Source organism: Carassius carassius, chromosome 27 (genome assembly GCF_963082965.1).
Source record: "Carassius carassius chromosome 27, fCarCar2.1, whole genome shotgun sequence".
In the NCBI taxonomy this organism is placed as follows: Eukaryota; Metazoa; Chordata; class Actinopteri; order Cypriniformes; family Cyprinidae; genus Carassius; species Carassius carassius.
In genome coordinates this window covers 18,815,986-18,956,888 of record NC_081781.1, presented here as the reverse complement: position 1 = coordinate 18,956,888, position 140,903 = coordinate 18,815,986, and the positions used below count along the sequence as shown (strand labels likewise).

The 140,903-nt window shown below is 36.7% G+C and overlaps 10 protein-coding genes across 10 annotated transcripts; 2 read left to right on the top strand and 8 right to left on the bottom strand.

Annotated features, from left to right (window-relative positions):
- Nucleotides 1–21,067: 21,067 nt before the first annotated feature.
- LOC132107431 (E3 ubiquitin/ISG15 ligase TRIM25-like) lies at nt 21,068–23,767 on the bottom strand. Its single transcript, XM_059513639.1, has 4 exons — nt 23,194–23,767; nt 22,836–22,929; nt 22,325–22,598; nt 21,068–21,103 (listed from the first exon to the last, which is right to left on the bottom strand). Exons 1-4 carry the CDS (start codon nt 23,765–23,767, stop codon nt 21,068–21,070), a joined length of 978 nt encoding a protein of 325 aa, XP_059369622.1.
- Nucleotides 23,768–30,140: 6,373 nt separating this feature from the next.
- LOC132106955 (beta-1,4-galactosyltransferase 6-like) lies at nt 30,141–49,972 on the top strand. Its single transcript, XM_059513075.1, has 9 exons — nt 30,141–30,931; nt 36,476–36,592; nt 37,101–37,214; nt 38,013–38,134; nt 38,227–38,343; nt 38,450–38,637; nt 45,187–45,309; nt 45,481–45,582; nt 46,453–49,972. Exons 1-9 carry the CDS (start codon nt 30,817–30,819, stop codon nt 46,598–46,600), a joined length of 1,146 nt encoding a protein of 381 aa, XP_059369058.1. The 5' UTR covers nt 30,141–30,816; the 3' UTR covers nt 46,601–49,972.
- A 1,019-nt stretch (nt 49,973–50,991) lies between these two features.
- On the bottom strand, nt 50,992–54,169 carry LOC132106962 (transthyretin-like). Its single transcript, XM_059513082.1, has 4 exons — nt 54,028–54,169; nt 53,235–53,374; nt 51,789–51,924; nt 50,992–51,312 (listed from the first exon to the last, which is right to left on the bottom strand). The coding sequence occupies exons 1-4, from the start codon at nt 54,109–54,111 to the stop codon at nt 51,205–51,207; spliced, it is 468 nt and encodes a 155-aa protein (XP_059369065.1). The 5' UTR covers nt 54,112–54,169; the 3' UTR covers nt 50,992–51,204.
- A 3,668-nt stretch (nt 54,170–57,837) lies between these two features.
- On the bottom strand, nt 57,838–67,996 carry si:ch73-74h11.1 (desmoglein-2.1). Its single transcript, XM_059513055.1, has 14 exons — nt 67,800–67,996; nt 66,459–66,566; nt 65,352–65,510; nt 65,096–65,234; nt 64,712–64,881; nt 64,474–64,608; nt 64,174–64,359; nt 62,301–62,971; nt 61,857–61,999; nt 61,271–61,492; nt 60,933–61,172; nt 60,725–60,843; nt 60,296–60,622; nt 57,838–58,882 (listed from the first exon to the last, which is right to left on the bottom strand). Exons 1-14 carry the CDS (start codon nt 67,854–67,856, stop codon nt 58,010–58,012), a joined length of 3,549 nt encoding a protein of 1,182 aa, XP_059369038.1. The 5' UTR covers nt 67,857–67,996; the 3' UTR covers nt 57,838–58,009.
- Nucleotides 67,997–69,366: 1,370 nt separating this feature from the next.
- LOC132106952 (uncharacterized) lies at nt 69,367–74,104 on the bottom strand. Its single transcript, XM_059513071.1, has 2 exons — nt 73,841–74,104; nt 69,367–71,155 (listed from the first exon to the last, which is right to left on the bottom strand). The coding sequence occupies exons 1-2, from the start codon at nt 74,096–74,098 to the stop codon at nt 69,953–69,955; spliced, it is 1,461 nt and encodes a 486-aa protein (XP_059369054.1). The 5' UTR covers nt 74,099–74,104; the 3' UTR covers nt 69,367–69,952.
- Nucleotides 74,105–74,123: 19 nt separating this feature from the next.
- LOC132107430 (desmoglein-2.1-like) lies at nt 74,124–77,134 on the bottom strand. The gene is made up of 8 exons (XM_059513638.1): nt 77,004–77,134; nt 76,291–76,476; nt 76,002–76,115; nt 75,772–75,944; nt 75,370–75,512; nt 74,875–75,096; nt 74,425–74,664; nt 74,124–74,311 (listed from the first exon to the last, which is right to left on the bottom strand). The coding sequence occupies exons 1-8, from the start codon at nt 77,097–77,099 to the stop codon at nt 74,124–74,126; spliced, it is 1,362 nt and encodes a 453-aa protein (XP_059369621.1). The 5' UTR covers nt 77,100–77,134.
- A 108-nt stretch (nt 77,135–77,242) lies between these two features.
- Nucleotides 77,243–82,162, bottom strand: LOC132107429 (desmoglein-2-like protein). Its single transcript, XM_059513637.1, has 5 exons — nt 81,904–82,162; nt 78,830–78,952; nt 78,015–78,170; nt 77,543–77,684; nt 77,243–77,415 (listed from the first exon to the last, which is right to left on the bottom strand). The coding sequence occupies exons 1-5, from the start codon at nt 81,955–81,957 to the stop codon at nt 77,243–77,245; spliced, it is 648 nt and encodes a 215-aa protein (XP_059369620.1). The 5' UTR covers nt 81,958–82,162.
- A 2,074-nt stretch (nt 82,163–84,236) lies between these two features.
- LOC132106963 (desmoglein-2.1-like) lies at nt 84,237–95,970 on the bottom strand. The gene is made up of 14 exons (XM_059513083.1): nt 95,709–95,970; nt 93,970–94,098; nt 92,613–92,774; nt 92,378–92,519; nt 91,427–91,590; nt 91,051–91,182; nt 90,771–90,956; nt 89,825–90,204; nt 89,582–89,724; nt 88,604–88,825; nt 87,784–88,032; nt 87,002–87,129; nt 86,582–86,887; nt 84,237–86,399 (listed from the first exon to the last, which is right to left on the bottom strand). The coding sequence occupies exons 1-14, from the start codon at nt 95,760–95,762 to the stop codon at nt 85,374–85,376; spliced, it is 3,423 nt and encodes a 1,140-aa protein (XP_059369066.1). The 5' UTR covers nt 95,763–95,970; the 3' UTR covers nt 84,237–85,373.
- Nucleotides 95,971–109,567: 13,597 nt separating this feature from the next.
- LOC132107428 (desmocollin 2-like protein) lies at nt 109,568–122,950 on the top strand. The gene is made up of 16 exons (XM_059513636.1): nt 109,568–109,849; nt 111,725–111,827; nt 112,960–113,150; nt 113,240–113,353; nt 113,511–113,666; nt 113,776–113,917; nt 114,814–114,968; nt 115,065–115,199; nt 115,407–115,592; nt 116,100–116,347; nt 118,644–118,786; nt 120,590–120,811; nt 120,964–121,197; nt 122,113–122,228; nt 122,324–122,614; nt 122,738–122,950. Exons 1-16 carry the CDS (start codon nt 109,703–109,705, stop codon nt 122,948–122,950), a joined length of 2,796 nt encoding a protein of 931 aa, XP_059369619.1. The 5' UTR covers nt 109,568–109,702.
- A 2,841-nt stretch (nt 122,951–125,791) lies between these two features.
- Nucleotides 125,792–127,395, bottom strand: si:dkey-5n18.1 (uncharacterized protein LOC570444 homolog). The gene is made up of 2 exons (XM_059513079.1): nt 126,757–127,395; nt 125,792–126,086 (listed from the first exon to the last, which is right to left on the bottom strand). Exons 1-2 carry the CDS (start codon nt 127,378–127,380, stop codon nt 125,907–125,909), a joined length of 804 nt encoding a protein of 267 aa, XP_059369062.1. The 5' UTR covers nt 127,381–127,395; the 3' UTR covers nt 125,792–125,906.
- Nucleotides 127,396–140,903: the final 13,508 nt, after the last annotated feature.

Here is a 140,903-nt window from a genome sequence, read left to right as displayed (position 1 = left end):
AGCTTTAGCATTGCGCATTTTCATATTATACAGGTGCTGGTCAAATAATTAGAATATCGTCAAAAAGTTTATTTATTTCACCAATTCCATTCATAAAGTGAAACTTGTATATTAAATTAATTGATTACACACAGACTGATATATTTCAGATATTTATTTATTTTAATTTTGATGATTATAACTCACAACTAAGGAAAATCACAAATTCAGTATCTCAGAAAATTAGAATATTGTGAAAAGGCTCAATATTGAAGACACCTTGTGCCACACTCTAATCAGCCAATTAACTCAAAATACCTGCAAAAACCTTTAAATGGTCTCTCAGTCTAGTTCTGTAGGCTACACAATCATGGGGAAGACTGCTGACTTGACTGTTGTCCAAAAGATGACCAATGACACCTTGCACAAGGAGGGCAAGACACAAAATGTCATTGTAAAAGAGGCTGGCCTAGCACATTTATAGAGAGGTGAAGGGGAGGAAAAGATGTGGTAGAAAAAAAGTGTACAAGCAATAGGGATAACCAAGCCCTGGAGAGGGTTGTGAAACAAAACCCATTAAAAAATGTGGGGGAGATTCACAAAGAGTGGACTGCAGCTGGAGTCAGTGCTTCAAGAACCACTACGCAAGAACGTATGCAAGACATGGGTTTCAGCTGTTGCATTCCTTGTGTCAAGCCACTCTTGAACAACCGACAGTGTCTGAAGCATTTAGGACTGGACTGCTGCTGAGTGGTCCAAAGTTATGTTCTCTGATTAAAGAGATTTTGCATTTCCTTTGGAAATCAGGGTCCGAGTCTGGTGGAAGAGGGGAGAGGCACACAATCCACGTTGCTTGAGGTCCAGTGTAAAGTTTCCACAGTCAGTGATGGTTTGGGGTGCCATGTCATCTGCTGGTGTTGGTCCACTGTGTTTTCTGAGGTCCAAGGTCAATGCAGCCGTATACCAGGAAGTTTTAGAGCACTTCATGCTTTCTGCTGCTGAACTTTATGGAGATGCAGATTTCATTTTCCAACAGTACTTGGCATCTGCACACAGTGTTCTTAATTGGCCAGTAAACTCTCCTGACCTTAACCCCATAGAAAATCTATGGGGTATTGTGAAGAGGAAGATGCGATATGCCAGACCCAAGAATTCAAAAGAGCTGAAGGCTATCAGAGCAACCTGGGCTCTCATAACACCTGAGCAGTGCCACAGAGTGATTGACTGCATGCCACGCTGCATTGCTGCAGTAATTTATGCAAAAGGAGCCCCAACTAAGTATTGCACATTAAGTAACTGCACAGAGTGCTGTACATGCTCATACTTTTCATGTTCATACTTTTCAGTTGGCCAAGATTTCAAAAAATCCTTTCTTTGTATTGGTCTTAAGTAATATTCTAATTTTCTGAGATACTGAATTTGGGATTTTCCTTAGTTTTCAGTTATAATCATCAGAAATTAACATTTGAAATATATCAGTTTGTGTGTAATTAATGAATATAATATACAAGTTTCACTTTTTGAATGGAATTGTTGAAATAAATCAACATTTTGATGATATTCTAATTATATGACCAGCACCTATATATTGTAGACTGTATTATTATTTTTTCCCTGAATGGACTGAATGATGAAATGAAACACTCTCTTCTTCAAACATTTTCCATTATACAACAGGCTGACTGTGCCTGAAAGCTTAGGCTGACTTGATGTCTTGTTGCCTTTTCAGGCAATGACTTTGCAGGTAGTTTGTGCATGAAGTCACCTCACAGACAGACTTCTGAGGCAAAATAACAGTTTAATGATCTAAAGTGAAAGTGTTGACATTTGCAAAGTATGGTAACCCATTGGTGCTCTGTATTTAACCCATCCAAGTGCACACACACACAGCAGTGAATAGGAAACACACACACCCAGAGCAGTGGGCAGCCATTTTGCTCCAGCACCTGGGGAACAATCGGGAGTTCAATGCCTTGCTCAAGGGCACTTCAGCCGTGGGTATTGAGGGTTGAAGAGAGCACTGTTCATTCACTCCTCCCACATACAACTCCTGCCGGCACTGAGATTTGAACCTGCAACCTTCAGGTTACAGGCCAAACCACTACAAACCACTTGCTTACCATTAGGTCACAGCTGCCCCCTAAAATACATTTTAGAGAGCTTTGATGATAAATTCATGAGAGCTTTGATGATAACTAAGGGAATATCTAATTATTACAATACTAATTTCTTGCTAGTAATTAGTGGAAAAAGTGGAAAAAGTTGGTTGAATTTACACAGATTGACCACCAACTGGAATTTTCAAATTATACTTTTATTTTTGTAGCTTAAAAGAAAAAGGAAAAGAAAAATATAAAAATATCTAAATTTGTGAGTTATATTTTGGGGTGAACTATCTCTTTGTGACAGAATCAATCAAATGCACAGGATTGTGGGATATCAAAGGCAGTGAAGGACACAGCAATGCTGCTTTAAAAATCACTCAGATAAAGGCATCTCAGGAGACAGAAAATGAAGCTAACATTGGACCTCGATGCCTTCCTTCCATGGAAGGTATCCTCCAAAGGCAGCATTTTCCAGCTTTTGGATGCAGCCACAGTGTTTCCAAAACATGTGAATATGAGGAACATGATTGGGTGTAGATGCTAAGCATCTAACTGTTCTAACACCTCATCATTTAACATGTCTGTGCCAAAAATGTGAAGTTAACATCACAAAAGCATTGCAAACCTAACTCCAGAGCAGGGTTTTATAATACCAGGTAAAAAGCAGTGTTAACCATGCTACTATGCTAAAAGTGTGAAACATTCCTCTAGCCGGGGGTTGAAAGCTGAGTTTATTCATGATGATAACCTGGGGTTAAATGCAGCATGAACAACCCTATTAAAGTGACTAACTGATATGCTTAAAATTTTGCCTATTATAAAAACTTTTATTAAAAAAAAAAAAAAAAAAAAATTGTTATTGCCATTGGATGGATGTTTTGTGGGTAACACTCAATAATCTGTTTCAAAGCTGCTAAATCATTGAATGAGACTGAATTCAGACTGACGTCTATGTTTGTATTCAGTCACATTTATGTAGTATCTTAGTTTTTAATTTTTGTTTCCGGCCCCTTAATTTTTTTTTATAAAATATAAAAAATGGTATTAAATATTTATGGCAGGGAAGATCTCTGTTGTGTGTATCTTATGTGATTGCTACAAGATTCTGGGTGTTCAGGGAAACACTATGCTGATATCCAAAATAATCCTAAAATATGAATTATATATGTGTGTGTGTTAGTGTGTAAAAAAGAAAAATGGTTTATTCATTCATCCTTGTACATATTTATAATCTCTCTGTTACAGAGTATTTTGTATTTGACATTGGCTCTTAATGTAATATTTGCAATATGCTTTTTTTTATTTATTAAAATATTGATTTGGATATAGATATTTATTTTAATTCAGTGCATTTGTTTATCTGTAAATTGCTTTTATTTATTTATTTTTTAAGTCACATATCTGGGGAAAGCAAACCTTGGTGTAACCTAAGTATTTAATAACTTAAGTTAAACCCTTTTAAATGTGGCTAATGTTTCAGATGTTTATTGCATGATTGGAGGAGTATCATTTCTTTCAACTCCATGTTCTTGGTGCTGCAAATGAAAATTTTAAACTTGGAGTTTCAATACACTTGCAAAAACTAAAACTGAAGTTGTTGTTTTTTTTAAGCTAAAATGAGAGTAAAATAAAATGGTGATGGAAAAAAAAATTATGTATAATGCCTTTCTTTTTTTTCAGTGACACAGCCAGGTACATACAAAACACTCCCACACAAATGAAGAATACAACCAAAAAAAAAAAAGAGTAAACATAATTATTTCATTTAATCAACTTTAAACTCAACAACTTGAATGTAATATCAAGCCGATAAATATAAATTGGCTGTTAGATATGGATATTGAAATGGCGACAAGCTAAGATTTGGCAAACCAGATGTGAACCTCAGTGTTTGGTTTGATCATTTGTTTTAGCACTCTTTTGAATTGCTATTTTAATTGCCTTGTCTTTCTTCTTTGCATCTGCATGTTTGTTGACTGACAGCTTGCATGTGAAAGTTAATAAAAGTGCTTTTGCCAGTGAATTTCGGCTGAGTGGGTCAAAGGTATACGTGGCCATGAGCACTTTGAACACTGGATATTTTCTCCATAATCACTATATTTTATGACCATGAAATATTGTCAAAATTGAACACACACTTTTTATACTGAGCTAATATCCCCTATAATGTAACCTTACATTTTAATTACCATCACCATCAGTTGAATTTTGAAATATAAATGATTGCACAGTCAAATAACCAAAAGAAAGAGAGACCTGTTTCAGTTTGCTTCCAAATCAAGTCCAGTTTCAGTCAAATCCAGTCCGACAAGGCCATTTTTGTATAAAGCTGCTAAGTAATGATAATTTTGTCATATACCATTTGTAATACTCTAAAATCTACAGAATATCTCTGTGAAGTTCAAAAACTGTAATTTGCTGTAATCTTAATCCTGCCAGATATACTGTCCGTTCCTGACATTGCCTTTCTTTCCTGACCCACTTCATCTGACTTATGACAGACCATAACTTTAATGTGGAGTGAGAGCTGCGTCAACACTTAACTGCTGGAATGAGTCAGCTATTCATAAACTATAAAGACTTATAATTGCACTTCTCTATTGGATTTGATTTTTGACATCACTTAACTTATACTGTAAGGCAGTTAACTTACAGTATACTGTACCATAAACGCAATTTATATTGTGTTTGTGTGTGACTGGTGCAAAGCAGACGTCTGAACAGCAAGCATTGTAAGACACTGATGCATGTGGATTTAAGGAATCATCACCATGGCAACCAGGCTGTTTATCTGCATGTGACATTTCTTACCAACGCAATAAGATGAGAGGCAAACACACAAACCTGGAGGTAGGAATTCAAATCATTACAGTGTGTGTTTGACAGTGAGGAAGCAGATGTGTGTGCTAGTCCAGTGGTTGTATATTAGCACTGTGTGTGTAAGTGTGTGTTTGCGGGTGACTGTGAGACAAACGTGCGTCATTGGTTCAACTGATAAAATGCTCTCAACAGCAGCCCACACATGCACACATTCATGCATAAAAATGCACCTCCAGGAGAAAATCGGTGAGAAAATAGTATGAAATGCATAGCCTACACAGAGATTATACATCAACTGGATGGTCAGGAAATGATGACACAATGCCCTAAATCAACACTAAACTATTTGTCTCAGAGTAAGTGTCAGACGTTTTGCTTTAAACTGTATTGTGAGCTGGCAGTGTCTTGACAGCAAGGCTGTTCCAGCTAGCTTAATTATTCTTCCTCCAAGAATTAAGGCAACACTGCAATGTCATTTAATGACAAGGCAATCCCAGAATGCACCACTACATCCTCACATGCTCTGTGATGTTGTTGAGAGAAATGATGATTATAATTACATTTATATTTTATTCTCTAGTGAAAAGTTTAAATAAAAATGTAGCCTATAAAAAGAGAAATGCTATCAGCCTATTAAAGCAACATGCTTATAGAAAACTCTATTGAAATTGATTACATTATACCAAAACTTTTATATCAGTGGAAGGAAATATTTGCATATTATAACTAGTATGTGCTGAAAAAAAATACTTTCCTTTTGACACCACATCTTAAAACCAGTGATCATGCATGATATACGGAACAAGTAACAAAAAATGTCATCCATCTACCTCACAAAGAGGCAGCTACCAAGATGGTGAATGTGATTTTACTGAGTGCAACATGTTCCTGAATGAACATGCTTGTTGATCCTGGAACACCATTCCAATCAACAAATCAGAATTGAGGGATAAGTTTACAGGAAATGTCCATTTTAGCCTTACAACCAGTGTTAGGTGCTTCTACACCCTTGATATTCAACTGATTTGAGGTATAAATTCTGGGTAGGGTTTTTTGTTGAAACAAACAAAAATAAACATCACAAAAAAATTCCAATGGATTCCACTACATTAACCATTACAAACCATCAACTTTTAACTATTAAACCCATTCAAAATGATTTTCTGTAATGTGCTTTGGGGAATACTCTACTAAGATTTATTGGTTTTAACAAGCCACAAATAGAAGGTGACCAATTACCAGTAGAGACCCACAGGTCCCATCATAACCAGTAATCCATTACAAATTTTGTGATGGTGTCTGTTGTTTGTTTGTTTTTTTTTAGCAGGGATGTTCTGGCAAAACCACAGCGACCCTAGGCTGATGGAGCAGAGCAAGGATCAAGAGAACTAGAAAATCATTGCATTCGTGATGTTCTTGGGTGTGAAATCATTAAGAACACAAGTAGCCTACGTCAAAACGCAAGTGAAAAGTTCTCAAGAAGGACGATGGAAAGAAGGATGAAGCGATAGGAACAGGGATAATTTTAGAGCAGCATAACCCCCCCCCCCCCCCCCCCCATTTCCTGCTGCCTCACGTGAGGCTAAATTTAGATCGGTTGTTGGCAACAGAGACCAGCATGGAATACAAAACAGTTTACACACACACACACACACAGAGAGAGAGAGAGAGAGAGACCACCCACTCCAGCACACACTCATTCATTAAAAATTGCTCATCAGGGTTGGACTGAGCAATATGAAAGTAATCCATGAAAACAATATGCAAGAAACAGATGCTGGGTGTTTTTTTCCCATATCTTGTGCCGTGCAATAGTCATTGAACAGGTTGACTGTTTGTGTGTGACCCCAACTGTCGGTGGAAGTAAGGTCTTTATCTGTATTAGGCAAGATCTTCTGTGTCTCCCTTACCACATCACAAACAAATGTCACATTGTTTCACTGTATCAAGTTGAATTTGACAAGTTTTGCTTGTTGATACGTTTTCTGGCATTCTCATCATTCTCGTAAATTTTTTACAGGTAATTTATGCTCATTAAAATGGTTACATAAAGGCGTTTACTGCATTTTTAAGAAATATTATTAAAATTATGTTTTACTTAACATAAGATTTGGAGCAGGTCGCCCCCTCATGGACACACACAGGAAAATGACCAGCCTTGCTATACAAGTCACAGTTGTACTACCAATAATAAAGATATATGCTTTACAAAGTGTAAAAATAAATGCACAACATAGATAAATTAATACAAAAAAAAAAAAAAAGCATAGGAAAAAACATTTTGTACTGGGGATGTAAAGGAGGACAGATGTCCAGAAAAGTGCTGTATGGATGTTTGAATCCTGTAATTCTCTCTCCAGATTGCTGGAAAAGTCATAAACTTACCTTATTACTGCAAAGGTTGTGTGTGTGTGTGTGTGTGTGTGTGTGTGTGTGTGTGTGTGTGTGTGTGTGTGTTTGTGTGTGTGTGTGTGTGTGTGTGTGTGTGTGTGTGTTTTGTCCTGCAGTAGTCATGCCTTTCAAACATAATCCGTCATGAAAGGAGACTGGTGGCCATCAAAACCCAAATACACTTCTGAAATACTGTTTTACAGAAGAAAAATGACATTCTTAGCAATAACATAAAAAAAAGAAAGTCATTGTTTTGAGAATTAAGAAACATTTTTGTCCCTCTGAAGCATTTTCTGCACACGTGTATCAGTTGAGGCTTTTGTGTTGAGTTATGTTAATTTGCATGTTATATAAATAAATGTCATTGATCACCAGATGTCAAGTTGCCATCAATGTAGCCTACATGACCTTAAAGGACTTTTGGACACAAAGGCAAAAGTTGTTAATTTTCCTGGTTAATTTCAATCACTTTTCGCAACTTAATTTGTGTTAGTTACCAATAACCAACATTGCACATCTTTTAGGAACAATTTAAGGAAGTTACTAAACATGTCAACAAAACTAACAAGTACAATTTAATAAATAATAATAATAATAAAGTTTAATAATCAACTATTAAATAAAATAGTTTAATAGATAACTACTAAAAACGTGTTGGCTTCATAATTAAGGGAGTCGTGGCCTAATGGTTAGAGAGTTGGACTCCCAAGCAAAAGGTTGTGAGATCGAGTCCCGGGCCGGCAGGAATTGTGGGTGGGGGGAGTGCATGTACAGTTCTCTCTCCACCTTCAATACCATGACTTAGGTGCCCTTGAGCAAGGCATCAAACCCCCAACTGCTCCCCGGGCGTTGCAGCATAAATGGCTGCCCACTGCTCCGGGTGTGTGCTCACAGTGTGTGTGTGTGTGTTCACTGCTCTGTGTGTGTGCATTTCGGATGGGTTAAATGCAGAGCACAAATTCTGAGTATGGGTCACCATACTTGGCTGAATGTCACTTCACTTCACAAGACAGAGCGGGAGGTTGCTGAATGCTTTATTTGCGTTCCCTCGATTTGCTAAATCGTATGCACAATTTACTAAGTCATTCTCTCGATTTATAAATCATGTACCTGATTTAGCAAATTGAAGGAACGAATTAGTAAATCGTGCTGACAATTTATAAATCGAGGGAACGATATAGTAAATCGTGCGCACGATTTAGCCTACTTTTTTTCCTGTATGCCATGTGTGGGGCTCCGTAGGATAGGATTAGGGTTGTGGGGTAAGAATATCTTATTTATGCTATAACTGCATGCATGGCCGGACTTACCATTGGGCTAGAGTGGGCTCCAGCCCATGGGCCCCACCTTGTAGGAAGCCCCACCTTTGCCTGTTTACGTTTGTTTGATTTGTTCGTTATATGTAAGTAAGAATTCAGAAACTATTAACCACATTTCCACTGCACATGCAAACAGTATTGTCAAGTGCGTGCAGTTTCAGATATTTACCCCCTAAAATGTGAATTTTACAAGGGGGACCCTGTCATAAAATGTGTATTCATCCCCTTGAAAGCGGGTTTTTTTTTTTACTGGGGCCTCCCCTCGAAACGCAATTGGGCTAGTTTTGAGTAGAAATTAGGCGGGTTTTGTTGTGAAAACCTGGCAATCCTACATGCAAGATCTAAATGGGCCAGCTGAAGCTACAGCTTACAACTACGACATTCGAGGCCACAATCAAACATCATAAACTGGTATTTTTTATTATTTCACATAGAAGGACACTGAATTGTGTCTGCACCGATTGGTTTGTTATCACATGGCTACTTCAGCTCAATTAAGCATTTAGCCCCAAAGAACGCACATTTGTAAACATAATGATAAATTAAATTAACCTCAAATGTTCACACCTCATTACTTTACAGAGGATGATTCCACTAAATTATGTGATCATCTGATGAGTTTTGAGTTCTCTCTCGTCTCACTGACATTACACATAGTGTGGGAAAAATATCATCAAAATGATTTAATGTGTTTCTGTTTTTGTAACATAGCTATTTATGCCTATGATATAGGACTTAGCCTATCACACAAACAAAAAGCCCTGTTTATTTCTCTCTCGAATATCTGCAAGATCGCAAATGTACAGTAAACAACAACTTACATAATTCTGTTTTGCTATGTCAGAAAGAAAATAGAACAAACAGCAGAACTGTTGTGTCTTTGATCAAGTGTTTTGTTCCTCAGTGTTACACAGGCCAGGAAATGATTAAATCAGGCTATTTATAAAGTTAAATGAATCAGCTTTTTAAATGAATCGAAATGAAAAAAGTAGTTTATTTGTTTAATTTTTGCAATCATTTAATATTTCTACATTAAATTGTTACATTTAAACTTAACATTTATGCACCATCCATCTATGAATTTTCGATAGTGATTTAATTTGATTGTTAATAGCCATCATGTCTTTTTATTCAAATTAATTTATTGATTAAATGAGAACCTGTCACTTATCTTCTTCGTCTTCATTGACTGTTTTGTTTGAAGCGTGCATCTGAGAAATGACCAAAACGGTAAGAGCGATCTATCATTGTTATCATGGCATCCACTAGCAAGGCGTTTAAACTGTGTGTGCATCCGTGTCAGCGTTATTTGACACCTGATGACACACACACTCTTTGCGTCTCTTGTTTGGGCGAAGAGCACGCGCACGATGTCCTCGAGGGGGCAATCTGCATGCACTGCGAGAGTTTTTCTGTGAAAAAGCTTTGCTCTCGTTTGTCTCTCTTTTCGAGGAAAGAGGGACAGCCATCTGGATCCCGTGGCTCAGGACCTGCCGTTGCCGCGGCACGGAGGAGAATAAGCTCGTGGGGATCACAGGTGGATCTCGCTGAGGAGTGTGGAGAGGGACTTTTCCTTTCACACTCTCTGGCGGCAAACGAGAGTGTACTTCAGGAGGAAGATGCGTTGTCATTATCCCATTCTGACACTGAAGTTAGTGCTCTGCTGGGTTTTACCCAGGAAGAGCAGGAGATGTCTGAGAGTCGCGAAGAAGCTGAGGCTGAGCCTTCTCAATCCTCCTGCCCTGCGTATGGGTAGCTGTTAGAGGTTATGGATCGCGGGGAATCCTCTCATAGCCGTTTTCGTGCATGCCTTCGATATCAGCATAACTCGTATGCTGAAACCGATGGATGCGAGGGGAAAACGGCTATGAGAGGATGCCCCCTGTAGAAGAGACGCTGGCTAGCTATCTCTCTGTGGGGAAAACATCCTCTATTAAATCTCCCTCTTTGCCATCTAAGCCCCTCCAGGATACATCCCGCTTAAATGGCAAATCATACGCAACAGCAGGTCAGGCTGTGGCTTCGTTGCACACGATGGCAGTGCTTCAGGCTTACCAGGCTGACCTGCTGAAGGACCTGGATACAGACGAGGGCCTTTCAGCTGACCAGGTAGCCGAGCTGCGCCGCACCACAGACCTCTCTCTCCGGGCTACCAAGCAGGCCGCCTCCGCCATGGGTAGGTCTATGGCGGCCATGGTGGTAACGGAGAGACATCTGTGGGTGAACCTGGCAGACATCGGGAAGGAAGAAAGGGGGTTTCTTCTCAATGCTCCGGTCTTGCCTTCTTAGCTTTTCGGTACCTCTGTCGAGATGGTGGTCGAAAAGTTCAGGGAGGCAAGGGCGCGCTCAGCTGCCTTTAAATCCTTCATTCCACGAAGGTCCAGGTCCGAGCCCGAACAACAAAGGGGTCCTGGCCCATCTCGATCTGAGGATCGGAGACGGGCGCAGAAGGCTAGTGTCACAGCTCGCGCTCCCCCGCCTAAGGGCAGGGGCAAGAGGAATCGCGGGTCACGGAGAGGTAAGCAGGGTCTGAGGGATGTGATTCAGACGAGGCAGCGTCCTCGCCCGGATCAGAGCAATAGAAAAACATAATAGCTCCGGATGATTTTAACCTCTGTTTTAACTTCTGTTTTTATCCTCCCCTGCCTAATTCCCCTATAGCCACCAGCTCTCCACCTGATCGAGGTTAGGTGGAAAGTTTCTCACATAACAGTCCCCTATCCTGGACCTATGATGTTTTGGTTGGTTCTATGTTCATAGTAACCACCTTACTGACGGTCCGGACCAGAAGGGGGCACCCCGTAAGCGGGACTCCAGTACAGGAGGGTGGGTGAGTACGTAACCCTTTCTTTATCTGCTTATGGGTGTTATGTTGCTGGTGGTTATATGTCTACTAACAAACTCTGTGAGTTTCCTTTACAGTGCTTTGGTATTAGGTGGCCAAGATCACAGGCTTTCGGCAGGCGGCCGCGCCGCGTGGGTTCCGCCCCCCCGCGGAGTGGGACCCGCGTGTGGGAGGCAAGCGCTCTGCGGTTGTCCATCCCACACCCCCTCCCAAGGAGCCTGGCTGATCATCAGAACTGGCACAGCACTGCGGGGAATTTCATGGATGTCCGGCCAGGTCACCCTGAGGGGCCGCCTGGCCGATTGGCGCATCCGGGGAGGTGGTAGTTACGGAATTCTTCTGTATGTACTGCCTCAGGTGATGCTCCCCTCGCTTGAGGGTTGGAGCTCGCCTCTCCGGTGCGATCCAGCGCCTCTGTGATGCTTAGGAACCTTTCTGTACACACGCTAAGCCTGTGTACTTTCTCAAAACCACATGGTGGTCAGTGTGCACGTGAACATTTTGCGCACTTTCTGAAATCCACGTAAGTGGTTATTGTGCACGCAAGACTCTGCGCACTTTCTGAAATCCACGTAAGTGGTAAGTGTGCATGCAAGATTTTGCGCACTTTCTGAAATCCTGTACGATAGGGGTTACGCGCTCCGCTTCATTCCCTTTCTTAAGATGATTAGCCCTGGGTTCCATGGGCTTCATTCAACCAGTGTGTATTTGTTATACACCTCAAGCATCGCTTGCCTCAACATGAGGGGCTGTGTGGACGTACTGTGGGGCCTCTCTGAAGGTGAGCTCCCACATACTGTGGTTGTCAGGTAGTAGGCCTCACCAGGCCTCCCTGGAGGTTTAGCTCCCACATACTGTGCATTTCCACTAAAAAGTGAGCTCCCATGGTTTGTCAGGTTGTCAGGTAGTAGGCCTCACCAGGCCTCCCTGGAGTTGAGTTCCAATAACTTTCAGTTTCCACTTAAGGTGGTTATCTGGTAACAGGTAGTAGGCCTCTCTAGGCCTCTCTGTAGGTGAACTCCCACATATTGTGGTTATCAGGTAGTAGGCTTCACAGGCCTCTCTGAAGGTGAGCTCCCACATACTGTGGTTGTCAGGTAACCTTTCAGTACACATGCTAAGCCTGTGTACTTTCTCAAAACCACATGGTGGTCAGTGTGCACATGAACACTTTGCGCACTTTCTGAAATCCACGTAAGTGGTAAGTGTGCACGCAAGACTCTGCACACTTTCTGAAATCCTGTACGGTAGGGGTTACGCGCTCCGTTTCGTTCCCTTTTTTAAGATGATTAGCCCTGGGTTTCTTGGGCTTCATTCAACCAGTGTGTATTTGTTATACACCTCGAGCATCGCTTCCCTCAACATGAGGGGCGGTGTGGGCAATTCTCGTGGTAGTTTAGCAGCGCCCCCCTTTTTTCTAAAGAAAAAGGGTCGCCTATGAGCATGCTGCTCAGAGCTCGGAGTACTCCTCTCATAGGAGACTGAATGCTCGGTTATTTCATCAGAGCGCTCCAGTTCTACATACTGTTTTGAGACGCACTGTGAGAGCAGACATCCTGTGGAGGCAGGGGCTGAGGCTCGGGGAATGGCGCCTTCGCACCAAGGTGTTGAAGCAGAGTTAGGAGAGGTTGGCCAGATTTGGGTGGATCGGTTTTGCGGCTCGAGAGAGCATCGCACTATCCCCTCTGGCTTCCTCTGACTCAGCCAGCTCCATTGGGGTTGGACGCCATGGTACAGATGTGGCCGAGGCTTCATCTGTACATTCCTTCCTCCAATTGTTCAGCTCCCGGGCCATTCCATCTACGAGCTGCTCTATCAGAGTGCCACGAGAGCCCCTCCTTAGAACAGTATTTGTAAATCCATGTTATGGAAAGTGTGCACGTGAAGTCTTTGCACACTTTCTGAAATCCACTGTAGTAAGTTTGCACGCTAGTACTCTGCGTTCTTTCTAAAATCCTATATGGTAAGGGCTTCGCGCGGCTGCTTGTTGCCCTTTCTTGAGTCGGTTAAAGCCCCGTTCATCTTGGGCACCACTCCACCCAGGTATCCTCTGATACATATCTAGAACAGTGCGCCGCTACTAGAGTACTGTTGGGACAACTCTTTCGGCAGGTTTTTGCGAAAGCTAGCAGTAGCCCCTGTGTGACAGGCAAGACTTGGTAGAAGAAAGTGCTAGGTTCTTAGCCGTATCCCTTTAAAGGAATCTTTTGTGATTCCAAGCCTTCAGTTCTACCCAGGGCCAGGGCCCTACAGGTAAGTTTAGCTTAGGCCTTTGGCCATAAGGGATAATGTCATAGACAGCCATCGAACCGTCCCAGGGGCGACTCCCAGTGAAGTGGTAGAGTTGGTACTTAGTGTTTGCCATGATTCTGGTCTGCACTCCCCTCAGCATGGCGGCGTGGGTATACTGTTCCCCATAGTGTCCCCTCAGAGGACGCAGTTCGAAGTTCCCTTGACAGGGAACGTCTCAGGTTACGAATGTAACCATGGTTCCCTGAGAGGGAACGAGACACTGCGTCTTCTAGCTCCCTGCCATGCTTCGGACGCAAGCTTCATGAAGAGAAGAAGAGAAAAAGAACTTAGGAAAGGCTTTTCTTGCTGAGTTTGTTGTGAAAGTGCAGTTTTTGCTGACTGAGCACCAGAGGTGGGGAAAATCTGTACTTTTACTTCGTTACTGTGGGCGACGCTCCTCTCGTTACTTTATCTTAATGCATTAAATGTTATAAATGCTTCAGTTTATTCCAAACACGCCGTCTACTTTTCTCTGGGCAATGAGCGATGCCCATTCGCGAATGATTCATTCTTTTGAGTCAATTCTGTTCAAAGGCTTGATCAAACCAATTGGCAAACGAGTGAATTGGTTCATGAATCAGTTTGAATGAGTCGTTCAGTTCCCTGCCGCACGCGCTGAGCGTCTGAAGTGGTTCACTCGGAGTTGTAACGTTTAAGAACAGAAAGAGCGTTGAAAACGTGGCTGGAACTGCACTGAATTGAAATCTGCAAAGGTTATTATTTGCTAGCGATGGAGATCCTTATTAGATGAACACTGCGTGTGCTGTCTACTGTTTAACAGGTAATAACTTGGGCTACATTCGATTACAGTACACGATACCACTGTGACATTAGTTTGTTGTACGTGTGTGGCTTATAACAGAGGGGAGTCAAGTTGAATGCAGCTTCCAAAAGACAAAACATAGCCGATTAAGATTTTAATTTTAATACAATCACACTGGTGCAAGTACGTTCAGCGAGTCATATTATCAGCTGCTAAATTCAGATCTGTGATTGCCTGCTGGCGCTGAGCCAGAGATAGATGCGTTTATACAGCGCTGCGCATTATAACCAATCACACATGATTCTTTTGAGCTTATTAAAGCATTGGCCAATCAGAGGTGTTCAGATGAGTCATCGCTAAAATACCGGTGCTTCCTTCACTCGCTCACTGACTGAATACCTCTTTCTGGCGAATTCTCTCGCAGGAACAACAAAGTGCAGATGTGTGTACGAATCTTTAATTAAGATATTGATTTCATAGTGTTAACAGTTTCAGTGATTTTAATGGGAGTTTCTGAGAGTGATTGAAATCTATACTGTCAGTGAAAATTATCTTTAATAATGTAAATGTTATTTGCTCTCTTTCTGAACAATGAAAGATTAGTAGCAATATTTATATCACATTAACTTTCAATGTTAAATTCACATTTAATATAAAGTCAGTCATATTAAAAATATGTTATGGCATGACACCTATATCTGTTACTTAAGTAAACAGACAGGGTTTTATAATAAATTACATAAATTGGAGTAAAGGCTGATGAAATATATACATTTATACACGCACACATACATTACATACATTTTATCTATATATCTAAATAAAAATAGGCTCAGTATATATGACCCAAAGTAACTAGTAACTAACTACTTGAGTAGAATTTTTATCCGATACTCTTTTACTCTTACTCAAGTAACTATTCAAGACTAGTACTTTTACTTTTACTTGAGTAAATATTTCTAGAAGTACTTTTACTTTTACTTGAGTACAGTTATTGGGTACTCTACCCACCTCTGCTGAGCACAATATTGTGTGAGAATTCTGTTTTAACCTCTGTTCCTTTCAAGCAGTGAAGATCAAGGACAAATGTATCTCCTCTACTGCATTGCTTTTCTGAAGTGGTTTAGCTTTCTACTAGAGATGGGACATTTGACACTGAGGCTCTAAAGCCTGATTTACTCTATTAAAGAAGACTGGTTCAAAAGAATATGTCGAGGCTTGTGTCAAATCTCTGTGATCACGTTACTGATGGCGTTTTAGGATTCATACGTCACAATAAAAAAAACACATGAAGCAAGGTGATTGATTTGAACCTTTGGTGCAGCTTCATTCATTATAAGGAGACGTGAAATGCTTGGTGTTACCTCCCTGCTTCATAGTAACAAGTTAATGTGTTGACACTGATTTTCAGATTGAAGAAAAAAACTGTTATTGCTGAGTATTGCTTTTGTGTTGAAACTGGAATCAACAATGTGTGAATAATTTAAAATTGTCTGCTATAATTACAGCTGACCACTAGATGTCAGAGGCAGGGGCTTAGAATATTTTTTAGTAGCTACAATCAGGAAAGAGCCTCAAAAGCTTCACAAGGCTTCATCTGCCCATTTCTACTTTTTACATTGAATAAGTGGCAATTCAACACAGTACTAAAATATTTACAGAATTATTATGTAACACAATGGGTTTATCAGGCAGGACAATGAAGACGAATAAGTTGAAACACACTTTAATAAATTCCATGACAGGTAATCTCCAGAGAGGGCGGAATCACGAACGAATGAACACACACACACAGAATACCGGACAAAACAGAATGAACAGACTTGATTAAGTAGGGTTGCTAATGATGGACATACAGGTGAGGATGATTAACTATAATGACACAATGAGAACAGGAACAACCAAATATGTCACATGAGGGAGAAAACACTACAAACAGTCCATAACTGACAGTCCGTCCCCTTCCTGGAAGGTGTGACCTTGCACCATAGACACAAAGAGAGGAACAGAGAGGGGACTTAGGAGGCAGACACAAGGATGGGAGAAAGGATTGGTGACAGAGGAAGACAAAGGGCTGGCAGGAAGGCTGGCAGACCAGACAGGTAGAGGCTCTGGCAGAGGACAGTCTCCCGGCAGGAGGACAACCAACATAGTCCAGGGTGGATCAGATGGAGGGAGGAGCCAGGGAGAAGACAGGAGGGACTTGGAGCAGGAGAAGCCACCCCGGAACCAGGCCACAGCCATGATGATGGCCCATGGTGGACTCGAGGGAGGGAAGAGCCAAGGTGGAGAAAAGGCTGACAACTCCAGGGGGCCAACCGATGGTGGCCCAGCAGGTGGAGGAGGAGGCGAAGCCAGGGCGATTGGGAGGATCCGGAAGGCCAAGGCAGAGCAGATGGTGCTGGCAATAGAGGTGGAGGTGGGAATCCAGAAGGCCACAATGGAGCAAGAGCAACAGAGGACCAAGGTGGAGCTGGAGGGAAGGAGGAGCCTGACAGAGCCTGGGGGACGTGGTGCAGCCAGAGGAGTGGAGTCCCAAGGTAGCAGATGGTCATCGACAGACCAAGGCGGAGCCAGAGGGACGAGGGAGACAGGCGGACCTGGTGGACTGATTAGCCACGGTGGAGATGGGGAGCTAAAGGCCATGGTGGAGCCGCTGGGGGATTCTGGAATGGTGTGCTTTGCCCACACACACCAGATAGCAATTCCAAGCACTGGGAGGATCACATACAGTGTAACGACTTCCATAGATGTTTCAAGTTTGACAGACGATTCAGGGTAGACAGATGATTCCAGGCAGAGAGACAGTACAATATACACAGACAGTTCACAACCTCCGTGGTCATGACGGGGCAGACAGCAGACGATGCTTTCATCACAATTGTATCAGAAAAAGATTCATTACTTTAAGCTTTTTAATACAGTTTATGCTGTTGCTATTTATTGGTCATTAAAATAAATATCACTTTCCAAAGTTTTATGCAAAGTTTTATCCATTACAGCCAATGGTTTCACATTTGATTCTGAACTGATTTTTTGTTTTATTATATTTTATTTAAATAATATTATTTGTTAAAGTCATTCCTTTGGCACTAAAATAAGTAAAGTAAATAGAACATAGATTCATAAAAAATTTGCTAACACGTTATAATGTAATGTAATCTAAAGAAAACAGTGCTGAGGTTTGCTTCGTTTGAACGAGAAACTGAAGCAGTCATGTGCTTTTCAGCCGATCGAAGCTTTGGATGTCATAGATCACGTGCTTTTCTCAAAACAAATCAAGTTCTGATATAGTGTTTCAATGTGAAATGTGTTGTTTTTTTGACACAAGTGTTTAAGCTTCGGTGTTGAAAGTAACATCATTACTATGGAAGCATATGGGTAGCGATATTCAATTTGGAATGTAATATGCAAAATGACAATGCAATATGTAAAATGGCAATGCATTTCTGTATTTACATTTACATTTTCCAATACATTTGTGCAACGTTTGGTGCAAAATGAAAATGCAAATTAAATAACATAATTTTCATTTGCCATTTCATACACCAGTTTTAATATGTAAAATGAAAACTAATTTTAACGCTTTATAAGTTGCAAAATTAAAATGTATTACAGAAATAATTAGATATGTATAACATGTTCAAGCAAAAACTGTGGCAAAATTATCATTTAAATGTTATTTTTCTTAAATGCATTAACACTCACAGTCAAGACACTTCGATTGCATTTTCATTCAATGTCCCGCAATGAATGTAGCAAAATTCAATGTGCACATTGAAAATGCATTCCGAGCCGATCACGTGTCCGCCCCCTCCCACCATGTCAATCACTGCGTGAACAAGGCGGGGCTTGCAGAAGGTCAGAGACTCAAATCTCAAGAAGAGGATTCAAGTGAGAGGACTTGGACAAGACAGTTGGTCCTTGTACGTTTTGATAATTTCGGTTTATGGCTTCAATATTTCATTCGCACTTGTGGGCGGAGCTGAAGCGCTCCTTTCATCTGATTGGTCGAATCGCTCCACCTTCAGCTCGGTCTTTTCATTCTTTCAGGCAGAATAAGAAGCACCGCTCACTGTTAATTAGCATAATATTTGAATCTGATGATGCTGGCCACATAATTCGTGCTGCTGCGACTTGCAAGAGACCCTGTTAAATTATTTCTAGGTTATAGTATTGTATTAATATTGTCCCACTGATAAAAGCAGTGCAAATAGTTCTGTCTCCTTGGATAACAGTGAAGTGGAAATAAATATAGTTACATTTATGAAATAAAATTAAATAGGATTTTTTGGGAAGGTAAGTCTGGCCAGTTATACAGCAACACAAGTCAGACGAGTCTGAAGATCTGAGCTGAATTTGGTGAAACATTAAAGTTCTAGTCTGTGTCAATTACTCTCATAAATAATAATAATAATAATGTTACCCGTATTTTTCGGTCTAAGTTGCATCAGTACAAAAATACGTCATGACGAGGAAAAAAACATATAAGTCGCATTTATTCAGAACCAAGAGAAAACATTGCCGTCTACAGCCACGAGAGGGCGCACTGTGGTAGGCTACAGGAGCACTGAGCAGCATAGAGCTAATTTTACTATTTTTATTTCAGATATGTAACAATATTAATTTTTACAATTATTTATTAATGTCACACACACATACCTAGTGCCTTATGAATTAAAAGATGAGAGTGGTAAATGTTACAGACATGGAACTGTTCTGCACTGTTGGGAACGTTACTTTAAAAAAGTAATTAGTTATAGTTACTCACTACTTGTTCCAAAAAGTAACTGAGTTAGTAACTGAATTACTCTATAATAAAAGTAACTCGTTACCAGGGAAAGTAACTATTTGCGTTACTGTAAAAAAAAAAAAAAAAAAAAAAAGTTGCTGTATGTCAAAGAATTTTTTTAGCAGTTTTCACAAGTCAGTTGAAATAAGTAGAACAGGTGTTCGTACATAACTTTCGAGATTTATTGTACGTCAACAGACAGCAAGAGTTTTATCCTGCACTCTTGTCACACATTACATGCACGTTCTTGCCTTTGACAACAATGAATTTGAAGTAGTGCTTATATCTCCACCTTGAAAATGCCAACTTTTCATCGGATTGCTCCTGACTCGCCCTTTCTGCTGCTGCTGCTGCGAATCTCTGTGTAGTGTGTAGCTGTTGCGTGTGTGTGACTGAGTGTGTTTGGCGCCGCTGGCGCGTGTGTGTGTAAAAACACTGGCTCTGATTGGCTACCATGAAACACATGACTCTGCCTTAGCCAATCATAATAGCTTATCTCGTAATTAACCCACCTTCTCACTCGCTGTGTGAGCCAGGGGTGCGTTCGGATTGCATATTAAATCAATGCATAGTAACGCACCGCATTTAACGTTCAGTAACGTTAACGGCGTTGTAACGACGGGAAAAGTAATTAGTTAGATTACCCCGTTACTGAAAAAATAACGTTGTTACCTAACACCGTTCTTTTACACGCCATTATTCCAAACATTGCTGTTCAGTCTATTATTGATTTTTATTTCCACTTCACCTTTTTCTAAAGAGACAGAACTATTTGCACTGTATTTATCAGTGGGACGATATTTATACAATAATACAACCTAAATATAATTTGCAGGTCTCAGCAGCACGAATTATGTGCCCAGCTGAGCTACATCTGATTCAAATATTATGCTAATTACCAGAGAGCGGTGGTTTCAGACATTACAGTGCGTCACTCGCACTGACTCTTATTCTGCCTGAAAGAAAGAATAGACCGAGTTGAAGGTGGAGCGATTCGACCAATCAGATGAAAGCAGGGTTTCAGCTCCGCCCACCAGTGCGAATGAAATATTAAAGCCATAAACTGAAATGATCAAAACGTACACGGACCAACTGTCTTGTCCATGTTCTCTCACTTGAATCCTCTTCTTGAGATTTGAGTCTCTGACCTTCTGCAAGCCCCGCCTTGTTCACGCAGTGATTGACATGGTGGGAGGGGGCGGACACGTGACCGGCTCGGAAATGCATTTTCAATGTGCACATTGAATTTTGCTACATTCATTGCGGGACACTGAATGAAAATGCAATCGAAGTGTCTTGACTGTGAGTGTTAATGCATTTAAGAAAAATAGCATTTAAATGATAATTTTGCCACAGTTTTTGCTTTAACATGTTATACATATCTAATCATTTCTGTAATACATTTTCATTTTCATTTTGCAACTTAAAAAGCATTAAACATTAGTTTTCATTTTACGTATTAAAACTGGTGTATGAAATGGCAAATGAAAACTATGTAATTTAATTTGCATTTTCATTTTGCACCAAACGTTGCACAAATGTATTGGAAAATGTAAATGTAAATACAGAAATGCATTGTCATTTTACATATTGCATTGTCATTTTGCATATTACATTCCAAATTGAATATCGCTACCCATATGCTTCCATAGACAAAGTAGGTGGGAACAAAACTTCTTAAGGCACTATTAAAGAAGTTTAATTAGAAATGGCGCTAAATGTTTATTACTGTATTTGTGCCATGATGCACTGTCTAAAATGTCAGCGATGCGGAGTGTCTGCTTCTTGAATCTGTCCCTGTGGAGTGTGCACAGAGTTGTTCGTGGAGGTCAATCAGTTGTCAATTCTAAGACAAATCGCTCCATCTTTGGAACTGTGGAGAAAAAACAATTTCATCAAACTGTCAAATACTCAAACAGGCAGTAATCAGTGCTGTAAACTTTGTTATAGAAAAGCAACCAATGGCATGTTCCATGAGTTCTTATTGCTAAAATAGTGAATATAAAGTGACTTTTAAACTGAAAGATGTGTGCATGATAGTATCCTATATTGTGCTTTCTACTCCAGTGCTCTTCAGTCCTGGACCTGGGTGGGGACTCACTGCACTATACAGTACACAGCTGACTTTGCATTTCACACAATAAATAATGTTCTATAAACCAGAAGTCATTTATTTCAAAGAGAATCACACAGGGGTTGCTTGGGGTGCCAACAATCTGCCAGTCACAACTGCCACTAGGGAGGGAACCGACATTCGTATCCAAATGTTGTGTGCAGTAAACTGCATCTTATGTCTCTCTTTTCTGACACTCTTAGTTTATATGTTAAATAACACAGAAGGAAGGAACCTGTGCAGACTAAAATATATACAGCTCAATGCAGGGCAAAATACAAATTACAGTAATCACATTGAGGAACCAAACGAGCCAAATCTTTCACACTTTGACAAGGAATATGTGATCTTACAAGGAAAATAATGACTTGTCAGCCCAACGGAATTAAATAAAAACTTGATCTAGATCTGAAGTGAAAAGGCAAAGTTGTGAAATATTAAAATATATGAATTATAGTTTTTCATACTTTCAATGATTCCTATTTTTTAATAAGCATGAAGAAATAAAAATCATGTGTGTACTTTACTAGTAACACTAACTTCGTTTCACCTCTTCTTTAGAAGTGGGAATAATCTGATTGTTTTGCACTATGGAAACCAAAGACATATTAATTATGTGTGTTTGTGTGTGTTTGTGTGTGTAGAGAGAGAGAGTGCTCCAGTGTTTTACCTGTACCAGAAATCTCTTCTATCTTTTCTATCTCCTCTTTGCAAAAACCTTCAAGTTTTTCTTTTAACAAAGAAACTGATTTTCTTATATCATCATAAGGGAAGAAAGGTGTGGTTTGGTATTTACACAAATGCAAAGGTGGTATTACAGCCCCCCCCCCCCCCCCCCCATGGAAACTCTACAGACAAACAAAGAGAAACAACAAAATAATAATCATTAAAAAAATAAAGATCACAGTCCTGGTTTTTTTTCTCAAAAGCTCTGTTACCAGCAGGAAATGGATGAGATCCTCTGTTTGCGAAAGCAGCTCCAGATCAGTGTCTCTCCTCTTCAGATCATCAATCTCCTGCTCCAATTCCTTCATGTTTTCTTCAGCTTGGCTCACTGCAGCTTTTTCATGATCTCTGATCAGCTGTGTGACCTCAGATCGGCTTCTCTCCATTAGACGCATCAGTTCAGTAAAGTTCCTCTGACTGTCCTCTACTGCTTTCTGTGCAGCGTGCTGCAAGCTTCAGTGGGACTGCAGGGCACTGGGATCCTCACTGACTGGAGGAGAGTCTTAACTGACCAGTTATATAGTTCTGGGATTTGTTTTTCATCTTCTTATGTTGAGAGGACAGTAGAGGAGTGAAAGCAATAGGGGAGTGGGATTGGAAAAAGGAGCACAAGCCAAGACTTAAACTGTTGTACTATATGTTAGATCACTGTCCACAAGGCTATGGCTCCAAACCATGAGATGTTTCTACAAGTAACTCTCAGCTCTCAGCTGCTGAAGATCTGCCTTGATCATCTGGATTTTCTGCTTTAAGTTTCTTTGTTTTTGCTCCAGGTTTTTCTGTTGAAAAAAATGAATAAAATAAAATAACAGTAAAAAATTAAAAATAACAGTAAAGCTAGTAAATGTAATTTTACATAAAGAAATTTACAATGTAATGTTAAGAATAGTGATTTTTTTCAATCAGTACAATCATAATATGTACACCCAATTACAGTTAGAAAGATGCTAGCTTGCTTTCAAATGCCTCAAGAAAAGATTCAATCCATTTAAAAACTTCCCATTTAATTAACTAATTTAATGTCAATAGTAATTATCATATTTAGTAATACCTGTCTCCTTGTCCTTTCTGCTATAGCTGTTATGGTTTTTATGTTCATCCATTGTACACAAGTAACAAATACAGCAGTTGTCAGTCTGGCAATATATTTCCAGTTGCTTATGATGTTGAGGACAGAACATCTGCTGCAGTTGTCCAGTTGCATCAATCACTTTGTGTGGGTTACCCGAGCAAAATTCTTCATGTCGATCAAAATGAGTCTGACAATAAGATTCCAGACACACCAGACAGGACTTCACAGCTTTGTGTTTTCTTCCAGTGCAAACAACACACTCCATATCTCCAGCATCAGCAGGAACAGCAGCTTGTAATTTAGTCTTCTTCAGTTTCTCTACCATTTCACCCAAGATGGTGCTTTTGCCTAAAGCAGGTCTTGGACTGAAGGTCTGTCTGCACTGAGGGCAGCTACAAACTCCCCTCTGATCCTCCTGATTCCAGCAGCCTGTAATACAGCTCATACAGTAACTGTGTCCACAGGGAATGGTCACTGGATTCTTCAGTAGATTCGGACACACTGGGCAGGTGAACTGGTCCTGTCGCACTGAAATTCTGGCTTCTCCCATTTTATGATAACAGACCAAAAAACACAAAAAACAGCTCAACAATAACTAACGCTGCAGGTTCTTTCAGCTGAATAGTTTTAATAGTTTCCGCATTCTGTATGCTGTTTACTGTAGGCGTTCAGAAAAAAAAAAAAGAGACTGGTTTGAAAGGAGGGGCACTGGTTTCAGGGATTTGGAAAGTTTTTCTTATTATAATTACAAGTGAAACTGCAGAGTTAGAGGCAATCAATTCAAAACACTGTTTTCAAACTGAAAAAGTTAACAAGAGAATTTGATTTGAGCTAATCATGCTTTTGTCCTTGTGAAAATAATGTAGGCTACAAGATTTTGTAGACGCAGTTTTATAACCAGTAGTCTATTAATAAAACGATCTAGGTTATTACACTACAAACTTTTGACTGGTTAGTTGCAGAAAGTTATCTTGCTGGTAGATGATCTAATCAGAGCCCCAGCTATGTAGGCCTACTGATTTTACAGATAAATCCTAGCCTGACAATGACAGATTTCCCTAAGATTTTCATCAAACGTGTGCCTGGTATATTCTGACTTTAGTCAGAACCATGATTGGGTCCTTTTTAATGGGCAAAATCTTCTTGGATGATTCAGGAGATGCATCTTTAGTTTAATTCAGTAAACTAAGTATCGTACTTTCACATTACTTTAATATGGCTACGTTTCTTCTAGTCTAAAGGCCACAAAAATGTATGACTGAATGTGGTAAGAACAGGTCAGAATGCAGTGCTCTGAACAAGCATCTTTATAGAACACATCTGTCAAAAGCACATGCATAGGAACACATTTTTTTAGTATCCAAGCACCAAAAAGCAAAGAAAGAATGAAAAGGCAAAAAGTAAAGTGTGAGAATAAAATATGACAAAAAATAATTGACAATGATTAATTAGAGATCATATTAGCAATGAGTCTAATGAATGATCTCTGGTGGCAAACATGCCACTCTGACACTTGAACACTTGAAATACATATTATTTATACATCATCTTAATTGCTGCTTATTTTCGGAGCTCATCTTTCAGAGTGCGAAATTAAACATGCACCTGTGGAATCAGTTATTGAGGAGTTATTAGGCTAACGACTTTGTTGTGTGCTGTAGCCTATGAAGTTGTTATTTGAAATGCAGATCAGGCTGGACAAACAGACTCATTTTATTTTATGAAAGTTAGAAATTTGTGTATTTTCACTTTCAAAAGCCTGGGGAAAGCTGGTCCTTCACAAACTATATCAAAAGATAACAGACAATCAGTATTGTTAATTGAATATGAATCAATATTGAATTACCCTTAAGAGATTTGCTAGTTATATACATATTTATCTGTATGTTTACTTTTTTTGCGAGATTTAAAAAGGATATTCAATTCAATTCAATTCAAGTTTATTTGTATAGCGCTTTTTACAGTACAAATCATTACAAAGCAACTTTACAGAAAATTACGTTTCTACAATATTTAATAGTAGCTTATAAGTGGTGACTGTCAGTTTGTACGCATATGACATGATTTTTCAGAAAACATTAATACAAGACCTAGTCAGCCAGATGATGAACATTATTAACAGCAATTTGAAGGCATTGATTATTTGCTTGAGACTGTGCCTGTGCAGCAAGTGTGCAGTGTCTCCATCTAAAGGTAAGAATAGGCTTTACATTGTTCAGTTTACCAAAAACAACTAAATGTCCTTCAGATTTTTTTTTTTTTTTTGCAAACAAAGGACGTTTAGCTTATCACTACACATAAAGTCTTTTAATTACAAGTGATTGTGTTCACTGTGTTTTTAGGGAGTTTTATTGATTAATCTCATGGCATTGGTTTCCATTTTCACTTTGATCTCCAGTGGTGTATTAGCTGATAAAGGCACTTTGCCGGCTTGCATTCTTCCAGCAGCCCTAAAATAATTGTTTCTGAAATATGAAATCTGGTAAATTTTGTTCGTAGGACATTGGAATGACCTTGGGTGAAAATGGGATGACAACTTCCTTGAGCTGAATTCTTGTGTCTAAGCACTGGCATTACATTAGAGCTATTTTTGTATCATACTATATGACAAATATAATAAAATAGAATTCTTTCTTTCAAGACACCAAACAGAAATTAATGTTGATTTAATAATGTAACAATATACAGTCAGTTCTGTGACAAAAATAAATAAAAATAAAAAAGAAAGAAAGAAAAATGCAGCTTACACACTGTGTAAATAGCAATTAGATGCGATTTACACTAAGTGAAAATAGCATATTTTCTTAGTGATAGATGCTATTTACACAAAATGCCAATAGCAGCATTTTTTTGTGATATGCTATTTACAATAAGTGCAAATAGCTATAGATTCTATTAACATTGTCAAAATCTTACTACTTTTTGCAATTAGTGGCAATTATCTGCACCTCAGTATTGTAGTAGTTACACTGTAAAACAGTAGACAGTATTAACGTATTGAGTGCAAATTGTAATTTTAATTAAAATTATTAAATGAATGCCACCTTATTGCGACAATGAAGTGCTCACACCTTCCCTAACCCTTTCAACTTTTTGATTATATTCTTAATATTTTTGATGAATTCCAAGAGCTCTCCGATCCTCTTATAGACAGCAAGGAATCTTTACTCAATCAAGGCTCGGAAACATAGCAAGGAAATCTTTAAAATAATCCATGTGACATCAGCGGTTCAAACTGTAATTTTACGAAGCTACGAGAATACTTTTTGTGCGCAAGTAAACAACAAAAATAACAACTTTATTAAAAATGTGTCTCCTCCGCCACCCTATAGTGCCATTCTGTAGGTGCGTCACACGGACATGTTGTTTACATTTACGCTTTGATCTGAATGTAAATAATAACATATCCACGGGCGTTGTATACATTGTTTACATATGTGAAAATAATCTCCAAAATAGTGCCAGGAGACAAATTGTTGAATAAAGTTGTTGTTTTTGTTTTCTTTGCGCACAAAATGTTTTCTCGTAGCTTCATAAAATCACGGTTGAACCCCTAATGCCACCTGGATTATTTTATAGATGTCCTTGCTACGTTTCTGAGCCTTGATCGAGTAAAGATCCCTTGCTGTCTATAAGAGGATCAGAAAGCTCTTGGAATTCATCAAAAATATCTATTTGTGTTCTGAAGATGAACGGAGGTCTTACAGGTTTGGAACGACAAGTAATTAATAACAGAATTTTCATTTTTGGCCAATAGCACCCCAAATGGTGGGTTTGGTGGGGTGAGTGACAATGATTGTATATGGGGGTTATTCTCAACAATTAAATGAGCTTTATTGGTTTAAAGCAACCCGCCCTTCACATTGCTGGTTGTTAATCACTGTTTAAAAAGGCAGTTTTAACATTAAGTGATAAGACATCTGATACACAGATGCTATTGGCTATACTATGCAACTATGTTCAGTGACACTTTGACTATGTTTGACTATGACCACTCCCTCTCCTTGGTCTTTTAAAAATGGCTGCAATTAATTTAGTGATCAAATGTAACATCTTTATGGAAATATGATAGTATTTTGAAATTATTATTTAATTCTGACAATTATTATTATTATTTTTGTCATAAATCAACAACTCAGAAAAATGTTATGGGGATAAACATCAAAATAGGACCTTCTGTTATGAAACAGGACATTGATTTCATACATGTCCACTGTAAAGGTCAACAGGACTTAAAGCATGTTTATTACACAATATTATTGCATTTATTTTTGGCATTCTATTAGGATTAGATACAGTTTATAGATACATTGTATAAAAGGAGAAAACTTGTAAATGACCATTTTACACACATTTTGTTCAAAGAATTATTATTATTTTTTTTTATGTTATGATATAAACAAAGTAACGACATGACAAAATACTAAATTCACAAAACTTTTTTTTCTGGCAGTCAGGAGGATATATATATATATATAGAGAGAGAGAGAGAGAGAGAGAGAGAGAGAGAGAGAGGCATCGGCACATGTCACAAGTTTTACTGACACATGCCACTTTCCACAGACATATCATATGGTATGACACTAAAAACTGGACAGTTGACTGTGGACTGTGTCATTTGGGCATGTGGTTTTTAGTGGCATGTGTCTGTAAAACTAGTGATATGTCCCGACAGACTGTGGCCTGTGTAGTTTCAGTGTCACGATCATGTCGCAGTATGTTGCCTCCAGTTGTGACTGGCTGATGAGAGGCTGTAATTGTAACACAAAAATCCGATAATATAAAGCAGAATTTATCTGAATTTATACTTTTTTAAAACTGTGCTAAAAAAGAAACCAATAATTAGAGTAGAAATATTAAATATTTATTATTTATATATAATATTTTAAGCACATCTGTCAGTGGATGTTTAGCTTGGATTGTAAATTAGTTATATTTTTATTTTTGTTCGCATAACATTATGTGTGTGTTTCCTGTATGTTTATTACATATTTATACATACACATACATACGTATTTACATGTCTATATACAACCCGAATTCCGGAAAAGTTGGGACGTTTTTTAAATTTTAATAAAATGAAAACTAAAGGAATTTCAAATCACATGAGCCAATATTTTATTCACAATAGAACATAGATAACGTAGCAAATGTTTAAACTGAGAAATTTTACACTTTTATCCACTTAATTAGCTCATTTAAAATTTAATGCCTGCTACAGGTCTCAAAAAAGTTGGCACGGGGGCAACAAATGGCTAAAAAAGCAAGCAGTTTTGAAAAGATTCAGCTGGGAGAACATCTAGTGATTAATTAAGTTAATTGATATCAGGTCTGTAACATGATTAGCTATAAAAGCTTTGTCTTAGAGAAGCAGAGTCTCTCAGAAGTAAAGATGGGCAGAGGTTCTCCAATCTGTGAAAGACTGCGTAAAAAAATTGTGGAAAACTTTAAAAACAATGTTCCTCAACATCAAATTGCAAAGGCTTTGCAAATCTCATCATCTACAGTGCATAACATCATCAAAAGATTCAGAGAAACTGGAGAAATCTCTGTGCGTAAGGGACAAGGCCGGAGACCTTTATTGGATGCCCGTGGTCTTCGGGCTCTCAGACGACACTGCATCACTCATCGGCATGATTGTGTCAATGACATTACTAAATCGGCCCAGGAATACTTTCAGAAACCACTGTCGGTAAACACAATCCGCCGTGCCATCAGCAGATGCCAACTAAAGCTCTATCATGCAAAAAGGAAGCCATATGTGAACATGGTCCAGAAGCGCCGTCGTGTCCTGTGGGCCAAGGCTCATTTAAAATGGACTATTTCAAAGTGGAATAGTGTTTTATGGTCAGACGAGTCCAAATTTGACATTCTTGTTGGAAATCACGGACGCCGTGTCCTCCGGGCTAAAGAGGAGGGAGACCTTCCAGCATGTTATCAGCGTTCAGTTCAAAAGCCAGCATCTCTGATGGTATGGGGGTGCATAAGTGCATACGGTATGGGCAGCTTGCATGTTTTGGAAGGCTCTGTGAATGCTGAAAGGTATATAAAGGTTTTAGAGCAACATATGCTTCCCTCCAAACAACGTCTATTTCAGGGAAGGCCTTGTTTATTTCAGCAGGACAATGCAAAACCACATACTGCAGCTATAACAACAGCATGGCTTCGTTGCAGAAGAGTCCGGGTGCTAACCTGGCCTGCCTGCAGTCCAGATCTTTCACCTATAGAGAACATTTGGCGCATCATTAAACGAAAAATACGTCAAAGACGACCACGAACTCTTCAACAGCTGGAAATCTATATAAGGCAAGAATGGGACCAAATTCCAACAGCAAAACTCCAGCAACTCATAGCCTCAATGCCCAGACGTCTTCAAACTGTTTTGAAAAGAAAAGGAGATGCTACACCATGGTTAACATGCCCCGTCCCAACTATTTTGAGACCTGTAGCAGAAATCAAAATTGAAATGAGCTCATTTTGTGCATAAAATTGTAAACTTTCTCAGTTTAAACATTTGCTATGTTATCTATGTTCTATTGTGAATAAAATATTGGCTCATGTGATTTGAAAGTCTTTTAGTTTTCATTTTATTCAAATTTAAAAAACGTCCCAACTTTTCCGGAATTCGGGTTGTATTTATATTCATATAATTTAGATTATACATAAATATATTTAATATATAAACAACATATTTTTCTGAAATATATACATGGATGTGTGTGTATTTATATATACATAATAAATATAAACAGCACACAAAAAAAACTTTTATTTTGTATGCGATTCATCGTTTGACAGCATTCATTTTTATGTATTTCTGTCCTTGTTTTTAATCTAATGTTGGATGCTTTTGCGCAACTTCAGTGGCCGGTCGAGACTTTTATTTTGAAAACATTCCTCAAGCATGAACCATCATGACGCCACTCACTGCGAGCCATTTTGTGGGTCACGCCTACCGGAAACGGTGTCTGCACCTGCACCGACAGCAGAACTGAAATCTAAGGAATCCCGGTCGTGTCCCGTTACGTTTCGCTCGTCTCTTCCGCTCCCATCCCGGTCACCGCGGTGTCCTCTGCGGCTCCGGCGCCTTTTCACGCCGCCCTCTCGGAGGATTGATCGCTGGAGCGTGGGGGGATTTTCCACAGAGAGAGAGAGAGGGGGGAAGAAGGAGGAAGGGCAGGTCCCTCATCATCATCATTACTTTCAATCCCTTCATCATTTACAAACATCATCATAATCATCATCAACGCGACGAGGCGTGTCTGCGCTCACTACAAACACACCGGAACACTGAACCAGCAGCAGCACCAAACAACATGCCCCGCGTTGACCGCACGCCGAGCCCCGGCACCGTTTGATGTAGCGAGTTTTATTATTTATTTATTTTTTGATCTGGAAATTTCTCGACTTTGTTGAGAGAGAGGGCGAGCGAGCACTGCGGCCTTGCATCCCGCTGAATGAACGATGCGGACTTTACCAGCAGCTTGATTTTAACACAGCGTTACCAACGGATGACCGTTTCACCGCGCCCAACTGCGTCTCTTTTCTCCGATCTGCGCGTTTTTATGGGAGTTACGGATAGCTAGTAGCCGAGATAAAATGTGGAAGTGGAGGCGGCTGATGCGGTTGTCCAACCGGTCCTTAATGGCCTTCATCTTTTTCTTCTCCATGTCCACGACCTGCCTCTACTTCATCTATGCGGCTCCCGGGATAGGTGAGTGACTCTAGACAGCTCATGTGTCTCGTTTACAGGGATGCGATTCAACGTGTTAACCGTGTTTCATTCATCACTGACTCCAGATACTGATCATCACCTCCCAAACAATCGCTATTGACAGGCTGTGTTTAAAAATCCAGCGAGCTGACTGACTCAACAGCCATTATACTGTGATGCTGTAAAGAGAAACAATGCTGTCTGGTTAGGCAGCTCACTAGGTTTCGGGACGCAGCTGATGTGTTTAGAACCCACCATTAAATCAGATTTGGCCACTGAATCCACCATTAAGTGGTTTATTGCTAGGTTTACGCCCTCCTAGGCCAACAACTATTCTTTCCAAGTTTGTGTATTTGAGTTGTATTGAATTATGGGCTGTTACTATGTTCAGGTAAAGCTCAGTTGGCTCTTGTTGGATCATAAACTTCATGATATGTTAAGTTTTTCTCCCTATCAGCCTAATTTACCATAGTTTTAAAATAACGGAAATTTATCAGTGAAGAAAAATATAGTAAACACAACTATAACAGTGTATGGTTGCTTATTAGCATTAGCATATGGTTTCTATAAAGCAAAATAGTATACTTTAAAAATGTTTATTGCTTAATGTACTTAAGAAGATAAAGTGATGTTCTTGGGTACATAATTGCATGTTATTTACTATTAAATAAAAATGATTATAGTAAAACTTCATATTACATGCTGCTAGTTTAAGTTTCGTTAGCCTACAGCTTTACATGTAGTTTTGTATTTACATTTTTTTATGTATTTAAAATAGATTAACTTTAAATGTAATATCAAATCAAAAATGTAAAGGCAAAATGATAGCCTATGTCATGTTGACTGTCGTACTAAAGCACAAATGTTGACAAGAAATCAAGACTTGATGCACTTTGTTTATTTTAATTTTAAGTAAGTGTTGAACAGTCATGAAAGTGTACAGTAGTGGCCAAAAGTTTTGAGAATTACATAAATATTAGTTTTCAAAAAGTTTGCTGCTAAACTGCTTTTAGATCTTTGTTTTAGTTGTTTCTGGGATGTACTGAAATATAATTACAAGCACTTCATATGTTTCAAAGGCTTTTATCGACAATTACATGACATTTATGCAAAGAGTCAGTATTTGCAGTGTTGGCCCTTCTTTTTCAGGACCTCTGCAATTCGACTGGGCATGCTCTCAATCAACTTCTGGGCCAAATCCTGACTGATAGCAACCCATTCTTTCATAATCACTTCTTGGAGTTTGTCAGAATTAGTGGGTTTTTGTTTGTCCACCCGCCTCTTGAGGATTGACCACAAGTTCTCAATGGGATTAAGATCTGGGGAGTTTCCAGGCCATGGACCCAAAATTTCTACATTCTGGTCCCTGAGCCACTTAGTTATCACTTTTGCCTTATGGCACGGTGCTCCATCGTGCTGGAAAATGCATTGTTCTTCACCAAACTGTTGTTGGATTGTTGGAAGAAGTTGCTGTTGGAGGATGTTTTGGTACCATTCTTTATTAATAGCTGTGTTTTTGGGCAGAATTGTGAGTGAGCCCACTCCCTTGGATGAGAAGCAACCCCAAACATGAATGGTGTCAGGATGCTTTACTGTTGGCATGACACAGGACTGATGGTAGCGCTCACCTTTTCTTCTCCGGACAAGCCTTTTTCCAGATGCCCCAAACAATCAGAAAGGGGCTTCATCGTAGAATATGACTTTGCCCCAGTCCTCAGCAGTCAATTCACTATACTTTCGGCAGAAGATCAATCTGTCCCTGATGTTTTTTTTGGAGAGAAGTGGCTTCTTTGCTGCCCTTCTTGACACCAGGCCATCTTCCAAAAGTCTTGGCCTCACTGTGCATGCAGATGCGCTCACAGCTGCCTGCTGCCATTCCTGAGCAAGCTCTGCACTCCGATCCCGCAGCTGAATCCTCTTCAGGAGACGATCCTGGCGCTTGCTGGACTTTCTTGGATGCCCTGAAGCCTTCTTTATAAGAATTTAACCTCTTACCTTGAAGTTCTTGATGATCCTATAAATTGTTGATTTAGGTGCAATCTTAGTAGCCACAATATCCTTGCCTGTGAAGCCATTTTTATGCAATGCAATGATGGCTGCACGCGTTTCTATGCAGGTCACCATGGTTAACAATGGAAGAACAATGATTTCAAGCATCACCCTCCTTTTAACATGTCAAGTCTGCCATTCTAACCCAATCAGCCTGACATAATGATCTCCAGCCTTGTGCTCGTCCACATTCTCACCTGAGTTAACAAGACAATTACTGAAACATTATTCTCATCACATACACTTAATTGGATAGAGTCATATCTATCAGATAGATCTCAATGTGTTAGACTACACAATCACCTATCTAATGATTTAGGTATATCAACTGGTGTTCCGCAAGGATCTATCTTGGGTCCAATGCTTTTTGCTATGTATATAAATGATTTTCATCTTTCATGTCCTGGCACTAATATACAAATGTATGCAGACGATACAGTGATTTATATACATGGTAATAGTCTGACACAAGTTGCAAATGAACTTACGAATTCTATGGTTAATGTGTCGGCATGGCTAAAAGAGAATTGCTTGCCACTAAATGTGTCCAAAACAGTGTGTATGTTTTTCTCTAAGTCTAACAGTATTATTAAAGAGCCGGATGTTTATGTGTCAGGGGTGAGGCTGCAGGTAGTGCCACAATATAAATATCTGGGAATACTGATTGATTCTAAACTTACTTTTAAAGCTCACGTAAAAAAGGTTTGCAAGCAGGTTAAGTTTAATCTCTATAATTTTAAGATTACTAGAGATAACATGTCATTAGAAGCAGCTAAGATGTTTATGTACTCTATGGTTCTCTCTCACATGACTTTCTGTTTAACCACTTGGTCTCAGGCGAGTTCAGTGACTTTAAAACCATTAGAGTCCTTATACAAATGTACACTCAAGGTCCTTGATAAGAAATCGGTATATTCTCATCATTGTCCAATACTGGAAAAATATAATTTATTGAGTTGGGAAAACATGATTAAGTATGCAAATGTATGCTTGATGTATAAAATTATTTATGGTTTATCTTCTCCCCCTCTTGGTCAGCTAGTTCGTATTAGAACAACTGATTATCGCTCTACAAGAGGTGCATTAAGACAAGACTGTATCATACCACTTAGACGAAGTAAATTTAGTCAATCTGCTTTTTCTGTTAAAGCTGCACAAGAATGGAACACTATTCCAACAACTATAAGAGATCTAGACACTTATGCTTTATTTAGGGCTCAATTGAAGAATTGGTTAATCAGTACTCAGATCTGTCATCACTAGAATCGTATATCTGCGTATTAGATATAATATTGCTTAAAATATTATTACATCCTCTTATTGTTTGTATTTTGTTGCATTGTTTTTAATTGATCTTAAATTGTTTAAATAGATTTTTTTATTGTATTGTGTAATTATTAAAATTTCTATTATGTATTCTTAATCATATTTTGTTTAGGTTGACTTGTAACATCTTGTCCAGGGACTACGGATGAAAAATAGCCCTTGGCTAATTCTGGTACATTTACAGGAATGTTTTTATTAATGTACAATGTCCCTGTCAAACTAAATAAATAAATAAAATAAATAAATGATCTCAGCAGGTCCTTTAATGACAGCAATGAAATGCAGTGGAAAGGTTTTTTTGGGATTAAGTTAATTTTCATGGCAAACAAGGACTATGCAATTCATCTGTTCACTCTTCATAACATTCTGGAGTATATGCAAATTGCTATTATAAAAACTTAAGCAGCAACTTTTCCAATTTCCAATATTTATGTAATTCTCAAAACTTTTGGCCACGACTGTACTCTCTTATATTGGGACGCTCTAATAAGTTTGCCGTGACTTGCTGAACTGAATGTCTACACAAATCTTAAGTTGCTTATAACAAGCTGTAATATCTAACTTTCTACCTGACTGTTGTTGTCCCTATAGACTTTTGGAGAAATAGCGCATTTCACAGCCATTTTGGCGAACACAGTTTTGTGATGATTTGTGGACATGAAACAGGTCACGCTCTCTTTCGGTGTCTGTGCTAAAATCTTTATCTAGAAATCCAGGCAACCCTCCAACACATGCCACTGTACCGACAACACACAGCCAAATCCTGTTTAATAGCTCTTGCTGTGTTTGTATAATCAGTGCCCAAGAAAGGTAATGTTTTTTTCCTCACTGTTTGACCGGCTTTCACTGGACTGTGTCTAATGTGTGAAGAGCTCTGGGCGGTTAGGAAGAACCAGTGTTTGTGTGTGTGTTTGTTTCTTCTTGTCCCTAGGCTTGGAGTTAATTTTTTTTCTACCGTTAATGGCTGCTGTTTATATTCTGACTTGAAGATTTGTATCAGCATTGGGAATCTACATGCTGTGGTGCAGTTTCCACACAGCATATATATGATGTATAGATATGACCCTCAAATAAATCCTTCCCTTTTTTAATTTCTAGACTATGTATTACAATATTTTTTTGTTTTAGAATTGCTGTTATTGCAGCAAAAAAGGGACAAACTCCTTATTAATGCTCATGGGTTTGAAATTAAATGGTAAATAATCTAAAATGGTTGTGGTGTTCAATATCTGTATACTTTTGGCCACTTTTGACACATGCATTTATTTAATTTTAATTAAAACCAAAATACATTTATATGTGATGGATGCAGAACATTGATACAAATAATGTTTTCATTATAAACCATATTTCTGCAAAATATTAGAGGGCTGGGCATTAGCACTTGCATTTCTGTCGTCTGTTAATTGCTAGTTGTGGTTATTGGCACTGCTGATAATGTTAAAATATAAATGTCATCTAATGGATGGCCTATCACTAGACATTTACAGGCGAGGAGAACAGATTATTGTTGTTATACCTTGTAACCCATGTGTTAAATTTGTCCCTTATATGCAGTTACCAAAAGATGTTCTCATTTAGATTGGTGAACACAAATGTCATGAGTTTATATTTATGTGCTTATATAGTTTTTCCTATCAGACAGGATGTTGAAATTCCATCCATACCTATAGTAGACATTCTGCTGATCTCGGTTCATTTCTCCTCATATGTGGACTCAGAAATGTTGGTCTCAGGAATGCTGACCCAACCTTTGTGTCGCAGTTAAATTAAAACAGCATTATACTGACAAGAACCAAGGCTATACCACAGACAGTCGCTGGTGCTTACAATGATAGGAGCTTGTAGTTTCAACATTTGTCATTGACTACGTTTACATGCTGTTAAAATTCGGGTTAAGGTCACTATTTGGGTTTCTGAAACATTCGGGGTAACCCGTTTACATGCGTGAGCAGAGAGAGTTACTCCTGTATGCATGGAATGTGTAATCAGTCGCCAATCCCGATGTAAACGGCGACGCACGGTTAGCGTCACTCTAGATGTCCAGTTACAGTTGTTGTGGAAATTTGCATATTTCTGTTATGATTACATATTTGATTACAAACTGTTTTGTTTCCTCTTTACATCATTTGGGAAATTCATTACACCTCCTTTCTCTCTTTGTTTCAGTCAACACCTATTTCTTTATGGTACAGGCTCAGGGTATCATGTTACGAGACAATGTGCGGACCATTGGTCACATGATCAGGCTATACACCAATAAGAACAGTACACTCAACGGCACAGGTAAGACTGAACGTCCTTTCATTTAAACATCGGCCAGACCGATCTTGAAACTGAATACTTTTGCAAAGGCTGGGGTATACTTAATTGTTTGCTTTATGTAGTGCATAGTCTTTAAATGTGTGCACTATTAACCAATGACCAAAGAGCTATTGACACTCTTATTAAAATTCTTCACCGTCCAATCAATTCCCAGTGGATAAAATCAAGTGCCATCCCACCTTTTATCTCAACGAATATCGTTTTACTGATAAATAAGTCATTTTTATTAGATTGTGCTGGTTTTAACCCTGTGAGAGAACTTTAACTCTTAAAAGAGATTTTCAATAGTTAAGCCAAGTTAGAGTTTTTAACCAAAAAAAAAAGTTATTTTTGGCGCCATGAAAATAGCCACAGAAGCTGGCATGACATTAGACACAAACAAACTGATAAATAAATCATACTATGGAAAATAAACTTGGAATAGCAATTCACACTGACTCTGTGTATCTGTCTGTCTTTATTTTAACAGATTATCCAGATGGAAATAACTCTAGCGAGTACATCGCTCAGCCAACCACATACCTCCCTGAGAACTTCACATATGCTCAGAACCTGCCCTGTCCCGAACGGCTACCTTCTATGAGTAAGTGTCTTGAGCTAAACAATGCCTTTGTTTATTTGGCTCAGAAATGATTTGAATATTGTTTGGTTTTGCTGTGCTAATGATGCAATATTTAAATAAGCATACAAATGCACTAAAGGGAACAAATACTGGGTAAACTAGTTTGCTTCTTTGACTCTGAAAATGCATAGTTTCAAACACAGTAGAATTCACTGTATTCATAAAATAGTTTGCAAAAAATACTCAAATGATTATTATTTCTGGTGAGATTTTGAAGTGGGCATTCGGTGGGCACTTTGCTATCCCATGAGGCCACAGCAGAGAAGTTACGAAAGTCAATGAAGCAATGCACCAGGCAGGTCACATGACAATGACAGCACGATTAATTTAGTGTGTCTAGATTACATTCATACTTTATAGAACATTATTTTTTTTAAACAGTTTTAAAATTAAATACTTATTTAAAAGAAGTACATATTCAGAGACATTTTTCTTATTTAACTCAACCGTTATTTATATTTTTTGCTAAACTTGCATGGATAAATCTAGTGCTTCTTTAGCTTTTGGCCAAAAGAAGGCATTCTAAACGGTCTTAGAAGGCAGCATAAAACAGCCTTTGTTTGGGGAGTGTGCATATACTGACTCTGTAAAATCTCTCTAGCCGCTTAGCTTTTTAATCTAGACTTCTCAGGTTTAATATACGTTTTTTTTATTTTTTTTAAATCTTATTCGTCTCTTATTCGACATTTTGGGCGTCTTCACACATTTTCAGGTTTTTTTTTTTTTTGTTGCTTCATTTCTTGTTGTTTTTCCTTGCAGAGGGTCAGATGGAAGTGAACATGACAGAGGTTCCTATGGAGGAGACTGAACTGAAGCTCAAACATCTGGACATTCAATTCGGAGGCCACTGGAAGCCCAAAGATTGCAAACCACGCTGGAAGGTGTGACATTGTTGTAGTTATATTATTAAAAAGGCCATTGAGCACATCAGCATGACAGGTTTTGTGGTTTTCTCTCTTGCTCTCTCTCTCAGGTGGCCATTTTAATCCCCTTTAGGAATCGGCACGAGCATCTTCCCATTCTCTTTCAGCACCTCGCCCCTATGCTCCAACGCCAACGCTTGCAGTTTGCCTTTTATGTCATTGAACAGGTGCGCACATTCACTGTTTTGATGCAGTACCACAGGCCCTTTAGGAAACCCATCATGTACCAATGATTGAGAGAAATCCTATTATTTTTCAATCCTGTGCTTTCAGACGGGTACTCAGCCGTTTAACCGTGCCATGCTGTTTAATGTGGGCTTTAAAGAGGCCATGAAAGACCTGGACTGGGACTGTGTGGTGTTTCACGACGTCGATCACATCCCAGAAAACGACCGAAATTATTACGGCTGTGGTCAGATGCCTCGACACTTTGCCGCCAAGCTTGACAAGTACATGTACATGTAAGTTAGTCATCACTGATGCCGTTTTACTTCATTCTCTTTTAATTTCATTACTTTCACCCTCTGTTTTTGTCACTTTTCTGATTGCTTAACATTTATTTTCCTTACTGCCCAGCTATTGATGTTCCAGGTTTTGAATGCAGCTAAGTTGAGTTCAGTTTGTTTTCAAAGTGTGTATTTTAATCGATTCTAGTGGTGTTAGAGGTTTTTTTGGGTTCTTGTGTGAGTGTATAAACCTGTATGACGTCATCCACCACCTGTAGATCCTTGCAGATCCTAATGTATATAAACAGTGTTTGTGTTTAGTTGGTTGGTGTGTTTGTGAGGTTTTATCTTTCCAATTGATCTAAAAAAGAACCTATTCACTGAACCAAAAAGAAAAACAATCTGTAATGTTTAAATTCATTCAACCAAAAACTGGATAGATTTCAAAAACCTGTTGAAAATATGTGACCCTGGACCAGGAAACCAGTCTTAAGTGTCAGTTTTATATAAATAAGCTTTACGTTGATGTGTGGTTTATTAGGAACGGACAATATGTGGCCGAGATACAATTTCAAAATCTGGAATCTGAGGGCGCAAAAAAAAATCGAAATACTGAGAAAATCGCCTTTGTCCAAATAAATTCTTAGCAATGCAATACTAAACAAAAATTAAGTTTTGATATATTTAAAATAGGGCTGTGCAATATGAACAAAAAAACTATCGCGATTTCTTTGATCAATTTTGCGATTTCGATTTTAATCACGATTTTGACACTCATACCGTATTTTTCGGACTATAAGTCGCACCTGAGTATAAGTCGCATCAGTCCAAAAATAGTCTTGATGAGGAAAAAAAACATAAGTCGCACTGGACTATAAGTCACATTTATTTAGAACCAAGAACCAAGAGAAAACATTAACGTCTACAGCTGCGAGAGGGCTCTCTATGTCTTCATTGTAGACTACAGGAAAACTGAGTAGAGCTGTAATCAGGCCTTAAAAGTTAGGCCCGACAGGACCCGAGCCTAACAGGTTTCGGCCCGAGCCCGACAATTACATTTTGATTGACAGCTTTTTAAAAGCCTGAATCCGTTTACAGCCCGACATTATTCAAATATGCGCACGTACACAACTCTTTTGCCAAGAATGAGTCATTTATAGATGTTTTAACATAATTTATTCATAACTAATGTACACTAGACCATTTGGAAGTTGGAATAAAGAAATAAAATAAGTCCTCTGTGACATCTTAACAAATAGGCATAGGCTCATTTATCCTATAAATAGACCAACACACTAATAAAAACGAGTCTTTTTTTAACAAATTAAATTAAGATAAATTCTAAATTAAGATTGGTATTTGGCAATAACGAAATTAAGATAAGGCTCCGCCGGATTTGCTTTGCCACTAGCAGCTGACATTTAATAAAAGAATAATGCCAACTAGACTTGTGCCGTATTGTATTCGGTAATGCAATATATTGCGGTGATTAATATGCACGATATTGTTATCGTGGGAACTTCTAAATAACATGAATAAATATACATTACAAATTATTCAGAATTTGGAATGCATTTTAAGAATATTATTCCCATCAGCTGCTTAAAATACACAACATCACTGCATGCTGCTTGAAAGAGCGCATGCGCTCTGATGTAAACAAGCGAGCATGAGAAGCACATGGAGGAACACTTGAGAGACGCGCTGAATGAAAGCACATTCACTCTCTGACAGCAGATAGCGCTAAATGCAGCCCTTACCATGTAAACATAAAAATAATCTTAAATAACCATTCAGATTTGTGTTCTCCCTATGGTGTTTATTACAGAGCCAACTACTGAAATATTTAGACTTAATAGGCCAGGGGTCTCCAACCTTTTTGTGAGTGAGGGCTCCCTGAAGGGATAAAATAGTCTTGAGGGCTACTTGTTTGATACAGGCACACACACACACACACACACGCACACACACACACACAAAGTTTCAAGTTTTGAAAAATACAACAACAAACAGTAATATTGTTAAATATTATGACAATTGAATATATAATTACCGTATATACCCGAATATAAGACAAGTTTTTTTGTCCTAAAAAATGGGGGGTCGTCTTATATTCGCGATATAGACAAAATCACGGGGGGAAAGGGAGAAAGAACAACGGCATAAATATGAAATAGTGACTGAATGATATACTTTACATACTTGCATGTAAAATTAGAAAAGCAACATAATATCTGTGTTTAACTAAATTAAAACGCTGCTCCTCTGCCGCGCGATACGCAGAGAGAACAAGAGAGGTGCGCGCACGAGACGCAGAGCGAGCGAGAGAGACAGAGAGGTGCGCGCGCGCAAGACGAAGAGCGAGAGAGAGAGAGAGAGGTGCGCGCACGAGACGCAGAGAGAGAGAGATAGAGAGACGTGCAGATTCTAAATATTTTAAATTATTGAATTATTTTATTATGTTTTAATGAGATATAAAATGTCACCAATAGTTATTTTCTCATTTTATGCCATTATCATAAAAAAAAAAAAATGAAAGATTACAATTCAGGCTATTTATAGAACGTGCTCGGCGGGCGACTCAGAGACTCCACGTGGGCTACCAGGTGCCCGCGGGCACCATGTTGGAGACCACTGTAATAGGCTATTTAGTATTTATCTTCAAACATTCATTTTTTTTTTTAATCTGGACTACAAATGTCCTAGATATTGTTTGAAAGTGTTTTGATCTTTTATTGTTCATTCACACTTTACATTATGGCTTCATTAGTTAACATAAACTGCCAATGAAAAAATTATTCTGAACATTCATTAATCTAACACATTGTTAAAACTGAAAGTTACAACTGTGTATTTAATGAGCTAACATGACCTAAGACTTTTTAAGATTTTTTTAATAAAGATTAATAACATCTATATCAAATGTAGCTATTGCTCAAAGTTTAGCTGTGCATTTATTGAATGAGCGCGATGTCCGAACTGATTACACTATATTTTATGTATTGCACTGTATTTTATGTAAAATCATTTTCTATTTTTAAACTGTCTTAAATTCATTTTAAGTAAATTTTTAAATTTTCATTTTCAAGTTCTTAAATTGCTTGTTTTATTTTTGTGATTATTTTTCTTCATGACTTTTTTTTACTTTCTTTTTGAATTACCATTGTGTACAAAATGTGCTATAAATAAACTTGCCTTGCCTTGAATGTTAATGCATTAACTGAGGTCTTACTGTAAAGTGATACCTATTGGTTTTTATAGTTCTTTTGCACTTTGTGTAAAACATTTAACTTTTATATATAAAAAACTGTTATAAAAAAAGTTATTTAACCTGTTATACTGTATTATGACCACTTTTTAAAACAAAATTTAAATACCGTGATAATACGTATACCGTGATAAAAGCATTATCAATTAACCGCAACAGGAACATTTTATACCGGCATATCCCTAATGCCAACATTAGCGTAAATACTCTGTCCACATTATCCATTTAACACTCAATGAATATTTAGTTATCATTAAAAAAAAACTTTACTCACAGAGATTAGGCTAAGCCTATATGTTTTTGTGAAGGAAAATTATTGAATCCACTGTAGGCTAGATGTCTTCAACGCGTTCCTGCCCTCACTGATAGTGCGTCATTATTCACTCATTATTCTCATTATAAACATGGTCAAAACTTTTCCACACCTCAGACTTTGCTTTAGTTGCTGGTGCAACCAAAACGTAATCGCCAGAGGCAAGCCTCCGTTACACCTACTCAGCATTCATTTTCGCATCTTTCTCGCGCTAACCGAAACATATCACATGACCGGAGCGCAAGCCCGACCCGAGTCCGCGTAAGATGATATAAATTAAGTCAAAGGCAAAGATCTTCAGCTCTAACACTGAGCCGCATAGAGCGCCTTCTCGCGGCTAGAGACGGTAATGTTTTCTCTTGGTTCATTTCTCTCGGTCAAATTAATTTTGATAAATAAGTCACACCTGACTATAAGTCGCAGGACCAGCCAAACTGTGAAAAAAAAAGTGTGACTTATAGTCCGGAAAATACGATACATGCTTTACAGTCATAAATGCATTCAGTATGAATTTGAAAACCAATTAGAGCTTTATCAGAAAGTTGTAACATGTCTCTAGAACAGACATAAGTCAAAGTAATCACTAAGTAAAGGTGTGACAAAATAGATATATGGCAAATAAATAAATAATATATATCATAAATATATACATAATATAATAAATTATTTTTTTTCGTTCTTTTTATGCCATGCATTGGTCATACAGTTTATTGTCTGCAATGTGTATGTGATGCAGAAGCAGCAGAGAGAGCGCATTATTGCAACTCGAAAACACAGTAAAATAATGTATGAGCGCGAATCTCTCCGCTTGCACACAGATTTCCTCTGCTCTGTCACAAAACCAGACGCACGTGCTCAGATACATGCTGCTCTTGCCTGGAGAGAGTGCACGCACTTAAAACGTGTGGAAAAAATACGCATCACGGACTGTGTGAACGTACGTAATTGCGTAAGCATATGCCCAGTCTTTTTTGTTCCATTTAGGCATGCTGCATTCTGATTGGATCGGCTAGCATACTGCGGGAGGTCGGAAATCATGCATGCTCAAATCGTGATTTTTTTTATGACGATTTTGATTAATCGCACAGCCCTAATTTACAGTAGGAAATGTACTTACTTTAATATCTTCATGGAACATGATCTTTACTTCATATCCTAATGATTTTTGGCATTAAATAAAAATCTATAATTTTGACCCATACAGTGTATTTTTGGCTATTGCTAAAAAAATACCCCAGCGACTTAAGGCTGGGTTTGTGGTCCAGGGTCACATATAGTCAATAATGTTTAAGGCTTAACCTTAAATGGCACTAAAATAGTTTCACAATTCACCTACAGTGTCATTTTGTGATGATGTTTTTCCTCTTAGTTCTCTTTAGATTTGCTGTATGTTGCAGTGTCACTTCCACAAGATGTAATCTTTGACATGCTACACTTGTGCTGTTGAATATTCAGGGTATTTTTGCATTGATTGCGCTTTTTATTTAGCTGTTGTGTTTCCTAAAGAAATTAATGTGCCGTTAAGCTTGTTTGCCGTTAACTCCATAGGTAGTTAAGACTCTTTTTCTTCTTTACATTAAAAACAATACCCCTTATCTCATTCATCCAATCCATAATGTCTGTCCAAATCATTTTGATGGCCCTCAGGAAACCTAATATGTTTTTTGTAGATCTTAGGGACCTGCAGAACCCTACAGTTGCTTAAGTTCACTTCCTGCTGTATTGTGTCTGTAGTAAACAGCAAATGCAAGGGTGCGGTTCATCTTTTTTTTTTTTTTTTTGGGTTATTCACAGCAGTTCATAGAACTTTGATGTTAGGTAGGACTGAAAAGCTTTAGGGACATGCAGCCTTTAGGACTATTTGTTATGCAGATTGTCATTTGTGTAATGAGGTACAAACGCACAGGGCTTAAAGTATTCCGGCACCATGCCGGATCTCCGGCGTGTGGCCGTGACGAAAAAAAAAGAAAAATATTTGAGAACCTGCGCATGCAGTTTAATATTTTCGAGCCAATTTATTTCTTATACCAATCATATGAGAGGAACGCAGCTTTAACTAACGTTACAAGCCTATCAGAAGCAGAGGGCGAGTCCTTGCAACACAGGATGATTGACGCCCATACGCCAATGTCACGTTAGCGTTGTCGGAGAAAACAAAAATGGAGCGCAAGTTTATTAAGCCTGGGTATGATGTCCTAGACTCCTAGCAATAGATAAATAAATAAATGGTGCTTTTTGGCAGTTGGTGCAAGAAACTGAGAGAGCCCGGGGCTTGTTTCTGCATGATTTGCTCGAGGAAGCTACTGTATGCCAGCAGCGGTAAGAAAGTGCTTGCTCGTTATGATTTATGTCGCGTTCCAGGCAACCCGTAACCCGTGTTTTTCCAACCTTAAACCTGTGAAAGTGCACTTCTTTAGCACTTTGAGCACTTAATTCTTTAAGCACTTGTTATTGTTTAGAAGAAAACACTTTATTTGACATAGTACTTTTAAATAAATGGTGCCAAACATAATCATTGAAGAGATTCATGTCTATCTCTGTCTAAATTCAGGCTCAGGATTTTTTTCCACTTTAACCCCTGAACGCAGCTCTAATCGCCTCTCAAAATTGTGAGAATTTACCCTTGTTTTGCATGTGACCAAGGACTGATTAAATGCCCTGCGGTGCTGCTTTGCTTTGGTTGAGTTTGAAAGGATGGTTGTTCCTCTGAACATATTCTGGTTGAACCCAAAACTGCTTTGCGGAATCTGCAACTGTGTGCTGTATCTTTTTATCTCCTTGTGACGTAGTCTGACAGTCTGTGCTATTAAAGGACTTTTTTTTGTTGCCTATTGCTTTCAAGTGATTTCTGATGGTAAGGTTTATGTTTCTTCTTTTTATTTTCCTCTTTTCCTTGTTTTTCTTTCTTTTTTTTAAGAATGTTTTACAAAAGATGGCATATTTGTAGTTTAGTTTGCTAAGTGTTGGGTGTTTGTGTTTTCAGTCTTCCCTACACTGAGTTTTTCGGTGGAGTCAGTGGACTTACTGTTGAACAATTCCTCAAGATCAATGGCTTTCCCAATGCATTCTGGGGCTGGGGCGGAGAGGACGATGACCTCTGGAACAGGTCAGTTGTGTTTAATTAGTATTAGAAGTCTTGTATAACTATCCAGTTACTTTTGTACAACAAACAATTTTTGCTTCTCCATGCATGATGCTGTTTAAAGTAATCATGTTATCATAAACAAATATGTATATTTAACACAAATATGTGTGTGGGTGGGTTTCTTGTTCTCAGGGTACATTACGCAGGTTTCAATGTGACCAGGCCAGAAGGTGATATTGGGAAATACAAATCTATCCCCCATCACCACAGAGGAGAGGTGCAGTTTCTGGGGAGGTCAGTGCGCACACACATACATAGACACTAGGGGAAATTTGTACTAATATATTAAATAAAATAAACTACCTTTCAAAAGTTTAAGGTAAGTATTTTTTTAAGAACTTAGTTCTTTTAGTCTGCAGCGATGCATTAAATTGGCGAAAAGTGGCTGTAAAACGTTTGTTTACAAAACACGGTATTTCAAATAAATGCAGTCCCTTCGACCTTTATTCGTCAAACTATGCTAAAAAGTATATTATGATTTCAACAAAATTGTAAGCATTTAGTTGCAACCTTGATAATAAAAAGCAAATCTGCATATTAGAAAGATTTTTAAAGGATTCTCAAGGAAAAGTTATTTATATTTCGAAAATATTACTTTGTTTCGCTATTTTTTTTTTATCAAATAAATGCTGCTTCGGTTAAAAGAGACCATTTTTAAAAATGTTTTAAATCTTACCAACCCCCAACTTTTGATTGGTTATGTTATATAATGTAATTACCACAAACAATGTCCTAAGTACAGTCCTAATACATTCAAATAATTTTTTAACAGTCATGGAAAAATCAACAAAAAAGGCTTATTATAAATAAGTCTTAATAATAATAATAAAAATACTACTAAGCAGTATTATTACTACTTATTGTTTATTTGATTTATTTGAAAAAATGTAGATTATTCTTGCATATAGCGAGAGCTTGATGGGGCGATGACCTTGACCTGACCTTAAACAAAAGTTGTATTCATCTGTTTCTGTGTAACCCAGAGTGGATTGACCTACGTGTGACAAAAACATATTGGCGGTAATACATGCATATATCTTTGCGTATTGTAGCAGATTATCTCAAGGACACACTAACCCCTGGTTAATCTCCCCCTCCCCTCAGGTACAAGTTGCTGAGGTACTCTAAAGAACGACAGCATCTGGACGGCTTGAACAATCTGCAGTATTCTCCGGAGATCTCTCTGAGCAGTCTGTATAAGAACATCACGGTCAACCTGAATCCCGAGCTGGCCCCCATAGCAGAGTACTGACAGGCTGTGAATACCCCCCCCCCCCCCCCCCCCCGAGTCAAAAAATGTGAGGTATCGATGCCAAATGCCCTTAAAAAACAGAAGCGAGGAGGGCAGAGGCCTGTCTAATGCACAGTTAGTTGCGTGACGGGAGTGTGCGTGTATATGTGCGATTACTGGATCATATGTGAAACTGCGTTTAATTGCATGTTCCTATGTCCATGCTGGCTTTAGCGAATAAGATCACAACACATTTCAAAAAAGCTGGAGCGTTCCAGCATCAACAAATCAGATGTTTACTGCAAAGCCTTAATTTAATTTTATAGGCTATCAAACTCTGTAGATCCAGTCATCCGTGCTTACTTTGTAGAAAGCTTGCTTTTACATTGCAACAGCACTCTTGACGCCAATAGACGTTTGTCATGTTAGAAATTTTTTTATACATATCTTTTTTTTTTTTCAAAATTGTTTAGAAGACGTCAATGCCGTTTAAATGGATGTATTTTAAACCTATCCTTCACTTCTGATTGTTTTGTTCTTGTATTACAATACACATTTCACCTTGGTGGCGTGTTATGATTTTTTTTTTTCTTTTTTCCTCCCCCAAATCCCAAGACTATACAGAAGGCTGTAACAAGTTGCATGCATAACCCAGACTCCCCTGTAAATATCTGGCCTTTTTAAATGATGCTTTAGCTTTGTCCCCTAAAAAACGGCTGTGATTCCAGTGGAACACTCTTCTTTTTGGCAGCTATTTGTTGATTTTGTTTTCTGTTAATTATTATTTTTTATACATATCTTCAATGGTTTAGGACACTTGACAGATGGACAAAAAATATCAGCGATGACCATAGAATGCAGGAAACCGAATCAAAAATGACCTACAGATATCATTACTTGCTGCATGCCTTAATTTATTTTTTGTTACGTGATTTTTGTCTTTCCCTTTTTTTAGTCATATTGAATGTTTTGTTTGTCTTCGCTTTTGTTAATAGCATAATCATTCTCATGTCTCGCTTTTGAAGTGCACTCCACAGTAGTGAAAGAAGATGCGATTGAAACGATAGCGAAGTGTTATTACGAGACAGGTCATTCGCAGGAAGACCTGGTGGTCATTTGGGTTCGCAGCTGCTAAAGCCAAGACGCCCTTCGCAGGGTTTGGCATGTCTCTCAACCTGTGTGTTTTTGTCTGTTTGTGTGTGTAGATCTTGGTGTGAAATACTGGGTGACGTTGCGCTCCGGTAGGGCCGAGATGAGAGAGCGATGTCGCCTTGCCGTTGCTCTTGAATGGCATTCGGAGTACACTTGGGCCATGACGACTTTATGCTGTTAAAGTTTCGAGCGTTACAAGCTGTTGGAAAACTTTTTGTTGCTACACATATGCCTTTTGTATATAATTTTAATTTGTTGGTGTTGTCGATATTATAACAGGTTGCATAATTCTTTTGTGTATATTTTAAGTTATCGTATATATGTCCTAAAAATGCTGTTTCGTATCCTCTCATGCTGTCTGTGTGTGTCTACTCAGAGAATTTCACATAGTTGGCGACACTAACCGGACTTTCTGACACTTACAGTTGACACTTACAAAACAATTTATTGTGCCTGCTTTCGAGGCTTTTTATTGGTTCTTTCCATCTGCGTGTCTCTGAGGTGTAGATGAGCCATGGCTTCTCTTTGGTCGTCTGATTGCATTGTCTTTTTCTGAGTGTATGTCTTCTTAACACTAGTACGATCTCCTCCCGTTGATGGTGTCCCCGACCTGATCTCCAGTGCCCAGTCTGTTGTTTACAGTCTCTTCTTAAACCATTTGACTTACAGTTGGGTCTAATCAGACCTGTTTACTGTGGTAACGGGTTAAAAAAAAAAACACTGGACCAACTCAGACAAGGAATCGAAGAATACTGTCATATAATATACTGAATATGATATGGAGGTTACTGGTGCCAAAGTCTGCTTTTCCATTTCCTTGTCCCTTTCGCTCTTCTCATCTTTCAGCATTGGATAGTGAAATGTAGCTCTAGGACATCAACTCGATCTAAACTAATCGATCCAGTCTCTTTGAGTGACGTGTGAGTGTGTGTATATATGGTGTCACATTCATGTGCAGTCCAGTGTGAGAGGATTGCTGTAGAAAGACATTAAACACCGCTGAAAAACCCCTCGCCTTGCTTCTCCACCACACAGGGCCAACAAATTTACATAAGCAAAGTTGGCGTCAAATGTGCTATTTGTTTACGCCCTGTGTTCGTGTTGAAGCAGCCGGTGAGATATAACCACTTAATAGGCGTTGTTTAGTGTAAAAAAAAAAATAGGCATTTTAGACTGGGTTTTGGCTTTCATAGAGGGAAGTGTGGCTTATGAGCACTAGTTTCCAGAATGCTCAAATGAACAACGAGCATCATTCCACCTTCACAGCACACTGGGTTTTTGTTTTTTTTTGCAGGCACTTTAACAGAATAATGATTAGTCTTATGCTGCGGTACGAAGTCAGATAGGGCTGTTACGATTTAATCATTAGCTTTTGCACCACAACATAATGGTTTTATTTGGATACACAGATGGGGAGTGAAAATTTATACATTATTCTTAAAGTAAGGTGAGTTGCAATATGAATACTGAATGTTAAGTTTATTTTTATTTTCTTTAGTGTAGTGCCGGCTCATTCCCCTGATATTGAAGAGTGTGTTTTTTTTTTTGTTTTTTTTTCATGTAAAACATACCGGTGAGACTGCTCTGGTGTGTTTGGATCTGGTGTTTAGTCAGTTGTAGCTTTTGAGGAAGCTTTGTTCAGTGCTGTCTACTAATTGGGATTCATCTCATCTCATTTTTCACCCTAACCCACCTGTCTCATAGCTGCCCCATCCTGTTCCGCTGTCTGAAAAATATCCAGAAGAGATAATGGATAAGAGAATTTTAAAAGATGATTTATTCACCATTACAGATCTGTAATGTGTAGAGTGTTACATTTTTGCAGTATTCATATTTGTGCCTTGATTTTTTTTTTCATTTTTGCATTGTTTGTTGAGATGTGCAGTGGGGTGCGTGTGGATGGTATTTACAAATAAAACTGGGTGCACATTTACATTTTCTTTTACTCAGAGTTTTTATTTCGATCTGGAGCTGTGTCTTTAGAACTGAAATGTCTGCTGGTCATTGAATGGGAACTGAAAAACATGAGGATCTTGTCCTGTGTTTGCGTTTCTCTAATGTCGAGGGTCCACTTTAACTGTAACACCAGTATAAGAAGCAGAATGTCTTGAGATACCAGCTGCTTTGACTGACATGTACAATCCTGGTTCCAGATTTATTTATTTTTTTGTTGTTGTACCAGTCTCTTTACTGCGTTTCGCTCTGTAATGATCATTAAAAGACTTTATAGTTGACAACTTATTCAGTCTGATCTCTTTAATTGGTCTGAGGGAAAGTGGGTTCAATAAAGGTCCAAAATTAAAAGGATAGCTCACCCAAAAATGTAATTCTGTTATTAATTACTAAGCCTTTTGACGTTCCAAATAAGAAATATGTTCGTTCATCTTCAGAACATAAATTAAGATATTTTTGATTCATAGAGAGCTCTCTGACCTTCTCATAGACAACAAGGATCCTTACACGATCAAGATCAAGTAGCTTCATAAAATTACGGTTAAACCGCTGATGTTACATGGATTATTTTAACAATGTCCTTGCTACGTTTGATCGCCTTGATCGTGTAAGGATCCTTGATGTCTATGGGAGGGTCACAGAGCTCTCTGAATTCATCAAAACTATCTTAATTTATGTTCTGAAGATGAACGAAGGTCTTATGGGTTAGGAGCGACACGAGGGTGTCTTTAATGTAATTAATGACAGAATTTTCATTTTTGGGTGAACTATCCCTTTAACTCTTGCCAAGCTCCCAAATGCAAGTGAAAACTGGCTTTGGTGAATAAAGATATTCAGTGTTAAAGAAACTGCAGCTTAATTTCAAATTCTTGATGTGATTAATTTATGTGATTCAATTGTCTTATCTATACCGTACAAATGATTTAGCAACACTTGAATTAAAGTGTTTAAGTATAATGCATTATAAAAGTATTAATAATGTAGATTGTAATGCATTATTTCATAAATAATTGCAAACTGCATTGTTATATTTAAAGATTTGTTTGTCATGTGTTTTAATCCATTATACTTTCTAAAGATAAAGAAACAATAAATAGATGTGTGTTTTTATGTACACAATTATAATGTATTCATGAAATCATATCATGCAATCAGGTGAGATGAGATCATATATGGTGCATCATAAAACATAATTAATGCATTAATACTACTATTATAATGCATGATATTTAAAGGCTGTAAGTGTTACCAATTATTTTAAAACAGATGTTTAGAAAACAAAAGCTGCATTTATAAAAAAAAAAAAAAAAAAAAATCCATGGCTGGTGAGAAATATATTTTTCATAATATCGGTGTTTTAATGTATTTTGGACCCATAAATGCAGCTTTGGTGAGCATTAGACTTTTTCAGAAACACTTTTGACAAGTACTTCTATCAATCAAACTGGCATTGCGAGGCAAATACTTAATATTGGACCCTGGATGTAAAGTAATTTTTCTGTGTAGGCTGTTGTGTGCTGTCACTCATGTGCTTTGACGACCACCGCTGTCGTGGTGTACGAGAAGGGGCTCAGAAGAAGAGCCAGAGTGTAATGACGATGCCCTTCGGCATGGGCCTCAAACACCACCTACAAAAAACCACCAAAGAACCACTGAGAAACAAAGCTTATGTGGAAGATATCAGTTTCTTTACATATGTGTATCTGTCAGTGTCTGTATGCTCAGTATGTCTGTGCATGTAAGCATGTGTTGTCCTTGAATGCTCTGTCTTATCTAAAACTGTCCATTACTGTGTGTCTATAGAAAACAAGATATAGGATCTTAAATATTTACCTCCCCACAGTTAATATAGCTCTTGGTTCACATCCAAGACAATCATTCAGGGTATTAATATACACATATTTGCTACAAAAACAGCCTTATGCCAATCTAGTAGGTCGGTGTTATAAATAATACTAATAATACTACTAATAAAAAGTAGTCCCAATAATAAGGGGGCTATGTGCATTCTTGTGGTTTAGGTGCCTTGATAGCAACAATGACCCATCACTTAGCAACCAGTAAATGCTCATGAATATAGAAGTGCCATCAAAGCATTGCTTACATCGGCCACCTGGTGAAAAGGTGTACGACCTTCCACCTTCCAGTAGGCTTTAGTGTCAAACTCCACCCGATACACGCCAGGAGTGAACTCCTCCTCTGTGATCAAGTTGTGCACCTCTCCCATCATGTCCACTTTCCTGTGTGAGAGGAAGAGCTCATTACTTGATAATGACAGTGACAGGAAAGAAGAAACATGACCATGTGACTAAAATGTTTGCCCTACAAAGCCAAAACCACAGCAAAAGAAACTGTGTGTGTGTGTGTGATGTATGTGTGATGTATGTATGTATGCATGTATATATATATATATATATATATATATATATATATATATATATATATATATATTAGTGCCGGACAACGATTACATTCTTTCAGTTGCGATTAATTGCATGATTGTTTTGATCATTTGACCCCCAAAGCCTGGTTCGTTTGACTTGAGTGATCGTTCCGTTTAGCAGTCCCTGGCTCGGTTGGAAGAGGTGTGAACGCTAACCGCGACAGAATCCAGATCTTCTGATATGTGCTGCATGATTGCGTGAATATTTCTGAGCGGCAAAAGCGATAAATCTGTAAAGTAATATATTGTGAGAGGGACGTGTGTTACCGCGTCCCATACGACTCAAAATAATAAACCATAAAGTTATCAAAACAATGCACTCCACTGTGTTGAGCGAGAGAGCTTCACTGCTTTCTTCATATGGTATCGGAAACTTCTTATTTCCCCTTTATGAAGTCATGATTACGAGCTTGTTGCATTCTTTTCTGTTAAAAATAACAGTAAACAGTGGTTTGTGAATGCTGATGCTTAGCCTAAGTAATTTGATCGGGAGCATCCCCTCCTCTTACCCATGATTTGTCTGTATGTGTATTCAGAGCCAGTGAGCAACGGACTTTCATAATAATGAAAATAAAAAGCGGTACAGCGCAATAAAATAATTATCGGTGTTAATCAACTAATAATGCATTAACTTGCCCAGTCCTTATATATATAATATATATATACATATACATATATATATATATATATATATATATATATATATATATATATATATATATATATATATATATATATATATATATACATACTCAGACCATTATCCCGTTTTAACAGCTCAGTATATATTGTCATTGAACCATCAGGTTAATATTTTACTTCATTGACGTAAAATACTTCATAACATATATTAGAAAATCCTTCATGAACTGTTTTTAACATTACTTTCCCAAAGACCCTGGTTAACATGAATAAATCAATAAAAATGCAATTATTGAGGTCAAACTGAGCTCAAAAAGATTGAACATTAATACAGAATTCCTATGGATTGCCAACTGGGTTCTAATTAGGTCTGATGAAAAATCTGAAATGTAATTAATGTTATTAATATTATTATATATTTGCATCAAAAGTCCTTATAGAGCATGAGGGCTAGTGTGATCTTACCCACTGGCAATCTTTTCCCATGTCCCTCCTTGATTCTGGCGATAGACATCCAGAGCTATATTTCCAGCAGGGGTCCCCTTCACAGCATCCAGGATCTTTACTGTCAGAGGGCAGAGAACATCTGAACCACCATGAAAACCCTGGAACACAATCAATGTGCATAGAAATGCTCCTAAGTTTTGTTCAGTCTGAACATGGTGCTTAGTCTTTCTGTATCTCATCTAGGTCTGGGAATAAAACCTTGTGCTTGGGATGATCTTATCTTTAGATTAATGGCTTTGCTGTATTCCTAGGAAGTTTCTTTTGGATAAAAGCATCTCCTAAAGTCAAATAATGGAAGCAGCTGTATCAGCTCTGAGCCGTGTGTTAGGTCAGTGACCAAAGTGTCTTTTCCCAGAACAGAGTTTACTGCAGCACTTTGTAGTACGGCAGAACGCAGATAACATTGCGACCTGTATGTAAGCCTGTCCAACAACTGAAAGTACCTTGCCTCACCCAGAAGGGGCCAATTTAGGATGCATTTTATCTTTCATATACATTTCATAGATTTTGTGTCACTGCCAAGTTAAATATACCTAAAAGGGGCTGTAAGATATTTATTATGATTTAATTATTATGAATAAATAATAAATTCCAGAACTCTGTAAGATATTATTCACGACATTACACAATTGCACTTGCTCTTGGATTGGTCACTTTTAACGAAACTGAATGTCAAATTTATTGCTTTTGAAAATAAGTAAGTTCCTGTCATTATATAGCTCTAATCTATACAACAAGCAATTGAACTTACCACTGGTGCAGATCTACAGTAGGCAAAGAGAGATGCAAGAAGCACACAAATCACTGCTATATCCATGTTAGAACAAAACTGCATGAGATGAAATCCCAAAATGCCCTTTATACAGCTCCCGACCCGGTCATCAGGTGACTCAAGGGGGTATCTGTGGTGCCCTGTTGACAGAGTAAATAAACAGGGGAATCAGTAACTTCATACAATTTGGTTTATCCAGTGGAAACAATCAAGGGCATTTGCTATTAAACAACCCTCCTGTCTTTGGAATTTGTGCTTTTTATGATTGTTAATCTGTGCTTTTTATGATTGTTAAGTCCCTCCGTTCTGTGAGAGATCTGCTTTATTGCTTGTTTACTTTCTGAGGACCTCAGTTCAGGCTCACTGGTGAAATGTTTCTTGGCAGCACATATCTGAGGGTCTGAGCTGTTATTGACAGTTCAAAGAAAAGTGTACAGTTATCCCTAGAAAGGCGGGTACGCGCTTGTTTTTCACATATTTTCATGTGCTAGCTGTATTGCTAAAGGCTTTAAATCCCTAAGCGGAGAACAGGAGAATAATTTTCTTGCGAATAGATTCTTATCATTTCATAACAGGACCATGGGTGGGTCATACAGAAGTGGTTCAGTCTCATTTTTGTTTCTGTCTTTTAAATAAAACATACATTATTTAGGCACAGTAACATATACAGGAAAAGGTGTCCTATGATAATTTATTGATTTACCCACTTCCTCTCCGATCTTACATGAATGGTTGTCAAGGCTGTAAATAGGTATATGCCGATTTTATAAAGAGAAAAAGAATGATTGAAGAGAAAAATAATTTTGTTGTAAGAATGTACATTTTTTGACCAAAACTACATTTTGCTTAGTACTTAAACCATTGCAGATAAAAAGCGTATAACTTGCGTTAGATAAGTTGAGTATAAGATAAGTATAAATTGTAGATTCTCAAGCAAAATGTGATGAATTTTGTACTTAACTTTTACTGTTACTACTTACCCCAGTAGGCTACGTTTAACAACATACTCTGGCAGTAGGGTAAATTGTAACAAAGGCATATGTATTTCACATCAGCTTGTAAGGGCTGTGATATTCTTGCAGAGGTCTGAATTGGTTCCTTATAGTAAACAAATGTGGGTGCTTGGTATTAAAGTTTGATGACTGTAGCTCAACAATTCTGTGAGTTATAGATTCTGAAATAAAAAGTGTTACAACCATACCCAGTCTCCCCAACCAAAACAGATGCTTTGAAATATTGAGGGGCTGAGTTTTATTTTTGGGTGAAACAAATAATAACTATCCAATGATTTAATTTGTAATATAATCAGATCTTATGTCAGACCTTATGTTGTGTGTGTGTGTGCTCTTGTTTTTGTGACATATCAGGACACAACTCTGTATAATGACATGGGTATGACACAGGTGTTACAAGGAGAGGGTGACTTATGAGGGTTAATGAGTTTTTTTTGAGAAAGTAAAAATGCAAAACGTTTCCTGTGGTTAGGGTTAGGTGTAGGGTTGGTGAAGGGCCATAGAATATACAGTTTGTACAGTATAAAAACCATTACGCCTATGGGATGTCCCCACTTTTCACAAAAACAAACATGTATGTGTGTGTGTGTGTGTGTGTGTGTGTGTGTGTGTGTGTGTGTGTTGGGGTTTGAATTAATTAATTCAGCTGAATTAACTGATTCAATTAGGTTGACATAATCAAACTTGAATTTGGTAAATAGTACTGTGTGGAAGTCGAACTAGGGAATAGTTCGGTGAATCTGTGAATGAAGCAATTCACTATAATGAATCATGACATTAACCACGAGAAGACCAGTTAGTACGAATCGATTCACTAGAATGAACTGGACCTTGCAATGCTTGTTGAACAGATTCATTTGAATATGATACACAGAATTTGCAACGCTACATATGAGAGAGAGAACTATTTGAACAAATAGATTCACTAGAAAAAAAAAGACTTTCGAACACTACAAGTAAGAGACAAACAGTTTAGACCGAATTGATTCAATAGAATGAACCAGATGTTACATTGCAACAAGCGTGAGAGGTTTAACAGATGCTACACATGATGGAGGACAATTCACGGACATGAAGACAGAGAGACAAAAGGTGAGTGCACCCAGCAACTGTGCGACCTAATTTCTAAGATGCATAGCTTATATTAATAGTCTTATGAGAATATGCCAACTTAATGTAAGATCATGTTGCTTGTTTACAGTCTCACAAGTTTGAGCATGACTAGGAAATTGTCCCAAAACAGCTTCCATTTTGAATTGGGCAAAGCGTGGGAATTGGACTCCTTGTATTGGTTTTAAATCACAAAATCTTAAGTTTGCTGAAAAAGGTTCAGTTGAGCTGTCGTTCTCATTCTTCAGCTCATACCCTGTGGCGTGAGGACTCTGTTGAAAGCTAGTTGCAAATTTATGGCCTCATTCGAAAACTGCTGGTAAGGCAGGTTTCGGCAAGTAGCATGAAAGGAGAAAATGTGTGTTTTTTTTCTTCTTTTTTTTAACTGCTCTTCAGGGTTAACAAGAAAACTGTCAAGCTGACAACACGGCTCAAAGCAGTAACAAATGAAAAACAAGACTCTGCAGAATGGAGTGTTAAAGGAGTTTATTATTACTGTCAAAAATCCCCATTATTAAAGATTTTCAGTAAGACAGAATAAATCACCAGTGGCTAATCACCAAAATGATCAGTATGTATGTAATTAAACAAGAAACCAGATTAGTTTGTACAAAAATACTTAAATAAAAAATAATAATAATAATAATTTTTCACAAACATTATATAACATGTTTTCTTTAATTTTGCAATAAGTCTGAGCCTTGTTATTTTATTGACGGTAAAAATAGAGAAATAACAAGAAAGGATCATGAGAACGGCAAGAGGATGGGATCAAGTCAGATTTACACTCTCATATCCTGGGTGAGCGTCTGGCACACACATTTTATTTTACAGTTTCATCCCACAGGCCATCTTCATCTGTAACACTTAGCTAACACACATAGTATTCTTTACTGATCATTGTCCCTCAAACGATACCTCCTTCAGCTGTCAGATCATCTGGAGACATGCACATCTCTCAATGTGAATGCAGATGAACCTTAAGGCCAGATTACCCAGATGGTGTCATACATACTTCTCTCTGACTGAATGAACAGTGCAAGAGAACTTTTAGCAAAGGACATTATTGACAATTAGTAACTTCTGCTGAAGAAAAAGCAGCTGGATTTTTAAGTTGTATTTCACAAGCTTGCTCTTTACTTTTTCTTGACATTCTTTGAGAGATAAGAAACCTTTTGCTTCAGGGTTAAACGTCTTTTGATCTAAGCTTATGATCTTATCTGTTCAGAAATAATAATAATAATAATAAAAAAAGATTATTTGCTTTTGAGTCACTTTGTTCTTGTCATGCATTGATTTCTTTTGACTCACAGACACTGACTGTGTCTTGGGAAGTTGTCTTTTATGCAGACATCAACTAAAACGGAAATTAATGAGTGACTAACTTGATGTTTTTCATAGACAGCAACAGCCACTCTTACGAAATACACTGTACTTCTGATGTACATTTTGATGCTAGCATGTTCACAAGTACAACTAATAAGCACAAAATATGTACTACTTAAAAATACTGGATGATCCATATTGGATAATCCAATATATGATCCAATATGTTATCTATGTTCAAAAGGGTCAGTATGTTTTTTTTTTGTAGGAATTTTTCTTTCTTCAGCAACAATGCATTAAATTGATTAAAATGTATAGTAAATAGTTTTCATTGTTTTAAAAAATATATATTTAAAAGAATTCTGTTCTTTTGAACTTTCCGTTCATCGAAGAATCCTGAAAAAACATTAATATCAACATTAATAAGAAATTTTTCTTGATCATCAAATCGATATGTCCGTCCGTCTGTATCTATCTATCTATCTATCTATCTATCTTGGATCTTCTCATATTTATTTAGATGGCGCAGTGTCTTTAGCTTGAGGCTTCACTTCTTTAGTACCCAGTGACTCAGCTGGTGTCTTCTTTTTCTTTTGTTTGCCCAGTGTTGGAACATCAGCAAGCAAGATTGGTGGTCTGCTGGTCGCCCCCTGCATTGGGTTCTCCTGAAAGTGGGTCTGCATTAGCAGTACGCCGCCAGGTGATCCGATGGGAGATGAGACAGGGCTAAATCCCAGCACAGTCTCCTGTTGCTGCCCTTCCATTTGCAGCTGTATCGGCTGATTAGCAGCTACAGGGGCTCCATTAATCACATACATTGCTTGTTGTCCTCGACTCAGAGTCGCATGTGAAATGTTTCCGCCTTGGAGGATCAAACCTTCCGTCCCAGGGTTTCCATTTATTACATACAAACCCTGATTGGGACTCTCAACAAAAACTGTGTTTGGTATTTGCTGCTCCACCAGGTAGTATAGAGGCTGCTGTTGCACAAAACGCAACTCACTTGCTTTGGCACTTGGAAGCGTGGCTGATTTATTAACCATCTCAACTTTGGTAACAGAGCTTTGCTGTACTTCTTGTGGAGGTGGGATGGTTTTGGTAACCTGGACATTGCTAGAACTGATGGAGCTCTCGGTTTTAAAGCTAGTTTCAACTGATTTGACTACTTGCTCAGTTTTGGAAGTGGGTACAGGAGGCTTCAGAGGATGGCATAGTTCCGCTAATGTAAGAAACTTTGACCCTAGGTTGTTGAGGAACTCCAGGTCATTGTCAGACTCAAGGAGGCTGCAACGACCAACAGAGCCAGCCGGGCTGCCTTGACCCTCATACTCATACAACAGAAGACCATCTTCCAGAGGAGGGTTCACTGCAAGACAGCTTGCTTTCTGCAATAAAGAATCAAATGAAAATATGTTGTCATTTAATCAGCCTCATCTATTCGTCATGCTAAACCTGTATACCCCTTTTTTATTGAACACAAACTAAACATTTTTGAAGAATATCTTGCAGTCTCAAGAAGAAAAGGAACAAAAGCTGTCACTGAGGAGATATATTTTCATCTTTGTACTCTTTTTACACCATATTACTACTATGAAATCACATTTTGGTACATAAAGTGTACATATTAGTACCTGAATAGTACATATATTATAGTATAGTACAATAGTATCTTTTTAAAAAGGGACCACCAGAGACAGCTTTTCTTTTTTCTTTTTTTCTTTTCTTTTTGAGATTGTGGCCACTTTTTTCAATGTAATGAAATTAAATGAGGCTGGAGTGTGCAATAAAAATGGCTTAGACTTACAAATTCATATGATAGATTTGTGTGATGAACAGACCACCAGTCAGTTTTCCATTACAGATTTGTGCAAAAGTTTTTTGATATGTCGATAAAAAACACATTGTGAATTCACAGTGCTTCCATTAACCGATGTTATGTGACTAAACATAATGTTTTCCTCCTGCGACAAGTCATGATGACAGATGTTGGAAGGTTTACATATATTGCAGTTACTGCACAAGCCATTAATTTGAATCTAAGGAGGCGCATGCATGTTTTTTTTAGTGAATTAGCACGGGGAGCCGCTTCTGGAACGCTTCTGAAATATGTTCAGCGCAGCTGGTATAAACACACACACTGACTAGTGTGCTTATGTTGGAGCCGTAATGCACCATGTACGTGTGCAGTGAAAATAATAGGTTTTCCTAATAATGAAAGCTCTTTCTGATGTAATCCTTTTCGAATTTCCTGAACACCTTATGCGTGTGAAAAAACTATTTGCGATATATCGAAGTTTTTGCAAAATGTATGTGTTTTTATTAGGTGTATTTTCAATTCTGGATTTCAAATTGTGTAATTTGAAGGGTAATGGAAACCTGGCTATTTAAAGGTAATCTTCCAGGCCAAAAGGGATCATTGATTCGGTGAGGTAAAATAAATCAAGAACCATTTGTTAATGAATCATTCAGATTTAGTAACCTGAATCAGCCGATTCACTGAAAGAGGCTTGATTTTAAAAGAACAATTTGTTAAAAAAAATTGCGATTTCCATTTAAGTGCCAAGAAGAACTTGGACAGATGTTCATGAAATAACATTCGAAAATGTAATTTGTTCCTTACACAAAAGCTATTGTATTATTTCAGAAGTAGCATAAGTTGTATGGACTACTTTTTAATGAGACTTTTATGGTGTTGATTTGTCTTTTAAAGCTTGGCCAAGATCCCCTTTTATGCTCCACAGAAGAAAAGTCATGCTAAGTTTTTGTATGAACTTAAATATAAATAATTAATTTCATACCTGAGAGAAATATTCATTGAGAAAAGCATCTCCCACTGCCATATCCTCATAAATATCTTGTTTTTCATATGTGAGTGATGTAGAGTAGAGAGCACTGTTGCGTTGGTTGGCTGTTGAAAAGGTGTTTTGCCGAGACAAAAACCTTTTGCTGTCAGTTTCGGTAAACCCTTTGTTTATTTCCTGGTTGAATGTTCTGCTTTCATTAGTGACACTTGCTTTAAAGGGCATTGATGATACATTGTTGGATACATAGTTGGAAACTGTTCCATCCGGGAACAGTTGTTTTTGGTCTATTGTAGCAACGGGACTGCTGAGAAGAGGAACCTCCTACAGTATACAAAATCATGTTGTACATGTTGTCAAACCGAAGTGTGTTTTATGACATAACACCAAGTTTGAATTTTAATTTTGCATCTGAATAAATTTTACCTTGTCCTCTCCTATGCCTTCAGTGTGATATGCAATGAGAGATTCTTTGGTGTAAAAGGGCAAATCTGTGAATTCCTTCACAGTCCCACACTGGCAGAAGATCAGGAGGAAAGGTGCTACTGAAAATGCAATGAACAAAGAGTTTTGAGCTATATGAGCTATAAGGAGGTCAAGCTGTATGAATGTGTTGAACACATGAGTAACTTACACAAGAGCAAAGCTGCACCACTGAGGAACAAGCCAATGGCTGGTATTCCTATTTTGAATGGTAAGCCACGCTGTGCAGCCAGTCTCGGCCCACATGAGCCTTTTTTCTCACATTTACAAACTTCTACCTCAAAGTTTTGGTTGTCTGGACAGGCCAGACCCTGAGCGTCTGAGATTTTCATTGCAAGCTTGTACATGCCTGGCCACAAAGCCTCCAGTGCATGAAAGCTTACTGTTGTTCCTACAAATAAGAGAGATTCACACTCTAGTAACTCAAATACATTGCATTTGAGTGGTAGTTGTGTTTTTACCAAAGTGTATAAACCGCTTTGTTTTTACCGTTTATAGGCACCATCTCCCATTTTCCAACACTTTCCTCTTCTATCAGAACAAATTGATAAGGAGCTCCATTTGGATCGGCATCCCCGTCGAAAGCCGTGATATTTACCACTTTATTATTATCACAAGTTTGATGATAGGTGCTGGTCAGTGCTGGGCAGTGATCATTTGAGTCCTCCACCTTTAATGCTATTGTCCCAGTTGCTGTCTTAGATGGCACATCTAGAAAAAAGAAAACATAGATCTAAACCTAACCTAATTATAAATAAATATTTAAATAACAATATTTAGATACTAATTAAGATTAGGTCTACATATTTACAGCATATTATTATTTCATTTGGCTATTTACCAATCCTATTTGCACGAAAATTACCCATCCAGAAAAAAAATATATATATATATTTGCAGTACTTACAAAATGCCCAATTAAGGACTGTCGAAAGAAGTTTAACAAGTTTAAGTAGTTGCTCTCTGTTTTTTTTTTATACTAAATGTTTGGCTGTCTGACAAATATTGGAGTTCATTATTCAATTCATCTTAGTGGAAAAAATAATTAAAAATGGCACAAAATTCTGATGCTTGCCTTGAGTCATGCAGATAATCTTCGCAAAGTAGGTTCCATTGACCAAAAACTTAGATTCTCGATCAGGAGCCTTTGTCAGTTTAATCTCAGCAGTTTCCTCATCAATGCTTAGCCAGTTTTCAGGATCATGACCTTTAGCATACCTGGATGTTCAATTAATGATGAAAACAATGACATAAATTTAACTGATCAAAGATTATTAGGCCTCTGTATAAACAAGCATAATGAAATCAATAAACTGTATAAATTATAGCAATGATGTAAATTAACAATATAATTATTTACAAATCAAATCAATCAATATGATTTTATCTCTCTATACATGTATATATATATATATATATATATATATATATATATATATATACATATATATATAAGCATTAATATGATTCATAATCCAAGGTAACCATACATTTCCTTGAAAAACTGATCAAAGCTCACCTCACATTTTCAGCTGGTTCTCCAGTGTCGCCATCCAAAGCAGCATACGTTCCCAGCACTATTGGGAAATCTTCATCATCTGGATCTTCTGACACTGGGAAGTCTTTCACAGAAGGTGAGAAGCTAGGACCGTCGGGTAGGTTGTTTACACTGATCTTAACTGGGTAACCTTTCCCAGCTGGTTTTTTATCAGGCTCAGAACCAGGTTTGCCAGATGGTTTAGTACCAGGTTTTGTTCCAGGCTTGACACCAGGTGAGGGGCCAGGCTTGGCTCCAGGCTTAACTCCAGGCTTGCCATCAGGTTTAAGCCCAATGCCACCACCTGCATCCACTCCCACATCCACTCCAGCACCCAGATCCAATCCAGCATCCAGTCCAGCATCTACGTCCAATCCAGCATCCAAATCCAGTCCAGCACCCAGTCCAGCATCCAGTCCAGCATCCAGTCCAGCACCCAGTCCAGCACCCAGTCCTCCTCCCAAACCTAAGCCTACTCCTAACCCTGCTCCCAAACCTGCTCCTGCCCCGCCCCCTCCTCCTAGGCCTGCGCCAGCCCCTAAATCCTTGTCCAAATTAACGTCCAGCTCTAGAGCACTTCCATTTATGAAAGGAGCTACATTCGAAATAACCAAACTGAGGTCCAATTCTTTTACCTTTTCAAAATCAACAGGCTTAGGAGAGGCAGATAGGCATGGGAAAGGAAAAAAGACAACATGATATAAATGAGATACATAAAAATTATTTTAACAGGAGATATCAAAGAATTGACTTTGAGTCTATGACACACCAAGAAAAAAAAATCTTGTTTAAAATTCATTCAAAAAGTTCTTAGAAGAGCTTATTATGGGTTTGAAAAACGTTTATACCATTTACTAGAAATGTTTCAATTTAATTACTTGAGTGAAAATATATTGTAGTGTAACTATCAAGTAAAAATGTTAGATTTTCTCACACCTTCATTACATATGAGAGTGTACATTACAATCATTATTTAAGTTTTTTAAAGTTTTTAAATATAGTATGTGACCCCCGGACCACAAAATCTGTTTTTTTTTTTAATTGAGATTTATACATCATCTGAAGAAATCAAAGCTAAATGAATAAATTTTCCATTGATGTATGATTTGTTAGGATCAGACAATATTTGGCCGAGATACAACTATTTGAAAATCTGGAATCTGAGGGTGCAAAAATATCTAAATAAAGAGAAAATCACAAGTTCCTAGCAATGGATATTACTAAACAAAAATTTTGTTTTTATATTTTTACGGTAGGAAATGTACAAAATATCTTCATGGAACATGATTTTCACTTAATATCCTAATGATTTTTTGGCATAAAAGAAAAATAAATTTTGACCCATACAATGTTTTTTTTGACTATTGCTAAAAATATACCCAAGCTATTTAAGACACATTTAAGGGTCACATTTTTGTCTTTTTTATATTTAGATAGAAGTTCTCTTATATCTTTAAAAGTAAAACATTTCTTTTTTAAAACATGAATTATTAATTCATAAATATAATTCCATTTTCGGAAAGTTATACTACATTACATTTTAAAACCATAATAGGCATATTTAAATATAACTATTAATAAGACGTGAGAAAATTGTATTACATATATGTTTATTTAAGATATCATAATAGATTACTTAAGATTTTCTATTCAAGAATTGCATTCCTAATGAGTTTTTTCTTATTATTTTCTTCATGATATCAGGACATTTTTTTACCATACTGACATACTGTATGAATTGCAATTGTTTTTTTAATTAAATTAATAGAAATGACAAATGTGTGTCACTGACCCCTCAACAAATAATATTATGAAAGGTTTATGTCCATAATAAAGAAAAGGCATTTGCAGGTACCTTGACCAGTTTTAGGATTCCCTCATTCGTTTTAGGGTCTGTTTCAATTGAGAAGAGGTTGTCTTCATTTCCTTTATGGATATCAAACACTGCCAGCCAGTTATCAGTGAATTCAAGATCCTTGTCCAGGGCTTTAATTCTCATGACAACCACATCAATCATACCTTCATCCACACTGCCTGAATACTAACAGAGATAAAGACGCCAAATGATAAATACAATTGATTTAATAAATACATTTATGTAATTGAATAATCCTGCCATTCACAGCTTGCAGGCAATGGTATTTTAAGATATTACCTCTTCTTTCTCAAGAGTGGGAACATTGTCATTTATATCCAAAATATGAATTTGAACAGTGCCTGTTCCTGTGTTGCCAGACGGCGCTCCGTTCATATCAACTCCCTGAACTATTAAAGTATATGTGTCGTGTCTCTGTAAAAGACAGTTGGTTATAAATCTGGATTTAAATGTATCATGTTGCATTTTTCATGAACTTTTTTTAATTTCATACATTGCCAGTTTTCACATCAGTTACCTCTCGATCCAGGGTTTTCTCCTTCACATAGACTATCCCAGTTGTTTTATCAATGGAGAACAAATGGCCAGATTCGGCTGGGGTTTGTCTTAAAATACTGTATGCTATTTTGGAATTAAGAGTGTCCGGTTCATCGGCATCAGTAGCTCTTATTTGCACGACAGGTGTTCCTGTAAAATTTAACATTTTTATAAAGTATATAGAATAGGGGACTGTAAGATAAGGGTAACAATTTTAGAATCTTATTGGAGCAGAAACTAACTATTAAATATTGTAATGTTATTTTTTAATTTAGAAACATTTATCCTGTTAGAACAGAGAATCTTGTGAGAACTTAAGGAAGTTGGGAAACATAAAAAGAGTATGGTAATAAATGCAACCCACCAATCTTGCTGCTTTCCCTCACAGATCCCCTCTGTAATCTGAATATTGGTGGGTTATCATTCTGATCCTCAACTTTGATCTTCAGCTCAATGTTTTCTTCTGCTATTGATCCGTTACGAAATGTCGCTATGCCAGTCAGCTACATAAGAACAAAAATGATATGCGTGTATCAAGGTCTCTTAATTTAGACATTATATCAATAATCATCTCATTTATATGTCTGTAATGAATTATCCAGAAGTGGGGCGCAACTCACATTGTATAAGGATGTTTTCTCTCTGTCTAGCAGGCTGGTGACCCTAACATAGCCATTTTCAGGATTGATAACAAACAAGTTGTAAGGTGCCTTGTCAGCGCCGTGACCTCTTAGTCTATATTCCACCATCTGCCAGTTAATATCTTTATCAGATCGGATCTAAAAAATAAAAAAAAGCAAAACAATATTGAGAATGCTTGTGAATACTGAGTATTTAAATATGCTAATGCAAATTTACATTATGCAAATATCAAGCAAAAAATAGGTGGCAGCCAGTCGATGTGAGGTTCAAGTAGTGATGACTGTCTTAAGCATTTCAAAATATGCAGAATGTGGTGTTTTATGTAGGATTTATCTCTAAATCTCTTTTACATATATAATTTTTTTTTTTTTTTTTTTTTTTTTTTTTTTTTTTTTTTTTAATAGGGACATGTGTGAACAATAAACCTGTACCACACTACAACATTTATAGCCAAGGCTAATTAATATATATATATATATATATTATTCCATTAATCCTATATATATATATATATATATATATATATATATATATATATATTGTTATATATATTGGTAAATGGACAAATTTACATGTTGCAAGTACCCCTGTTTGCTCAATAGAAGACATTGTCTTGTCTTGATGATGACCTTTTTGTTTTTTTTCAGTGGTATGAAAAAGTTATAGGAAATAGAGGCAAGCTAAAACACGTAATAAAGTTAAACTTTTAAAATACTATGTAGGTAAAAATTTTAATAAAATTTTAATTTAGATGAAATAAATCACAAAATATAAATGTACAAAATATGAAGATTGTAGAATAATTCCAGGTTTAACTGAAATACATTTTAAAAATTCTTATCATCTTTTGTTTTGCTGAGTCTCAGAAAGACATATTGAGCAGTAGGTAGGGCAGCTTATGAAACAGGTGAAAAGGTGAAGCTTTAAGAACCAGTAGATCCAGATCTCAAGTTTTTCAGATGATAGCACAAACAAGAAAAGATTGACATTAGGACCACCCTGTGCAAGCATATCCAAAATATGTCTTTGGGTTATGTGCAGTGTGGGGTGGGGGGTGGGGGATGTGGGAGCTGTAAAATGCTTACCTTTGCCACAAACTCCTCTTTTGTGTAGTCAATATTCTCATAAAGTCTTGTTGGTGGAAGAATCCACTCTCGTTTCCTTCGATTAGATCTGCTGCTGGCTCTCGGTGCCTAAAGAATTCGATTTTATTTGTATTTTTTTTCAGAATCCAGATCCACTTTTTTTTATATATATATATAAAATTGTATTGTCATCAAAACAAAGATAACATATACTAAGAAAAAAAGGTACAAAGCTGTCACTGGGGTGGTAGACAAAAGTACATATTAGTACCTAAAGTGTACATATTAGTACTTTTTGAGAGAGTGCCCCTTAGTGTAGAATTATCTAAATGTACTGTATATGAAATTCATATGAAGATCTTTGAGTTTTGTTCTACTCACATTTGAATGACCTTTTCACCCCTAGTGACAGCGATTTTATCTACAGTGTCAACTGTTTATGTTTGGAAGCTGTTGATGGCTGATGAAAATTTATCTAAATGCTATTTTTCGAGTGTACAAATGCTAACGATAATGGATTACTGTAACACTGGTGTACACCCTGTGAAAACAGTTCTTATGTATCCTTTTACATGCTTTCTCTCTATGCTTGTAAATGCTTTTGGGAATTATTTATGACCTGCCATCACGGCACTCCAGAGATGAGCACAGGAACTAATAGAATGGAAAAAGTCAGTTAAAATTGATCTGCTTGTCTAAAAACAACAGGTAATGCAGCCCATTTAAGCTATACATTTACATCTAAATTGTCCTTGTACTAACCAAACTATATATAGTGTATATATATATACAGTATATATATGTAAACCGTTCCTCTTTACTGTAAACTGACCTAGTACACATTTTTCCAAGTATATGCTGAGGTATATGCTGATGCTGTAGCATTAAGTGCAGGTTTAAACTTGAAACTATGCTGCCCACAGGCGTTTTTCATATTAACAAATTGTAGATGCTTCTGTCTTCCAGTGCTTAAAATAGCAAAAGGCCTCAACAATTAGTGACTATTACAACACTCATTTTACTATTGTTACAGTGTTGTGGCTTGCTTTATAATATGCAAGGGTATAACAATGTGAACACAAAATAATCAGATCAGACTGAATTGATCAGACCAAATCTATCCATTCAACACTCTCATATTCAAAAGCTTTAAAAAAAATTATTAAATAAATAAATAAATTGTTTCTGCTGAAGAAAACAAAATAGTTTTAGGATTTAATGTGATCAGAAACAGCAAGCGAGTGTGCATAGTATGTATATTACCTGTAATTATTGCATTTGCTTAAATATGTGTAAAGAAACAGTTTATGCCAAAACACTTGTTGGTTTGATGTCACTTACCACAATCCTGCACAGAAGCAGGACCAAACATATTCGTCCAAGCCAAACGGGAGACATGAGAGCTGTAGGTCAGATGGAATCAGTCAGTCCTTGTTTCTCGTATCTTCTCCTGTCCTCCTTCGGTCTCAGTCGTGACCTGTTGATCAGAGCTGTGCTTGTGCAGAGGGTTGGAAATGGGGGGCAGGTTACTAATTACTTTTTGGGTGGGGCATCTGGAAAAGCACTTTCTCTTGCACACACCCAGGCATGAGACTTTTCTGCTGTGGAGGAGCCCCCTACCACCTCTCCCTCCACTCTCTGCTTTTATTCACTCTTTGAATAAAGCAAGCACTAAATTAACATATTCCAATTTCATTTAATATAAAAGAAGGCAATACAACAGATTTAAACTGTAAACTGAAAATATAGTGACTGTGACAGCTGTCTGTGAGATTGTGTAAGTGTGTTTTAACATGAAAACTATAGTGTCCCCAGCAAGGATTTAGATACTTAAACTTAAAATGTAGAAATATCATTGTGTATACTGCAAAAAATAAAAAATAAATCAACCAAATGTAAATCTTTTTGCTATGAGTTTTAGCAAGGTGATATTTATTGGCTGTATGAAGTCAGTTCTCCTCAAGAGTAACCAGAGGTTACATTACCTATCAATGTGTTCACAAATGTTTGAAATACACAAAGTCCCATAGTATTTCAGTATTGAGCACAGTTTTATCATTTAGAATCGGACAAACTTATTTTAAGTTGTTTTGCCTGAAAAGCAATATTTCATTCAATCAATTTGCATTTGGTTTGATATTTTGCTACATTATGCACAAACAATTATACAGTTTTTAGTGTAGCTTATGTGTTCAAATACTTTTCAGTTCCACTAAAAAGATCGGCAACACTTTAAAGAACTTTGAGAATTCACCTGTGCTACAAGTTCATGTGCTACACCTCTCACTGAAATGCAGTATGCCCCAAGCAAAACATAAAAAATAAGGAAACATCTGACCAGGGGTGTGGTTCCAAAAAGCATAGTTGGCTAACTATGGTCATTAGTTCCATTGAACTCTGTTGGTCACGACGTGACTTGCGAATATAGTTTATTTTGTGAAATGCACCCCAGTGTAACATCAATAAAGTTTCATACCACTAGAAAGTGTGAATCACAAAAAAAAATCAATCTAGCCATATTGTGTAACATCATATTTAATATTTGAATCTTTTTATTTATTTATTGCTTTTATAGTGGTGCAGCAGTAACAATAGACGTAAAAGCTTCTGAATGCACTGCTATGCAACGCACAACACACATAATTAATGTACATTAAACCTGGAGTTATGCTCTGAATAAATAATTAAGGAGATGTTTGCCTAAATAAGCATAAATCTAATTATAGACCAATGTATAGAAAAATCTAATATCTTTATCTGGGTAGCATAAGAATTTCATGGACTGCTTTTTTGTCATTATAACCATTCTTGCTCACCCCAACATTCTGTTCATGAAATGGCTTAAAAAGGCTTAAATTGGCTTTGAACAAGACAACAATGTAAAAAAAAAAAAACAAAAAAAACAATGACCATCTTACAAACAACTTAACATTACATTAAGTTTTTAATCACAGAGTAGTAGCCCACAGTCATACCTTCACTAATGACAAAAATCCCAAGAGAAACCACATTTTGAAATATTGAAAGAAATGTTAAGTAGTAGTAACTGTGGTATGAATTCCAGAGGACATAACATCGACTCCTCCCTGTTGTTCACAGTAATGCAAATATAATGTAAGTCCATGGAATCGTGTGACTGAACCGACTAATAATAATCAACACTCATTTTAAATTAATCACCTTTATAATAAATATAATAATATTTGATTACAGGATTTACAGAAAATAAGAGCTTTAGAATACATTAAATATGTATTGTTAATCAAGTTATTTATCTTTAAAAATATTGGCCTTGAAATAGGTACAGACCACCCAGGCCAAATAATATTGAAAATTTTACAATTCTTAAAAATGCTCATACTCACTTATTGTTGTCATTTTAATACTAAATACTTCTAATTCAGCTAATGTTTAAAATAGTTTATGTTTTTCCCTGCGGACAATCCCATCCTGAGAATTAAAGAGGTATTAATGCCACTAGACCAAAAATTAGATCACTGCTCAATGTTCCACTGCCCATTTGTTGCATGTCCTTTGGATTTTGGCATCATAACCATTGAAGTCAGAACTCTGGACACTGTAGAACGGAATAACTGTCTGTTTGCTGCCTGTGGAAGTTCCACTGGACTAAGTACTCCTGAACTCATGGCAAGTGGAAGCTGACTTGAACCCTCTAGAATTGTGGGACCACTAACCAATTGTCTGATCTGTCCACCTTTCCCTGATACAATGTTCTGAACACCATTTACTAATAGCTGACTGTTATTTATCTGTCCAGTTTGAACTTGAGGCAGTCCCACTAGGTTTGGAGTTCCTGCATTCATAGACATAGGATACTGACCTGGGCCTGCAGCCAGTAAATTACCTCCACTAACAGGAGCCTCTAGAATAGAATGACCACTAACCAGCAGTCTACTATCTACACCTTCTTTTGAAGCACTCGGGTAAGGACCACTTACTAATAGCTGGCTTTTTACTCTGCCCTGCCCGTTCTCTCTTAACATCTGCAGTGAAACAATTCTATCTAGTTGTTGCTGTGGCATTACTACAAGGTTTGAAGTTGGTGCAAGGTTTTGAATTGCAGCAGGATTAACTTCTCCTAAACCTGTGGTAGTCATGACTGGATTTTGAGGTCCAATATGTGAGTACAATACTGAATCACCAATAATGTTGTTTGATAGAACAGCCTGTTGTCCACTACCAAAATGTTCAAGTGTATGGCCGTTACCTTGAGTCAGAAATCTCCCAGCTTCTGAAGTTCCATTAATTATGTACACACCTTGGCCAAGCCCATTCTCTGACAGCAAAACATTGCTTGCCATTGGCTGGTTGAATACATAGTACATAGGCTCCTGTATGACAGTCCCCTGATTAGGTTCAGGTTGGACAAGTGGGGATTTAACAGGTATCTCCTCGGGACTGGGCTGAACGATGTTGGTCATGTGACTTGAAGATGCAGCTGCATTTGGTGTTATCTCACCAGTATTAACAATAACTTTTGGGTCAGTCTGTCTGAATCCACACACCTCAGCCAAGGTGTTGAACTTTGAACCCAATTTGTTCATAAACTCCAGATCATCATTAGACTCGATGAAGCTGCAGCTCTCAATGGAACCGGTAACAGATCCTTCACCCTCATAATCATAATGCTTCAGTCCTTCCTTTGGTGAATCATTCTCTGATATAAACATGGAATTCTGCAAAAGAATGAGGAGAAGTGTCATTCTACTTTGAATTTCATTCAGGTTTAATTCATAAAGGGATAGTATATCCCAAAAGTTATTTTATCATTGACTCATGTTGCTCCAAATCTGTGTGGCTTTCTTTCTTCTATGCTTTTCCAAGATGTAGATTAGTTTGTTTCTTCTTCTGAAAAGATTTTGAGAAATTTAGCATTACATCACTTCTGCACCAATAGATCATCTGCAGCAGGGCAGGGCAAGGGCAGTGACCCCCCGTCAACAAGCATTGCCTCCCTAAATTTGGATTCATGTCACACCAAACCATTTTGGGTGAAATGTGCAGTTTTTCCTGTAAACTATATATATATATATATATATATATATATATAAGAAAAACATCAGCTGCTAAATTCAAACCTGCATTCAAATCTGTATTCACTGGCTGGCACAGAGCCAGAGACACACACGTTTTTTAAGCACTGCGCATTATAACCAATCACATATGATTCCGTTGAGCTTATAAATGCAAGGACCAATCAAAGGCGTTCAGATGAGTCATCGCTGAAACGCTGTTTCGTCACCGTGCGAGCTGGCTGGCTGAATTCTCTCATCAGAAACAACAAAGTAAAGATGTACGAATGTAAGTAAGATATTCATTTTTTTTGTGTAATCTGCTTTAGAGATTATTATGGGAGTTTTTGAGAGTGCTTGAACTCGGTAGCCTAACTACGTCAGACTTCGTACTTCTGCTCAATTTCAGTTAGCTTCTACTCAGTCAGAGATAGCAAACAACAAATCTCCCAGTGATGTTGTGGCCCTACTGTGGACAGGTTTTGGGAAAAGTTTAATTTATCAAGTGTTACCGATCATCAGTGAGAAACTTGGGAGGCCAAAATTCCGGCAAGGCAATAAATGTGATATTGCCCCCCTTGGTTGCACTCATGCAGGATCAGGTTAAGGAGGCAGCAAAACTCACTCGATTTTGTTTTCACAGCATATCTGTGTTTACTGCAGAAGTTTGAGGCGGTTGAGCCGGCGCATAACACACACGCATAACCAAATGTTATGTGATAGGCTCACGGCCCGTGAGTCAAGGGTACACCAATGATTTTAAACTTCAGACAAGCGTGCCAATATATGTCAATTATGCCCTTCCAGACTCTGTCTACGAAGCGAAGCGAAGTAGAAGAGTTTGGTATTACCAGGCTATGAACTCGCTGTGCTGAAGTGAAAATGTTCTTTGATAATGTAAAGGTTTAAATTAAATTCAAATTAAATACAAAGTCAGCATATTAAATTATTCATGGAATGACACTTATATCCATTACTTAAGTAAAATTATGGATTTTTATGGAACGTTAATAGATTACAATTAGGCTACTTTTCCCATCGCCTATCAACTAAAGTAATCTATAAAGGTGTAAAATGTATTTACTTATAACATATTTAAGAATCAATATATTTTTTATGATATATTTTGGGAATATTTCAAATGAAAATAAACCAGTAATAAAACCCCTGCTGAAAAAAATAATAATAATTTAATAGATACGGGTTATAATTGGACTTGTTTTGGTTTTACTGGAAACCGTTATGAACCCTGTTGGTCACTACTGGAAATTGGTTGTTTTCTATTGGTGGCTTGTTAAAACCAATAAATCCTAATGGAATTTGTCCCAAAACACACTACAGAACAAAACTTTTTAAATGGTTTTAATGGTTTGTAATGTTTGTAATGGTATTTGTACCACCTCATTCCCCTCAAAAATGATGTCCCTGACACTACAATACAAAATTATTTGTCAAATGAATGAAACATGATAAAACATTAATTTTAGTTGAAATTGTTATAGATTATTTCTATAGATTGCAGTGATACATAACATGGTGAAAAATGACTGAATTAATAATATTTAAAGGTTAATATTTATAGGTTAAGATTATTTTTTTTAATTGTGCCCCCTAAAAGCACAAGTGGCCCCTTTCTGCCCCACTCCTCAGTTACTGTGGTCTAGAACCGCAACTGCTTTGCAGTGAATAGGTGCCATTAGGATGAGAGTCCAAACAGCTCATAAAAACTTCACAATAATACACAAGTAATCCACACACAGCAGCAGCCAATCAATTAACATATTGTAAAGGAAAAAGCTGTATGTTTGTAATAATAAAATCCATGTATTGTAACTTTATACCATTGCTTCTGGCCAAAATATATAATCCATAAATCCACAGATGTAGATCTGTGTTGGCCTGTCTCTGCTGATAAGCTGTGCTTGAACTGTGCATATTTCTCTCCTGATTCAGGCAAGATTACCTTTTCACTTCATAAATTGTATTTTAGCTTGAAGCAAGGATTTTAAGTTAAAAAACATCTCAATAATTAATTAATTTATTACAAACACGTAGCTTGTCACTTCACAAGATGTTAACTGATTGACTGATCGAGTTGTGTGGATTACTTGTAGGTTATTGATGTATTCATCAGCTGTTTGGACTCTCATTCTAATGTCACCCATTCACTCTAGATCCTATGGTGAGCAAGTGATGTGATACTAAATTTCTCCAAATTGTTAGGATGAAGAATCAAACCCATCTGCATCTTGGATGGCCTGAGAGATTTTATATTTTCTGCAAATTAAAATTTTTGAGTGAACTATTTCTTTAAATACACCTCAATACAAATTAAATAAAATCACATACATGTTCAAGGTATTTTTTTAGGAATGCATCAAGCGAGACTTGTTCTTCTTGCCACCTTGCAGAGTTTACCATTTTCATGTCATTGTAAAAGCCTCCAAATGCACTCGTCTGCATAATGTTATAATTGTTATTTACAGCATGGTTTGACCAGGGGACCGGAATTTCATCTGCTGGGATATTAGAGTTTGCTGCCACCATTCTTAAAGGTTCTTGGCATAATTTTATTTTATTGAGACATTCATTTGGTGGGATTTTCATCTGAGGAATATCAAGAGAAACGGAATCAGTTGTCACATGATATAAGTGTTTTACTCTTGTAGTATAAGCTGTGCAAGATCATGAAGGGATTTTTTACCCTCTCCATTGCTTTTCCTTCTGTGCAATAGGAGATAAGATATTGCTCGGTTTCAAATGGCATTTCAGTAAAATGTTTTCCATGATTCTCACATTTTATGATGGCCATGGGCACCACTAAAAATAGAAAAAGACAAACAAACAGATTTAAAACGCGTGTCTGTTTTACAGTGTTACCACCAATAATAAATGTACAGTATTACACCACAGCAAAGTAAACTCATGCTCACAGATTAGACAGAGGAATCCTAGAATTAGGAAACTAATTCCTGCTGCTCCAAAACTGGCTGATGTAGTGCGTATAGCCGCCACTTTTGAACCACAAAACATTCCTTCAGAGCAAGTGCAAACCTCTAAATGGAGGACTTGCTCATCAGGGCAGACCAGTCCTTGCTTGTCTCTGATCTCCATGGTAACTTCATAAAAACCAGGCCATAAGTCATCTTCAGCGAGCAGTGAAGCACTTACATCTGTAGAGGACAGGAACAGTGAGAGACTTGACTATTATTTTACAATGATCAAAAATGGTTATCATCTTCTGTATATATGGTATGATTGTTTTCAGTTTATTGTAAAAAAAAAATAATAATAATAATTTTAGATCACTAGGATAGTGTACATTTGTTTCATAATCCAGAAACTTGCAAATAAATAATATTATCTATATTATTTGGTATTACCATTTATTTGCTGCAGGTTCCATTTGCCCTTTGTCTTCTCTTGTATCAATCTGAACTCTAGTGGAGCTCCGTTGGGATCTGAATCTCCATCTTCTGCTGTGGCATTGACCATGCTGGTATCACTGCAGACAATCTGCACATTATTAAGGAGTTTGGGGCAGTTATCATTCAGGTCCTCCACCTGCAAAGCTATAGTCCCTGTAGATGTCTGAGAGTGCAGTTCTAAAATGTATAACAAACAGAAAACACGTTACAGTTAATCTACTTAAATCATATTTTACTGTTTCACATGCACACTCATTTGCTACCGTTTAAAAACCATCCCAACATCATAATGTTGAAGAAATCGTACTGTGCGCAAAGGCTGGTGACTGTCCTATTTGTGTAAATTGTCAATAACGCTAATGAAAAAAATCTATTTTAGGTGTGTCCAATCATTTAACTAACAGTGTAAATATTCCCAACACAATGCTCTGACTTGTTGCTCATACTAACCATCTGTAATGCAGAGGATCTTGGCATAGTAGGTCCCATTTATCACAAATGGAGACTCACGATCTGGTACCTTGTTCAATTTGATCTCAGCCGTATCCGTGTCAATAGAAATCCAGTTGTCAGGGTCATATCCTTTTGCATATCTAAACAAACATGGACCACTAAATTATTGCAATTCTAAATTCTACTTTTGGTTTAGCAGTTTGAAGGATGGAGGTTTATAACATAAAGATTCTGAATAGTTATAAACCTCAAATATAGTATTCAGACAAATATTGTAAAACTGTATAATGTCAAGGTGTATTAATGCTTCTACACGTTTGATATGCATGGCTTGAGTTGTTATGTACTGTACTGCATATTCTAGACTTTATTTTCAAGAAATGCTTAGAGAAAACTTACTTGACTTTTTCTGCTGTTTTGCCTGTGTCTTCTTCTATAGCAGTGTAGGTGTCAATTACCCTTGGAAAAGTATTTAGGGGGTTCTCAGATACAGATATAGGCTTGATCTTTGGCTTGAACTTTGGGCCTTCTGGTTTGTTTTTGACACTGATTTTTACTAAGTATTTCTTTTGCTCGGGGACACTGGAGCTTCCTCCAAAAAACATATGTTGACCACCTGCTCCAGAAGCTCCAGCTCCACCACCTGCTCCAGAAGCTCCAGCTGCACCTGGTGCTCCTGGAAGAGCTTTGTTTGCAACAACTAGATTCAGGTTCATATCAGATACTGACTCAAAGTCTACAGGCTAGTGGAGAGAACAAGGTGCAATTAGTTGCTCAAATAATAAAGTAAATTATATATAAATATATATAAAACATCCTAACCAATCTGTATGTAAACAGCACACCCTTATTACATTTCAGCCCTGATCTACTTGCTTCCACAAACTTCTTAGAACTGTGTACAAAATAAGCACTGACCTTGTTCAGGTACAAAACACCAATATTTGTCTTTGGATCAGTTTCAATAGAGAAACGTCCATCCTCGTTCCCAGAGACTATTTCAAACTCGGCCAACCAATTTTCTGTCCTCTCTTCGTCATTATCCAGAGCCTGGATCCTCAAAACCTCAACAGGTGCCTCATTCTCCTCAATACTGGCTGAAAACTATGAAACCAGAAAAAAAAAGTTTTGTGACCACTTTTTCTTATACTACAGCATTTAATTGAGAGGAATACTCTTGAGACCGTTTTTAAAGAATGTACTTAAGTGCAAACTGAATGTAATGTTTTCAGACACTGTCGCTGCATGTTATTATAATCAAGTACTTTACATGTTCTTTAGCGTTTGGTAGTCAAAACATCAAATTAAGTGTTCTACTTTAAAGCCAAGACAAAATGTTTTTAACAATTTAAATTACTTTTTTAAAAATGTACTTTAATGTAAAGCTTAATGTAAAGCACATTTATGTTAATTGTGTGAACGTTTACTTTCTTTAAATACACTTTAATATTATGTTAAATGCAGTTTAAAAAAAAAATAATAATAAAAAAATGAATAAATTAAGTACACTACAAGTACACAGTGAATACAGTTAAACAATTATTTTTCACAAGGGTATTAAAAAAAGACTTTCATGTAAAAAATGTGAGCTCCTGACTATTCAAGTTACATTAACCAATGCATATAGTCACCTCATCCTTTTCCAAAGTAGGAATATTGTCATTGACATCCAGGATATCTATAAATACAGTGGCTGTAGCAGAATTTCCTTCAGGGCTTCCATACATGTCAGCAGCTTGCAGCGTAAGAACGAAAGAACTGTGTTCCTGTTCAAGAGAATGGGAACTTGAACATCCAGACAGTTTGGTGGTAACTTTGAAACCACCAACACTCAAGCTCAAATATCAGTATAAGTAGTAACAAATACTAGTTACTCTCTGTCAAGTGTTGAGCTGTTCACATAGATTGTTCCATTGTTTTTGTGAACAGCAAAGAAAAGCGTGCCATCATTTGGCTCTTGCTGGATCAAGCTGTACGCTATCTCAGTGTGAGGAGTGTTCGGCTCATCTGCATCTTTGGCCACAACTTGTGTTACAAAGGTAGCTAGAAAAGAGAGCTATTACAAAAACAAATCTTTCGCACAAGATCTTTGAGGTGAATGATTGGTCATTCCTAATTTCAGAAAATCAAACAGTTTTTGACAATAGAAATGCAGAAACGCCTGGCTCACCAACTGGGCTCCCCTCATAAATGCTGCTTCGGTCTGGCTTGATGAAAACTGGTGGGTTATCATTCTGGTCCTCCACAACAACGTTGATTTTAATATTATCTTCAGCTATGGTTTTGTTAGAATACCATGCAGTGCCAATAAGCTACAAAACAAAAAAAATGCTTATAAATATACTGTAGGAAATGATGTTTGTATTAACTAGAAAAAAATCTGTCTGGAGTTTGTGGATAGTAAACAGTTTATTAGAAATGTATTGATATGGTATAATTAACTGTAGTCAACTCAATTGTCCAAGTTGTCAATTAGTAAATTTCAAGTGGACTAAATTTAAAATCTATAGGCAGCAAAAACTTTTTTTTATTCAACTTTTTCTCAGAATCTTAAAATATAGACGTATAGCCTTTGTGAAAGTCTACGGTATAACAAATGATCTATACTTTGTCTCTTAAATCTATATGTTTGTAATCCTCACAGTGTAGTATTGTCTCTCCTCACGATCCAGGGGCCGTGTAATGTGAACCAGTCCTTTGTATGTGTCTACTACAAAGTAACCAACAGGTGGCTGGTCGGCCCCTGGTCCCCTTAGAGTGTAGTGTAGCTTCATGGTCTCATCATTGTCTGATCGGATCTGAGAAATGACACATTGCATGATTAGACTGCTGTCATCTAAAGAGGAGTGTACAAGTTGATAATAATACAAAAATTAGTATCATAAATAATTAATATCATTCAAGAGTCTAACTGATGTGTTAAAATGACATTCAGTTCATATTACTAAGCATTAACTGATTTTAATGACCAAAATGATGATATTTATCTCTGCACAGTCCTGTTACCACATAGTTTTTATAACTACACATTTTTTAAAGACACTGAAAATAATGATTCTGAACTGTGCCTGATTACTGAACTAAGTTATGTTTTGTGTTAATACCTTCCTTTTGCTTTAACTCATCTTACTGTATGAAAAAGATCAAACAAATACTAATATTTTCATTAATTTATGTATAATAAATTACATTTGATCCTAAACCTAAGTGTGATACCATAATTTAGATACATTTTCAACCCTGTAGTCCTCTTATCTATATTCTAGTAGTAATAGTTTGAACTCTGTTGTGGAAAGCGCTGACAGCATGTCTTTTAATAGAAAAACTGATTTATTGTGTGAATAAATCAGAAATACTGAAAAACTTAATGTTATAATTGAAGATTGTACTAGATTGTAAAGTGCTGTACATGCAGTAAGCAGAGAGAATTGCTATATCATATGGTGTTATCTATTACCTTGCCAACATAGGGCAGATGACTGTAGTCTACATTTTCTTTAAACCGTATGGGAGGAACGACCCATTCCCTCTTCTGACGCTGCTTCTTTGAACCCGTCCAGCAGTCTCCAGTGCTCAATATCTGTTAAAAAATTTGAATAATAATAAATAATAATACAAAATTTAATTGAATGCACATTTGTATTATTTATGGCCTGGTGGTTAGGTTTTGCTATGTTTTTAACAATGATAAGTGGTACATATTTTGATAACTTTGTGCATTCAAATGTAAGACACAAATATTTAATACCCAAATTATCTGAATGCTGCCTTTTTTATTGTATTTTGCATTTTTGAGCTTAATATGAAAATAGAAATTTGAGAGAATCGCATGCCAATGACCAGAAGGCTGTTCTTATGTTAGAGCAACATAGTGAAACCTCATCATATTCTGAATGTAACCGAATGTATCAGATAGAACAACTATTTTTCAGGGAAGTGTCAGGATTGGACCTGTTTTGTCATGTGTTTCAGTTCCTGTTTTGCCTTATTTGGTCTGTTTCCTGTCCTTGTTTAGTCTGATTATTAGTTGATTCCCCACCGCTCTCTGTTCCTCATTATCCTGTCTTTAAAAACCCTAGTCCTTTCAGTTCTTGTTAGTCGGGTCTACCAGTTTCATATTTGTGGTTTCCTCCTGTTCTCCCTGTTGGAGTTACTCCTGTGTTGGATTAATAAAGACTACTTCGATTGTACTCGGCTCTGTGTTCCTTCTGAAAGCGTAGTGTGACAGGAAGTAAAAAGTACCAAAATGATAAGCTAATTTTAAAACATTTTACTCAATTATGGAGTCTAGCCAAAAGAATCCTTGCATATATTTTTTATACCTTGAATTATAGCCTATTTAAATATTTAAAAGTCAGCTATTTGCTCGCTTTTAGCAACCACTTTTATCCAAATCAACTTACAGTGCATTTGGTCTACACCCTTTTTTTTAAATCGGTGTTCAAATGTGTGTTTCCTGGGAATCGAAACCCACAATCTTTTGCGTTGCTAACAAAATTATTTTAATTATGTGACTCTGTTTGACAAGATGCTTCACTGAAACCTGAAACAGTTACAGTTCAGTAGCATCTGTTTGGCATGAACTGATTGTTGCCCATGTTCACACATGAGTCAAGTTTGTCCAACTTTTTATACATATATACAGTATATATATAAAGGTCATAGACCATATTGATTGACTTGTTACCAGTTAAGACAAAAATACTTAAAATTTACAGGGCCGTACACTCTCAGAGAGGTACAAAAAAGGTACCTTTTAAAAAGACTTTTGTACAAAATATTCTAATATTTAAAAAAGGGTTATATAATATAATATTATATATATATATATATATATATATATATATATATATATATATATATATATATATATACTACATGTAACGTGGTTGCACTTAATTAAACAATTCTCCATTTAAATAACTCATTATCTGCTAGGCTACTCTGTATTACTATTAAGAAGATTTCAAGTCAAGTCTGCTTTATTGTCAATTCTTCCACATGTACAGTACATACATACAGAGAATCAAGGTGCGTTACTCTCAGACCCCCGGTGCATACAGATAACATTAACAGTAGAGCCTAAAAATCTAGATCAAATATAAAATATAAGATACAACTATAGAATAAGGGAATGTAAAAAAAAGACATGTAACGAAATTAAAAATAAAGATAAATAAAGCAGCACAAGGCACATGGCAGATAGAATTTTAGTTAAAAAAAATGTTGTTTGTAGTTCAGATGCACTCATTTAAAGTTGAATGAGTGTAAAAATAAATACATAATAAAAGTAAGTAAAAAAGACTGAATCCAGTATTTGGTAATAATTTAACTAGAAATTTAGTTAGTCAAATGCAATAGGATTATGTAGCATTTTCTGGAAATAGTAAATATGCTCTGGATCCAAATGATTAGAATACAACATGAGGGTTTATCTCAACATTTACAAAAGCATTTTTACAAGATTGAAAGTTGTATCTGTTAACATTAGTTTTGTTGACATGCACAGAGAGATATTACAACTTACAGTTGTGCTTGAATTATTTTTTTGTTACTTCATTGGCGTATAGGTTTAATCATAAAAAACGAAGAAAAAAAACATCATCATCATCATCATCATAAAACTGTGATGTTACAATAACTTCGGTTCCTGTACATGATGTACGTCATTATATTATAGTAATAGAACAACCTTTGAAGTATTAACTTAATATTTCACATTAATTGACTTAAAATATAATATAATTGGAAACACTTTAAAATAAGCTCCCATTAGTTAAATTAGTTAAAACATAACACATTTAGGTCCATTTTGAACATGAAGAGAGCCATGAATTATACTATTTGCATAGTTTTTTTTTAGTAAGGAAACAAGTGTTTGCAAGTAATATAATATAATATAATATAATATAATATAATATAATATAATATAATATAATATAATATAATATAATATAATATAATATAATATAATATAATATAATATAATATAATATAATATAATATAATATTGATTGATTTTTATTTTTAAGACACAACCATATAAAAAGGCATCTTATATAAGATGGGGAATGTAAAAGCAGTAAAGACATGGGAATATCATGGTAACATAAAAAAAATAAAAAATACTACACTCATTGATGAGAAGTTGCTGATCAGATACAATATAGTTTAGCTGAAAAATATGACGGTATGACTTATAAATTACTATTATAAATCAACAATTCTTTGGAATCCCCCAAAAAATGATTGTTTTATGAGGGATAACGATACAATTATTAATTATTATTATTAAGAAAATGATCAAGATTTTTATAATGTATTAGTATATGTTGAAATAACAAGAACTAAGATTGATAAAAGTTTTAGAAGTAGTTTTTCATTGTTAGTTTTATTGTTAGTTCACGTTAACTAATTTTAACAAATGGAGCCTAATTGTACTCGTTGCCTGACAACTTTCCACAATATACTCTATCAGCCCGATTTCTGATACAGCATTTATGTGCTACATCCACATATCTGTCTACTCACCTGCACAGCGAGAAACAACAACAAGTTCAGAGCCAGCGAAGTTTGTGGAAACATCTTCTAAAAGAGATGACAAAAATCTGTGAGTGAGAGAGTTATCAGTGGCAGAGTTTATCAAACTGACAGTGTTTTTGGCACCACAAAATATAAGACCCGCATCTTTTGGTCCACCCAGAAAAAAAAAAAGCCTCATCACGTGCTTCTTCAAAGCTGCATTTATGTGTGTGAGTTGGGGAATGACATACTGTATTACCTAAGATCATGTTTCTGCATGAAAGACAGCACAAAGAAATTTAATAAATAAATAAACTTTTTACATTTATTAATCATTACTAAATTAATTACTGAATGATTAAACTTGAAAAAAAATATATATACATATATACATATATATATATATATATATATATATATATATATATATATATATATAATTTACTATGAGTTACTGAACAAGCAACACATTACTAAGTAATTGTTCTTTAGAAATGTTTGGGTGTTTTGAAAGTTGAGTTATATACATGAGTTATTAATAGTACAGTTCTAAAGAATTCCTCTTGTTAACATCCAACCCATAACAGCTAAAGGGGAAGGTTTGCCAAGAAACCATCTGAAAAACCTGATCAAATTAGATTTTGTTAAACTAATGCGAGGAATGCATCACATTTATGTCGTTGAGTTCTGAAGAAGAAACCTTAGATACTTTCTTTTTCCAAGGTAAAAGTCTTTGGATGTCATTAAAGAAATGACACGTTTTCTTTAGCAGATGTCTGTCTTTGATTTGAACAGCTTTTATAACTAATAGGTTCAAACACACAAAGTAGTTTCTTATGAAGTTACCTGACACTTGAATGTATTAGATTTTATTTAACATTTATTGACTCATCAAAGCCATTAAAAAAATAAATAAAAAAATCCCGTTCACTGAATTTATGAAGGCCATCCATAAAGGGACCTTTTAAAATCTCCATTGTCCATTTCTAAAATATAATACAGTAAGCAAGTCTATACAGTATACTGTGAAAATTAAGAATATATTTTTGCATTATTATTGCAGCTGGATGCAGTCATCGCATGGCAATGCGCGTTGGCTAGTTTAGTTTACACTCAAAGTGGATTGGTCTCTCTAAGAGAGATCCCATTACTGACATGACGTCTCCGTTCCCTGAAGACGGTTCCATGACGTTTTATCTCTAAAAATCTTAACTAACTTTTAAATTATTATTCTTTTTTTTTTCTTTTCTTTTTTTTTTCATTGCGGAAATGACTTCAACCCAGGATATTATCACATTAAAATATCTATTTTCCCAACGATAAAAATGAAGCATGGCAGAAAGTGTACTTGATTGATAAGGATTACTTACAGTGAAATTATCTGATAAGATTTATTATCTGATAAGAAGTCATTTGAGTTCTTTTGAGTGGCAGTTCCTATCGGATCGGATATTCAAGTGGAATACTAATGTTTGGGGACAATTACAGTGACCAAAATGCAGACAATCTCACATATTGTTAGCTTGATTCAGCGCCCTGCAAGTCATAAGCAGTGTCCCACATTTCAGTATGTCTATATTATTTTTAACTACTAGTATTATTATGAGTGATGGGAAAAGTTACTTTTAAAAGTAATACATTACAATACTGTGTTACTCCCTAAAAATGTAACTAATTAAATTTTTATGGAGAGTAATGTTATGTTACTTTTGAGTTACATTTCAAATTTGGGCAGGGCTTGCTTGTTTGTTTTTAATATAAAAATATAGTTCTTCTTTTACAAATGTAGAATGAGAAGAAAGTTCAACACTCTTTAGCAATAACAAAATTGAAACACAAATGTGTCATTTATGCTTATTAGTATGGTTAAATTGGATCATCAAAGGTCTGCAGCAAATACATTGGTTGATAAAATGGGATAAAATCCATAATAATGTTTGTCTATTTAACAAATTTAATTATTGCAGGTTTGTTTAATATTCTGAGTTTGCATTTTGAGGAATACTGAATCTATTTATGTGCAGATGAGTAAATACATGTTCATATTTAGTCTAGAACTGCAGTAATGTCATGTTCACACAGCGCACACACCGCCACTGAACTTACTCTCGATTTCTCTCAACATGGCAACATGAGAGCGGTCAGTCAAGACATGGGAAACAAAGTAACTGGTGCTACTGTTTTGAAAAAGTAACCCAGCCATGGGTTGTTCTTGTCAATTTTATTGTCTGAAACTGAGCTTGTGAAATTGCTGGAGGAATGGCTGGCCTCCCTTGAATTACTAGTTTACAGATTCCAGTTTTTGTTGACACTTGCCCAAAGACACAGTTTTACACAACGGATGACATTTAAAAGACTTTTTATTGTCTTTTGGAATTCTGTTCTACAGTGAAACATATGAAACATTTATAAAATCAGCATTAAAAAAGAAGTTCTAAACAGTTTTACGCTGCTTTACAATATTTACCCCTGAAAAAAGTTTTTCTGTGAAAAGTAGTAACACACTTTCCCAGCATGTAGCTAATGAGTCGGTTTCTGGGAAAGTTGGAAACCACTAGCCAACCCTTCAAAAAAAAAAGAAAAAGAAAAAAGAAAAGAAAATATTTTTTGTACCAAACCAGAGCTGTAAATAGAAAGAAAAAACCAGCACCAATGTAATTTTTTTTTGTATTTAGCATTAAATTCCAACGACTAAACAAAAGAAATGTGCTTTAGCTACTGTATTCTTAATACAAAAGCATTTTGAGAGAAAAAATAAGACATTGTTACATTCATTTCATACATATGATCATTATTGCTTGGAATGTGGGTTTTTATTTAACCACACTGCAAAGAGAAACCACAAGCTTCTAAACACAGACTTACTAATCAGACTTCATTCTGGATTACAAACAGTAACTAAGAAGAGGAATGAAAGGTAGTGTAAAAGTACAAACCCTACCAGTGCTGGTTAATATAACACACTGATCCTTTTTATAAACAGCTACCCGAAATATACATTGCCACAACTGATTCATGAATTGTCTTTTACAGCACTATACTTTTCTAAAACAAACAAAAAAATAAAATAAAAACATCTGTCCTTCTATAGTCTTTTGAATCGACTCAGCTGATTTCTGGCTGTGTTTATGTTCTCATATATCTGCACTTAGCATTCTGCTGATTTGGATAAACTGAACAGGAATGGCCTCAGGACAACTTGTGCATATTTTCCGCAAACAACAGACTTTACAGAGGACACACTGAATACACACGTACAGTAACATATAATTTATAGGCATGGGGATAAATGAAAGGAAAAGAAAATCAAGTATAATGCACTACACATACAGAGAAGTAAACCTCAAAGAAGTCTATTAAAAAACAGTTTTTCAAGCATTATTTGCATATTCTATGTGACCTAACATGGTAACAACATGAAACTCTAATGATTTGCAGGCATGAGCTCTGAAGACATGTGCTGAATGAGTGTTATATTATTACTTGACACTTTGTGTTGTCACAACCTTTCTCTCCTGGACAACGATTTTACGTGACGGTGGGCTTTGGTTAATCTGGACAGATGACCCACCTAATCCGATGCTACTGAACGACCCTGTGGACATCATCCCCCTTTGAACCCCCACACCTGATCCCCCTTCGCTGTCCATATAAAGGACATTTTGAGATCCACCCTGAGTGGAAACACCTTTTTTGAGGGACCCCGGAATCACCTGACCCTCTTGTCCTTCCACAACTAGCATGCCCTGAGATCCAGCAAACCCTCTCGGAAGCGTCCCCTGAAGGACTTGACCGCTCGTGGCTCCCCCATTCGCCAGGAACATTTGTGACCCGGACATATAACCTGTGTGAAGCATCCCAGCCTGAGCAGGTGCCCCCCTGTCCACAAGCACCATTCTCTCGCCACGGGTCAGGGTATTCGTAGCTATGTTGGCGCCCTGGACTACAACCCCCTCGGCTACCGGGCCGCTGTTCAGCATGTACATGTTCTGTCCCACAGCAGGGCTTTCAGCGAGCAGTACCGTGCTGGGCTGCGGCTCCATCATGTAGTACATTGGCTGCGGTTGCACCAGGAGCGTTGGAGCCGGTTGGACACTTGTAAACACTGTGGGCCGACTGTTTGTGACCATGACGTTCTCCACACGAGTAGATGATGTCGTAGCTGTGTTGGAAGCTATATTCAATGCGTTTGAAGATATAGCTCTGTTAGTGGTAATATTCACAGGATTTATAACGTTGGTTGATGAAGACACCACCTCGGTACGGCCCCCCGTGGGTTTGGGAGGGGGAGGAAGAGGAAGAGGAGCAGGGACCTCTGTCTTTTTACCTCCACATATTTCAGCGAGAGTAGTGAACTTGGGCCCGAGGTCATTGAGAAACTCTAGGTCATTGTTATCTTCGAGGATGCTGCAGCAGCCCACAGAGCCCACAGGAGAGCCCTTCCCTTCATAGTCATACGCCATAGGCTCGTTCTTAGCATATCCATCCTCCATTGCACGGCTTTTCTGTAACACACATAGAGCAATACATATATATATATATATATACACATGTGAGCTACATAAATAATACAATACAGCAATATAATAATAGTATGATAATGATAGAGTGATAGATTGAACAAAGAAACGATAGATAGAATGATGAAATGATAGAACAGTAGATAAAAAGAAATTTTTTTATTAACCTGTGAGTAGTATTCGCCCAGGAACAAATCATTCACGGCCATTCCATCAAAATCTCCAGCCCCTCCTCTACTCCTAAGAGTCTCACTTCTTCTGATCGAGTCCATGAAGGACATTTCCATTTCATTGTAGCCATTGTAGCCATTGTAGCCATTGTAGCCACGAACACCCATTGTGGAAGTGGATTCCATGAAGCTTGCTCCTCCTGCTCCTCCTGCTCCTCCAGCTCCGATAATACGCATGCCACCCACATCTCTTGATGCATAACCTAACTTTACATTATCAGTAACATCGAGTGGTGGAATATCCTATCAGAGACAAAAGGGTTTGATTCATTTCGCTTTGAGATAAAAATAACATCTTAATCAGATTTTGTTCCTGGTAACATATATTGCAGTTCAATCAGAAGTTCAAGATCTTACCCTGTCCTCTCCCTGGCCCTCGGTATGGTAAGAGATGAGATGCTCTTTAGTGTCAAAGGGTATTTCTGCAAAAGCGTCTGCCATCCCAGCAGTTCCACACTGACACAGCAGCATCAGGAGTGGGATGACTGTAACAGAGGAGAAATACAGCAATTATTTTCACACCATAACTATCAATCATAACATCTTCTTTGTGTTCTCCAGAATAATAATAGTTGTGTGGAAACACAATAAGGCGAAAGAAAGTAAGGTGAAGAATGTTAAACAAAAATTCTGTCAAAATGTCTAAACTCAGTTTATCGTACTATAAGTTTGCCATTCATGGGTTTATTTCTTGTTGTACAGAAGTGTTAAGATTTAACCTCCCAGGCACCATCAAAATATGAAGAGCAGTGAGAGTTTGGGGTGTGGCTACTGTCGTTTAGCCAGAGTAGGACTATGTGTCACATGGAAGAAGGAATTCATATTTGGTTTCAGAGGTGCATGACAAATTTAGAAGAGACAGACAAAGGTAAACTCTGGTGGTGCTTTCTTCTCGACAGGTAAAATAAACCCAAGCTTTTGGCACACATTAGCTCTTTACTGTCAATCTTTACACCTGCTGGTCGAAGGTTGTTTGAAAATATGCTTTATTAATATGCTTTATTTTGAGTGACTTTAGTTCTGCAGAAACTGCATACTTTAGTTTTTTATAAATAGAAAGCAGGAAATTAACTAAATATCTAGAAAATGTCATAAAGTCAGATTTACCTAGTAGACTTTAAGCTATTTTACAAACTTACGTAATAATGAAAGGAGTCCAAGGAAGAGCAGGCCGATTCCAGCTGGTCCAAACCTGGATCCCTTAAATGCTCCTGATTGTCCCATTGGTCCTGCTCGGGCACAAGCTCCCTGGTCGGTACAGGTGCAAACATCCACCTGGATTTTCTGAGGTTCTGGACATGACAACCCCTGCTCGTCCTTGACGTCTACCATCAGCTCATATTCTCCTGGCCACAGCTTTTCATGTATTCTGAAGATGGCTGTGGTATCTGATTGGAAGAAAAACAGAAGATCTCAACCCCAAGGTCAGTAATGGCAGGACGCCAGCTCGTGTGTCAGCAGGACCAGATGTGTGTGTTTTGGTAAGTTTTGTGTATGTGCGACGAAGACTGACATGGATGAAAATAAATTGTTGAATAAAGTGGTTGTTTTCGTTTTCATTTTGCACAAAAAGTATTCTTGTAGCTTCATAAAATTAAGGTTAAACCACTGATGTCAGATGGATCATTTTAACTATCTTCTTACTACCTGTCTGGGCCTTGAACTTGGTAGTTGTCTATGAAGGGTCAGAAGGCTCTCGGATTTCATCGAAAGTATCTTAATTTGTGTTCTGAAGATGAACAAAGGTCTTCTGGGTTTGGAACCACAACAACACATCTCTGACTAATACCTCACAGTTTTGAATTCTTACAATAGATAGCTTTTAACATGTAGGCCAACACCGCCCAGTGTGTTCATGAAAATATTTGAAATTAGATTTAACTTCAATGCATTTTTTAAATGTTATGTCAGTGAAGTATTGTTGTGGGTCAAACATTAACCTGGCAACATCTGGCATACCGTTTAAATGCTCAACTGTCCATTTCCCATTAGATCCTTCTGGGACAACATTGAAGGTGAATGGAGCTCCATTGGGCGGTGCATCCTCATCCACTGCAGTGACTAACACGGCATCCTTGTCAGTACAGAGTGTCTTAACTTTGCTCGTCAAAGTTGGGCAGTGGTCATTAAAATCCTCTACTTGGATAGCAATGGTGCCTGTTGCCGTCTTTGAAGGCAAGTCTAGGAGAGAAAAGGAAACACATATATAATATATATATATATATAGCATTCAAAACACAAATATTTATGTGAGACAAATTTTATAATACTGTAATATATAATACAAACGAATGTATCGAAAAGTAAACTAAATAAAAGCTTTCGGTCTACTTTCACTTAAAAGGTTTTTAAAAAGTACTAAAACTAATTTTTAAGAAAAAAACATTATATAAAATGCAATGTAAACAAACGGATTAAATCAAATCATTTTTACATCATAACTTGCAGATAGTTAAGCATCCAAACATTAACCAAGTTTTTAATTGGCAATTTTTGCTGATCAGTGTGAAGATGGCGCCATCTTCAGGAAACGTTACGTACCTGCAATATCCATTGCATTACATTATGTTGCACACTGGAAGTATGATTGGTCTTTAAGTTATTTGAATAAATTAAGATGAATTTTGTTTTATTTTTATATTCTATGTTTTTTTTTAATCCGATTTCTTGGTGATTGTTTTATGTTTTTTCATTTATTTATTTATTTTTAATAGTGTATGAAATAGTTTAAGTTATTTAAGTACTTTAAATAAAAATGAAAAATGTTGCCTTGGCGACTAGCTGAAATAAAATCCAATTTAAGTTATAGTTATATTGTTGGTAACAAGTTGCTTGTAGCTATTGACGAAAGAAGAGACTATGGAAGTCAGTGGTTATCAGCAACTGCTTGGTGACTGTTTGGAACACCTTAGGGTGAGTAAATGATCTTGAACTTGCCTTGAGTTATGCTGAAAATTCGGGCATAGTATGTGCCGTTAACTAGATACTTGGACTCGCGGTCAGGAGCCTTGTTCAATCTAATGGCTCCAGTTGTCTTATCGATGGTCAGCCAGTTATCTGGGTCAGATCCTTTAACATACCTGTAAGAAATTGGAACATAGTTAGCTCAAGCTCATTTCTCATAGATTTTTATGCCATTTCCTCTTAACTGTTGACAGAATTATTTTTATGTAAACGTACTTTACGTTGGTAGCTTCCTTTCCTGTGTCTGTATCAGTGGCGGGGTATCTTGCGATGACCTCATTGCTGTTAAAAGTCTTGCCTTCTGAGATGGGGATGGCTTTTGTTTGGGGCATGAACTTGGGTCCTTCAGGCTGGTTTTTCACCTTGACGTTCACATTGTATATCTGACCCCCTGAAGCTGACCATGAACTTCCTGAACCGCCTCCTCCTGAGCTGCCACCGCCACCCCCACCTCCCCCACCGCCCCCGCCGCCTCCGCTGCCTCCGAAGATGACACTAGTTGGTTGTCCTCCTCCAGTCACAGAGGAGTGGTAATTAGCAACGTTTTCTACAATAATGCCAAGGTTCAGGTCTTTGACATCCTCATAATTTACAGCCTGAAGAGAAAACAGACATTAGATTATTTTTCAAGCAAATATATAATCTGTGTATCTGTCAAAATTACCAGAATTTACCATTTTTACCAAAATTAAAGTAAGTTGATACTATAAGAAGGTAACAATACTGGCCTTTCTTCTGTATCAGTATAACCAAGAACCCATTAAATTTATCACCCGAGTGATGTCTGACTAACATGTTTTTTGATGGTAAAAATGCACATCTTATAGTTTTAAGTATAAACTATTTAACAAAGTTCACAAACTTGTTAATCAAACAATAATACTGAAAAGAAAAAGAGAAACAGCCATGTTATTCTTTTATTATTGACTGCTTACTTGAATAATTACTTAAAATAATTATCTGTTTACCTAATTGAAAATTTATTTCAATGTACAGTACATGATAAATGAGTTATTACAGTTTAATAATGAAAGTTTTCCTATGGTGTAAAAATTTGCATTGAGAATGGAGAAATATGAGCAATATTGGTATGAATACTGACATTTTGCTATCATTAAAAAAAACATACTCCGATTATTATGAAAGAAATATCATTGCACACCTTGTCAAGCATAATGACTGCCTCATTGGTCTTTTCGTCCGTGTGAATGCTGAAGTATCCAGCCTCATTGCCCGTTGCAATATTGCACTTAATCTTCCAGTTGTCTGTGTTCTCAAGATCCAGGTCGCTTGCTTTGAGTCTCATCACCTCTACTTTCTCTGTATTTTCCTCAATACTGGCCTCAAACTATGGAGAAAGAAAAAAAGGTTGCAAAAAATTTAAGGGACCACTATAACAACATAACTGTGTGGATGTAAACATAGTGAAGATATTTTCTTACTGGGCCTTGCAGTGTAGGCACATTATCGTTGACGTCATTGATCTTGATGGTGACTGTCCCTGTGGCGGCATTGCCACCTGGAGCTCCATTCAGGTCAGATGCTTTGACAAGCAGGACATACTGATCGATGGTCTGAAGAGAGAGATGGCATGTGAATAAAAAGGTGGAATCGTCTACATACTGCTCATTATGCTCAACAAAAGCAGTCACTGTGTCTTTATCTGTTCCTGCATTACTCGTTTAAAATGAAACAATAACAGATTAATGAAGCTTATATGTGAGCCAGTGTATAAGAGCCAGTGCTGTGTGTGTGTGTGTTTCATGTGGCATGTTAGATACCAGAAGCACATTTGATACAGTGATGGTGGCCTCTCACCTCTCTATCCAGGTTAGGATTGACCACACGGACTGTGCCGTCACTGTCTACTCTGAACATCTTGTCTCCAGCTGGCTGCTGCTCAACAATCTCATACCTGATCTGAGAGTTTGGGTTTCCTGGCTCATCGTTATCAAAGCAATTAATCTTCATTACTTCAGTTTCTGTATCAAATAAGAGAACCCACGATAAATGAAAGGAAAAATCTACTTTAAAACATGTGCTATGCATTAAACTGACCAAGTGTGACATTAAAAACATTTGCAGTTTTAATAAATATTTATATTTCAAATACATGTTGTTCTTTTGAACTTTCTATTCATCAAAGAATCCTGAAAAAAATATATATATTTCCACAAAAATATTTTTTAACATTAATAAAAAAATATTTATTGTAATAATATTTTAATAAATTCATATTTTTATAATTTTACTTTTTATACTAATTATTTTTTTTTTTAAATGTGTTGGTGTACATAAGAAACTTCTTTCAAAAACATTTTTAAATCTTACAGACCCCAATTGTTTGAACTGTAGTGTATATATGAAGTACCACATTTTACAGCTAACCTTATATTACCAAATATTCATAATATATAAAGGGCAGCTGATGTGTTACCGTAATTAATTTCTTATTAAATTATTGTTAAATAATAATAAAATTTTAATAAATAATATACTATTATTTATAAAATAATTAGCAAACCTACCTTATAAAAGAAAAATGAATTATGATACAGAAAAGTATATAGTATATCAAAATTAGTATATGAATACATTTAAAATTAATTAATTAAAGATTTAAGATTAATTAATTAAAAGATCCAGAACAAAAACAAAAAGTGTTGGTTTGAACCAATAACCTGAGTATTATTAACATTATGTATATTGTACAAACTTCGTCAACCTTTTTTTATACATATATATCTGTAATAACTGCAGATCACATACCTGCTTTACTGAGCTCGTCTACAGCCCCGGGATTCATCTGACCGAAAACAGGCGGACAATCATTTTGATCCTTCACTTTGATTCTCAGCCCAATGTCATTTTCCGCAATCGTGCCATCTGTGAACGTAGCAACGCCTGAAAGCTACAGAGGAATACATTCAAGATCATAATCAAGTGTAGGTGTTAAAACCACCTTCATCATCATCGTCATCGTCATCATAGCCATTTCACTTACATTGTATTGTGCGATAGACTCTCGGTCAAGGATCCCCGTTATCCTGACATATCCATTTTCAGGATTCACCACAAATAAATTGAACGGTGCCTGGTCTGCACCGACGCCTTTCAGTGAGTACCTCACATTTTTCAGTTTGAGGTCTTCCTTATCTGAGCGAATCTAAATAAATCAGAAACACATTTATTTAACACAAAAAACGATCCAGCCTACAGTGACTGGACGCAAGAGGCATTGTAAATCTTACATGCTTACATTTGTTGATGATATTGTTGCACTGTATTTCACACATGTGAACTACTTTTGCAATAACGATACTGCATCAGTTTTATATACAAAGTTTTTATATACTTTGTTTTATATACAAAGTTTGAGATGCTAAAGTTTTAATTTTTCGTGTATATTCTACATGCAATGTCTACGCAGAATTTCTATGTCATTTCTATGCGTAAGATAAATTTTAAGGAACAGCTCACCCAAAAATGAAAACTTGCAGAAAATGTACTTTCAAAGATGAGATTTGGACAAATTTTAATATGTAACTTGCTGTGAATATGCCAATGGATCCTTTGTAGTGAATGGGTGTCGTCATAGAATGAGAGTTCAAACGGCTGATAAAAGCATCACAAAAATCTACAACTAGCCCACACGACTCCAGTCCATCAGTTAATGAATTGTGAAGTGAAAGGTTTGATGTTTGTAAGAAACAAATCCATCATTAAGGCATTTCTACTTTGAAACATTGCTTCTCCTCTCGGACAGTGGGTTAGTTCCTGAGTTCCTGTTTTGTGTTTGATACTCAAATCTCATCACTACAACTGATTCCGCTTCCTTTACCACCCTGATAACTTCCATCCTCTAAAGTCCAACCTGTCTGATCAAAATCAACCAATATATTTGTTTAGAACTGTTCTGATCTGTGCATATTTACACTGAATTTTTTTTTTCATTCTTCCAATTAATTTGAGTCATGTTGATTACTTAATAATCAACTTAAAATACTTAATAATTTTGATGTTTTTATCAGCTGTTTGGATTCTCATTCTGACGGCACCCATTCATTGCAAAAGATCTATTAGAAGCAAGTGACTTAAAGCTAAATTGCCTGCAAATCTGTTCTGATAAGAAACAAACTCATCTCGGATGGCCTATGGGTGAGTAAATCTTCAGTAAATGTTTACTTTTGGGTTAAGTATTCCTATAATTGTACTATAAATTGCAATTACATTATATTTTATTTTTCCCTTTTTAACACCCTGGTGAAAAGGTTGATGCCTTGTTGTTTTTATACTTTGATTGTGCGTTAAGATTGATGTTTGCATATCAATGTGTTTGACACAGGAAAACTCTCACTCACTTTTGCAATGAACTCTCTCTTGGTGTAATCCACATTCTCCTCTAAGATTTGGGGAGGGACAATCCATTCTCTCTTCTGCCTGTGGAGGTCCACAGAGCGCTGGAATCTGGCTTCGACCTCAAACACATGCTGTGGGAAAACAGAAATGCACATCAACAATTTATGATGAAAGACTTATCCTGCCAACCTTCTCACACAGCAGAAAAAAAAGTGTATTTGTAAATGATTCACTGGTGAGTCATTATAAATGATCGAATCTGCGGCTGCAACTTGCACGCATACATAATTTGACACTAAGCTCATCCCATCTGTACATGGACAAAATTAAACAAATGCTGTAATTTATGTTAAATGAGATCAGAAAGTGATATAATAATATAAACCTGAAAAGATTTGCAACCACCGAAGAAAAAAAATCCCTATACAGGAGTCAAAAACTTTAAATTAGCAGATGTCTAATTAAGAAAGATAAGTTAAAGAAATACTTGGCAAAAGCGAAAGTCGAGATCACCCTAATCGGACCACACACATATAAGATAAAACATGCACATACAGCGTAGAAAGGAAATAAAACCTAAAATATGTCTTAGTAAAGTGGCTTCTTTACTTTATGTGGCTGTGCATTTCTGAATTGCAACTACAGAAACTCTGTTTTAGTGTTTAGAGTGACACATGGAGACTCGTCGTATAAAAAAGTCGAATCTTTTCATTTGTGAACAGGAAATAGTAGGTGTTAAAAACTGTGATTAAATGTGCGATTCACTTCCTCATACACACTCTGTGTATGACGTGTATGGGTATAATGTAAGCAAAAATATTAAAACTGAAAGCCAAAACAACCATGGCGGTGCTCTTGGCACATCAACCCAGCACGTACTGAAAAAGGCAGTACATTTCTCCTTCACTAAGATTCTCCCGCGTAAACTATTCCTGGTATTTCACCATCATTTAGTAACCATATTAAACGACTGTTGCTAGGTGACTCATCTTCATTAGAATTTGAATAATTATTACTGAGAAATGTGAAATCGTTGAGGTGCCGGAGGGTGGGGATTTCAACACACCTGCAATTGAATAGGATAGGCTAGGCTATACTTTCTCACACTTGCAGATCCAGTTTGACTGCTGTAGTCTGTCTATTCTACACAAAACTGCTCTGAAATGCCCTTTACGAAAATACACCATGGTAAATAGTGGAAGTTCCCAACAAAATACTACAATTACGATGATAACATATACATATACATGTGTGTGTGTGTGTGTCTGTGTGTGTCTATTATTAATATTTATCTCCTGATTGACAATATCATTAACAAATAATATAATAGCCTATCATATTACTGTATATGTTATATTTTGTATAGTAACTTATAAATAAGTCATAGGTTACATTGTAAACAACAGACAATTCGACAGACATACATACAGATAGATAGATAGATAGATAGAGAGAGAGAGAGAGAGAGAGAGAGAGAGAAGTTGAATAGATTAACAAAGACAAAACAAGGCCATTTTTTACACTAACTTTACATAAATAAATGTGGTTGCTATACATATCGACAGTGGTATAACCGACCCGGCTGCCAAACAAACGAACGTAAACAGTTTCAGTTTTGTGTGCGACATGATTGTTTCGGTTTACAAAACGATAGCCTACTTTGTTATTACAGAAGAAAGACTCAAATGTAGTAAGCTACGTGGATATCTTTTGACTGACATGTTTAAAAACACAAACTTACCGTAAGTCCAAAACAAAAGAGAAATGCGACAGCAGGCGATATACGCCGGGCCATGGCCGGAGGAGCACACGGTAGTTCCTGATCACCTGAGAGCCGCTGCTGTCACCAGCTGCGTATGGAGAGTTGAATAGATCCCGCCGCGTGAGAAGTGCGTCCCGCTGCTGTGTGATGCGCGATAATGAGAACGAGATCGATCCGGAGAGCTTTACACTAACTCCTTATTCATTGTTTCTCCCACACCCTTACCTAACGTCACAAATAGGGTGTGTGTGTGTTTGAGAGAGAGAGAGAGAGAGAGAGAGAGAGAGAGAGAGAGAGAGTTTGCGTGAGCGTTTGTAGCCTATGAGAGAGAGAGAGAGAGAGAGAGAGAGAGAGAGAGAGAGAGAGAGAGAGAGAGAGAGAGAGAGAGAGAGAGAAAAGGGGTTGGGAATATATAATTTTCATAATTACATTTCATGTATCATAAGGGGTGGCAAGTATTCTCACCCAGTAAGTATCAACATATATTCATAAGACCCATTCTTAACCCTCTATGTGATGTTCTATGAGTAACACAACTTGGATCATAAAAAAATACATCAATTATTATTATTATTTTAATAATATATTATTAAAGAAAATTAAAAATAAAAGTGAAAATATAAAATAAATCAAATGAAAGTGATAGAAGAAGAAAATTTTACTTGTGTTGAAAAATTCAAAAATAGTTTTTTTTTATGGGTTTCTGCAATTTTTTATAAAGGGTATGATGTGTTTTGTATGCATGTATAAAACCCTTAATAAATGTATAAACACATGGTATACGTAACACATATTTGCTAATCAAGAAGTTGGAAACACAGGTCTGGGTTAAAAGGCAAAAATTGTATCCTCATGGGGAAAGACGGACAAACAATACTGAAAAGTATTTATTTTTTGGCATGCTAAAATACCTTTAAAAACACATAGTATCACTATTAAAGTCACTCAATTTGCACATACAGTATGTTCGTGACACAAAAGGTATATGCTTTGTAAAATGCTTCCATTGACAGTGTGCTTACACGACACGTGCATGTTTTGACACCACCAGTTTTATGCTTGTTTAATACATCTTAAAATTATTCTGAGATCGTTCATATTTAAATCACAAAAAATGTATTTGCTTTTCAATAAAATCATCTTAAGATCCTTAAAACAAGATACATTATATGAGAAGCACAATTATGTGAGATACTGAGACTTAAAAAAATGCATTAAGAATTATTTTCATTTTTCTCCCTGGCATTGTTAAATAATAAAAATAAATATATATTAATGAAAAATATTATTATTATTTTTTAATATATTAAGTTAATCAATAAAGTAAAAATAAATATTTATATAAGTTATCTGTAACATTTTAAATATGTAAGAGTTAATAAATTGCATTGTGTCATCTTGAGATAAATTAATACATTTTAGCATATGATGGAACTTGGACTAGCAATGCTTTAAAAGGTGACAGGTGAAAGGGTGGACAGTTTTATATTTCAGGATTTCACAATAATGTTTTCAGTAGAAGGTGAATCTAATGCTGCTATTTCTGTCAATATCAAGTTTTTAATATCAGTAATCAAATGGTCAATTTCAGTTCTTTAACCGTTTCTTATACTGACATACATAATAAACATTTAAAAAAATCTAAAATAAAAGTGATAAAAGAGGAAAATTTTACTTGTTTTGAAAAGTTCAAAAATAGTTTTTTAATGGGTTTCAGCATATTTTTAATAAAGGGTATAATGTGTTTATGTAAGCATGTATAAATCCCTTGATAAATGTATTAACACACAGTTTACATGCACAAGTTGGAAACACAGGTCTGGGTCAAAAGGCTGAAAATGTATCCTCATGGGGAAAGATGGACAAATACAATACTGAAATGGAACATTTTTATTTATTTTTTGGCATGCTTAAATATACCTTTAAAAACACGTAGTATCTAGTCACATAATTTGCAAATACAGTATGTTCGTGACACAAAAGGTATGTGCTATTGTGAAATGCATCCATTGACAGTGTGCTCACACATGCATGTTTGGACTCCAGCAGTTTTATGCTTGTTTAATACATCTTAAAATTATTCTGAGATCGTTCATATTTAAATCACACAACAACCTTCGAGCAATCATGTATAGTTTTGCTAAAATCTATTGTGCTGGCCCAGAGATTAACTTCATTAGCAGATCAGAAGCAATGCTCTTTAAGGTGCTCTTCTTTAGAATTAATATTAATCACAATTAGTATTAATCGATGCCTCAGAAGCTCACACCTTAACATGTGCTTATTAAAAGTTGGTCATACTTAAAACAGCCTAACTGAAACGTGTCTGAGGGTTTGCCCAACTAAACAATTAATCAGCAAACAGTTTTTTCTGCTGTATTTTATTTGTAAAGGATATGTGATTGTATGCTATATTATTTCTGGAAATAGTTTTTATCAGTAGTCTTGCATGAGATTCATGTATAGACTTATTTGACTGCGATAAGACTCCCAAATATATCCTGTTGTGTTCTGTGACAAAGCTTCAGTGGAAAAGAGGGAGCGTTTTGAGGGAAGATAATGTCGTTGAATGACTGCTTGCTTTAAAAGAGGTGTAAGAATAGAGAGGGGAAAAAACGAGAAAAAAACAAAAAAAAACACAGAGGTTGGCCGAGACACCTTTAGCGGTTTATCCTTCTGTCGGTCGATCTGTCTTTCACTTACTCACTCCCATTCTGTTTCTCGTACTTAATTTGTTACTTTGCTGACTTGTCTCAGTTTGAAAAATACAATAAAATAAATCCAAATCATTGTGTCATTAAGAGTGAGCGCAATACTTCAGCATTAAATATGCTCTTCTAGATGTTAATAAGCCCTCCGGGTCTCTCAGACTGGAAATAGAATATGGGGGATAAGGAAATTCAAAGGGTGATTCAGAAGCCCTTTGCAGAGGCTCTCGATAGCACGTCTTTGCCATTAGCACACATTTAGAGAACATCCTGAATGTGGGCTCCATTCAGATAAAGCCTGCGCTGTCTGAGCCGCCATAAATCTGTTTCTCAGACACAACTGCTGAACAAAGACTCTGAAAGAGACCAGAAACAAAGAGAGATTCCATGATGTTTACTAGGTCAAACATTCTCTAGAAACAGACTTAGACTCAGAACTTCTTTTACTCAAAAGTTTGTAGTAAATTTTACAATTTATTACATAGAAACAGTAAGGAACACCATTAATTAAATGTTACATTTTAAAGTAGCAAGACTTGAAGCAGTAAAGGGCACCAAAAAAAAAAAAAAAAACATTTTCAGTGTAATAAAAATAAAATATAAAATGTTTTATTTGTTTTTCAATAAAATAATCTTAAGATTCTTAAAACAAGATACATTTACATGAGAAGCCCAATTATGTGAGATACTGAGACTTTTTAAAAAGAAAATGCATTTAGAATTATTTTAATTTTTCTCCCTGGCATTGTTAAATAATAAAAAAGAAATAATATTTTCTCTCAGCAAAAAAAAGAAAAAGAAAAAAAGAAGAAGAAAGAAACGGCAATAACAAACTGTATTTATACGTATATTAAATCATATTTAAATATGAAATGTTATAGTTGTTTAAAAAAATATATTATTCTTATAAAATGTGCTATAATAATATTTGTTTTACTTAAAACTTAAAAACTTTTTGTTTTTCAGCAAGTTCTTAAAATAAGACATTTACTTATGTACAAGATAACAAGACTTATTTTAAGTAAATGTATATCTTATTTTTATTTTTTGTTACTGATACTGTTTTACACTACATTTAGTGAGGTTTAAACTTAAAACAGCAATTTGCCAATAGTGTTAAGAGAATAAATTATATTCAAGATATATTCTTAGAAAAAGTCTTGATCCTTATACACAGTTTTTATCTTCTTTTACGAATGTTTGGACATTTTTGTAGAGTGTGCGCTACAATTTTATCTGCTGGTATTCTTGGACGGAGAATGAGAATAGAGAGTACAGAAAACCAGTCGCGCTGGAAACTCCCTTGAGTTTGGATGGTAAACAGTCACAGGTTTGTATCTGTAGACACTGCATGCACACACTTATCACCTGTGCACAGTGATTGTATGATTCATGGTGAAATCAGTGAGAAAGACTGGGAGGGTCTGGCTGGCTTAAGCTGGGTGTGTTCAAGGAATGGGTTGTACAAGCAACGCCCAAGTTTTCAGCACTCACATGGCAAACCACCGGATGCAGACCTACTGTACAGCTGAGATGGTATATCCGTGTGCTCATATTTAATTAGCAGTTGTGGAGGCACACATCTTTCACACCCCTCCTTATGTATCTTGGCCAAAACATTTTAAGTTACAGTAACAGTACCAGGTTAGTTTCAGTGTTTTTTATGTATCACTGAAAGTTATTATCACTGAGATTTCTTTTTACTGAGATTTAAATTTTAGGTACATTTAATTTTTGTAAATTTTTTAAAGTTTTACATTTTTTTATTATTCATTTTATTTCTCTGATAATTTTTTTCCCCAAACAATGATGATGATGAAAATTATTATTATTATTATTATTATTTTTTTTTTTAACTTTTTTTAACTTTTTTTTTTACTGTAATAACCCTGGTTAGTTTTGGTGTAGACCTTAGGGCTCTGGTGAGATTTAGAGTACAGGTTAAGATTAAGTGTGGTGCTAAACGTATTACGCACACTTTTGTAAGGGCTGGGTTGGGTTATTTTATGTTAGGTTGGGTTGTGGATTTTAATTTCCACGGAATCTCTACCAGTTTACTTATTCTGAGAAGAGGGTGAAGCATTAAATATTTCAGTCTTCTTCTTAGGTTAAAGAAATTGAACACACGTGGTGCACTTGTTTCCTCCTTGTGAGTTTGTATCTCACACTCTTTTTTTTTCTGCAAGATATAGGATATTATGGTGAGATGTAAGCTCACAAATCTGAGAAGAAATGTCTGTATTGCAAAATATAAATTCACAATTGTGAGAAAATGTCTTTTTCAGTTTAAATGACTTTTTATTAAATAACTAGAATTGCAATAAAAATTTGGAGTTTATGTCACGCAATTCTAAAATGTTTGAAATGTGCAGTTTTGATAAAAAAAAAAAAAAAAAAAAAAAAGCATTAAGGTCCGTCCCTAAACCTAACTCTCAATGTGGTATGAGCAGGTCAAACTAAAATATATGAATTCAGCTATAAATATAATTAAGATAATGCTGCATCATCCCTAAATATGAATTGCGTCCTTAATTAAAGCTTTTTTAAAAAGTGTCACGGCTTACGCTGCTGGAAGGAACACGGAGCCGAGGGATAAACGAAACAAGGATTTATTAAATCAAACATAGGCAAGGTAAGTAGTAAATAACAGGTGGCAAGTGGCAAGTGGCAAGTAACAGGTAACAAGTGGACAAGTAGACAAGTTGACAAGTAACAAGCGGACAAGTGGACAAGTAACTAGTAACGAGTAGACCCGACAAAACAGAACTGAAAGGACAAGGCTTTTGTACAAGGGATAATAGGGAAAACACAGGTGGATGGAATGACTGAATTAACAGGGACATGGAACACATGCGGAAATGACTAGACACACCTGGGAACTAATCAAACCACATAGAGACAGAAACTGGGTCACAGGGGCAAAAACACACAAAATGAGTCCAGGTGTGTGACAGTACTCCCCCCTCCCGGTAGGTGCGTCCTCGCACCGTAGAAACAACAAAGGGAAGCCAGCAGACAGGGACCACAGAGGAAGGAGCCAGGGAGGAGATGACGGAGGGAGGAGCCAGGGAGGAGACAGGAAGGATCTGAAGCAGGAGGCACCCAGCAGGACCCAGGCCACAGCCATAACGGCCCAAGGTGGGGCCGCGAAGGAAGGAGCCATGGAGGAGGAATGGTCACCGACTCCAGGGACTCGACCCACGGCAACGGAGCAAGTGGAGGAGGAGCCCGAGGCGGAGACGGAGAGCCGAAGAGCCAGGGTGACGGGGAGGAGCCGGAGGTCCTAGGCGGAACTGATGGCTCTGGTGACTGACGCGGCGATGTGGATCCGGAAGGCCGCGGTGAGGCCAGAGTGACTGAGGACTGAGGTGTAGCCGAGGGGATGAAGGAGCCTGACGGAGCCGGAGGGACGGAGGGATGAGGCGAAGCCGGAGGAGTGGAGTCCCGAGGCATAGGATGGACGACGCCAGACCAAGGCGGAGCCGGAGGGACGAGGGAGCCAGGCAGAGCCTGCGGACTGCCGGGCCACGGCGGAGAGGAAGGAGCTAGGAGCCATGGTGGAGCCGATGGGTCAACGGGCCGAGGCGGAGTCCAGGCCTCAGAGGCTGGAGGCGGAGGTGAGGGAGACGCCGACCAAGGCGTCGCTGGAGGATGGCGGTCCCGCTGAGCTCGCACCACAATGATGGTAGGCTGAGGGCGAGCAGAGGGGCAGCCAGACGACAGCGGAGGAGGAGGCAGGAGTGGGTGGGAGGGTGGGAATTTTGGAGGAGCAGGCATTGGAGTAAGCTCTGGGGCTGGAGCCCTTCCTGGGCTTAACGGAGGATAAGGAGCCCGTCCTGGGCTTAACGGAGGATCAGGAGCCCGTCCTGGGCTTAACGGGGGTTTAGGAGCCCGTCCTGGGCTTAACGGGGGTTCAGGAGCCCGTCCTCGGCTTAACGGGGGATCAGGAGCCCGTCCTGGGCTTAAAGGAGGATCAGGAGCCCGTCCTGGGCTTAACGGAAGATCAGGAGCCCTTCCTGGGCTTAACGGAAGATCAGGAGCCCGTCCTGGGCTTAACGGAAGATCAGGAGCCCGTCCTGGGCTTAACGGGGGAACAGGAGCCCGTCCTGGGCTTAACAGAGGATCAGGAGCCCGTCCTGGGCTTAAGGGGGGAACAGGAGCCCGTCCTGGGCTTAACGGGGGAACAGGAGCCCGTCCTGGGCTTAACGGGGAATCAGGAGCCCTTCCTGGGCTTAACAGAGGATCAGGAGCCCGTCCTGGGCTTACAGGAGGATCAGGAGCCCGTCCTGGGCTTACAGGAGGATCAGGAGCCCGTCCTGGGCTTAACGGGGGAACAGGAGCCCGTCCTGGGCTTAACAGAGGATCAGGAGCCTGTCCTGGGCTTAACGGGGGAACAGGAGCCCGTCCTGGGCTTAACGGGGGAACAGGAGCCCGTCCTGGGCTTAACGGGGAATCAGGAGCCCTTCCTGGGCTTAACAGAGGATCAGGAGCCCGTCCTGGGCTTACAGGCGGATCAGGAGCCCGTCCTGGGCTTAACGGAAGATCAGGAGCCATCAATGATGGTGAGTTTGCTGGCCAGTCAAGCACACCAACACCATGGTCATTTAACCAACTTTTGGTGCTTTTGGCAGTGTAGGCAGGTGCCAAATCCTGCTGGAAAATGAAATCAGCATCTTCAAAAAGCTGGTCAGCAGAAGGAAGCATGAAGTGCTCCAAAGTTTCTTGGTAAACAGGTGCAGAGATTTTGGAAAACACAATATTGAAAAAAAAAAACACAATAGACCAACACCAGCATATGACATGGCACCACAAATCATCACAGGCTGTGAAAACTTAACACTGGACTTCAATCATCTTGAGCTTTTCTCCTCCCTTCCTCCAGACTCTAGGACCTTGGTTTCCAAATTAAATACAAAACTTGCTCTCATCTGAAAGGAGGACTTTGGACCACTGGGCAATAGTTTAGTTCTTCTGCTTTGCTCAGGTAAGACGCCTCTGATGTTGTCTGTGGTTCAGGAGTGGCTTAACAAGAGGAATACGAGAACTCTAGAAAAATTCCTTGACACGTCTGTTTGTGTTTGCTCTTGATGCCTTGACCCCAGCCTCAGTTCATTCCTTGTGAAGTTCACTCAAATTCTTGAATCGATTTTGCTTGACAATCTTCATAAGGCTGCGGTTCAGCTGGTTGTGCAACTTTTTCTTCCACACTTTTTCCTTCCACTCAACTTTCTGTTAACACGCTTGGATACAGCACTCTGTGAACAGCCAGCTTCTTTGGCAATGAATGTTTGTGGCTTACCCTCCTTGTGAAGGGTGTCAATGATTGTCTTCTGGACAACTGTCAGATCAGCAGTCTTCCCCATGATTGTGTAGCCGAGTGAACCAAACTGATAGACCATTTTGAAGGCTCAGGAAACCTTTGCAGGTGTTTTGAGTTGATTAGCTGATTGGCATGTCACCATATTCTAATTTGTTGAGATTGACTGAATTGGTGGGTTTTTGTTAAATGTGAGGCAAAATCATCACAATGAAAAGAACCAAAGACTTAAACTACTTCAGTCTGTGTGCATTGAATTTATTTAATACACGAGTTTCACAATTTGAGTTGAATTACTGAAAAAATGAACTTTTCCATGACATTCTAATTTACTGAGATGGACCTGTGTGTCTGTGTGTGTGTGTGTGTGTATATATATATATATATATATATATATATATATATATATATATATATATATATGTGGTAGCTCAGTGCAGGCTGTGGATGTTTGCCTGAGTTTATGATGATCGCTTGGCTTTTGACACACCCTTGCATTTCACTGACATTCCTACAACTCTGCTTTCTTTTCACCCCATAATCAGTGTCTTTCTCTCTGTCCCGCTCTGTCACTTCCACTCTGTTTGTAATGTTACAGTTCTCAGTCGCCACAATCTCCATTTATCTGTCTCTTCCTCCCTCTTTCTTCTCTTTGTATGAGGGCACTCTTTCTTTTATCGTCTTTCTCGTTCTCTCTGTGTCGTAAGAAAAAAGAAAACAGCTCCATGACAACGGCTGGGAGTGAAACCTGAGCTCAGCAATAAAGCCTGAGAAACGGGAGCCGTGTCTAGAGTCTCAAATAAACAGTGTTTCCCAGCACTCAGGCATGCGGAGCTAAAACTTAAGCCATCCTTTTGCTATTTCTATTCACTAAAGGCTATAACGAGTAAATCTACACTTATATTTTTTTTGCTCCAACATGGTTTCTGTTAGTATAGCATATTAGCCCAGCTTTGTTTGTTTGAATTATGTGTCTGCATGGGGGCCCTCAGCACATTATAAATTGTTTGCCATTTAATTTAAAGTTCAAATCTAAACACACTAAACAAGAACATATATCCACATTTATGGTAAATGATTGTTATTTATTTATTTATTTTTTAAAGTAAAATTTATAATTGAATAAATTAACTGTTATATATCATATATCCACATTTATGATACAGATAACAGATAAAGGACATTCCACACATAAAAGAATAATTATTTTTATTTTAAATAATTTTGTTATCACTTATATACAGTAACATAACATTAATTACATTAATAACAATAACAACTAGTGTTTAGTTAATGTTTACAATACCTTTTAAATTTTGGGGACTGGTAAGATTTTTTATGTTTTAGAAAGACGGCTCTTATGCTCATTAAGGATGTATTTATTTGATTGAAAGTAATACTGTGAAATATTATTACAATTTTATATATATATATAACATATATATAACATATATAACATATATATTTTATATATATATATATATATATACACACACATTTTTTTTTTTTCATTTTTAATAAAATTTATTCTTGTGGCAAAGCTGAATTTTCAGCAGTCATTGGTGTCCCTTGATCTTTTAGTGAAAACACTTGCGCCGCTTATGATTTTTTGGGAAACTGAAAATTCACATGTTTTTTTTTTTTTTTTTTTTTTTACAATGTAGATGTCATACAAGTGTAAATGTTGTTTCTGTGACTTCTGATAAAATGATTGTGTCTTAAAATAAAACGATTAATTTTAATTAATTTGATTTAAAACTTTGAACACTAGAGTAAAAAGCAGATTTTGGTTTAAACATATTGGTATATTTACATTGTATCACTTAATGAAATAATTAGTTATAAGGTTTTTCTTTTTTTTTTTTTGGTAATTTACAGAAAATTCATAAAAAAAAATTGTATTCAACTTTATTGACGCACAGAGATAGAATCAGAGAGCTTGTTTTGACATGGATTGAATGCCATGAGAGGCAAATGGGGGTGAAACCTCTGACTCACTGTCTGACTGTCATCAGATGTACCTATCTGTCACACATCAGCAAAAATACGGCACACCCAGAGTACAAATGACGCTTTCATGACAACTTCCAGTGTCCCCAAACTACATTTGAAGAGCACAAAAAATGTCATGTGTAAAAATATAGTGAAAATATCTTGTTGCGATACATTTTTGTACATACTGTTACAATGTTTCACACATACTTGATTGTTTACATTAGTTTCATTTTAGAGTTTACTTTGAGATTCCAAAATGAGGGAAAGGAAACGAGAGAGAGTGGGTCACATACCTGCACTCGGAAAGCGAACAGACCAAGCGCAGAGTGATCTGTCGTGTTGAATTACATGCATGCATCACTGCTCATGCAGGCAGAATACATTATCCGAAACAAAGATGTATCACATAAGTATGTTTGTGAGCTATCTGAAAATAAATCTGTTTGAGAGGGAAAGTGTGGTTTGTGCTTGAGGTGTGGATGCAACTGGGACGTTTGCTGTCAGCGTGTATCAATAGCAGCTGGACCGTCACTGTCAGTAGTTATCCCATCCCATCTCACCTCACACTTGGTTTAGTGACTGGTATCTCTTTCTCTCGCTCTCTCAGGTTCACTCTCTCTCTCTTATCTTTTTCTTTTATACTGGGATTTATACTGGCACCATGCAGAACTGAAGAATGATTTGAGCTCCTAAATTTGAATTGAGGCAGCAAACTGACTCAGTGAATTTAACAGAGTAGAATGAAAATGGGATGAAATTCATATAACTGCTTTAAAGTGTAGATTTTAATAATACATCATTGATGGTTAAATTTATTTTTTATTTTATTTCTATTTGAATTACACAGAAACATCTCATCATATGGGGCATCCAGAAACTGTTGAACATTTTTTTTTAATCTATTATTAGATTTAATAAATGATCTTCCATTTTTATCATCATAGTGCAATACCATTATTTTTCTTAGAATGCTCTAATTTATTTTTGCCTATATTTTATTTTATTAAGTGATCTGAAAACAATGTGGTGTAAATTGTGTGGTACTGTATGGCAAAATCAAATCTGTATTAAAGATTGGAGACTGTATTTAAATAGTTCAAGAATAGAAATATTAGAGAAATATTAAAGTTAAAATATTCTGCAGTTCAACAGATAATCCAGCAAATTTAATTATGTAATTACGTTACAAAAATCCAATACAAAATGTGTTTTATTCAGTATGCTGAGCAAAGCCCATTCAATTCAAATTACGACTCATAAATTGATATCATGCCAATTCTCAGATTCTGATTTTGCCTCACCTTGTTTCACACACTGATTTTCTCATGATTCAGCTATAATGACAGATTTTCATCTGTCAGTCTGGTGTTGGGAGGGGTAGCAGGTGCTCACACCCAGACTCAAGAGAAGCTTCAGGGCTTCAACATGACCCAACAATCAATGTTCATCATCACATCAAGAAGATCAGGATTTTTATTTCTTATCAAAGGGGAGTTTTCATAACACAGTCACCACACCAAAAAGAGTATTCACAATTACAGTACAAAAAAGTTAAAAAAAAATTTTTTTACTCATTTTTAAATGGGAAACCTGATGAAAAACTATTCCTATCTTAAAATAATCAGTGCAAATATATATGCTGTTGAAAATCGTTCTGCTATGTAGAGCAAATATTAAATGTATGCTAAATAAAGGTACAAAAGCTGTCACTAGGGTGGTACACTTTGTACCTTTTCGGTACTAATATGCACACTTTCAGTTCTAATATGTACCTTTAATGTACAAATATGGACCCTTTAGGTACAAAGGTTTAAAAAGGTACTACCCCAGTGACAGCTTTTGTACCTTTCTTCTGGAAGTGTACATATCTCTGCTGAGAAGAACTTGTGCAGTTTTTTAGCTTGAATGAAGCACTACTTCAAAAGTGTCAAATATCATCAGTGGGTGGAGACTGGAAATGTGCGCGTGCTGTTCACCTGGGGCCTGGGTGCTCCTCAGCACATGTGTCACGATAAACATAGCTATTCAAGCTCCAGGGTGGCTGAACCAGGTGGAAACCATCCATCTTTGCTGTTTGAGTCATTTCCATGGCGATACAACATAATTTCTGCAATTTCTGTCGACTGGCTTGATGTGCTTTATATGGCCTTCGTTGCTCTCAGTGTTCTGATTTCAGTGTTTTACATTAGTCAGGCTTTACAAGTAATTGACATTTATCATTTGATAATAGACACAATTCCACCTATTTAATGACAATGAGCTGTTCTTTTAAATGCCTTTGAAGATGATAAAGGAATGTGCTGTTTTTAGTGATTCAGACCTAAATGTCCCTATATAGGCCAATTATCCACTAACTAGTTCTAATATCGTTAAACTATTTTCCTAACTACAAGATGTCAACGGTTTCTCTTCTCTGTTGATCATCGATGTTGTTGCACTTCTTTATAAGACATCTATTTGTGCTTTAGTAAAATAAAGGTTGTAAATGTATAACAGTTCAGCAGGCTGTGCACAATAGTTCACTGAACACTCACTGAAGGGGCTCTGCCAAATTCCTTTCCACCCAACCCAGCCCATCCTCCACCTCCCCTGCACACAAACACCATCATATTGCAACATACTGACCTCTGGGCTGTTGTGCTCTAAACTTCCACATCGACACATACAGAAGGGTCTCAAAACCTGACAAATGACCTCCAGAAGAAAAGAAATGCAACTTTTCTGTTAAAAACAATACCTGACTTTGTCCATTGTTTGCCACTAATCCCCTTTATCTGTCTCTCTTATCAGTTTTTCTGCAAAAAAGGCAGACTAGTTTAGAAGCTGACGCTGATTGCTATGTGGCCCGAAATGATTTAAGCAAATAAAGTTGCATACTTTAAAAATGTGTTCAGATAACAGTGCTTTACATAAAAAGGTAGAAAATAGGGCCTAAAATGTTTAGAGTCAGTGAGAAATGATGAAATGGACTTTTTCATGAAAAGTCAATTTTATGATCAAATAATTTATCCTATTTATCTTAGTTTGCACAACAAAAACATTAGATCTGAAGCTCTAATGTAATAATAATAATAATAATAATAATTTTTACCACATTTAAAGAGCTTAAAATTGTTGAAATTTGAACACTTTTCTTGAAATTTGAACCCTTTTCTTGTGTTGCTCTCATAAATCAGTCTGAGTCATTCCCTTATCAGTTTAAGTGTTTTGGTTGAAGCGCATCCTGTTCATTCCTCTTTATTCCTCTTTAACACCCATTCCCTTCCAATTTCTCACAGCAAAACTGCATTCTGCTGAACTTTAGGTCAACAGTTCACATATTTTCACTTTTAAGGCCTAATGCACCACAGTTATCAAGCGGTTACATTCAAAGCCACACTCTTGACCAGGTATTAATTCAAAACGAAAAAATCATCCCACGTGAAAAGGCGTGCACATGTGAGTGGTTTCAAGCTTGGATTCTTTTTCTTTCTTTTTTTTTTTTATTGGGCTTAACGGGTGATTAAGCACAAAAGTTGTAAAATAGTTTCTTTCCTTTGCTAAATGTGTAAATGTGATGACTGTCTGTATAATCACCAGTACCTCCTGCACTCCACCCAAACAGATGAAGATTAATTTTGTCATGCATTAATCATGTCTGAAAAGTCAGATGGTATAACGGGTAAAAGTCTGTTCTGTTAAAGTATAACCCCAACTCTCTCTTATCTCTCTCTCTCTCTCTCTCACACACACACACACACACACACACACACACACACACACACACACACACACACAGTCAGAGGGTGTTTCAGGGGCAGTCTGGGGTGGAGTCTAAGCCTTCCAGAGCTTCCCAAGCTAAGGAAGTCAGGGACAAAGCATAGTTAAGTGTACTCAAGACTAAACATTCAGTCCTATTGGTATAGAAAGTGAGAGGCTGGGGCGTGCCACACCCATGTTAAAGACTCCCTCGCATGAGAGCCACACCGAACCCAGAGGACTTTATCCGAGCACTTGTGTCTGTTACACGCAGTGTTACGTTAGTGGAGTCTAGAGAAATTCATCACACACACAGCAGGATGTATGAACGCGCGCTGTTCGCTCTCTGCCTGCTTACTTTGGTAAGTTAAAGTTACGGTTGTCATTTTTTTCCCTATACCTTTTTGTCATTTTATTTTAGATCTTTTAATATAAGTTTATCGTAGGCCTACCTGAATTCTTGCTGTATCATTTCCTATCTTGGTAACCTTAGTTTCCGTCAAATTGCTAGTTAGCTGTTATAAAATGTACAAAATCTGAGTTATGAGCCTGTATTGCGAATAACATTTTATTAATCGATATTATGTCGTTCTCCCAATAATAATAATAATAAAAAGACCTAAACACCCTTAAATCAACATGGAAAAACATGTTTTTTAAGATTACGAGAGAGTACTTGCATATATGTTGGCATAAACGTCAATTAATTTTAGGCTAACTGAATACAGCCCACTAAACTAATATAGGTTACTTATAGTACATTTTTAAAGAAAAATAAATAGGGCTGGTGAATTAAATGAATGAAATAAATTCTTCTGCTTTTTAGAATATTTCTGTCATTTGAATTTCTTATTCTGTCATGGCAGTGGTGGTTAATGCCATGTGATCACATTTTATTATAGTCAATAACTAGTACTATGGTAATTTGGTTTAATCTGTTTACCATGGTTTATAAGTTTTCCCCAGTGATAATATTGAATTATGAATGGATTTTCCCCTACCTTTTTCCAAATATTTGGAAACGATTTAACTGGTTAATTGTGTGTTGTGGATTTCAAAGGGATGAAACTACTTGAACATTAACTGTTTAGAATAACGAAGTCCTCACTAATTAGTTAACCCATCTGTATTTGAATTTCCATCTAACAATTTAGTTGCTATGCTTGTTGAGTATCATCCAGGGCGAAACTAAGCAACTGACCAAGTAAATCAGTTATACAAATGTTAATTGATTTGTTTTAAAGAAACCATAGTGCTGTTGTAAATGTCTTCACTCACTGATCACTAATGTTGACTGAGACAGGTGCTATCACGTAGGCTAGCTGACTGATGTTCACTGGGTGGGTCAGTTATTTGGATTTTTTTACTGATGGACTAGTTAAAACCTGAATGTAAGTTTTAAACTTTGCGATTTCCTGATATTGTTCAGGTTCATACACGGTGGTACACTTATGGCATGTTTTATTGCCATATGTTTATTTACTCCAATGTTGGTGTCTGTAAAAGACTCATAAAGCCAAAATGACAATAAACCTTAAAGCATTCAACTAAAGAAAAAATAGTTTTCACATATTATTTTCAAGTCTTTGGTTCTACTGGGCAGATTTGTCTACTTCGGAGATAAGAAGAGCTGATATGAATATATAACCGATACCCATAACATTACACAATAAAATGAGACAGAATACCATATGTAGAGGACTTGAAATCTGCTTTATGTCTTTGCTTGTGGTTAACATTTCCTGACTTTGTCCAGCTATGTTCTTTTTATATTGTTATTAGCCACAGTTTCCTATGTTGTTCTTGAGGTATGCGAGTCATTGTTTCGGTTCACCGTCGTTTGTTTGCCGCACACAAAAAGAGGCACTGGTTTAATGCTTTCTTGTAGCTGTTTAGAACTTAATGTAACAATCAAGTGATTATGTGATAAGTTTGCTGTGTAAAACAAGAAAATAAGAGACTGATTAATAATGTTTTTTGCAAGTCAAACACCCCTATAAAGTAACCTATATTACAACAAAAAGGATTAAATACTCATACTTTATTAAATATATTAGTTCATACAATTAACATGAATCTGATTATCACACAGCCCCAATCCTCAGCTGAATTATTAGGATTAACATCTGAAGTCATATGTTGTTTCAAACTACATTTCTCATGTTTTGCTCGGTCACAGTGGGGAATGCAATGCTCCGTTGATTCTCCCTTTCACTCACTTTCAATTCCTCCCTCAGGTGCTGTTTCAAAGCGCTGAGTCTTGTGGGTTGAGGCCTGTGCTTGCTCAGGTTCCTAAGAGGCTGCCCGCCGGTTATGTCATCCCCGAAAGCAAGGAAGGATGTAAGATTTGTGGTTTCACTAAGCCTTTTCATACCGCATGACATGAAATGACCTTTTATGCAGACTAATCTTTTCCTTCATTTGATGTTGGTAATTAGGCTACATAACATGATGTTTACATAAAGATAATTGAAGAAAAAAAATCTGTTCTACCAAAAATGTTACATTCCAACATCATTTACTCACTCTCATGTTGTTCCAAAGCCATGTGACTTTTTTGCTTCTATGGTATGAAAAAGGACCTTCGAATAAACACAAAAGCAGCATAACAATATCATATAAGTCAACTGAATGGGAAGATTATCAGTGAATAATGATAATACAGGATGTTCAGGTCTACTGGAGCTAGTAAATGAGTGGAAATTGTGTGTACATTCAATCCTATTTTCTTGGCCTGCTATTAGTGTGTGTGTGTGTGTGTGTGTGTGTGTGAGAGAGAGAGAGAGTCTTTAAGAGTGTGAGTGTATGTGTGAGTTTCCATAACCACACAAGATTGTAGCAATTTAATTCATAGATGTGATCTAACAGAAGTAAAAGGCGATTTTTGACCATATATGCTGTTCATACTGCTTGTAATCGGAAGTAAAACATCTGTTGAGTATTTTAACATATAATTTTTGACTGTGTTGAATTAAAAACCTAAAACCACAGTGGGTCCACTAGACCCATGAACACTGGCTGAGTAACAAAAATATGAACAGCACACAAGGGTTAAACAAAATAATCCTATTGCTTCAAAATACTTTTTCTAGACCATCACTAATATTTTTATTAATATTTTAAATAAGCTTTTATGTTCATAATCTCAGTTTTTTATTTTAATTGTACATTTTTCTGTGCTTTTGACATTTTTATTCATTATTGTTGGTTCCATTTCGCTTTCAGTTAAGTCCTTTATTACTATGTTATTTCAGCTATATTTCTAATGTTCTTTTTTTCATATTTGTATTGTTTTATATTGATAGTAATTTCTGATACTGCTTATACTTTAATGGCGCTTTTGCATTCTTTTTAAGCTTGAAAACTTTAGTGATATGAAAAACAAGCAATGTATTCAAACTGCTTTTGATTTTTGAAAGATGCGAGGCTTAGCTCTGGAATAATTACCGGACATTGTTGTGTTTTTTCACAGTGAGTCTCAAAGGCTGTGCGCCCAAACCTGTGGCCTATACTTCCAGTGACCCTGACTTCGCTGTGAATACAGATGGAGCCATTATCACAGTTCACGGTTTGGAGATTACGACAAAGCAGTTTTCTGTGCTGGTGCAGGATGAGAATGGAATGGATTGGAGGGTGGACATAATCCTGTCCTGTAAAGATGAGGTAAAACTACAGCCTGTAAGTCTTAACTATAAACCGTATGATCTGGATAAGCAGCGTGACAAATGCTTCTCTATATGTTCTGGCTTCAGGCATCTCAGAAGTCTAACAGTGTGGCTCTCAAGCGCACTAAGAGAAGATGGAGACCGTTGCCTTTCAATTTAGTTGAGAATGACAAGCCTCCATTCCCAAAGGATCTGGAGACGGTGAGATCGAGAAACATAAGATATATATCTTTACTTAGGTCATTCCTTTACTCCCTTCCCATTTCCTCCTCCATTCCATGAACTCAGTTTGACCTTTTTCTTATATTTCCTGTTTTCTTATGCTCGCTGACTTATTGCTGTGTTCATCTTTTCTCAGATTGCATCTGATTCTTCAGTAAATTACACAGTGTATTATGAAATCAGTGGGCAGGGTGTTACTTCAGATCCTGTAGGCCTTTTCACCTTAAACAGGAACACCGGCTTGCTGAGGGTGACCAGGACCGTTGACCGTGAGCAGTACCCACAATTCAATGTGAGTCTGAATATTTCAGGCCTTATTCAGAAAACAGTGCATGAGCTTATGGTCTGGAATATGGTTATAGCATCAGTACAACTAAATTTGTCTCTTTCTCTTGTTGTAGTTTATCGCTCGTGTGTTTGACATGAGTGGCAGGGAAACAGATCAATATCTGCCCATCACTGTGATAGTGCAGGATCAGAATGATAACGCCCCTGAGTTCATAGGAGGTCGATTCTTCACTGTAGAAGAGCGGTGCAGGGCAGGTATGAAAGAGAAGGACAAAAGATGCATTTTCAAATATCAAGTTCAGGCCATATATCACACCAAAACTTTTATATTATTTTCATAACAACTCTCATTACTATAATTATTAAAAATATATATATTTTTATATTCTTAATAATGTTATGCAGTAAAATTATTATGCATGTATTACTTGTCCATCATGGTAACATTTGTTTTACAACCTTTAATTTATGTAGATTTTTATTAGGAAAAATCGATTGTACAACCATATTGTTTTACTGAAGTAAAAATATGTTCTATTACAGTAATGAAAAAAAAAAAAAAAAAATTATATATATATATATATATATGTATTTTTTTTTTAATAATGGGAAAATTAAATCTAAAGAAATGGAAATATGCCAGAATGCACTGAAGTAATATTAATTGATGGGTAAAATAGTTTTCAATTTCCTAAATTAATTGTTATTGTTATTGTAGTATTGTTTATACAATTTTAGAATTACATTTATTTATAAATGTATTTATATTTAACTTTATTATTATTAATTAATTATAAATTATAAATTTATATTATTATATTCATGTATATTATTTAATAATATAGCATATATTACTTTTAACTTTAAATAATCTTAAAATTTGTTATCTTCATACTGTGTAATTACTTTTATATTTATATATATATATATATATATATATATATATATATATATAGTTCAGTGGTAGAGCATTGTGTCAGCAGTGCAAAAGGTCATGGGTTCAGTTTCCAGGGAATGCACATACTGGTAAAAACAAAAACAAAAAAATGCGTAGCTTGAATGCACTGTAAGTTGCTTTGGATAAAAGTGTCTGCTAAACACATAAATGTATTTTGTAGTGTATTAAATTATATTTGCATTTTGTTTTTCAGGCACTGTAATAGGACAAGTGAATGCCACAGATAAAGATGAGCCAAAAACCCCCCACACCTTGATCAAGTTTACTCTGCACAACGCTACTGACATGTTCTCCATCGATCCTTTTACCGGAGTAATAACTTCTAAAACTAACACCTTAGACAGAGAGGTATTTTTCTGGTTTGGTGTTATCTCTACAAAGCCTGTGTGTTCAGATGATACAGTCTGTCAATAATTCAAATGTTTTTTGTTTTGTTTTTCTCAGGCTCAGGACAAAGTTTACGTTGAAATAGAGATCAGAGATATGGGCGGTGCTCCTAGTGGGCTCTTCAGCAGAGGAACAGTTGTGATTACTCTCACAGATGTTAATGATAACCCTCCTACCTTTAAAGAGAAGTTGGTAGGGCCCTTTTATTGTCTATCCAGCAATAAAACAAAACAAATAAACTACTAAACCAGTCAGGAGATGAATAGAATTGTATAGCTTTCATCTTGAGATATTAACATAATTAACTAACATCTTTAAGTGAAAAGCTTTATGTTGGAAATTGTGGTATTGGAACTTTATTTTTGATTTATTTATTGGAATTTTTTTTTTGGGAAACAGTACAAGGCCAACGTTCAAGAGAACCAAGAAAATGTGCTAGTTACTAGGATACCAGTGGAAGATAAGGACTTGGTGAACACCCCCAACTGGAAGGCCCTGTTTGAGGTCACAAAAGGAAATGAAAGTGGGAACTTCAGGATGGAGACAGACCCCAAAACCAACGAGGGGCTTTTGTATGTGATAAAGGTGAATGGTTTTAAATGCATTCAAATAAAAGTCTGCACAGGAAGTTATTTTGTGGAAGCATCAGAAAATAACTTTTTTGGCAAGAAATAGAAACCAAATGTCTTTGAAGAATTCGTTGGAATTTTGCTGAATTTGCCCTTTGCTAGTACATTCTTAGTAGCGATAGCTTCCACTGAGGGTCGCAGTCATTATCTTGAGGGCTCTCTTCACTCTCTGACAGGGTTGTGTTGGTTTTATTTATAGAGGCATTGCAGGGTTAGCTCACTATTTCAGAGCTGTGTGTGAAAACGCTTGTCTGTTCGATATGCATGTGCGGTTCAACCACATCCTGTTATTTAAAGTACATCCATCAGGCAGGCAAACACTGGTTCTTCTCTCCGAGGAGCTTTTGACAGCTCTTCACACATAGTATAGGAGGTGCTTTTGGGTGAAATAAGCAAGTTTTATGTAGATGCATTTGAGTAAATCCTTAGTGTTCTCAATCCCCCTTCTATTCTCTTCTTTCAGGGTTTGGATTATGAAAAAACTCCACTGGTGAAGCTGGAAATAACTGCTCGTAATGAGGTTCCACTGGTTGGGCCTGAGAATAAATGGCTGTCTGTGCCACTCGAGCTGAGTGTGGGAGATGTAGATGAAGGACCAGAGTTCAACCCTGACACTCTATATCTCAAAGTCAAGGAGAATGTTGCCAACGGAACTGTCATTGGAACCTATAAAGCTCTGGATCCAGAAAAGAAGAACAGTGACGGAATAAAGTATGTTCTTTGGTGATGTGGGTTTATTTGAGGTTAACTAAATAATTATCTTTCAAGCAACACCTTACACATTCAGTTGGTCTTTGGTCTTCTGTTCTGTCATGCTCTGACTAGCTGTTTTTGAAGACAAGCAAGAGCATGTCTTACGTAAATACTTTCCTAAGAATTTAATAAGAAAATAATTTTAATTATACTGTACTTAAAGGGACAATAAGTAACTTTTTAGGTATTTTATTATCTAAAATCAATATTTTTATTCATAAATATGCCCTCAATGGTGTACAAATACCTATGCCAATGTTTAAACTAATCCTCGTAAATGAAGAATTTATTATCTTTATATACATGGGACGGGTAGGTCGACGGAGGCTTCCATGTAGTTCTGCCATCTTGCAAAACTATAATAGCAGAGAGGGACAAAAAGTACTAAGCCAACGCGTTTCCACAACGCGTTTTCGTGTCAGAGCCAGAAACGCAGGTGCAGAGCAGTGAGAGGCGCTTGAAACTGCACCGGCAAGTTTAAAAGGCTGGATTGCATTCTTATTATGGACCATACATATGCCGCGCCACAGGAGAACAAAACATCGTCGCCAAAACGAAGTGCTATTAGAAGACATCCTGTCAAAGCTTTTTGGTACATATCGCCTACCGTAGATGCAATGCGCATTTGAAAAAGCGAGGCGCTGGAGAGCAAAATTAGTTTGAATGCAAAATACAATTTCACTAGATGGGAGTAATTCCTACTTACAGTCCCTTTAATGCTTTCCGGTAACCTCTCTAGATTTTACATTTATTTATAGCATCTACACTGTAAAATGTTTAACTATTATTTACTCAATTTTATTAGTGAAACATTTTTACACTCAAAAAAAATTGAGTAAATTTTAAAGCTGTGAAATCAATGAAATATACTGTATGAATTGAGTAAATGTAAGTAAAAAAATTAAGTAAATCTGAGTAACTGCATCTGGTACATTAACAAATCAAATTGAGTAGAAATAATTGAACATTTAAACATTTAAAAACAATATTTATGAGTAATATTAACTGTTTTTATTAATGAGTAATATTAACTTTTTATTTTCTCTAAACCTTTGTAAAATAGTACTCCACACAACCACCAGTATACATGACATTGGCCTTTATTGTCAATGAGTACAGCAATACAGCACATTTTACACTGTATACAATATTGCCTACATTTAAACTCATTTAACAAACATTTTATAAGTAAAAATTCAATATTTAAAAATTCAGGTAGCCTAATTCAAGTGTAATCAAATCAACCCAATATCCACCGGATCATCGCTGGTCCTCGTGCCGGAGACGGACTCACCTCTGCGGGTGAACTTTGAACTTCATACCGCCGTCCTGCGTTTCACTCACAGCCGATAGATACTGCGAGTGACTGACATAACCTGCCAATAAACAAACAGTGACAGTTCTGAGGACATTTTATCATCCAAATGATATTAATTATATTTATTATCATTAGGAATGAAGTCATGTGTTTATGCAAAGAGCTTCAATCATGCAAAAAGACAGGCGCGACTCTCGTTTAGGTGTCGAATTACGCCTCTGTATGTTGTTTTGCATTAAATATGATTTAAAGCACAGTAAAGATTTTATAGATAAAATAAAACATACACAAACCTGAATTTCACAGAGGAAATGCACCAAATCTGCGACGCTGAGAAGAGAGCTGTTGTCTGGAGACAGGAGAGTTCAAACTGCCCGCGCTCACTGACACTGACTCAACCAACCGTCGAGTTGTCGTCACGTCAGAGGGTGGGGGAGGGGTGCATTGTTTTAATTGAGTAAACCTACTCAAATTTTAAGAGTGTGTTAAATATATTAATAATATTGATTTGAATTAAGTAATATTTTTGTTTCTTGAAACAGATCAGTTTAATTCAACATTCTCAAATATTTTGATAGAAATTTCACAAATATATTAAGTATATTATAAAGAAATAATTGGTTAGTCAAATACTAAATAATTTTATTGAAAACAACTTAAATATATCTGTAAATTTTTGATAAAATGAACTTGGATTTTTACTCTATTATTTTGGTATGTTTAACTCAAACAATCAAGTACACGATATTCAGAGATTTTATTAAGTTAATAAAGTTACAAATTTCTGTAATATTTACTAAGCCACAGAATTATTTTTTACAGTGAGTGTCTCTGTATATGACATTAGAGTGTATTGTGGTAATGTAATTGTACATGATATATACCTTTATACTGTATTTTGAATGCACTTTCTCACTTTTTTTATTTATGTGTAAGGTACTATAAGATGACTGACCCAGGCAACTGGATCACTGTGGTGGAGAACACTGGAGAACTGAGAACAGCCAATACAATAGATCGAGAATCACCTTTGGTCCGCAACGATATGTACAACATAACCATCAGAGCTGTGGATGAGAGTGAGTCTGGATTTGATGTCACACAATTGACACCATAATTAGATTAAATCTGAGATCTTAATTTAATAATCTGTGGACATTCAGCACATCAACGCTGAAACATTGTTTTGTTTCTGAGTAGACACTGTACTCTATTGTTCTATGAATGGGTGTGTGTTTTCTCTTACTGTTAATGTTAATGGTTGGGTGCGGTTGGGTAGACTAGAAACAGCTTCAGGCCTGTTCAAAAATTTCAGGATTTTGTGGTGTGATGTAACATTTTTTTTTGATGATGATCAACGTTCTACCTGACACTACATGTTCTAAACACTGAATGTTGTTGAATGGCATTCCAGGAAGTACTGAGTACATTTGTCCTTGTTTAACTCTTATGCAACTTTTAAACACGATTTTTATCTTTGGACATCAGAAGGTTGCAATGTTTTCACTGCTAATGGGCGTTCTTGCTGTCCTAATTTTATTTGAGGTCTGTGAAGTGTAAAACTGATCACAAACGTATGCATATGTGAAAAACCTGTTTCATGAAAGGAGGATTTTGAGACAAAGAAAGTATGTCACAATTTCACATTGCATTTGAGATGTAGTTGCAATTATAATATACTGTAAAGTCATAGTTATGAGGAAGATGCAATTACAAGATTAAAAGACAGATTTATGAGGTGTGAAGCTTGTTAGAAAGTTGTAATTGTGAGAAGGCTGTCACAATTTTGAGGTTGCAGCTATGAAATATAAAGTAGCATTTGTGAAATATTTCACGATTGTTACTACATATACAGTTTCAATTATGAGATGTAGTCATAATTGTGAGTTTGAAAGTTGCAGTTATGAGATATTTATTCACAATTTTGAGATATTGCAATTGAGCGAAATATTATAGACAAAGTTGCAGTTATGAGAGTTTCAATTAAGAGATAAAAAGACACATTTATGAGACGTGAAGCTATGCCCATGGGCATGCTGGTCTAAAAAAGGAACTGAAAATAGACTGCTCCATAGACCATATCAAACCTGGTCAACAGTCTAAAGTCAATGGTGCAATATTTAAAGGGCGCATTAGTAGAAAATGCACATCTGGATGGGTCCACTACGCGTTCACTTTGCTTACACACAGTAAATGACTGAAAGAATAAAAGATTAAAATGTAAAAGATTATTATTGTGTACATAAATATAAAAATGTCATAATGTATAGTCATTACATTCAGAATTAGGCTACCTATATTTGCTCTCGCACAAGATGCTACATTTCCTCTATGGAGATGCATTCAAAATTGTGAGAATTGTGCAATTGTGAGTAATTGTGCAACTGTAAATTTACAATTATGAGATACTGTATGTAGTCACAATTGTGACAGCATTGCAATTGTGAGATGTAGAAGCTATTATGATATGTCAACTATTGTGAGATATTAAGTCGCAATTATGAGATGTACAGTAGTTGCAGTTGTGAATGATAGTCACAGTTATGAGACATGAAGTTGTAGTTATAAAAAAGTTGCAATAAAGAGATTAATAGACATAATTATGAGACCGAAATTATGTAAGAAAGTCTCAATTGCAATAAAGTTGTTGTAATTATGAAAGAAAGGGTTGCCATTGTGAGATATAAAGTTGCAATTATTAGATATAAGGTCACAGTTATAAGAAAGTTGCAATTGTGAGATGAAAAGTCGTAATTGTAAGAAAGTCGCAATTGAGATAAATTTGTCACTATTGGTAAAATTGTGCATTGTAAGCAAGTTGTATTCTGACAGTTTGTTTCTCTAACGTTACATTAAGCTCACTGGAATCTCTCTTTCCTCAGGTAAGAAGACAGGAAAAGGGACAGTTATAATCCAGATAGAAGACGTTAATGATTGCATGCCTATGATTACGAATCCAGATCCGATCTTGTGTAATAAGGGTGATACGCTGAGCTCTGTTTTGGTTGAAGCCGTTGACCTGGACAAGACACCTTACTCTACTCCCTTCATTTTCGAACTTGGAGCAGATCATGATGGGAGCTGGAAACTGAAGGATACTACAGGTAAGGATAGAGGGTATTGATGGGTGATGGGGGTTTATCTAAATTTTTGTATTTTATTTTATAATTTCTCAATATAGCAATAACCAAAAAAGGCAGATGAACTGAAAGTGTTGCAGTATGATCACAGACATCATGTCTTTCTTCTGATGCAGATTCTTCTGTGGTGCTGGAACAGACTGTGCCAATGCCCAACGGTCTCTACAGCGTTCCTCTCTTGGTGAAGGATCTGCAGGGATTCGGGAAAGAGCAGACTGTGAATGTGCGAGTATGCACTTGTGAGAGGGAGGATAACGGAGGAACATGTGGGGCTCGGAGCGCCTCTTCCTCTTTGGGAAGTTTGGGAATCCTTGCCTTAGTTCTCTCTGGCCTGCTGCTGCTACTTTTAAGTGAGTGCCCACTTCTGGCTATGACCACCATATACTGTAATGCATACATTTATTTACATACGTTTACATATACATATATTCACCAATAGACACACTACCATTGAAAAAATCATTAAAGAACTATCGTCCTCACCAAGGATGCATTTATTTGATAAAAGTACAGCATAAATGGTAATATTATTAAATATTGTTTGCAATTTAAAGTAATTGTTTTAGAGTTTAATATATATTAAAATGTTATTTATTCCTGTGATGGCAAAGCTGAATTTTCACCATCATTACGCCAGTCTTCAGTGTCACATGATCCTGCAGAAATTATTCTAATATGCTGGTTTGGTGCTCAAGAAACATTTCTTATTATTATCCAAGTTGAAGAGTTGTGCTGCTTAATAATTTTGTGGAAACGTGAATACTTTTTTAAGGATTATTATTTTGATTTGTTCAAAGAACAGCATTTATTTGAAATAGAATTTCTGCAACAATGTTAATGTCTTTACTGTCACTTTAGATCAGCATCCTTGCTGAATATGGTCCTTAAACTACATTAGTCAACATTTGAAGTGGATCAAAAAAAGTTCAATCCAAAATGCGTTCTTGTCTTTTGATCATCTTCAAATGTCAACTAGTGTATGTAAATCCAAGAGTCTGAGAACACCAGTGAAAATGTTTATTTTAACACTTTAAAAATATACCAGCATATTAATATAAGTGAAAAGTTTAATTGAATTTTTTACATGAATTTCAGATTATTATTTTTTTATTGTATTTATTTTGTCCAAACCTCTCAAAGCTGATATGTTTAAATAATAATAATAAAAAAATCTTATTCTTTTATAGTCTCAGACTCATTTTACGCTCATAAATGATTCTCAGAAACACCAATAAATTTTCCTTCTGTTTTTCTTGCCGTATCAGGTCTGTTGCTCATCTTCATATGCAGCACTAAGAGAGACAAGCTTTACATCAACGATGACACAGGAACAGGTGGAATGCTGCTGAAATCCAACACTGAGGCTCCTGGTGAAGAAGTGGTAAGTAAAACACCTCTTTTTAAATGCTTAAATGAATCCGAGAAACCACTAGAAGAGGTTGACCATATTTGGCTGGAATGTCGTTCTCTTTTTAGAAAGATGGAGCTTTGATGATAATTCCTGGGGTAGGGGTAGAGGTAGTGGACGGGTCACTGCAGAGCAACCTCATGGAAAGTAAGAACATGACTTCAGCTTCAGGGCGCTACGGGCAGTCGTTTTTCCAGGGAGGAGGTGTGTACAACACCACCACTCAAGAGTTTGGGACAGAGAAGTACTACTCATCTGGACGCTATGATAACAACATATACGGCAATGCCACGATACAGAAAATCTCCAATGCGAGTGCTCTGGACACATGGAAAACCAACGGGCGCTACTTGGACAGGGTGAGCTGAATTTATACATTCATTAACCCAGAAAACTCATACTTCACATTCTTTCTGTTTTTCGTTCATGCTTCACTGAAGTTTTTTTCATGTGACCTAACTTGCGACCTTATTTTCCGACAGAAACTGGCTTACTTCGGAGACGAAGAGGAGGGGAGGTACGCGGATGACCTGCTGAAGACTTATGGGCATGAGGGGATGGGATCTCCTGCAGGCTCTGTAGGATGTTGTAGCATCGTGGGCGAACAGGAATCGTTGGAATTTCTGAACACTCTCGACCCTAAATTCAGACCACTGGCTGACATCTGCTACACCACGAATCGAACCGGAAACTAAATCGAGACTGAGATGAGAGAGCACTGAATGCTGTTTGCCAGAGGCCTTCAAAGCAGGAAATCGTGTTCCCTAATCAGTATTTTTGCCTTGTTTTCTAGTAAAAATATCAAAATGTCCTTAAAATTATGCAAGACCGTTTACTGAATGTTAAGTCTATTTTATGATTGTTTCAATGTAAGTCTCACCAAATATTACTAGATTTATGCTCAAAAATAAAATTCATGTTTAAGAATAACCTTAAGATCCATGATATATATTCTCTAAAATGAGTCTTAGCATCTCATTTTTGCTTCTTATGTAAATTTAGCAAGGATATTTTGAGGATATTTAGCTATTTTTACTGGAAAATGAGACAAAAATGCTGATTTAGAAAACTATTTTAGCAGTGCATGCCTTTCTGCTGGATTAATCAAGTGCCCGCCTGTGTTTGTGTCTGTCAACTTTTGTAAGCTGAGTTTTTAAGTGTGTGAATGATGCAAATAACCTTTCCTGGGATTGTTTTGCTTTGCTTTGCAAACCTCTTCCTCACAGAGCTGAGGAAGGACAGTTTCAATATAAGTATACAGAAGAGACATTATTTCCTCCCCAATCGATTGTAATTCTCAGCCGTGTGAAGTATTAACTGAGTCTATATTTACAAGACCATGATGAAGTGTGCTCATAAACATTTTGGGGGGGGGGGGGGGGGGTAGCGTGTGGAATTCGGAGCACTCTTCAGCTCCAAAAGCACTTACACACGACATCAACTCTGGACACTGAACTCATCCTTAGGCCATGATGTATTACTGAGTTTTTGTGTTATTTTCTTACAACATTAAACAGTATAGTTGCTAAAGGGATTTTTAATTTCAGTCGAAAGAAACCAAATTTTTTGTATGTAAGTCACTTTATGCTTTAAATGAAGATAGAGGTGAAAGGGTGAAAGAACAGGTAAATTTGGGGGAAGAAAAATACATTTTGATATTAGTTTTGTTCTGACAGCACTTTTTTTTGTGGTAAATATTACCATCATAGATGTTTAGAGGGTTGTTCTGATTTTAAACTAAAAGGGATGCTCTTTGTAAATATTTGAATAAAATTGATTACAGACCCTACTTTGTCATCTAGTACTGTTTTTATGCTGCAAAGGCACATTTATAATTGAATGGCACGTATAAGTTTAAAATGTACCTTTAACCCAGAGTTAAAAGCAGGGTTTAGAATGATAACCCAGGGTTAAGAGCAATGTGAAAAGCCCTGAAGTGTGAACATACATCTGCCTTGGGGTTAAAAGCAGGTTAGAAAGACCATTACAATGTGGGGTTAAGTGCACAAGAGACTATAATGGCAAAAAAAAAAAATTGCTATACAATTATTGTGTGAAGTATGTAATTCTGAATATTAAGATAAAAATATAAACATAAACAGTATCTTGACAGTAAGTATTTATACAATAGCACACTAGCACTTCATGAAATAGACTGAACATTGAACAATTGCTGCATTCAATTTGTACTTGGAAAAATTGGAAGTTAAATTGGAGTTCCAACTCGGAATCTCCAAGGAATCACAACAACTCCAACTTCAGAATCTATTATGGCTGCTCAGTGCATCAACAGAAGAGAAACAATAGAAATACATTGTTTATTAACACATTTTGTTGTTGTCTCAATAAAGTCAGTGATGCACATAGTTCTATCCATTTGTATGGCCTGCATGGTCCTATGGCGTTATCTGTGCAAAATAACACTTTTTATGTGCTTTTATGGTGTTGCTAACAATGGACACGTCTATCTTGGTTTTATGACTTCTCTACTGGAACATGGTACACTTGGGTGTGTTTTCATTCCCAGCTCCGGCATCCGACTTCCCCAACACTGACCTGGTCTGAGCAAGTCTCCAGTTAACCCTCTCCAGGGCCCAAAAACACCCTCAGATCCCAGCGGGTTAATGACAGAGGGTTAGTGAATCACTTATGTCTGCTTCCAAATGAGCCATGAACCGGAAGCAATATGATCCTCAGAGTGCAGAGGATTTCACAGATAGAATGAAATTGAAGTAATAATGCTGATTTTTAATCATGTGTAAGAAAATATCTTTTGTTTTCACGTGAACACAACCAGTCTTTTTTTTTTTTAATCTAAAATATTAGTGTAAAAACTGGCTATTAGGCAGCTACAAATGATAATTAGAAATGTTTCTTGAGCACCAAATCAGCATCAGGATCATAAGGCACTGCAGACCACAGTAACGGCTGCTGAAAATTCAGCTTTTCATTCTAGGAATAAATAACATTTTGAAGTATATTAAGATAGAAAATAGCTATTTTACCTGTTGATCGGTGATTTGAACTACTGTATTTCACAATATTACTGATTTTGTTGTCTTTGTGTGAGACTTCTTTCAAAAACATTAAAAATGGAAATAATTATCATTCAAACTTTTGACCGATATTTTAATAGTTAGGAAAAAAACGTGCATTTCATTATATTTATCTGTAGTGCATTGCACCTCATTTTTATTTAGCGGTTAAAGGATGTAAAAGTATTAAGTGTATTACTTGCTGCCTGCTGTAGGTTAAGTGAAATCAATAATCCAGGGTTGGATTTGGTCCCACTAGTCTCTTACAGTGATTCTGATCTGAAGCCCTTAGCTTTGTGTGAGACAGGGCTGTTAAAGCGCTGTGACTAAGTTGCTGAGTGTATGTTGCTGAGTGTATATGTCTGTTGTGTCATTCTCAATCTCCCTGAAGTCCAAGTCTAATATTTGTGCCAGTGCCCTGTGAAGTATCTCGCCAAGGTCTCGGCCTTTGAAAATGGAAGAATTAATTTGATATTCAATGAAAAGTCGCAGGCAGGCAAATTGCCAGAGAATTAATTCTTTATTCAAGAAACGCCCACAGTCTGAATGCAAAGATGCATCTTTAAACTAACACAAAGAGGTTGAAGCAGAAAGAAATTATGTTTGTCTGTTGGTATCAGATCTCATAGAGCAGGTAACCAGAGAAGATACTGAAGCGGCTTTGTGAGTCCCTCTTGCTTAGTTCACTGTTGCTCAGCCGAATATACAGCCGATCTCCAGCTTTAAGCTGCAGGACTACATTGTTGCTTGCGGTGTCTGTATGAAGAACATCCACTGCCACCGCACTCGCCACAATCTACAACGCACAACAGTGGAAATGAGCAGATTTATCAGACTTACAGTATAATGCTGCAAAAGATGAGTCCTTAATATTTTATTATGTAGCAGCTGTTTTATTATAGCAAAAAAGCAGTAATTTATTTATTTATTTTAATCAAATCTTATTTATTTATTTTGATCAAATCTATGAAATTGTAAGGCTTACAAATTAACATATTAATTTAAAATTGAATTAAATATATTCAATCCAACAATTTCTGACCCGGTTTCACCAAACCAATCATAAAGGTTTATTTTTAAAAACTGAGATTTATTGAATAAATAAACTTTCAGTTGACGGATGTATTGTTATAAATACAAATAAATCTAAATATTGAGAAAATTGCCTTTTAAGTTTTTTTTTTTTTGGCCTTATGGTCCAGAATCACATAAATAAATAAATAATAATAAAAATAATAATAATAATGTTTCCTTTTTTATTCTTGTCAAAAATCAAGGGATTAATTACAGTTATACTATTCCCAGTTAGCTTTATTTTTTTTACAGAAATAAATACATTTGCATAAGCTTTTGTAAAAAAGAAAAAAAACAAAAACAAAGAAGAAGAAGAACATATTATTTTTATCATACCTAGATGTTTTTGTTTGAAAATCCCTGCAAAAAAAGTCATTTTGAGGTAAACTCACCGTTTGGTCATTAAGAATCAAGTCCACTCGTAGGTTTTGTCCGGTCTTCATAATGCTAAAGATAAAGTTGTACACTCCCGCTGTCTTACAGGTGAAAGTCCCGGTCGAGGGGTCATAACCTCCTCCCAGATTAGTAATCACGTCGTTAAACTTTATCACATCATTCTTGCTGGAGGCGTCCTGCACCGCAGCACTGAACGCGACACCTCCCTTACTCGACGAGCCTATACCTGAGGGCCCGGCTGGGCCAGGAGGACCGGCTTTACCTGGAGGTCCAGGTGGACCAGGAGGTCCTGCTGCAGATGAGGTGAGAGGGATGACTAAGCCGTTGCTCTGGTCTTTAGAACGATCTGAGGAGGGGTCACACACGATCCTGCAGGAGCCAGGGAGGGTCTCGCAGACGCCTGCTCTGGTCAGAGACAGAAGTGTGAGGAGAACCGCTATCCAGTGCTTGGTCATGGTGAAGTACCAGTTCAGAGAGGTGAAGGGACTCAAATGTAAAGCCCATGGTAAGAAATCACACAGATTTTGGGCTGTGGTTGGTTGATTTTGCTGGTCTTGTGATGAAGTTGAGAAATTGTTTGTCACCTGACGTTTTTTAGCATCAGCAAAAACTAATATCATGCTTCTTTAAAACAAACTTATGCTTCCCTATGAGTCTTACGAAACTGTTGTTGTGCAACAATGCTGTCAGAATATTAGACCACTGAATTTCAAAGTGATCAACCAACAAATATTAAAATAATGTGAGTGGGTAAAAGCTTTGCAACAATCCACAAGTGATCCATGAAAAGACATAACAATGGATTGTTTTTCTTACAAACATGCAGCTTTTCATTTCATAAGGCGTTAACTGATGAACTGGAGTCACGTGGATTACTTTTGGATTATTGTGATGTTTTTATCAGCTGTTTGGACTGTTTGACGGCACCCATTCACTGCATCCATCCATTGGTGAGCAAGTGATGTAATGCTAAATTTCTCCAAATCTAATCTTGGATGGCCTGAGGGCGATACATTATTATATAGGTACATATGTTGCGTAAGTGTCAGACTATTGCAGTGATCATTTTGTCAGGGATGTAAATGTTGAGAATCCTTACGCTCAGATTCACAGGATATACCCTCAACACATCTTTCAGGAAATGTCACTGAAAATAAAAATTCCCCAAATGTCAACTTGAATGTCAAGATCTACAGTTAACATATTCAAACACCTCCGCACACACATCAACCAACACAGTTACGTCTATGTCTATTACAGCTGCATGGGTTATGTATATGAATGAAAGGTGCCTTAGACCTCCCAGGGTGTCCCACGCACAACCACAAGAGGTCTGACAGACCTCATCATCAGTTACCCTAAACACACACTCTCTCACACACACACACACACACACACACACACACACACACACACACACACACACACACACACACACACACACACACACACACACACACACACACACACACACACACACAAAACTCCATTTTGTATGACTTGTTTTTTTTCCTGGGGAACAAAAAGTGTCCTCACAAGTACAGGGGATTTGGATATTGCCATCGTTGTTTAACATTCAGAGAAAAACTTAAGGTTGGGGTTAGGTTTGTGAAGTTGTGTTCATTTTCCACTAAGGGTTTTAAAGTGCCTGAATTTATTTGGATCATGTTTGCATTATTTATTTATTTATTTATTTACCAGTTGCAAAGTTTTTGAAGTAGATTATAGGCTTGCAATTTATAATATACACAAAACTAAAGCTTTTTGAGCTTAAATTTCTCTAAAAAAATGAATGAGTAAAAAAAATACACCAGTGGGTCAAGAAATATAACATAACAATTGTAATATAATATAATATAATATAATATAATATAATATAATATAATATAATATAATATAATATAATATAATATAATATAATATAATATAATATAATATAATACGTTTACAATTATTTATTTTGATCTATTGTTTTAATATGAGTGCAGTGCATTGACGGCAACAAATTAATTAATGAATAATTCCTTTCACCAAAAATCTGCTCTGCTTTCAAATAAATAAAAATATAAATCCATACATAATCTTTTTTTTCACCCATATTTAATTCACTTGGGCAGCAAAATTGTTTTGGAAGGTTAAACCTATTTATCTTGAATTAAATCTATTTTTAACCCATAACCCATTTTTTTCATTTTAAATATTACTATGTTGTAATAAATAAATAAATAAATAAATAAATAAATAAATAAAAATAATAATAATAATAACAATATCTCTTGAATTAAATGCACTGACAGTTAGGGCTACTTCTGCTTCCAAAACCCCCTCAAGCTTTCATTTCTGTATTGCTTAATGCATTCTGTTTAAGCAACTTCTCTTTGTGAGCCAAAACGGCTAAGAAATGCTATATTAGGAGAACATGCCCTTAAATATTTTCACAATTACTACATGGAATAAAAACTAAATAAACCCAGTGCTTTGTATACATATAACAATCACCACGATTCTCAATTTTGTTTCAACAGCATTTCTCCATAAGATTTAATTATCTGCCATCAATTAAAGGCCGTTTTTGTAAAGAGTGCTTTAGGGATGACGAATTAAACGTGATCACTTTAACAAAACAGATCTTTAGTGAGGAAGAGTTTTCTGCTACTTTAGACTCCCAAAGGATCTCATTAAGAGCTTTGAAGAAGGTACTTTTAACATTCACTAAGACATCCTGAGAGAATGTGGCAGGCGAGGGAAAGTAAAAGATAGAACCTATTTTAAAAAAGTTTTTGCACAGAATTTATTGCCATGTTTAATAAAAACATTTTTGTGGATATGCAGTATTGGGTCTGACAGAAAAAGCTGCAAGTTTGTCAGTAATAAAATTCATCATTAATACCATTTTATGTATTAATTGTGGATTACTGTGATGTTTTTATCAGCTGTTTGGACTCTCTCATTTCTCCAAATCTTTTCCAGTTAAGATACAAACCCATCTACATCTTCAATTTTGCCCCTCGACCCAATTTCACCTCAATTTTGCACGAGAGTACGGACGCATCCAGTTAAAATGGTCCTGTAAATGTCCCCTCAGTAGGATGCTTCCAAATCCCTCAGTGGGACGGCTGGATTTGTCTATAAATCTGATTTAATCATGTTCCTCTCCATCCACCCTTAGCACAGCGTGACACATCATTTTCTTTTTACTGCCATGTGCAAACATTCAAAAACATCTCCAATGGCGGCCGTTCATGCCAAAGAAATATCTGCTTCATTGAGATGATTTACACAGACACTGGGAATAAATTTGAGCGGGATGGCAACTAACTAGCATTTTATTCTCGAAAGAAGATCTTTTTTGCAATCCATAATAAAAATGATGTAATCGATGAAACCCTTATTTAATGTGCTATTTCCGCCCCTAATGACTAAAGAGTCTTCATGGCAGCGATGCGCCTTATTAAAACAGAAATGTTACCAGAAATCTTTATTGCTTTGAGACTATGAGAGATGTTTTTCTGCATTAAAGGGAGCGAGGGAGGCTGGTGTGAGCTGTACGGAGGCATCATCAGATGAAGATCACATTATCGCTCTGCTAGTTTGAACAGTCTGCTTCAGCCTGTAGGCCTCTACTGCTGTAGGCTACAAGCTCTGGATAAATGCAAATGTTTAACCAGATTCTGGAGTCTCAGGTGTAAAGAAAGTGTTTATAAGCTTACATCTTGTTCTATAAATTGTGCAGTCCTTCATAATGCTTTATTTGCACCTGAGACTCTAAAATAGTATTGAACATTACACTGTGGAGTTCACTAGGTTTGCTTTTGTGTACTGTAAACAAGTAAGCTAACAAAGTACCATGGTATGTTACAGTTTTATTTTAGTATGATATGCTATTATGGTTTTTAGTAATATTTTGAATTAGATTATATTTTTGTTTTCTGTTCAACTTTTTTTTTTAATGTTATGTTTTTCTATTCATTTGTTTGCCACTGTGAACAGTTACAGCATATGATGATGATGATGATTTTTTTTTTATTTTGATCTTCTTTAAACGTTGACACGAACATTACTTTTTATATTTAAGTGTTGTATTGTCATGTGACATTGAACCTTGTTGAAACCACTGTAAAACAAACAAACAAACAAACAAACAAACAAACAAACAAACAAACAAACAAACAAACAAACAAACAAACGATAAATGATATACTTTGAGGAAAACAGGCATGTTAACCATGTTGTTTTCACTGCAAGTTGTACTATATTAAGGTTTTTCAGTTCAGCACCTTAAGATTAAAACCATTTTTTACTGTATAGGGCTTTGGAGTTGACTATGAGTTTTATTTTAAAAGTATTGGTTACATTATAGGTTCACCAGATCTGTGTATTAGGGTGCTTTAAAACACTTGTACACTGATGGCTTCTGACTACATAAAAAAAAGGCTTTCTTAAGTCCTGATCTTCGTTATTATCAAGTGCCAATTGTGTGTTTTGGAGACAGGTGTTTTTCCTTGTATGGCCACCTGATGGCACTGTTGTTCCTTCCTGCATTTTTTGTCAAACTGTAGTTACTGCTGTGAAAAACAGATCAGATATGTCATGGTATGATATATTTTCACAAATAGGTGCTATAGGCTATTTATTTGATTGCGAATGAGCTTGATGTAGCACCAATGATGAAATCCAAAAACAAACCCTTCTTCCCAGCATGTGCGTCATTTGCTGTCCCTATATTCATTCTCCGTTATGCATTTCTTAATATATTGGATAAAATATTAACCATACACATTTTAAATATGGAATTCATATTACTTAACTTTCTTTTTTAACAACTTTTTGTTTAACAACCATTTTTAATGAGACAACAATATGTGTAAGTATAGCATGGATTTAATAAAACCTGTGATGTACTACTTAATTGGTTTGTCTCAATGTAAACCTTTCATCATGTTTTAAAATGAAATTACAGACATCTGCTTTACATTAACATTTTAAAAGATGGTTAAAAATACATAATTAGATTCAAATCGACCTCCTTAAGTAAAATTACTCTAAATTCATTACAGACCAATGGCTAAATGTAGATCTTCTTTCCATCCAGGTTATAATACTGTTAAAAGGTGTATTTCCATTTTCCTGTCAGGAATTAAATTAATTTTTTATTATCAATGTGAAAAAAAAAAAACACAAAACAAAACAAAATAAAACAAAACAAAACAAAACCCTCTTTTACACACACACAACAAAGAAAAACAAACAGAGAAAAACACAAAACAAAAATAAGTCTGATTAAAGCATTTCTTTTAAATCTTTTAAAATACTAAATGACAATGGAAACATTCCTTTTTAAAAGTTACCGTTTTCAGAAAGATAACATAACAGAAATGGCATGACTTCATCCTCATACACATCCATCTCATACACAACATGTATCTCTCTCTCTCTCTCTCTCTCTCTCTCTCTCTTTCTTTCATATACCACTGTTTGATTGAGTACTCGCATTACACAAGCTAGGATGACTCTCTACCTAAGATGTCTGTTTAAACACAGCCATTTATTAAAATCAGTAGGACTGAATATGTTATTAAGTGATATCAATCAACGTGACATCAGTCTGAAACCAAGGTACGATAAAGGCTTCCTCTGATGCTCTGTCAAGCCTATGGGATGATCTCTGCATGTGGTATTAGGATGGAGAAAGACAGTGGGCAGCATCCGGGCTGCTGCGGGTGTTCACACACCATAGTTGTACATCAGATGCTTTCCCGCTACTTGAGAAACTCAGGGAGTTTATTACTCTCACTGGCTGTTCTTTTGTTTGTGTGTGTGTGTGTCAGTGAGAGAGTGAGAGCATACAAGTGCTTGAAGTCACAGCACAGAATCTGTTTACTTGAATGTGTGTTTGCACAATGACACTCTATGGCAAGAATCCACAGTCAGAAACAGACAGAGAAAAAGACCAGCTTCAGTCTGTGCCTGTGAGCGCTGGCAACAAGGTCATGTGCTGGAATACACATTTACTATAGAAGTTCTTTATATTCTGCATTACTCATATGCTCACCAAGGCTGCATTTATTTAATACCAAAAAAAAAATAAAAAAATAAAAAAATGTTTCATGTTTCAGTGGAAATCATATTTTCCCCCAAGATTCTTTGATGAATAAAATAAGATAAAAATGACATTTTGTTGCATTATACATGTCTTTACAACAACAACAAAATAATAATAATAATAAACTTAATTTTGATAAAAAAATAAATAAATAAATGCACACACACAAACACACTATAACTTTGCATTGTTACTGTAACGACATATGCACAATATGGATTTAAACAATATGAAATGAAACTTTAGAATTACACATATATTGTGAATATATGATATTTAACTCATTTGTGAGATGTGTCTAAATGAACTACTTAAATGGCTATAGTAAAGCATTAAGTTAAGTTTAGTTTAAACTAAACTAAACTAAACATTATCCACCTACTTTCTACTACTTAGTTCAGTTCAAGTTAAGTTGCTGCCTTAAATTTGTAAATAAAATCAAATTGGCTGTGCATGTTAATTCTTCTTAAATTATATTAAATTGACTCAGGAAATTTAGTTGAACCTGTATAGCATTACAATATTACATCACTCCATAAAAATGAACAAATTGCATTTGTTATTTATTTTTGTGAAAGTAATGCATTTGAAAAATAAAAAAAGGAATCTGATTACGTAACTCACATTACTTGTAATGCGTTACCCCCAACACTGCTCACTATGTTTTTGTAGTTAGTAAGCATTTGTTGCATTTATGAATTGATATTACAAGTGGATGATATCCCTAAATGTCCCCAAAAGAGGTTTTGTCAGATTTAGCTAACTTCTAGGGACAATTTTGTTTTGCCCTCACTATAGTAATAAATCAGCTCACACATTCACACAGAGAGGTCCACTTCATTCCTGTAAACCCTGGCACTAGGACAACACTAGACAGGCCTTCAGGGACACATCTCAGAAAATAAACTGCACACTCTTAACAGCATATTTAACCAGTAGAGGCTTAAAACTGGAGATTCATTTGGAAATAGCACAGGCTGGGTCTTTGGAAACAGTGTGTCAGTCACATGTGCACTTAAATGTTAAAGCATTGCAATCTGTCCCCTTTTTTTCCCAGAGTCTGACAGAGTTCTACATTATGGTCTCTGCGAGACAAATGGCAGAGAGAGCAAATCAGCAGATAAGCAAGTTTCATCGCTTGGAAAATCAGTGTGAGTAAAATGTCAAACATTTAAATCGACAGGTCAAATGTAGCCTTCATCAGAAGGACCCTATAAAATCACACAATGCAAGCTACAAATGTCTGGCAACAGAAATATGGGATATAGACATGTCATTTAAATCTGAATCGTCTTGAACATGTTTAAAATATGAAACATTATTTAATGTAATTCCTTATTTCCTTGCTTATCCAATAAGCACATTTATGCCGTGACTCTTTATGTATAGAGTCAGATATTTTTGCTCACATAGATGCACAAGATGCTCTTTAGATCATTTCAAAACATGCTGGTGAACATGATCATCAGGTGGATCTCAAACGCTGGTCCCATCAAAGAAATAGATTTAATCATTTTGACTTTTCTCATTTAAATGTTCAATATATGGGGGATATCGAAATTCACATTTGTGTCTTTGTTAATATGCACCATTTGGAAGAAATAACCTCTTAGGTGTTTGTAAAACCCATGAAAGGAATCAAATGTACAGTATGTGAGATATGATTAAATATTATAGTGAATATTTTCTCCTTGCGTTTGAGATTAATTAAATAGTTTTATGATGTTTTTGTCATTATACCTTAACAGCCTTGTCATCCACTTTAATTGTAAGGCTATAACAATACATCATGTCACAATATATTGTTTAAAACAAATCAAATGGAATATGTATAACTTCTCAGATGCATGTAGTCAGGGACAGAGTGCAAGCACATGTATTTTTAGTTAAGCACATGAATATTTCATGTTCTGCTGTAAATCATTAACCTGTGCTTGAACACATTCAAGTTTGCAGCTTTTGTAAAATCAAATTTAGCATAAAAAAATATACTTTTTTTTATTAACTGTTTAAGACACATTAGAAATAATAATTGTAAGAATTGCTCTACTTAACTTTGTACTATTTGCTTTGTTCAAAGTTTCGTGAGATCAGAATTGTGACTTTAGTGTATTGTTTCACTGTATGGAAAAAAGTGGCATGAACATTGTGCTAAACTCGTCTAAATTTCACTTTCAAGAAAAAAAGTCATTTACACTTGCAACAACATGAGGGAGGTTAAATGAAGACAAACAAAAGCATTACTCATACTCTCAAGACGGATCCTACATGGTGCGCACACAATCACAAATACACCATGAAATCTCTTCATCAAAAAGTACGGATAAACACATGCTCAGATCCAGGGTCTACATGTAAAAAATAATTTATCTTTCCACAACTTGTGAGTCCAATAGGCAAAGTCCATATTAACGATTGCAGTGGCTTCTTTCCATTCCATCACCCACATGACAATAGGCTGACTAAATTGATTGCATTGTAAACAAGTGAACTTAATGAAAAATCTCTTATCAGGGCCAATGCACTTGCCAGCGGGGACCCCGCACCCTTAATATAGCAATTAAATTTTTGCAAATGAATTATTCCAGGCAATATTTTCTCCCAGTAGCACAGTGGTGCATCCATTATGTGTCTGATAGCAGACGTGCTGATGCTGAGGCCACTACCTCTCTCAGTGCAGCAAAGTCAGAGAGAGCCCACACAAATTAACACAATGTAAGATTAATTAATCAAATGAAATTCTAAACACAAACACAATGACAGAGGTTTTTTTAACTAAAGCAAAAGTCCACAGGCTCATGCAGTTACCACAGATACTGGTATATCCAACCATTGATCAGCAAATAATTTTTCATTTTACATCTTACATTCATTTGAAAGTGTACATAGGGGAAAAGAACAACAAGGTTGGTGGCTATTTTTTTGACAAAGTGAGGAAGTCGTGGCATAATGGTTAGAGATTTTGATTCCTAAGGTCTAGGTCTAAGAGTCCTAAGAGTCTAGGGCTGGCAATACCACGACTGAGGTGCCCTTTAGCAAGGCACCGAGCCCCCAACTGCTCCGCGGGAACCACAGCATAAACGGCTGCCCACTGCTCTGGGTGTGTGTTCATGGTGTGTGTGTTCACTGCTGTGTGTGTGCACTTTGGATGGGTTAAATGCAGAGCACGAATTCTGAGTATGGGTCACCATACTTGCCTGTATGTCATGTCGCTTTCACTTTATTTCTGTGAAATAATGAACACTACTTTTAGATGAACAGAAACAAAAACAAAAAAGACTAAATATTTATTTTTTTAAATTGCTTGTAGATTTCAAAAATTCAAAGAAAGAGAAAATCACATTAAATTAAATGTGAAATTTTGAAGTAGAAAATGTAAATGTACCCCAATAATGTTTTATTTTTTATTTTACCTTTTTTATGTACATCGATCATTATTTTACGATGTATGGGTTTCTCATAATTATGATGAGCTTTCTTGTAACTATGACCAACTATCTAATCATAATGAGATACTTTCTTGTAGAATCTCATAATACTGTATATCGAAATTACCTTTCATTTTGACTTTGTCTCTCATAATATTGAGACATTCTTGCAGAATCTCAAAATATTGAGACGCATTCTTATAAAAATGAATCTCACAATAAAGAAACGTTGTCATAATGATGTAGAGTATGATCTCATGTTGAATTTTTTTCTCACAGTAAAGACTTTATATCTCATAATACTGAATAAAGGTTCTTATTATTATAACTTACAGTATGCAAATGGAGTGTGGCCATGCAAGAATCTTTATCTGCATTACAATATAATATTAATCTTACGTATAAATAACTCTACAGAAACAGCTAAATTGCTCTGAGAAGAGCAGAATCATCCAACATATGTATTTATGCGTTGCAAATAGAGATCTGTCTCCAAAATCCATGTAATTTCTATTCTGAGAACAGATTGCATATAGATTGCACCAGAAAACTACAGAACAAAGTCAGTTATTTGTCATCTGTCTTGGAGTGTAGAAGCCGTCGGTCGAGTTATTGATTTCCGCTGCTTGGTCCAAAGTTGACACAAGTCGAGTTGTGATGTGTTCCATCATGCAGAAATTTATGCATCTCTATGACATAAACATCTCTATTGCAAGATCCAGTTTCACTATTATTTGAGATCATTTAAGTTTCTGAAAAGGATAGGATAACAACTACATATACAGTGCCAAGAAAAAGTATGTGAACCCATTGGAATTGGTTGGTTTTTTTTTTGCATGAATTGGTCATACAATATGATTTGATCTTTATGACAGTCACAATGTAACAACAAACAGTTATATTTTTTTAGATCTTGCATTCACAGAGTTGTGGAAAAGTATGTAACTTTACCTGATTGTTGTTACCTGGATGATCCACAGCTGTATTGTTTGTGTTTTGTGATGAGATTCATGAGTTGTTCATGAGTCCCAGGTTTGGCCTAAGCAGTTAAACTCCCCACTGTTCTTCAGAAAAATCCTCGATTTTCCACCATATTTGAAACCCTTATAACAGTATGATTTTGAGATCCTTCTTTTCACACTGAAAACAACAGATGGACAATGGGTGAATACATTCACTGATGCTCAAGAAAGAAACACAATGCATTTAGAAAAGGGGGGAATAACTTTTGAATACTTTTTGAACAATTGTGACTTTAATGAAGATCAGATTAAATTTGAGAACCATAATCCCTTTTTTTCAACTGAGACCGACATCTATATAGTGCTTAAAAGCTAAAATGTGCTAAAATATTATCTAATTATCATTAGAAGAGTGTTATATATTTTGCAGACTTTTGTACTTACATTATCCCAAATGTTTCTAACAATGTTTAAATCCAGAGAAATAGCAGTTTTAAATAGTGGCTTGTCCCTGGTCATTGTGTCACTTTGTGTGCTTTTTTCCCCCAGCGTTCGACTGTGGCAAAATAAAATCACTGCTGCTTTAGAGCCATGTGTCACACTCACAAAGTGGCCTTGTTTCACTTCGACAGCTTTCAGCCTCAGCCTGCTTCATACTACGACGTTATTAAATATTTAATACATTAGCTAATCCATAAACATGATTTCTGCCCGAGTCCCGTTGGATTTCATTGGCTGTGGGGATGAAGACCACAACTCCCATGATTCCTCACTCTTCCACACATTCTCACGGTGTCATCAAACTATGCCTTTGTTTCTTTTTTTTGAATACGCGCCCTCTAGCAGAGAAAACTTAAATATTGTGCCTTTAAATCTTAAATTGCTAAATATTATTGTGTTTCCATGAGCATTGTCATGATGCCATGGCATTTGCAGTAGGTTCAAGTGTTGAGCTCTAAGAAAAGATGGCAGACTTCAAATCACATTTTTGGGAAGTTCTGCGCCAGCTGAGCATGTGCCATTGAGAAGAATGGGAATGCTAACAGACAGCTTTCTCCAGGTATTATAGAGCTCCTGGCACACACAGATACATATGCTGCCACAGAAAATAAAAGAGCATGTCAGATGAATAGAAAGAGAGGACAGAAGCATTGCTTTCCATTTTCACCCTTCACATGCAGTAAATGGTGGGCAAAACCTGAATAATGTATACAGAACAGCACAACTATCCAACTGAACATGTACTTGATTAAATGTATGACAGCCCTTTACCCACACTTACTCTCTATCCTTGAATGATTAGAAGTTCCTTAAGCTACCCTGGCAAGTGAAATGTATTTTTGTTGTGACAAAAGGTGAAATGAAAATCTCAAGGCTTCATTAGGCAATAGAAACACAGAGCGAAAAAAAATATATAATGGAATGTCTAAAAAAAAAAGAAAGTGTAACAATGTGACAGTCAACCATGAGATCATATCTGCTGGCCGCTCTTGTGTTTGGATTTCTTCAGTTAAAAACATAAATGGTGGTGGCCTAAAACCACGGAGAGCTGTGGTTAAGAATAAATAAACAACAGATAATTCTCACCATTTTGCTGCATGTTTAAACACCAGAGAAGATGTAGAGAAAACAACCTTGACACAAAAACCTCTATACAGGTAGTGTTCAGTGGCAAATGAAGCTTCAAGTAGCATACTACTATGGTATTATGTGACGTTGGGCCAACAGTCACCCAAAAAATAAATATAATAATAATAATAATAATATATATATATATACACACACACACGTACACAAAACACACTGGCATTGTAAGTATTTATTTATGTATTTATTTATTTATTATGTTTAGACACTTTTTGGTATTTAGATGTCTTTAACGTTAGCTGAATTCGTTTACTAACTGCAGGTGTTGAATTTAGTGAATGAACAGCGATCTCTTCCACCCTCAACACCCATGGCTTAAGTGCCCTTGAGCATATATATAAATGTTATATGTTTTATTATGTTATTTGTTATATGTTATATAAGCCGTTTGCTCAATCCATAAAAATGAATTGAATCAAAAGAGTCAATCACTCACGAATTGAGCATTGTTAGTTCTGATTCTACGCAGAAGACGTAAACATGGGACATAAAAAAAAATGATTCTCAGGTCAGTAAATGGTGGAATATTTTCTTTCTTCAACTCGAAATTCTGCACGTCACCACTGTTGGATTAAAGAGCTATGAGATACAGCTAGGAAATATTGCATTTTCTCGTGACAGTGTCTTATGTTCAACTACATTTACAGTCCATACATCTGAAGGTAAAATAGGCATTCAGGTGTTGTCCATAACATGCTATAAGTTTGCAAAGTAGTCGTTTTTCATGCTTCAAGTTTTTCACCAGGCCTTTAGGTCAGTCTTGCTCTTAATGTATCATTCACTTTCTCCCATCTTTTTTTTTTTTTGGTACATTTTTTAAAACTTTGCACAGCATTGTTGTCCTTGTACTGTGTGTCCATTAATGTTAATAGTGATGGTTTGAACATGGAACCTTTTCAAAAAACAGCCTTGAGCAACAAACAAATTTATCGTATGTGTTTGGCTCAAAGAGAGAGCACTTATCCTCTTAACACTGTGTGCAAACACACATACTGTACAAACAGATACAGTACCTTCAAAACCATGCTGTAACCACATAGACACGTGAATACACATACTATTTTTACTAGAAAAAAACATCCCAAGGTTACGTATGTAACCCTAGTTCCTTGAAGGAACGAGACGCTGCGTCGAAACGCTTTTGGGGAACGTCCCTGACGAGACCGACTCTGAATATCGTGTGCAATCAGTCCATCGGAAAGGCGTGACGTCACGGGCGGGTTGACGTAGCGACCAGGAAGCTATAAAAGCACGTGCCGTGCAGCTGGCTTCAGCTTCGAGTAGGGAAGCAAGCGCCGGCAGGGGTGCCGGGAGTATGGCTCTGCGACGCAGCGTCTCGTTCCTTCAAGGAACTAGGGTTACATACGTAACCTTGGGACGTTCCTTTTCAGGAACTCGAGCTGCGTCGAAACGCTTTTGGGGAACGATGTGCCCACGCTGCCAGACTTCCAAATCCCTGCCTAGTGTGTAGTCAAAGAGCACAGCTAAGACGAGAGAACAGAAGAGCCCGGCGTGGCTCGCATGTCAAGATCGTAAAATCGGACAAATGTGGAGGGCGTGGACCACCCCGCAGCGTTGCAGATGTCCAAGAGGGACACACCTGCTGAGAAGGCCTTGCAGGCCGCCATACCCCGAGTAGAGTGAGCCTTGGCCCCCAAAGGAGGGGGAAGACCAGAGGACTCATAGGAGACGTTGATAGCCTTAACTATCCAACGACTAAGGGTCTGCTTGGTGGCAGGAGAACCCTTGTTAGAAGGACCGTAGCAAACAAGCAATTGGTCTGATTTTCTCCACAGGGCAGCTCTGTGGACGTATGCGTCCAGTGCTCGCACTGGACACATACAGTTTAGCTTCTCTTGGTCTGGCTCCCGAAAGGGAGGAGGACAGAAGGCCTGCAGTACAATAGGTTGTGGTGTAACAGAGGGAACCTTCGGAACATAACCCGCTCGAGGGTATAAGAATGCTTTGGCCATACCAGGGGCAAAGTCTAAGTAAGTAGGGGC

What these genes read in the sequence shown, in the direction of transcription:
- LOC132107431 (XM_059513639.1), bottom strand. Translation starts at nt 23,767, where the DNA reads ATGGGAGAAGCCAGAATTTCAGTGCGACAGGACCAGTTCACCTGCCCA. An exon ending in AAAGGACAAGGAGACAGGTA is followed by an intron (nt 22,930 to 23,193) that starts TTACTAAATATG and finishes TTCATTTTTTTC; the next exon opens with AACAGAAAAACCTGGAGCAA. An exon ending in CTGAGAGCTGAGAGTTACTT is followed by an intron (nt 22,599 to 22,835) that starts GTAGAAACATCT and finishes GTCCCACTGAAG; the next exon opens with CTTGCAGCACGCTGCACAGA.
- LOC132106955 (XM_059513075.1), top strand. Translation starts at nt 30,817, where the DNA reads ATGTGGAAGTGGAGGCGGCTGATGCGGTTGTCCAACCGGTCCTTAATG. An exon ending in CTATGCGGCTCCCGGGATAG is followed by an intron (nt 30,932 to 36,475) that starts GTGAGTGACTCT and finishes TCTTTGTTTCAG; the next exon opens with TCAACACCTATTTCTTTATG. An exon ending in GACGATGACCTCTGGAACAG is followed by an intron (nt 45,310 to 45,480) that starts GTCAGTTGTGTT and finishes TCTTGTTCTCAG; the next exon opens with GGTACATTACGCAGGTTTCA.
- LOC132106962 (XM_059513082.1), bottom strand. Translation starts at nt 54,111, where the DNA reads ATGCAGTTTTGTTCTAACATGGATATAGCAGTGATTTGTGTGCTTCTT. An exon ending in TGGGAAAAGATTGCCAGTGG is followed by an intron (nt 51,925 to 53,234) that starts GTAAGATCACAC and finishes CCTCTCACACAG; the next exon opens with GAAAGTGGACATGATGGGAG. An exon ending in CTTTTCACCAGGTGGCCGAT is followed by an intron (nt 51,313 to 51,788) that starts GTAAGCAATGCT and finishes GGTTTTTTGTAG; the next exon opens with GTGGTGTTTGAGGCCCATGC.
- si:ch73-74h11.1 (XM_059513055.1), bottom strand. Translation starts at nt 67,856, where the DNA reads ATGTCTCCCGTTTGGCTTGGACGAATATGTTTGGTCCTGCTTCTGTGC. An exon ending in TGCTTCTGTGCAGGATTGTG is followed by an intron (nt 66,567 to 67,799) that starts GTAAGTGACATC and finishes CGAATTCTTTAG; the next exon opens with GCACCGAGAGCCAGCAGCAG. An exon ending in GGAGATGGTGCCTATAAACG is followed by an intron (nt 61,173 to 61,270) that starts GTAAAAACAAAG and finishes TCTTATTTGTAG; the next exon opens with GAACAACAGTAAGCTTTCAT.
- LOC132106952 (XM_059513071.1), bottom strand. Translation starts at nt 74,098, where the DNA reads ATGAAAATCCCACCAAATGAATGTCTCAATAAAATAAAATTATGCCAA. An exon ending in TAAAAAAATACCTTGAACAT is followed by an intron (nt 71,156 to 73,840) that starts GTATGTGATTTT and finishes ATTCTTTTGCAG; the next exon opens with AATTCCATGTTTATATCAGA.
- LOC132107430 (XM_059513638.1), bottom strand. Translation starts at nt 77,099, where the DNA reads ATGTATGGAAGCCCTGAAGGAAATTCTGCTACAGCCACTGTATTTATA. An exon ending in GTGTTTTGTACCTGAACAAG is followed by an intron (nt 76,116 to 76,290) that starts GTCAGTGCTTAT and finishes TCTCTCCACTAG; the next exon opens with CCTGTAGACTTTGAGTCAGT. An exon ending in GATCCTCTGCATTACAGATG is followed by an intron (nt 75,097 to 75,369) that starts GTTAGTATGAGC and finishes TATACATTTTAG; the next exon opens with AACTGCACTCTCAGACATCT.
- LOC132107429 (XM_059513637.1), bottom strand. Translation starts at nt 81,957, where the DNA reads ATGTTTCCACAAACTTCGCTGGCTCTGAACTTGTTGTTGTTTCTCGCT. An exon ending in TGTTGTTTCTCGCTGTGCAG is followed by an intron (nt 78,953 to 81,903) that starts GTGAGTAGACAG and finishes ATTTTTTAACAG; the next exon opens with ATATTGAGCACTGGAGACTG. An exon ending in ATCTGCCCTATGTTGGCAAG is followed by an intron (nt 78,171 to 78,829) that starts GTAATAGATAAC and finishes GTCATTTCTCAG; the next exon opens with ATCCGATCAGACAATGATGA.
- LOC132106963 (XM_059513083.1), bottom strand. Translation starts at nt 95,762, where the DNA reads ATGGCCCGGCGTATATCGCCTGCTGTCGCATTTCTCTTTTGTTTTGGA. An exon ending in AGTCTATCGCACAATACAAT is followed by an intron (nt 92,520 to 92,612) that starts GTAAGTGAAATG and finishes ATTCCTCTGTAG; the next exon opens with CTTTCAGGCGTTGCTACGTT. An exon ending in ATCCTAACCTGGATAGAGAG is followed by an intron (nt 91,183 to 91,426) that starts GTGAGAGGCCAC and finishes CTCTCTCTTCAG; the next exon opens with ACCATCGATCAGTATGTCCT.
- LOC132107428 (XM_059513636.1), top strand. Translation starts at nt 109,703, where the DNA reads ATGAGAGCCACACCGAACCCAGAGGACTTTATCCGAGCACTTGTGTCT. An exon ending in AAGAACAGTGACGGAATAAA is followed by an intron (nt 116,348 to 118,643) that starts GTATGTTCTTTG and finishes TTTATGTGTAAG; the next exon opens with GTACTATAAGATGACTGACC. An exon ending in AGGCTCCTGGTGAAGAAGTG is followed by an intron (nt 122,229 to 122,323) that starts GTAAGTAAAACA and finishes TTCTCTTTTTAG; the next exon opens with AAAGATGGAGCTTTGATGAT.
- si:dkey-5n18.1 (XM_059513079.1), bottom strand. Translation starts at nt 127,380, where the DNA reads ATGATATTAGTTTTTGCTGATGCTAAAAAACGTCAGGTGACAAACAAT. An exon ending in TGATTCTTAATGACCAAACG is followed by an intron (nt 126,087 to 126,756) that starts GTGAGTTTACCT and finishes TGTGCGTTGTAG; the next exon opens with ATTGTGGCGAGTGCGGTGGC.